The sequence below is a fragment of the Tachysurus fulvidraco genome, chromosome 23, assembly GCF_022655615.1.
Source record: "Tachysurus fulvidraco isolate hzauxx_2018 chromosome 23, HZAU_PFXX_2.0, whole genome shotgun sequence".
NCBI classification, from domain to species: domain Eukaryota; kingdom Metazoa; phylum Chordata; class Actinopteri; order Siluriformes; family Bagridae; genus Tachysurus; species Tachysurus fulvidraco.
In genome coordinates, this window is record NC_062540.1 from 7,005,456 (window position 1) to 7,127,351 (window position 121,896).

Consider the following 121,896-nt stretch of genomic DNA (forward strand, 5'->3'; position numbering starts at 1 on the left):
TAAAAAGCAGGACAAGTCCTATTTTTTAATTACAATTAATGGATTTTTAGCTCTGTAGAGAGAGGTACAACACTGCTATATAAATATAATAGTAGAAGACCTGCCTGTCTTCATTTTCTGTCAGGCAAGAACCTGAGTTTGTCATGGGCACAGGCTCACTGAAATTGGACCGATGAGAATTAGAAAAAAATCTATTCAGTTTTTGTCAGTCTGTGCCCATGTTAGCTGCAAATCCTTGTTCTTGTGGTCTTCAAACAGTCTGGTTATTTATGATCTGATCTCTTTCGTTTTTCAACATTATAGCGTTCATCATCAGAGAAATGGCAAATTTTACCATTTGCCTTGTTTTTGCCTTGTTTTCCTCTCATCCCACCCACACTAACCTCCCTTAGGTATACAGTGATGTCAGGTACACCAGAGAAGATTCTTGAACATGTCCTGGAGACAATTAAATTGGATTCCAATGGCTGTGATCCCATAGGTGTGACCCCTTCTTGTGTTCAAATAACTTTTATATTATAGAAAATAATAAACTACTTTGATCATTTTAATATAATACATCCCATCCCATAATATCTTATTTCTTAGATATAAAACTTTTCAACATCAAGGATTTACTCTGGAACCTTTTGAATTATATATTAATTTTTAAAGCGAAAAGAAGTATAAATACAGAACATTATATGTCAGTGTGTATGTATGTGTTTTCATATTATCTTGTTCTCTAATTATGCAGATCCATGCATTCATGACTTTCTTCTCACACACCAAGTATTCATGCCCTCTTCACAGATCTGCCATGTCCTTCAGCATCAATATCCTCTGACTGGTACCATATCAGGAACAAAATCTAATGCTTTTATTTGTGTGCTATATATGCCTACTTATTCTCTAGTTTTGGGAATAGGTAGTAGGCTGCCTTTTTTATATCTAGCTATTCTTGCATTGACCTTCAGACTGTTATACAACTTTTGTGTAAATGAATAAGATTTATTTTCTTTAACCTTAAATGTACCTACCACACTGAGCCATCTGAAGGTTCTGAGCTGGAAAAGGCGGCTTATGCTCTCAACACCAAGCAAAAAATTGTAAAACTAGTTAGCCAGTGGGTGGCAATCTACGGCTCACTGCTGAAGGAAGACCTTTTTGCCTTCCACTTCCTGGAGGTTTGTTTAGTCTATTACTGTATTTCAGTTTAAATACCTTAAGGACAGAGAGATATTATTAGTTTTAAATAGTGTTCCATCTGAATAAATCTTAGACTTTGCTATCTCGGTTGCAATCATCTGTTTTAATGATTTAGTTTTAGATTTTTAGTTTTTCTTTCAAAAATGTATTTTTAAATCCTGCTACCAGTATATTCCCAATCATCCACATTATAAACAAAGAGGATGATCAAATAGTGTGTGTGTTTATCAAGATAATATTGATTTATTTATTTGTTTGTTTATTTGTTTGTTTATTTATTTATGGGGGGGGGGGGGGTAGAAACTCAAAGAAGCTGTGATGGATGACACAAGACTCTCAAGTATGCTCAGTGACCAGCTGAGAGATAGGAGAACAACCCGAGTGTAAGTAAGGAAGGCACACACACTAACATGGGGCCTTTGTTTATGTATTTAGTGCTGGCATGACTTTATGAAACAGTCTTTTTTTGCCTTTCATTAGTAAAAACTACCTGGGAGTACAAAATTTTACATTGCATTTTAGTTTACAGCAGGAGCATTAAAACATTTTTCCCCCTTTTTTTTTTTTTTTTACCAAAATCGTATTTCACCCAAATCACCCATATAGTTATGCATCCACTGTATTATGGGTTAGCTACTAATAGTACAACAAATACAATAACTTTGTTCATTTGCAGTTTTACAGTCATGTCCATTCTCCTTTCAGGCCAGAAAATGGATGCCAAACACTTTTGAAGGTGAGTTCCATTACATCTCTTACAAAACAAAACAGAGATAAGAATCCAGTCATATCGTATTAAGAACTTAAGTATTAAGTAGCAGGATAAACACATTAACTAATGGAAATATCAACAGCATAACATAAATATAGATATGGTGTACATTTATATAGATAAGGCCTGGAGCAAATCCTGTTGAATATTTTGCACATGCATCTTGTGAGTGGCATGACAAGCTAGAGAAAACATTATTCACTTATTCTGAACCTTTTGCGATCTATCCTACTTAAGGTTATACAGCAATCACTTTCAAATATCTAGGAATAAAACTCTAAATATGCTCATTAGAGAATTAAATTGTTACGAGTGGTTCATTCTTTTTTGTTGTTTGATTTTCTTTTTTCAGTTTAAATTTGATTGGTTTGCCATGTATGAGGATCATTTTGGGAAATTCCAGTCAATCAGAGCCCATGACAAAGGTCAAACATCTATGCATTATTTCTAATGATTTTCAGGATTTGTCATCCCTTGTTTAATCATCTCTGTAGTATATTTTTAATAATTGAGACATCTCTCTAATTGATCTGTTAACAAATTTTGCAGTTTTGTATGAGATTTTCAAACCCAACCACAGTTGTCTGGCAATGATGTTGCCTGTGAACTGCTCAGTGCAAGACATTATGGATGTTTTGGTGGACCCTTGTGAAGACCATGTGCTGGTCAAAATGAACTCTTCAGGAGGTATGATATGGGATTCTGGAATGCAAGATTTCTGGACCAATTTTTGATGTACAGTCTGACATTGTACAGGATAGATCTGTGAATCTAGAATGATGTTATATCGGATTACACAAATATTTAATTAACATTTAAAACTTGTTCTACACCATGCTACACAACTCACCCAACGACAGAAAAATTGTTAGTAAGTGTAATATAAGATGCAATTTTGTGCTGAAAGGGTTTTTCCTATTATGTGTATAAACTTGCTTGTCTGTTTGTTTCTTAGAGCGGGTTCTGTTCAAGCTGGATGCTACAGCCGTTTTCACATCTATGGGGCTTAACGAGAGGCTCTTCTTGTGCACTGCATCTCAGGTGGAGCAGCTGGTGAGTGTCTGTCATTTAATCCTGATATTTTCCCGGGGTCAATCTGACCCCTGCTGGAAGGTTTAGAAAAGTTTAATGTGTCATAACTTGTATTTTCTTCCACATATTTGCCTGCAATTTACAAGGATTGTTCCAAATTATGAACTTTGCAAGTAAAATTAATTTTGTATATTTTCGTTGAACTATGTGTTTAGACCAGTATATATTATGCATTTTGGATCCTCCCGGGTCATTTTGACACATTTAGTGGGGCAGTAGGTCACACTTTTTTCCCTTTTCAGCGCAATGAACATACATACAGACACAAAAATGCACACATAAAATGTCCACTAACACACGCACCCAAAACACACATTCAAACACCACACATGCACACACGCACACACACACACACACACACACACACACACACACACACACACACACACACAGTCAAACACTGTTCAAAGCCTTGGGCATTGCATTTCAGTTGGCCTCTAGACAAAACAAAGGCTACACATTTGTAAACGTTTCACACACACACACACACACACACGTTCATATTTCTATAAAGTTCAAAAATAAAATACGTGTTTTGCAAATCATATTTGTTTCCTCTCTTATTTATGAATTTAGTTGCATCAGTCAGCTTTGGCCTGGAGATATGCTGAGTAATGTTTGACATTTATCAGTCAGTGGTTATCCAAAATAATATTTAATAATTTCTGCTTATTTTACTCAAAAACATGGCATACAGTACAGACCAAAAGTTTGGACACACCTTCTCATTCAAAGAGTTTTCTTTATTTTCATGACTATGAAAATTTTAGATTCACACTGAAGGCATCAAAACTATGAATTAACACGTGGAATTATATACGTACATAATAAAAAAGTGTGAAACAACTGAAAATATGTCATATTCTAGGTTCTTCAAAGTAGCCACCTTTTGCTTTGATTACTGCTTTGCACACTCTTGGCATTCTCTTGATGAGCTTCAAGAGGTAGTCACCTGAAATGGTCTTCCAACAGTCTTGAAGGAGTTCCCAGAGATGCTTAGCACTTGTTGGCACTTTTGCCTTCACTCTGCGGTCCAGCTCACCCCAAACCATCTCTTTTGGGTTCAGGTCCGGTGACTGTGGAGGCCAGGTCATCTGGCGCAGCACCCCATCACTCTCCTTCATGGTCAAATAGCCCTTACACAGCCTGGAGGTGTGTTTGGGGTCATTGTCCTGTTGAAAAGGTGGTGTGTCCAAACTTTTGGAAGGTGTGTCCAAACTTTTGGTCTGTACTGTATATATTTGCAAAATATATGTTAATATGTTGGAAACAAGTTAGACTAGACTAAAAAGGTGAAAAAAATGGCAATCACTTTTGAAAATTCACTTAAATTACATAATGCATTAGTTAACATGAACAGAACATGCAATTCAGTATTAAAGCAGCTTCGGTAATAGTTTATTACTATTATTATTTTTAAAACCATCATAAACACCCAAATTAACCAAATAGCAAATTTAACAAAAAATCAAATGTCTAATTAAGCCCAGAATGGTCTATATGAATCAACATGTTAATTATGAATCAACATTGATTAGTTTGTCTATTAGTGGTGCTAGATACATCTACTGTAATTGGGAAATAATCTTTTAATAGGTCTTGTAAAAAAATTAAACAATGAGGCCAAAGATGAAGAAGAATACATATATACCAATGTAGAAGTGACAAAATACATGAAGTACTTCGGGTTCATCAGAGTCAAGAAGTAAGCAGGACAAATCCTGCTCAAACATTTTATACTGTTTTTCCTTTTTGTAGATTTAATGGGGTTAATAAATGTAAGAACTGGTTGTCTCCCATGGCTGGTTCATACATTGTCCTCTAGCCGAATGTCTTTAAATGTTAATCATGGTTATGTACACCTTGGCTTGATACAGTTACACTTATCACCCAAATGGCTTTAAATTGTAATCACAGTTATGTATACCCATTGTTTAATGACAGTCCTAGATGCCCTGCTGCCACTCCCATATTAACAATTGTCAAGGTTATTTATTTAAACGTATTCTAAACGTATTACCTTATGATATTTAAGCCTTTTTGTAAATGTGTTCTTTCTGACGTGTATCTTTGGGTGGAATCTGGGTGCAAACATTCTTTAATTTATTACACTCTTGTACTGAAGTGACATGGTAAGAAATGTCATATTTCCATTTGACAGACCCCTCTAAAAGAGCAGCTTGGTCTAGAGCAGAGCACTGTTGACTACCTGGAGCAGATGTGCTCTAAGGACATTGCCAACCACCTCAGCAACCACAACTGGGAACTGTTCATGGCCATGCATGAGGTAAATTCTTCTCAGCGTTTACTGTGTGTTGCCATGTTACGTGAATCATTAGCACACATAAACACTTTTGTATCAAAGCTTGATTTTAATAAATTGAAGAAAGAAGAAGTCCTAGCAAATACGGAGGATATTGTATCTGTCTAAAGACAGAAGGTTTTTGAATCAGACTGAACAATACTATTTCTGTCTGGCTGTCTAACTTATTCATGTTGTTTACATGCTGTTACTGCAGTATGATTTAGGCAATGACAATGCAAACGAAGACTGTTCAATAAAAGCTGCCGCTTTTCAGCACCGTGCACGACTATGACAGTTGTTGATTACCCAGCAATGTAACAATGTTGAAAAAATTTCATTAAATATTGAGCAACAGATACTGTAGTGCAAAAAAAGATGGGAAAAAATTCTAATGGTTTGCAACTGGCGAAAACAGAAAATGTAAAATTTGTAACAAATAGAAAATATAATAATGGACAGGAAGTAGTGCCATAGCAGTACTGTGACCCTGGGAGTATAGTGGCATAAAAAGCTTCCTCAAACTTTTTTATGGAAGCAAAAGCCACCAGTGGCATCTTGGCTGACAGGCATGGGTCTTAGTACAGTAAGCTAATTTATTTTCATCATCTGTACTCTACATTCAGCGTTATTTTTGTTACAGTGTTTTATTTATTTTGGGCTAAAATACAGCAGATGCCCAGGTAACAAAAACACCCATGCCATTATATTTCTATTTGTGGATACTGTACCAGCATATACAATATTTATATTTATGATACATACTGTATTTGATTTAATTATTTATTGATTATACCAAATAATACCTTTCAAAATGTTAGTATTTAGTACTTAGATTTGATAGATAAAAATCTAATCTATAACTTTACCATCTGCAGCCGTTCTTTTTTATCAGTGTGCTAATTTTGAACTTATGTGTCATGGATGGCTTTGACAATTTCCTGTCAGAATTCCAGGGGGCGTTCCAGCGGGGTTTGATTATATCTTGTGCCATGTGATTTTGTTTTTGTGTTCTCACGTATGTTTTAGCTACTCAGTTTTGCTATGTCTGGTTTTTTTTTTATGTGTGTGTGTGTGTGTGTGTGTGTGTGTGTGTGTGTGTGTGTGTGTGTGTGTGTGTGTGTGTGTGTGTGTGTGTGTGTGTGTGTGTGTGTGATTTTATTGTCTTCTATCCATGCATTCGGGTCTGGGTTCTGTTTTCTCTACACCTGACACTGAGATACTTTTTTGGTATTATTGTGTCATGTTGTTATGTTCAATATTGAGTTCTGCCATACTTGCCATGCTGCCTGCAAGTCTGAATTGTTTGCTGGATACAGACAGTAGGCCACTTATACTGTTGCCACAGAAAGATGGCCACAACAGCAAAGAGCACACAATGCTTATTCTTAACTATGTATTCAATGCATATACATTGGTAAATTTTATATACAAATGCTCTCCCAGTTGAATTTTATAAAGCATACTGTATTCTGACTTACTAGTTCCTGATTATGACATCCATGTCTCTGCTTTTGTAGAGGGACAGAGACCCCATATCCTGTTGTAACTATTGACCATTCTCTCTGTTAAATATATTTTGTAAGATTCTAACCAAAGTCCTCTCTCTCTTCGACTCCAAAATATAATGCCATCCATAATTACTCTTTCTTTAACACTAGATTACTCAAAATTATTTTCTCACCTCACTTACTACCCTTGAAGTTGTAGTTTGTAGATGTTGAGAGCATTTGATAGAATGGGGTGGAAACACCTTTTATTAGTTTTAAGTAAATTCAGGTTCGATCCCAAATTAATTTCTTAGATTCGACTCTGCATATGCTTCCTCACATGCTCTTCCTTCAGAATGTTTAATAGGGGCAATAAAACTGACTTGTAGTCAGATGAGGAATGCTACAGTAGTTGCACCACATACTGTTAAATGTTACTGTGCTGTAGTAGCACCAGTAGTAGAAATGGCTACTGATGGCTTTATAGTACAACGACCGGCAAATTGTGTGTAAAAGTACAGTTATGTATGAAATTTCATACCTATTCTTTTTAAGTGTCATTCATTCATAAGAAATATAAATTTTCTGGCAGATCATTTATGTCTGTATCAATTATAATTATATAACCTACTTTCTTGTCACTATTGCACTACAGGTAGAGGTTCTCTACTACGTTTTTGGGCGACACAAATTCCCAGGAGCCACCACAGCTAATCTGGAGCGATTTGTGCGACATTTCAATGAAGTACAATACTGGGTGGTGACTGAACTCTGCTTGTGTGAGGACCTAATGAAAAGATCCATGCTCCTCAAAAAGTTTATAAAAATAGCAATTGTGTGAGTGTTACTGAACTTTTGAAAGAGCCACTTTTTGGTGATAAAGGTTATAATACAAATCACATTAAGTATTGGTGGAATCATTACATTGTTTTTTTCCTATAACAACATACTTCAATATAGTTTTCTTCTCACTATTAAATTAATTACATTAATCTATGTTATACTTGTTGTATTTTGCCTATAGAGCTAATAATTTTCTAAGAGATTTGATGTTTGACATCAATGGAAATACAATGGAAGCACTTGAGGGCAAAAAAAAAACCGAGAGCAGTGAAGTTAAAACTGCCTCTGAATATGGTCATTCACACTTAAGAACATTTCACAACAAATACTTAAGTCCCAGGACCCATGATGTTGATCCAGGCTTGCATTCTCACTCTATTATTTAAGATAATTATGTTGGCTTTGTAGAAGCCAACAATCTGATTTCCGTTATAAGATTATTATTATTATTATTATTATTATTATTATTATTATTATTATTATTATTATTATTATTATTATTATGTTGGCTTTGTGACACCACGTGACATCATGTGATTTCCGTTATAAGCTTATTATGTTGGCTTTGTAGAAGCCAACATTCTGATTTCCATTATAAGCTTATTATTATTATTATTATTATTATTATTATTATTATTATTATTATTATTATTATTATTATACAAACATTTATTAAAAAAATTCGGCCTAGGGCGTTCGAGCCACATGCACCAAATTAGGATATGTCGTAGACCCGGGTCTGAAGTTTTTGCTTCTATTTTTCTAAGCGATCGGAATTCCGGCATTCCCAGTACGGAAGCTCAAAGTGGCCTTTTTTCCCATAGACTTCCATTATAAATTTTTGAGGTTTGTAAATCGGCAAGTTTTCGAGCGATTTACACCGAACTCGGACAGGTTCTTTAAGATCTTAGTCCGGACAAAGTTTTAATTCCGGAGTTCCGACGGAATTTTTCGGTTTTCCCGTAGTCGACGGTCGAACATCCCATAGACTTGAATAGGGAATTCCGAAAAGTCCTCTAAGCTCTCACACACAATACATCCAACATTAAGAATTGCATGTACTGTTCTATGCAGTATAATAAGTAGAATCCCATAATGACTGCAGTATTGACATGAAATGTCCAAACCCTCAGTAGCCACATTTTGCCAAAAGTATTGGCACCATGAGTATTCTGGTGACGTCACATGACGTCACGTGACGTCACGTGAGGTCAGGTGAAAATTAAAAATTTGCACAACAGGGACATGTGACATATCAAAACACTCAGCACAATGAGGGGAACTACCCCACGTGTATTATGGTCACGTCACGTGACGTCACGTGTAGCCCCGCCCCCAGAATAAGCGAAATTAAAAATTTGCGCAACCTGGACATGTGACATATCAAAACACTCAGCACAATGAGGGGAACTGCCCCACGGGTATTATGGTCACGTCAAGTGACGTCACGTGTAGCCCCGCCCCCAAAACAAGCAAAATCAAAAATGTGCATAACATGGACATGTGACATATCAAAACAGTCAGCACAATGAGGGAAATTGCCCCACAGGTATTATGGTCACATCATGTGACGTCACGTGAGATCACGTCGCGTGAAAATTAAAAATTTGCACAACATGGACATGTGACGTATCAAAACACTCAGCACAATGAGGGGAACTTGCCACGTGCAAGCACCATTCACATTTTCTTCAGGAAATGTACCGTTCTAGTTATTATTTTTATTCTTAGCCAAAAATTAATCAAGACTACCCCCTCCTAGGGCTTTCGAATGTACCAAATTCAGATATGTTGTAGACCCTGATCTGATGTTTGTTGCTCCTATTTTTCTAAGCGATCAGAATTCTGACATTCCCGGTACAGAAGTTCAAAGTGGCCTTTTTCCCCCTAGACTTCCATTATAAACTTTGGAGGTTTATAACTCGGCAAGTTTTTGATCGATTTAGTATTTTAATAGTATATAAATAGTATATTTTAAATATAAAGAAAAGACATTAATGACTTAATAGCCATTAGTGCCAAATCTGGAGGCATGTTATTTGTGCATGTGAAAAGCTATGTGACTTTTTCTCTAGGTTGAAGGAACAGAAAAACCTGAACTTATTCTTTGCAGTGATGTTTGGCCTGAGTAACAGTGCAGTGCAGAGGCTCTATAAGACATGGGAAGTGAGTGTGTATAACTCATTTATTCCTCCTGGAATCCACCTTACAAATCTTACCTTGATCGGCAAAAAAGAGCTTTAGACAAAATATGTAATTATATTTGCTTTTACAAAAACTTGTATTGTTTCTATTATACCACAGCAATGTTGATTTTTTTTTATCTTATTGTCAGTAGGTGTTTAAGTAATTTTTAACAACAGCAGCTTCGACAGAAGTGCAGACTATATTTCAAATCGCATGTTCCAATTAGTTAATTCTATTAATTCTTTCACTGAGACTTTCCTCAATAATATAAGGCTAATAATAAATGGATGTTAAATATGGCTTATTATTTAACAAATCATTAAATAGCTTACTAATATCAGTATTTAACATTAACATTACAGAAACATTAGAAACAGCTTTGGTATGGGTTTATACTGTTGTCTTTTGGATATTTCCACAACGATAAATATCACTACAAAAGGTTTAAATTGTAATAAATAAATAATTCTCATTGTTGCTGTGGTATAAGTGGGACATTCTGGGCTATGCAATTAATATCTTGGTATAGTATTTTAACAGTAACTTTGCTTGGCATCATCCCATCATCATATTGACTATTTTACAATAATAGCATACAAAATTATGTTCCTATGTCCATAAAATTGTACTGCAATCATTAAAAGGTTTATGTTGAATTCTGATAAACCAAGTACTGTATAATTCTTGATTTAGAGATTGGCAGGCAAAACCAAAAGGATCTACTATGCTTATGAGAGATTACTGGTAAGTGTAGCACTGGAATGATATATAAAGAAATCATACTTAGATGAAAGTTGCCTGGTTGTTTCTGACTCTTACTGTGCTTTTGTGCAGGATCCATCACACAATCACCGAGCATACAGATTAGCTGTGGCCAAACTCAACCCACCATACATTCCCTTCATGCCTCTGCTACTCAAAGGTACTGGCCACCTGTAGCAGAAAATAATTTCATAATTACTAATGAAAGAGTAATTGCACAGACAAGGAAAAAAACAGTCAAAGATTCTACTCTTGCTCACTAAGTGATTTAGAATCCATGTTCTACTCTGTGCTTTAGCGAGCCTGGCCTCACTAAAGCTGTTGGGAACAAATCCCCAAAGCCATGCTTCAAAATCTAGTGGAAGTGTGTGCAAATAATTTAAGGGCAAATGGGGATTAAATCTGGAATGGGATGTTCAAAAAGCACATAAGGGTGTCATGGTCAGTATCTCACAGAAGTGAGTACATCCCTCACATTTTTGTAAATATTTTATTATATCTTTTCATGTGACAACATTGAAGAAATGACACTTTGGTACAATGTAAAGTAGTGAATGTACAGCTTGTATAACAGTGTAAATTTGCTGTCCCCTCAAAATAACAACACTCAGCCATTAATGTCTAAACCACTGGCCACAATAGTGAGTATACCCCTTAGTGAATCCCCGGTGTCATGTGATTCATTAGTGTTACAAGGTCTCAGGTGTGAATGATGCAGATGTGTTAAATTTGATTATGATAAATTTGTTAGCACTCTCACTCTCTCATACTGGTCACTGGAAGTTCAACATGGCACCTCATGGCAAAGAACTCTCTGAGGATCTGAAAAAAGAAGTGTTGCTCTACATAAAGATGCCATAGGTTATAAGAAGATTGCCAAGACCCTGAAACTGAGCTGCAGCATGGTGTTGAAGACCATACTGCAACTTCTTTGGTCGACAGGACAGGTTCCACTCAGAACAGGCCTCGCCATGGTCGACCAAAGAAGTTGAATGCACGTGGTCAGCCTCATATCCAGAGGTTGTGTTTGGGAAATAGACATATGACTGCTGCCTACACACATGATAATGACTTTAAACACACCTCCACGAAGACCACTGCCTTGCTAAAGAAGCTGAGGGTTAAGGTGATGGACTGGCCAAGCATGTTTCCAGACCTAAGCCTTATTGAGCATCTGTGGGGCATCCTGAAACAGAAGGTGCTCTCTAACCTCCACCAGCTCTGTGATGTCATAATGCAGGAGTGGAAGAGGACCCCAGTGGCAGCCTGTGACACTCTTGTGAACTCCATGCCCAAGAGGGTTAAGGCAGTGCTGGAAAATAATGGTGGCCACACAAAATATTGACACTTTTGGCCCAATTTGGACATTTTCCCTTAGGTGTGTACTCACTTTTGTGGTCAGTGGTTTAGATATTAATGGCTGAGTGTTGAGTTATTTTGAGGGCACAGAAAATTTACACTGTTATACAAGCTGTACACTCAATACTTTACATTGTAGGAGAGTGTAATTTCTTCAGTGTTGTCACATGAAAAGAAATAAAAGAAAATAATAAAATATTTACAAATATTTACAAAAATATGAGGGGTGTACTCACTTCTCTGAGATACTGTAAGTATTATTGTGATGTGGTCCATTAGCTAAAATAAATTTGACAATTACAAAATTGATCTGAATTAAATGCATTGTTCTCTATCCAGATATGACATTTATCCATGAGGGCAACAAGAATTACACTGATAACCTGGTTAACTTTGAGAAAATGGTAAGACCCCAGACCTTGTTGGGGATTTTTAGGATTTTCAAGTAATTTATACAGTAATTGTATTTATTATTTTTAAAGAAGTTATTCTTTAAACACTCTCTGCCTCAACAATGTCTGCTTCAAATCCACAGCGGATGATTGCCAAGACAATGAAGATAGTTCAGGATTGTAGAAGACAACCTTATGGTAATGTTAATCCTCTGAAGTATATTACAATACACAGTACAAAAATCATGTAGATGCTTACATATATAAAATATTCTTAACATTAAGAATTTTTTTATTTTATTTTTTTACATTTGTGTAGTGCCTTCATCCCCCCAGAAGGGCTTCACAGAAAGAATGTTCTTGGAGTCTCCTGCTATGCGATTATCTACATGTAAGCTAATCTACACTAAGGTCCTGTGGTGAAGTTACAATCAATGCTTAATATTTATTTTAATCTTTTTATCTTTTGTTTGTGTCCTCATTCAGATTCAGAGCAGTCACTGACTTTACCTGGTGTGTCCCGCATAAGTCATTACATCCAGAACCTTAACGTGATTGATAATCAGAAGAAACTGACCAAGCTTTCCAGAGACTTAGAGCATTAAACATTCACACTCATATGAGCTGTTCCTTTCAAGAGTCAAACCACGTATTGGAGGATGAAATTACTTTCAATTGTTGGCATAGAGGAAGTCATGAGTACCTGAATTGGGATTGGAGATTACATTATCATGAAGGCTTTCTCATATCAGTACATGAGTGCAGTATTGTCCTCTAATGCCTTACGAGTAGTAATCTTTTTGGACAACTTCTGTTTGGTTTATATATCTGTACTCAACCATTTGTACCATCTATATGTGAGAAGGATGACATACTATACTGAAACTTCACAAAGGTTAACCTTAGTAACAGGCTTAAATTGTACAGTCATTACTAGTCTATCTCAGGTATACTTAAAGTAAAAAAAAGAGTCACATTTATTTTTGCTAAATAAATTACTGAAATACTGTTTCAAGTGTCATCTGATGTTAATAACACAAATATACACACCAAGTCATAAAAATGGAAAGATTTATTTGGAAATGCAAATTGTACAAGACCATACAAATAATTAATTACTTTAACAGCCCTCCAATTATCCCCAATATGGGGTGATGTAATTTTATGTCAGATAAGAGTTTTAGTTTAAAAAAGTTTCCTTGCCAAATCATATTTACAACTCAAAAAAAAAATTGTGGGTAGGACAAAAAGTTAGGATAGGACAAAATATAATCAGTGCTTCCTGCTGCAGAAATATTTTTTTTAAAAATAATTTAAAAAATTAAAGGAAAAAGAAAAATATCTAAAGTTAGGAGGTAAAAATAAATGTCAAAAACTGAGCAAAACATTAAGAACAAGCAAATTATGTAATGTTTTAATCTCAATTTGTAGCAAGGCTTTATATTCTTAAACAATTTGTAATTAAAACATACAATTTTGCAGTCAAGATATAACACTGGAGTAACAGAAACCACAAAAAAGATCACAGTATTTGAACTCTGAGTTTTTAACTAGCTCTTGGATTTCACTAACTGTTAAAGAATGATTGTGTGGTGTTCATAGTAAATGGCTGATTTTCCTATCAAACTTGGCCTCAAATAAAGCCATTTTGAATTATAAACAAAATTATATGTAATTATAATACATGGGGCATTTTAAAAAAATTTTATTGTTAAAATAATTAGAAATTCTCCAACTCAACAGGTTGTTGTCTGTATGAAAATATTGTTGTACTCCAAAACGAAAAAAGAATGGAATAACAAAACTAAAAAAGAATGGGGAAAAAAACAAACAAACAAAAAAAAAAAAAAACAGTATTGCACTTAACATACAGTTCCTAAAAATCTCCATGCCCATTCTCTTTTCTTCTTGCAGTTAATAAGTGTCTAATGCAGTTGAATGCAGACTCTCTGTCCAAGAGTAGCCATCTCTGGCCACCATTAGCATTAATATGCTTTAAATATCAGGATGGCCAAAAATGAAATACAATGACAAACCCGGCAACTGTGAAAACACCTCGTTCTCTCACATCAGTAAAGCCAGACACACATGCATGCACACCTTCACATAACACCAGACAAACAAACTAAAAAGTTGTCTTACACATTCTGTCCCTGGCTAAAACTGCTGCCTTAGACTGGGATTATCTTTTGCTTTGTCATCATATCTTTTAACATCTGTAGTAAAGTACTCATTTGTCCGTTGACCATTTTGTATTTTGCGACTATCCCACTCTTACCATATACAGTGGGTTATCTGTACTTTGCACAGATAGGAAGGACTGTGGGTACACAGTGAGCCTCCACTGACTGTCTGCTGCATCCGCCACGTGTGCTACAGGGCACAAGTCTGTCCTATATATCGGCAAAGCACAGCTCTGCTTCAAGGCATATCATGAGGTTTCATAGGCTTGCTGTGCATCCAGTCATGTCCCAGATGACTTTAAAAGGCAACACTCTTGTTAATTAGGTCAGTAGGAGGGGACATTTGCACTTGGAATATAATCCTCAATGGATTTCCAAGCCGATTTGAGTGTGGCACACCTGATCTGCTGTTCAACTTTATCACCTGAGACAGACACCAACATGAGTTTGCAGAGTTACAGAGACGAACAAAAGAGAACCAAAAAACCTTGCATCTGAAACCCCTTAGTATTTTCATGCCTACCTTTTAAGATAGCAGAGACAATTATTTTTTAAAGTGAACATTAAAAAGACACAGCAGAAAGTAAAGATTTTAGTGTCAAAGACTGTGCTGGACTGTAATGCTGACATTTGAAAAAGATGTAAGCAAAATGTGAACAAATCATTTCTAGCACCAAAACATTAAAAGTTAAAAAAAAATTAAAATAAATAAAATCAAAACAGTGATCAATGCATATAAGATTTGTAATGCAGAATGAGTGAGATTTTTGGTCCATAGAACCAGGCTCTAAAAATTGCAACTGATTGTGAAGCTAATACTGGTGTATACAATCCAAACCCACAGCAAAATAAGGCAACATAAAGAACATTTATATTAAAAAAAAAAACAAACAAACAAAAAAAACATTCATTTGGCTTTGAGTTCTTGGGGAGTTTCTGTCCAGTGCAGTGCAATGGATATCCAGTGGTCTTTCATCCTTACTGAACAGTCCCAGGCCTGCTTTAAGCTTCAGATGCAGCCTGAGGTTTCAGCTGTGCTTTTTCCATGGCAGTGCCGTAGGGTGTTCTCTTAAAGAAACCCAGCTAAAGGAAAAATACAGTAGAGTTGCATGTTTTAATAATATGTATGAGAACTATGAATGTATGTGAACTACAAGGTAAATTCTTTTGTTAGTGCTACACTGAAAACATTTGGGTTTATGACCTAAAGATGAATATAAATAAAAATTCAGCTTTTACTTTGCTAATATTTACATCCATATGTGTGAAACAACAGAATATGATGCATTTTGTGGCAGATCTCCCATGTTTTGGTGAGCAAAATTATTGGTTATAAAGATTTTTATTTTTTAAAAGAAGAAAAGAAAAAAAAAACTTGGTTGCATATCCCTCGCTTCCAGTAACTGCATCAAGCTGGTGACCCTCAACTTTCTCTCAACATCATCACTATTGCAGAGATTAATCTTGGTTCCAAAACCTTTGCGTCTCATCTCTGCATCTGATCTTCCGATTCTTACTACTGAGGAGTGGATTGCTTCTTGTGATATAGCTTTTCTGTTTCTGTTCTTGAAGTCTTCCTCAAAGAGTGAAAAATGATACCCTTATCCCACCCTATGGAGGGTGCTAATAAGGTCACTCACTGTTGTTTTGGGGTTTTTCCTCACAGCTCTCTCACTAGTTATTTCTGCAGCTAATTTGCTTGGGCCAACCTGGTTTATGTCTGGTTGCCAGTAAACCAGTGGTTTGTTTAACTTCTATGATATTCCAAAAGGTTGTATTTGATAAGTCTGATTGTTGTGTCATGGCTTATATTCTGCCTATTTTCTCACATAGACATCTCTCTGGGTTCCATGTTGTTTTACCCTTTTAACAACAAAAACTGTCTTCACAGGCAAACCCTAGGGCTCAAGCAGCCAGGAAAATTAAATGTACAAAATATTGAACCTTATAGTTTTTTGCATTGTGCTGCTGCTACATGATTAGACAATTGCATGAAATGTGCAGGTGTACAGGTGTTCCGGTGTTCAGTGGACAGTGAATGTATATTTTATCCAACTTTCATCAATAATCAATCAATTATTAAAAAATTCTTTCAACATTAAGGTCATACTCACTTTATACAGAACATAGATGAGCAGAGCCAGCAACAAAAGACCAGCCAATATTGCCAAAATGATGATCCACAAAGGAACATCATAAGGACTGTCAGGTTTATTCCAAACCACAGGTGTTGTCATCTGAAAAAAACATATCTTTATGTAAAAATGAAGTAAAATACTCATAAACCTTAAAATAATTATTTAAATTTATTATTGAAATAAAAAAATATAGCAGATGCATAATGGTATAATAATTACATATAATTACCATTTTAGAACCACTTGGAATCTCTTTGGGCAATATAGCATATGGCATCTTTTCCACCTTGTAACTAGCTACACACTCCAGAATAAAATTCTTATATTTTTTCTGCAAGCAAAGACAAAACCCTATTAGAAATATGCATACATCATTCAGACTTCTTGAAATAAAATGTAATACTACAAAATAAACCTCATTATTTGTTTAATAGACAGCAGGTGGCAGTATTCATTCAATGTAGTTCCCAATGAATCCCTACATTCCAATCAGATGAGAACTTGGGGTTTGCAGATAATGAATTTTCAATGTGTGTGTTAACTTAAGCTATGTAGAGCATGTAAGGACTCTCTGTGTTCCTATTTAGAGGTAACAGCTGACTTCCTCAAGAGAACATCCACACACTAACAAGTTGATTTTACTGTTACTGGTTAGTGATGTGATTTCCCCGCCATATTTGCCAAATAAAAACATTCCAACAATGCAAAACTGCAGATCATGATTAACACCAACATTTAATTTATGGAATGATGAGGCTGATGTTATGAAAATAGTTATAGAAACAATTATAGGAATGATAGATAAATGGATTTAAAACATGTTCATAATGTGAACACACTTTTTTTGCATGTCCTTACTGAAACTTACCGTGTTGAAAGTCTCCCCCCAGATGCGTGAACGCACCTGAAGTATGGCACTGGTGCCTTTCTCCAATACACCCACATTACACTTCAGGGTCCAGCACTCAACATTGGAACATGACTGAAAAACAGTCAAGGCAGACAACACGGGGATAGAAAGTTGACCAAGTTGATCATAAATAAATATTTTCTGGGATAGTCTTTTTTTTTTTTTTACAGATTTATATTAAGAATTTTTTCAGCAAATAATCATGCAATGTGAATAAGAACATAAAATTGGTACGTGTTAAAACCAAGTTTTAATGAGAAGACCCCATAAAATGAATAAAAAAAAATTGGAAGGTTAGACAGACATGACAAATTTACATGCCAAGAGGTTTGACAAAAGCTAATGTTATTGTCACAAGGCAATAGAATGTTGACTTTAATTACAGACTGAAATCAATTTTTCTGGTTTTACAAGAATATTATGGGCATCTAACACAGTTGGCTTGAGAAAAGAAAGATATTAGTACAGTTGTATTTGAAAGAAGAGATTGCATAAGGGCAGGAGGAAATTGCTAGACTTATATTACACTATCTTTCTTTGTGCATCTCTAACTAGGCACAATGTTAAATGTAGCTACAAAAAAAGGAACAGTTTAAATTGCTCCATTGGGTGTTCAACCAGTTAGATAGAAACAGAATAACAAAAGTCAAATGGCAAGTGAGGTATGTAATATGTAAATATTTCCTACCAAATTGGCTACTTTAACCCAAACCGGCATAGAGACAGACACCATTTAAGCTGGCTGGTCAGCCAGAGACAATCTTTAACCACACCTAACATGACTCACTTCATTCTTCTGTGCATGACTTAATGGTCTTGTGGTTATTAGTTCTAAAATAGGCAAGCCCTCAAGAGGATGAAAGTGTATTTGGAAAGTTCACTCATAATTAGTTTTAATACTATCAAGTATCTATTGAAACTGTATTTTCTCCCTCTGCCTCATCTTGTTTAATGGGGAAGATTTCTGTACTCTCACCAGGTTTGTCATATCAGCCAGCTCTCCCTTGTGTGTTTCACGCTTCTCAATGTGGTGGTTCAATAAAGGAGGTTGCACTGTGGACTGCAGAAGCTGGAGAGAGAAAGAAACATTGAGCGGAAACTTGACGCCCATTTGCGTAATCCAGATGCTGAGCTCACTGTTTAATCTAACCCACCCACTGACTCACATGGACACCACTCAGAATTTCACATGTGGCATTACCAACATTATCCAAACCTCGGTCTACTGGGAAACATTATGCATTCCTCACAAATCACACTAGCCTACAAATACACTAGATCAGAAAGACAAATGTAAAGAAACTAATGTTACAGTTTTTAAGAAGGATTGTTTAAAGATTGCTAGGGTATAGATTACAGGTTTGCTGACCTGATGACTGTGGAGTCTACAAGTGCGTCCAATCAAAGAGAACAGAGCCAGAGATAAGCACCAAACTCAAAAAACTTGTGACTGAGACTAATCATCCTGCGGAAGAGGATGGGGTAGTACATGTGTGCCTTGTGGGGCAGTGTATCTGGACAAGAGAGCAGTGGTGTGCTCCTTTGCACCATATGCTGGTGTGTGTCTGTGTACAACAGAACTTTCTTGAACATGACAAGTGGTTTTATATATAATGACTTTCTAAACATGGTGTTTGTGCTTTAGTGGCACAGCATGGAGGTGTTCGCTGTCTGAGAGGGTTGGTTCTGTTGGTATCAAGTTTTAATTTAACTCATTTACTATCAAGCTATACATCTTTACAGAGAGACTGTATATTGTGACACATCTGCTCTCCCTTTCTATGTTTCTTTAATGAACATTTACATCCATGTAAGCAAAAATCTCAAACAGCACATTTAATGAATTTTCTCAAAATTCCTTACCTTTATGCTCATGGGGTTCACAATATTGTATGTTGTGCAGTTTACAGGCCCCTCAGTGATAATGTCCAGAGGGTACATAAATCTCTGGGAATGCAGCTTCATGGGACATTTCAGTTGAAGGAGTGTGTGACTAATACGGCTTGGACCATTATTTACCAACTGGAAAGGGAAGATTAAAGAGAGAAAGTAAAAAAGTGAAATAAAATTTGTTGATATTTTTGGAATATCCATACATATAAAATCAAAATATCAACTAATTTCACAACAGTAAAGCTGTATACATGCATACGGTAGCTAATGTAATTATCAATTTCTATAAATTCTGGCAAGTTAATCATGTGTATTAATATGGACTATGCACATTAATTTAGGAAAATATTCAAATACTTATGAGTGGTGTCTTTTAAGGAAACATAGTGTTTGTCTGTGCCTTTTATAGAGGAAACAATCTAGCCAGAGATTTGTCCACCCCTTACCATTCTTAGTTAATACCGATAAAGTAATACATTTAGTTGGATTTACATGCAACCACATTTTCAAAGTAACTGAGGTTATTGTGCACAAAAAACTTCAGTCGATGTTCAAGGTGACTTAAAAAATACATACAGTTGGGTGTTTATATGTCTGACTCTACATAAAACAAAATAATGATTAAATAACGCATGTAGTTAAGTATAGTCAATTCCTATCATTTTTAAAAAATTTTCTGCAGCTATGCACACAGTAATGTGATTAGTAAGCATAATGACTGGCGTCCAGGGTATTAGACACAGCAAGAGTCCTTACCTCATAGATATGCTCCACAGGAGGACCAATGTCTTGCTCAACTGCAACATTCTTGGTCACCTTCCAGTATGGAGGTGGGAAGAAGATCTTATCTGGTCGGGACACTCTTCATCAGCAAGAGAAAGAGCGAGTGAGCAGGTAAGCACGAAACAGAAACAACTTTACAATGAGAGTACCAGTCAGACCGGTCCACATTGTTCCTGAACTCACCCCTGTAAAATGACATCTGCCTTGACCACCACCTCTAGCTTATATGGGACAACCTCACTCTGAGAGTTATTCTCATTTTTACTATAGAAAGAGAGAGAATAAGCAGGGTTGCAAAAATGGATTTGAATAGCTCCACATAGGTTACTCAGCATAGGTGTACATGCTGTAGTATGAGCATTTAATTGTGTGTGCATTTGCCTGCTACCATACCTGCGAACCTGCAGGTCAAAGTGCACCACCTTCTGTGAATCCTGTACCCGAGGCACTGTGAAACGCAGACCTGCCCACAACTACATGGAAGATATTTAACAGTGACACATTTTCCATTACACTATAGGTATTAAAACATTAATGCAATAGCTCTTAAGTGTGTGTACAAAATATCTCCTTGATATATCCTATAAAATATATACAGTATGAGGAGGATGTGGTGGTTCAGGGATTAAGGCTTTAGACTACAGATCACAAAGTGCAAAACCCAGGTCCACTAAGCTGCCATTGCTGGGCCCCTGTGCATGGCCCTTAACCGCTTAATTGCTCAGTTGTATAAAATAAGATCAAATGTATGTTGCTCTGGATAAGGGTGTCTGTTAAGTGCCATAAATGTCAGTATAATATTATATTCAAATAAAGAATTCAGGGCACAATGATCAACCCAGTATATTATAACATATGAAAACTTACATTGGTGCCAGACTTCATGGGATTTCCTAGGTCACAGATGAGGTAGCGTGTCTGGTTCTCTGTCTCATAACTGCAAGTCAGCTGAGTCAGATTCTAGACAAGAACAAATAACAACTAAAGAGAAATGATGACTTATTATGAAACGCCCCTTCCCTGCAAATGTTAGACTTTTTTTCCAAATACCATGTAAAACCATGATTGCTTCAAACATTGCAGCAAGAGTTTGGGGAAAGTCCACATACTGGTGTGATGGACAGGTGTCCACAAACCTTTGGCTATAAAGTGCTATATACTCTTCTATATCTACAATTACTTCATGTGTCATATTTATTCAAGGTAGAAGCCACACACAGAGACACAGACAAACCGACAAAAAGACACACACGCACACAGGTCTCCATGATTTACCTCATTATTGCGGGCAATTCCACTGTAGTCCGCTTCTGAGGGAAGCACCACGCAGAGCTCAGCTTCATAAGCACCACCTCCCTCATTACGTGCATTAAAAGTCAGGGTTAGTGCATTATCATCCCCTATGTACACTTCTTTCCTGTCACTAAAGAAAAAAACACAAAGAAAATGTGATACACCTACTACAGTAATGACTATGGGGAAATCTAAAACAAAAACAAAGTTGAACTCTTGACTTGATTGGTATTCGGCTTTTAGCAAAAATGTACATTAAAAATTCATATTATCACAAATGTTTGGTTGAGCCAGACAGCATCTAATTATTCCAGAATGCTGAAGTCCTGAATTCTCGAATTCTTCTCAAACACAGCTTCAAGGAAGTCCTTCCACAGAGAAAAAATATGTTTCCTATGTAGCAATACAGCCATACAAGCATCAGAACACATGCTGTGGTTGTAAAACACCGCCTTCTCATCCCCCCCCCCCCCCCAAATACCCTCCTCTATTGTGTCACTGCACCTTCCCCTACTTTTTCTCCACAGCACCAAGCACAACAGCAAAATTCCATACAAAGGCCACACAGATGCTTTCAATTATTACTTGGCCTTGTAAAGCTGTGTTGAAGCAAAATTTGAATACATGTGATGGACTATAAGCTGCAAGAGCCCCAATAGCCTGGTTTAAAATATCACCTATGAGACAATACATTGCACATTTTTAGATTTAACATTCCTATAATATATTTACATACATCATAGCATCCTATTCAGCTAATGTGGCCTTTGTAAGATAATGACAGGAAAAAACTTACGCACATGGAAACAATTTCATATGAAATGAGCAGTTAAACTTGATGAATATCCTAAACCTGGTGCTAAGAGCAGAACTGTGGTAAACTACCACAGTTCTGCTCTTAGCACCAGGTTTAGGATAGGCTTTAGGATAGGGAAAGGGCTTGGTAAAGATTATAGACATGACTAAAAGTTGACTTTGTCTCAAGAGGAAACCCCCTACACCCATTGTCTCCTCCTACAAAAATTAAATAATTAAAAAAAACTTGGAGAATCTCCAGCTCAATTTTCCCTGCTTTAGACAAATCACACTAAACGACATTCATGCTCAAACAATAACCAAGTAAATTAAAGGCCTTGTTTACATAAAAGTAAATATCATTGTTTTTGTAGAATTAAGCCACATATTTACAAAATCAAAACAGAAGTACAGAAGCAGAGGAAGACAAAGCCAGCTGTGAATTTTCCAGGCCCAACCTTCATCTTATTTTCCACAAACCACCGGCAGCCAATACCAGAATGTGAAGCACAGCACTCCTTCCTGTTTTCACAATGAACAGTGTGTGTGTGTGTGTGTGTGTGTGTGTGTGTGTGTGTGTGTGTGTGTACCATTACTAATGTCACATTGGTACAGGAACATTTTTACTTTTAATGATTAATCAATTCTATGCAATTCATCAAACAAATTTACAAAAAAAAATTTTTGATTTTCTCATTTGCATGTTTATTAGGGTATTGTTTTCCATGTGTTTTCCAGGCACTGCAGATTGTTTACCAACTACATAAACACAAGGCCTGAATCACGTTAAGTGGTCAACAGTGCATGTAGAATATGCTTCCTTTGGTAAATGACTTACCCCTTTACAGAAAGTTTCAGGTCAGGGACACAGATGTTGTCCTCTCCACAGTCCAGTAAAATCTGGGCCTGGAAAATCAAGAACATAACAAAAGATTAAATATATATCTGTCCTGAGCTAAATGCTAAAAACAAAGCAAAATGTGTGATTATTCAAATCAAAGTCATACAGATCAGCTAAGATGACATTCATACTGTACCCTTAATACCTAACCAAATCAAATCATGCTGAGAGAGATTAAATAATAATAAGAATAAATATATGCAACAAGTATGTAAGCATCTGGTTTGTGTCCACAAATAATAATAGGAATCTGAAGGGTTGAACTGGAGAGAAGACATGCGTTGGTGCATATAAGGGACAGATGTATGCCTGCTTAGATCATCAAGAGAATCACTATCAGACAAGCATTACAATACATGACAGCCATATGCACCCACAAAATGCACACACCACAGAGGACACAAAAACTAACTTTGCCTTATTTATAGGCAGAAAAGGGGGTGGGGGAGGATAAATAAACTTTTGTATTGACTCTACATGTGTAAAAAGAGAGAATCCTACGGTAGATAATTAGTTCAGCATGATGCTGCAAGTCTTGCGTGTATGGGGTTGATGATATGGATAAGAAATAGAAGTGGGAGATTAGAAGAGTGCAGCACCCTCCCTGTAATCAGACCTCAGTGCACTCTAATTAAAGCCACGGAGAGAGGTTGCCTCCTGCATGGCTCACTAAAGCTGTGTGCTGGCCTGAGCTCAACTGCCCAAGTAAAGGGAAAAACTAAAATGATTTAAATGTTTTGTTCCAGCCACTATAAAGGCTGAAAAGTTATATATTTATAATGTTTAATTTTAGTACATCAACAAGTAGATCAGTTTGGTATATCAACAAGATCATCAAATGGGAACAATTAACCAATTAAGCAAAACAATCAATGTTGGGCTTAAGGAGCATTTTTTACTCCAAACAGCAGTAAATAACAGGAAGAAATATCATGCATAATTTCTATAAAGTAAAAAAAAATAGGAAAAATAACAATTTTGGTTTACAAGTAAGGCGGCGAAAAAAATAGATGTGCCCATTAAGCAGGAGTAAATGCAAAGGTCACATTTTACACTGAGAATGAAAACAACTCTATAATATTTTCAGCATATTCACACAAATGGATAACTAAGAATATGGGATAGATAGGCTTACTAGAAAAAAAAAATTAGATTTTTAAGGTCATCGTGTCTGTAGTACTTTATGGGCTCTGGAGATTGCCTGTGTAAAGAGCAAAGTTTCATGAATTCATTACTCCACTATGGTCCATGTGAAGCAAATTATCAAGAAAAGAAAATTTACTGAGAAACCAGCAACCATCTTATATAGAACCTAGTATATAGAATATATATCAATAAATTTTGCGTGCACACAGATATATGTAAAGTCACTCTTGTCCTATCAACAATGCTTTAATTCTCTTTCAATTTCACTTTGTTTGACTTTACATAGGGAACACAACAACTTGAACAAGAAGATGTATTACTGTTTTTCCTTCTAAATCAATACTTGGCATGAGAACAACTGTAGATAATGCCTTTAAATTAGGTTTATTCCCAAGTATGGATTGAACACAACACTCAAAAGCATGAAGGTAAATTTGCTATTGAAACTTTAGGTATGTATCTTTGACTGTGTCCATGTGGTGTACATGATATATGACAGCTAAGCTTACATTTACAGAGAGTTTTGCCTATATAGGAAAATTGGGACAAATACAGAATCCACCCAGATGTAAAATGGGCTGTAAAAGACACACCCAAAATCCTATGACTAATAGACCAGTCCACATTAGTCCCGCAAACTACTTCTGTTGGAAATCTCTCCCTGGGTGTATATGCATTGCATTTTCTTTCCAGATCTTTTGGAGCACTTCCCAGATTTATGTTTTGAAAATCTGGATGGGAGGAAAACCTGAGTAAAAGAATGGAGGAAGGAGAACTGGGCATACCCAAAAGCCTGATCTGCAGCTCTTTGAATGCAGACCATATATTTAAATGTTTATACCTTCTGCTCAATTAGCTCAGTGGTCTGGTAGTTGAGAATTGGCCAGAGGCCATGTCTGTCTGCAGGAGCCTGTGCATCCAAACTGAAATTGAGGGCAATAAAGATGGAGGAGAGCTTATCCCGAAAATCCTTTTCATCCTAAGCCAGAACAGAGGACAATAATCAGATACGAGAATCTAAAAAATAAGAACCACCTGAAACAAATTGCAGTGCATTTCTAAAAATTAAAATGAAAACAATTTTAATTCAAATTTAAACAAATAAAAAAAAGCCAGGTCATATATGATGATCCAGTAGTTTCACTTAACAATATTTTGTATATAAAGTGAAGTTAATAAAATTGTTAATATATAAAATAATATAAGTTATGGTTATGTTTTAACTCACCCTCAGGTAGATTTTGGTCTCATGGCAGACCTTGGCTTCATTTGGCACTTCAAGCGTCCTCTGCAGGCTGGCCTGCTGAGTGTCCAAAAACAGAGCCCTACGAACAGCTCCCTTCTGCTTCAGCTTATCCAGCTGCACTTCTACATTAAACACTAACACACACACACACACACAGAATAAGTTTGACTAGATCATAGTGCATGCAGGTATGTAGAAATACTAATGAAAGTGGACAAAATAAAGACAAGTACAAAGCAGTCCCCTCACTTCAGTAAAACATAAAAACAAAAGGCTAGACTCAAATAAGCTTTTAATAGCAATGCCAGGATGCAAGAACATCTCACAGACTAGGCTTTTTAATCAGTCTGCAAATATGATTTGATATTATTAGTCTCCCTAATTCTGTATTAATGCAAAGTGCCATGCAATTACCTAGCTAAGTGTTATTATATTACCTTAGATACCACTTTACAGCATCACATAAGTTTTTGGGCAAACCACTAACTTGACTGGGCAGCACACTGGATGTTTCACTTGCCTAGTGGACAGCTAATAAATGCGTTATTAGTCTAGCTCTGAAAAATAATGTATAAGCAAAGATAAAGTCATGGAAATATGGAAAGAATTAGATAACCAATATTAAAAGCTGGTAAGCAGGACATGTCCCCACATGTTAGGTTAGGATGCACATGGCAATTAGTTGAAAGTCAAATCTAATGTAGAACTATAAGGAAAATTCCTTCAAGATTCTAATTATAAATATTTCATATATAGCTACTATTTGAAAGAACTGTTATATATGTATAATAGAAGGCAGTTGAGGTCTGTTGGCTCACCTAGTTTTTCTGGAAGGTGCTTTCCATTGGCTGTAAGGCAAAAGCTCAAGTTGACGCTGCAAGAGGTCAAATAAATTGAGACATGAGAGCTATGTATGTGCATGGCAATACATCCTCACATACACATGCTCGGTCACATTTGTACATATACTTTCTCATTGTACAAAGACTGTTTAAGATTTTGATGTTTCATAATTGGAACAAAAAGAGCACTTCTTCGTTATTATGATTATGACACTATAAAAAAACATATACCTTCACAAAAACTATGAAAATGAAAACTAAATTAAAATAAACAAATCAGATAAAAAAATACAAAAAGGAAATTATAAAATATGTTTCAAGAGCTGAATAAAGTTGGATTTAAACATTAAGAAATGGCCAGCACAGTTAAACAAAAACTGTACACAAAACTGTACCAGCACAGTCCAGACCTCCCATGACCTGAGCTACGATAAATAGGAATGCATTCCCATGTGTATCCCTAAGCATGTGTTTGCTTTGCATCACATGTGTATGCATGCATGCTTTACACGCATGTGCAGCTTGGCATGCCCTGATGTTTTCCAGCTGTGTTCCACTACTAAACAATATCTCATTCAAAGTCACCCTTGGCTCTCCTCACTCTCTCTTCAGTTCCCCACTCCTCCCCCACTACAGCCTCACCATTACCAGGCAACAAACTGTAATCAAGACATGTGTATACACACTTTTTCCTGTATGAATCAAACAAGGGGAAGGTCATATGAGCACAGGCACAACTTTGTAGCCCTGAGCAGTTTCCTCTCCCTCAGTAGATGACGGAAAATCAGGATGCACATTTCTAAATACTGACACCAGAAATGGAAATGGGGGTTTCTTGCATCTCACCACATTCCTATTCATCATCTACACTGAGAGACAGTGCTTCAAGTTAAATTCATGCAGAATGCTAATGGTCTCAGCTTAAAAACCATGACTCTACAACCGGGCTATGCAATTGGTGACCCGTGGGACGAATCTGGAGGTAATGTATTCTGGCCCTTCAAGTACCCTAGTGTGAAAAAGACAACTATAGAATAAATTTAGTTCATTAAAACAACGGCCACTGAGAAACAACCCCACTAAACTCTAAATGAATGCAAAATGGCTCTCCAATTTCCCCATTTGAATGTAGAAAAAAGTGCTTCATTACAATGCACTGATGTCATGCAGTTTCAAAATACAACACAAGCTTGTTTAAATGTGTGTTTGGGCGGGCGGGCAGGCGGGTGTGGGGATGGGAGGTACTGGGGAGGGGGTCGGCAACCCGCGGCTCCGGAGCCGCAAGTGGCTTTTTCATCCCTCTGCTGCGGCTCCCTGTAGATTTGGAAAATAAATATTTAATTTAAATTTATTTTATTTTAGTTAGTTAGTTTTTTTTAAATGTAATTCTAAATTCTAAGATCGTGATGCTCTTGTAACATTAAAATAAACCGTGTTGATTTTTTTTGTCGCTCAAAATATGCGTCATAACTGCCGACTCGCGAAATCCGACACAGAAGCAGACGCAGTTTTGGTTTGCTGCAGCTGGAAAGTTACAATTTTGATGTCATGCAGGCTGTCAAGTGTCACGCATTGAGAGTGACTCACGCATTTGGGACTTTTGTCACGCTCTCCCGCCACACATCGTATTTCTCCCGCAGAAAAACTTTTGGACTATTGATCATATATTTAATAAGCCGCAGAGCCCAAAATGTATCAGTCCGCACCGCTGTCTCTATAGAACAGAGCAGGAATCAAGCGCGTCGAGCCTGACGCTTATCAGCCAATCAGAAAAAGGCTACACAATAGCCAATCAGAAAAAGACAACAACCAATGAAAAAAATTGGGGTTGCGGGGGGGTTGGAGAGGTCACGCTTGCCTGTCTTCCAAACTTGAGATCCCTGGTCATGAATACGAAGAGGACTCAATAAGACATTGAACATTTAAAGTAACCTTCAACCCAGCGTCTTTTTTCTTAAGGTTAGTTCAAACTGTTGAAAATATTTTTGTTTGCTTGCAGAAATAAAGTTGCGTTTACTCGTTAGCAGTTCATTGATTTCATAAATGAACACACTGCAGTTTTTTCTATCCTTTCCATAAAGGTAAAAAAAAACGATATATGCAGCGTTCTCTTCATTTTAGATGTTAAAAGGGTTTTGTGGCTCCTTGTGGTTTTTTTCCTGTGTGAAACGGGTCCGAATGGCTCTGAGTGTTTAAGGTTGTACTGGGGGATGGGTGCTAACTTGTTATGGTGCAAGCCATATCTGTCCAGCCCCTCATTTGTGATGTTTTTCATGAACTGGTCCAAATAAGCTAATTGAATAGCCCTGCTATGTGGCTCTCATGTGTCCAACCACACTTTCAAGGGCAAACTGTTTCTTTAAATGGTGCCTAAATTCACCATTGTCATGGTTCTCTACAGTAACATGAATGCTCTTTAGACTTGTTCAATACTCATGCTAATGTTTCAGGTTTAGTTAGAAGTTCAAATCAGAATATACACTTTTAGAGTTTTTACAGAATGAACCTTACTTCATTATTATAGAATCAATTAATTATTACTCATACTCTATGGTAAATGTTAAAAATGGTAGACCTCTTAAAAATCTCTGTATGCTTGCACAATTAATAACTCTGACTTTGGGAGGTTTCATAGCTATAATAGAGATCAGATTTGTCCTGACCATGAAGCTGTGAGAAGCGATGCTTAAACTTAAACCAAGTAGCACTGTGAATTCCATTACAACTTGTGCAGACCTCAACAATATCATCAGCTCTTCACAGATCATATCCTTTATGGGATAGTAGCCAGATGGAAGTCACTACCGAGAATAATGTTATGCCTAAAGTTTACCAAAAAAAGGGGGGGTGGGGGGAGATCCCAAATCCAGGTTTCTGCCATCCAGGAATAACAGCACAATCAAAAGGTGCATAATAACATAGCTATGAAAGTAAATACTTAGCTGTTACACAGTGTTTAGAATTTCTATTGATATCAAAATATTTACAATTATTTTTTTTCAAGGACCCAAGGAAGTACTAGTACTTCTCTTCAAAAGTACTAGACCACCCAATATTTGATGAACTAAAATACTGAAACAAATATTCCTATGGTAAATTAAATAACAGTAACAACGATTATTTGCATAGCCCTTGCTTACTTAAAACCGTAACTAATATTTGATGTGATGTAACTCATGATTGTAACAGCAGAATGAATTCAGAATTCTACAGAAACCAGCCAATTTACAGAGCAATCCAACCAATCTGACTGAAAGAAACTTCTTTGTGCAGCAAGACAATGACCCAAACACAGTATTCCTTACTGTGAATACTAAAGGAAAATTCCTCCAAAACAAACAACTGAAATGACTGCAGTGCATACCTAGAAATGCAATGAATTGGGTCATTTACTTTACGACTATCTGTTTAATTACATTTGCTCAAATGTCTTCCGCCAAAGACAAAATTCTCTAAGATGATAATACCATCTATATATAAATATCAGAAAATGCATGGTGAAATTCCAGGGTATCATCTCAGTTTACAGCAAAAGTGGATTGCCCTTACCATTCACATACTTGGTAACAAAAAGTTACAACAGAAAAGGAACACATACCAAGAAACATGTGAGGTTTGGTTTCCACTGCTGATGCTGCAGGTCTTCTCCTCAGGATTAATCATTATTGGGTACACAAGTAAGGTGGCACTTGCATTAACAATTGGCCGAGATCTGCAGAATATAATACAACATTCTACTTCTCTATAACATGCACAGATATTAATATGCCTGCAAAAAGAAAACTAACTGGTTCACCTGTAAAGAACTGCCTTGTCAGCTCCAAAAGCTCCAACAATGAGATCTATATTGAAAGTTAGGTGAAAAAGATTCCAGAATGTATGTCATTTTTTGGATTTATTTCATTATAAAACAAAGATGAAACATGGTCATCCCACACTTACCTGGGTAGCCATTGTGGTCCATGTCTTTTCCACCTTTCATGGTATATCCAAAACTTGCAGGAAGAATGGGAGTGGCAGCTGATGACCACTGACCAGCAATTACTTGAGAGGGCTTCTCCCGAAGTCCCTTAGCATAACCATTATAAATAAAGACTAATCCTTGTTCATCTTTCCCACCAAATGGACTACTGATAGCAATGTCTAATGGATCATAGATAGATAACACAAATATAGGAACGGTAAAAATGTCATTCATAAGAAAAACAAGGGAAAGACAGACATACTGTTCAGGATCAAAGAACAATAAGTATCAAAGCTCAGGTACTCACCATTAAAGCCATCTTGGTTGAGATCTCCCAATGGTGTGATTGAGCTGCCAAAACGACTGAAAATTTGCGTGCCAGTGAGGTGAGGTAGATGTGGTACAAGCTCCAGAGGACCCATCTGTAGATATACATAAACCCGCCCTAATTCCTCCAACCTCCCATCTGTGTCACGCACCATGAACATAGGAGCACCAACTAACAAATCTGTAAGTCTGTATGTAAGAGGATAAAGAGCAATCAATATACACAATATACAGTAAAATGCAAATACAAGCATCCACTATAACATGTATAGTGCTAAAATGACTAACCCATCATTGTTGATGTCTGCAGCAGCCACGGCATAACCAAAATAGGAACCCATCTGTAGAAGATTTTAGCACATTACTCATCAACATAAATCATTTATGGAGCACTTCATTCAAATTTAGAATTTAATTTTTTTTAAATGAATTGTTAATTTTGACATTTCCAATTTTCTCAAGATGACAGGAAAAAACATTAAAACTGCTGACGGTTGAAGTGAATAACATTAATGACAATGGCAGCTGTCAAGGAGTGCTACATGTTTGAGAGCTGATTGTTCAGTCGCTCCCTAATGCCCCTTTTCCCCCGTTTGAGTGCTGGTTCGGAGCCGTTAGCGCATTTGATAATGTACCTTAAGTATACTAATGTTTAATACATTTTTACTTTACTGCAATATGATCAGTTATTAGCACACATGATAGTAGGTAGCTACATGCTACGGCTAAATTTTTTCTGTGTTTATGATAAAATAATGTTATGTACTTTCTCCATTACAACCTCAGTTTAAATAAATTACATAGAGCTGCACGTACACGTTGGATTCACCGCATTTGGACGCCAATGTAGGTTCACAAAGCCATAAGCATTAACAGTAAAGCAACGTCCGCCACTGTTGATGTCTTTGTGTATCCCGCTGCTGCGCTAACGTTGCTGTGTAACGTGACGTGTATACAGTGACGTCAGACTCGGCTCTGTGATGGCTCTCTAACCGATGGAAAGGCAAACCGGTTCTTAGAAGGTTCACCAATGAAACCAACTTTGAACCAACACCAGTGCTAGCTCTGAACCAGCACCCGGTTCGTTTTGGTGGAAAAGGGGTATAAGTGCCACCGGTTAACTCAACTGTCCTTCCTTGGAGCACTTTTGGTTAGAACTAGAAACTACATACTAGAAACACCCCATAGGACCTGCCATAATTAACATCAAATCAACATAGTTTTGCACTTTTGTATGTCCAACGTGAAATCAATCAGAGCATTACAATCAAGTAAACTTTAATGTCAAGTAAAGAGTTACATTTAAACTCAACAATAAGCAATGGTTATGGCCAATCACAAAGTGCTATAGCTCAAAAAGCAAACCTTTAAAACAAATCTTTTTTTATTTCATCAAAAGTATGCTGCAGTCTGTCAAACAGAAAGAGCCAGACTACAATTCAAATCTGTCAGTTCTACTGACCAAGTCCTACCTGTTCACCAATAAAGGTTTTCATGGTTTCCAAAGAGCCATTAAGAATCAACACCTGTGGAGAATTTCAAACAACATTTCAAACACTTAATTTTAGCAAGATACAAGCTATTTATATGACTGAAAATAACAATATTTATTTAAACAGTTTTATTTTTAGTACACTTACTTACTCCCAATAAAAACACACATAATGGTAAGAAATTTCATGCAATCTTAAAAAAAGAATTATATGACATGTTACCTGACCATGTAGAAGTATACCTCGGGGAACACCGGTCACAAAGTCTGAGACACAAAGAGTAGAAATAAGAAAACAAGGAGAATGGAATGATAAAGACAAAATGATAAATTGATTTATGTTACAAATAAAATGTATTAGCAAACCTAATCAAACAAATAAGCCAAAAATATTATACTCCATTAAAAGATTGACAAAAAAATTATTACAGCATTACATATCTGTGACTGGCAAAAGTATTTGAACCTTTGCTTTCAGCATCTGTTGTGATTACTTATTTAGTTATTGTTGCAGAAGGAAAGTTGTCAGTAACAGTTGATCAGGCCAGCACAAAGGCTTGGAAGAATTTTATCCCAAACCTCAGTGCAGAACAGCTTCAACACTGCAATTTTGGTGGGTGTCCTCACATGAACTGTACATTCCACAACTTTTTTTTTGGGTAAAGGTCAGAACTTTGACATGGCCATTCTAGACAGACTTGAGTGCTTCTTGTTGTTGTCTTGGTGTATGACCACATTCATGGACTTGCCATTTTCCTTTAGATGTCACTGGTATAATTCTGAATTCATTGTTATGATGCACTTATGATGGAATGTTGTCCTGCCCCAGATGCAGCCATACAGGTCCAAAGCATGATACTACCACCACCATGTTTCACATATGGTATACAGTTATTATACTTAAATGCAGTAATTTACTTTCTCCAAAAACGTGGTGAAATGCTTCTCATTTTAACCAAAATGTTTTATTTTGGGCTTATTCGTCCACAATGTTTTTTTCCAATTGTCCTCTGGCTTGTCCATATGATCTTTATCAAACTTCATGAGCAGCAATGTTCTTTTTGAAGAGTAGTGGCTTTCTCCTTGCAACTCTGCCCTGCACACCAATGATGTTCAGCGTTCACTTGATAGCAGACTTGTGAACATTAAAATTAGCCAAAGTAAGAGAGGCCTTTAAATGCTTAGAAGTCTCACTTAGAAGTGACCCAACAGACTATTACATGTCTTCCTTCTGGAGTGATCTTTGTTGTTTGACCACTTCTGGGGAGGGTAGCAATGGTAAATTTCCTCAATTTGAACAGAATCTCTCTCACTATAGATTTGTGGTGTCCAAAATCTTTAGAGATGGATTTATAACCTTTTATAGCGCAATGAGCAACTTCCACAAACACGTGTCATGAATATCTGACTGATATATCCCTGATCTTTAATTAAAATAGGGCACTCACTGACACCTGATTGTCATCCCAGGTCAACCTAGAGGTTCCCAAGCTTTACCAAGAATTGCCAAGTATAAGAGATTTGATTTGTTTGACTGGATTCACATTGTCTTCTTTTAGGACTTGTGAAAATCTGATGTTTCGGATCATATTTTTATCAGAAATATAGAAACATCAAAAGGGTTCACAAACTTTCAAGAGACATTGTATGTTACTGGTATGTAATGTGTTGGGCATTTATAATACTGCGAGTTTGGGGGGTTTTGTTCAATTTTAGCCTGTGCGGAATATGGCTACTTTTCTTACAGAAAATTCCTTTACTGGGATATACTGTACTTGTGCTAAAATTACACCCAATCATCTTTGTTTATTTTAGTTCACAGCTCTTCATTTCATTTATCTTCATAATGCACTTATAGCACAAGCATGGTGAAAGATTTTAATCTGGCTAAATGCTGAGTTCTCTAAACTCTAAAAGGGTTTTTTTTTTTGTTTGTTTGTTTGTTTTTAAAGAAAAACCCAGATAATTCACTTTTGAATTCAATCCCAAAGATACAAAAAGAAAGCAAGATTTACCATTCCCCCCATATCAATCACAGAGACAGTACCCAAATAACAGGCATCTGTTAGTTCATGTGTTTGGTAAACGACAGGCAGAGCTTTCCTTAAAGTGTGTTATGCTATCTTATGACAGCATGAACAGTATGAAATGATGTTTTTTTTTACTGGCCCTGTTATATGTCATATGAACTGACAGGTGATGAGAAAAAGCTGATTTTTGGGAAGAGAATCTGCAAATAAAACAAATCATTTACACTGCTAAAATGTAAATGTAATAAATACACCACAAAAAATATTCAAACATACTAAACTCATATTCAAATACACGTCACACACTTTACACCTCGCTTGACATGTGACATACAGCCAGAGAAAAGGCCTTTGCCCTATTTTAATATAATTTGATTTAACTTTGGTTTAACTTCAAATCTCTCTGCATTTACAAGTATTGGCTCACTTGACCGTGTTTGTAAGTGAGCAGTGTTGTTAAGTGAAAGTTTGCAAAGTCTATAACTAGTTACAACCTCCAGAGATAACTCCATGATAACTTCCAAAGAGCTGCTTTTACTTTTCTAATTTTCAATACGTTATGAAAAACACGTGCACTTGGCAGTGAAGAGTCACATTAGAAAATTTGCTGGTGGTTAAATTCCTTACCTTCATCATCATCTCCGTTAAATTCTCCTACTGCAACCGAGTATCCTAAAAGTCACATCACATTACAAGAATTATAGATTAAGTAGACCAGGTAGAAGTGGTTCAAGTTGTCTAGTGACCAATCTGTTTTACTACTAGAGATGCTCCGATCAGCATTTTTGGGGCCGATCACCGATCACCAAGATCATGATCTGCCGATTGCCGATCACTGCCGATCACAGAATGGCAGGGGAATGGGAATCTTTTATCTATAATCTAGCAGAGTTTGCACAATTTTTAGAAATGAAATTAACTCTAAATGAACTGTATTGAGAAAAAAACTGTAGAAATAGGCTACAGTCAAGATCTTGAAGAACCACCAAGTGTTTATTTTAGAAAATATGAACTTAAGGCTACTGTAGGCCATCTTTCCCAAATAAGGCAGAGTAAATTAAAATTATTCCAAACAAAGAGGGGTCAGGCAGACTAACACACATCAGATCAGCTTAATGGGATGTAGCCTCTTAATACACCGATTACATTTTATAATTGGCAGCAAAAAATGTAAAACTTGATACACCAAAATTGGCTACTGCCACAAAGGACAAAACTATGGCAAGTGTTTTTTTTTTTCTGTTATTATCATGAACGTCTGATGTAGTTGAGGAACCAACTACATCAGATCCAAAAAATAAAATAATGAAAGCTACTGTAAGCCAATGCCATCCTTTCTAAATAACAAGGCAGAGAAACAAGGAGGCCAAGCAGATAGTTACCAACCAGGCTACTTGTAAAATGTAAATAAAAATTTTTATATATTTACTAAATTTATACATTTTTATAAATATAAAATATATTTATATTAAATTTATTTTAATATATTTTTTGTGAAGCTAATATACACTATCCTTCAGAAGCCTGTCAATGTTTGTGTTCACTGTTTGGTACAGCGTGGGGTGACACACATCAGTTCGGTATTTCCTGCCTGGGGGGGTCGTATCGTGGATCAAGGCAGCTTAGCAGGCGACACAGTCGGCTGGTTGAAGGATGGGGATGTTGTTGGCTTCGGCTGGTTTAGTTTCTTATACTCGGCATATTCAGTTGCATGGCGTGTTCTAAGATGCCTAATCATGTTAGTGGTATTAAAATGCCGTTTCCACCTTGAGGGATTTCATCACGACATACATTGCAAACGGCTAACTTTACGTCTTTATCGGACACTTTGAAAAACTTCCAGACAGGAGAACTCATCTCATCTCATCTCATCTCTCAGAGCTCCGCTCTGCTGTTGTTTACCTGTGCGCCATGCTTGCACGCGTGAAAAAGTCGTGCGAGTAATTTACATCACGTGATCGCCTTTTTTGATCGGCGCTTTTGGGGTTCACCGATCAAGCTATTTTTAACCAATATCGGCCGATCATGATCGGTGGCCGATCAATCGGAGCATCACTATTGACTACAGTAACAAACATGCATGACATATTTTGTGAATTATACATTTAAAGAAAAGTATAAAAACTACCCATGTAGCTGTCATCAAAGTTGATCTCTTTTTTCTGCATGGTCTGAATTTGGCCTGCCACTGATGTTAGAAAATAGCCTGGGTAATAGGCCTTGATTATTTCCTCCTTCACAGCAGAGATAAGTTGTCCTGACAAAAAACAGATATTCACATTAATTCTGTTGCTGATTACAGAAACCCAGAGGTTTGGTGACACTATCACAATGTATCTCTATATCTGATAGTTTTACCTTGCCAAAAATAGCTGCCAGGTCCTCCAAGCACTACTTTCCCATTCTGTATTTCAACATAAAGTTAGAAATAATTAAACAAAGATATTTTGAATGCATAAACAGTTAAAACGATTCAAACAACTGACCTTCGTGAAATCAGCACTAAATCCACCTTGACAATAGCCTTGGCCCTTCATTCCATGGAATTCTGAAAAACATGAATTACTTGAGGTTTAAACTAAGATTAAACTAAAGAGTTGTTTAATTTTCAAATCTGAACAGTCAAAAATTGGATTAATTTTATATCAGCAAAGCGCACACGGCAGTTCTGGCTATAGGATGAACAGCAGATATAATACTACAACGGTACATTTCCTGAAGAAAATGTGAAAGGTGCTTGCACATGGCAAGTTCACCTCATCGTGCTGAGTGTTTTGATACATGACATGTCCATGTTGTGCTAACTTTTTGATTTTGCTAATTTTGGGGGCGGGGCTACACGTGACGTCACGTGACGTGACCAAAACACGTGTGAGGCAGTTCTCCTCATCGGGCTGAGTTTTGTATATGACACGTCCATGTTGTGCTACATTTTTGATTTCACTTACTTTGGGGGCGGGGCTACACGTGACGTCAGTTCCACTCATCGTGCTGAGTGTTTTATGTTGTGTAACTGAGATATGGCTTCTTTATATTGCAATATGGTTCGTAAGGTGCACTACATGGTTGCTAGGCTGCACAGTTACTATGGTTATATTTGCAGACTAGTTTCTCACCTGCAACAAAAGAGCACACCTGAAAATCCATTTATCTTTTCCTGAAACAAGCACCATGAAGATCTTGAACTAAAGCATCAAATCAGTGATTTTACCAGGAAAAAATATAATCACGTTACAATAAGGATCATTAGTTCAAATGTAATGTATTAACTAACATTTACTAACCATGAGCAATAAATTATTGTATTTAGTAATCTTTGTTAAAATAAAGTTTATTCTTTGTTCATGTTAGTTCACAGTATATTAAGTAATGTTAACACGGTGTTAATAATGTATTAGTAAATGTTGAAATTAACATGAACAAAATGAATAAATGCTGTAGAAGTGCAGTTCATTATTAGTTCATGTTAAGTAATGTGGTAACTAATGTAAACTAATGAACTATTATAAAGTTTTAGAAAAAAAAAACTGTCCAAGGGTGGATTCGAACCCCGAATCTCTGCATGCTAAACTGATTCGCTATCCACTACGCCATCCAGGAACACAGGAAAGCCTTTGCGGTTTTATGTATTAATTCACTAATGTGAAGAATGGCGCGTCTAACAATACCCAAGCTTTATTATATTACAGTCATTCTTATCATTCTTTGTGATATACGTGTCATATCATGTCAAAAAATAATTATGTAATGTGAGAAGACAGAAAATGCACTTAATTTTAATTAATGGGTGGCTCCCATTAAGAGCCGTTGCTGTTCTTAAAAGGACATTAGTTTAAAGTGAAATAAAAAATTATAAAAACTACACTGATAGTTGAAAACAACAAAACGTTATACAAATGGCAGAAACAACAACATGTGTGACCGCTGTGCTGTCCAAGGCACGCAACAATAGTTTTAAGCATTAAATACACGGTTAAATGTTATATTGTTTTGAAAGCTTAGACTCTCAGGATTTTATTAAGCCCACACACAAAGCATAATATGATTTATAGCCATCATACTAATTTAATCCAAGTTGATAGTCACCGGAAATAGGCGGCGCTTACCTTTCATCACTGGGGTAATATTTTCCAAAACAAATGCTTGTAAAAAAATCCCCAAGAGTCTAAGGAACTGGAATATGTAAGCCTTTTAATCCAAAACGCTTTAATCCAAAACGCTTTAATCCAAAACGCGTTTCTGACCGAAATGTGTAAACAACAATCCACTTTCGTCCTTTGTTTTCGGCTCTCACTTTATTTTCCAAAACAAATGCTTGTAAAAAAATACCCAAGAGTCTAAGGAACTGGAATATGTAAGCCTTTTAATCCAAAACGCTTTAATCCAAAACGCGTTTCTGACCGAAACACACAGCACTTCCGTCCTTTGTTTTCGGCTCTCACTTGTCCTAGGAGGCTTAAAAAAAATACACTGAGCCGTCAGATTTGTAGTCCAGGGCCTAATGAATCAAACGAAAATCATGAAAATAGGGGGCGATCCCACAATATATATATATGAAATGAAACTGAAGCTCACTGTGAAATATAGCAACAAGCTTTAATTAAAGACCTTTACACAGATTCACTGGTGTGTGCTGCCCTCTTTTGGATGTTAGCACATCTACAGAGAGATTCCCCATTCAAGTCTATGGGAAAAAACACCACTTTGAGCTTCCATACTGGGAATTCTAGAATTCTGATCGCTTATAAAATCCATAGCACACCTCTCCTCAATGAGCCGGTCGATTTGACACCTCATTTATGGGTTTAGGACAAAAGCTGCGGGACAAGTTACGCGCCGAAAAAGTGTCCCGAAGAAGAAGAATTATAATTATCAGAATAATAATAAGTATGCAAGAGAATAAGAATGTGCTTTGCAAGCACATTAATAAGTATGCAAGAGAATAAGAATGTGCTTTAGCAAGCACATTACTACTACTACTACTAATAATAATAATAATAATAATAATAATAATAATAATAATAAGTATGCAAGAGAATAAGAATGTGCTTTGCAAGCACATTAATAAGTATGCAGAATAACAATAATGATGCTTTGCCAGCACCATTAATGAATGCACTCTTTCTAATATGTTATTGTTTCCATTGTATCAGCTCATACGCAGGGACTTGTATGGTGAATGTGCCACATAATTCAAGATGATTAACAAATATATGTTATTCTTTTTTAAAAGCAAAACATTTCTTTATTATTAAAGTGGTGACTTTTTTAGTAGTTTATGTATTACAATAGAAGTCTTAAATGTCTGTTTTGTAACATTTCTTTAACTTTTTAAGCAAGAAGAAAATCTTTGGAACATAGGCGTCTATGCTTTCTGCACTCTTAGTGCAAAGACTATTTTAATGACTAAAAAGCTGTATTCATTTGGCATATTAACTTAAAAAAAATAATAACCTGTCTTATAGACACTCTACAACACAAAAAAAGAAAAAACCTCATACTATAAACGCAGTTCTATTTAGATGTAGTGAGTGATATACCTGTGCGGCAGGGAGCATATTCCACAAATTTGGTGAAGTTTTTAATGGACAGGTAGCAGGAGCCAGTGACATCTGCCTCAGGTGTGTCCTGTTGAGTTTTCCAGGAGTAGAGAGGGGCACAAGCCTAAGGAGTGAGTTACAAGAATGTACAGTAGTATGGAGGTTAGTTGCATAAACAAATACACAGTTGAGCAAAAAAGATCTGCAAAATGTCAGTGCTACATATGGTGTAAAATAAGTGAATCTTTCAAAGACAAACAAACTCAAACATTATTCACAACACTCCAAACCACAAGATGTATTGTATATGAACAAACAACTTGCTCTGTTCTAACACTATTCTTAAATAAGAGCATATCTTAAAATATATGATAGAAGAACAGATGAGGGAAAAAGTCTGAAAGTTACAACACACTATGTTCCAGCAATGAAAATTACCTGCTGTACACACCAGAGCACACTAAGCAGCATCATTTTATGATTTTATAATTATTAGGTGAACTGTTTTATTAAAACTATGGAATGGAAAAGAAACATACCAAGACAGAGTCTTCATGTGTACGAACAGTTGCTCCAAACCATTGGTGGGACTTGAATTCAGCTTGGGTTTCACCATTGTCTACAAAGGTTGTGAGGGAGAAAAGAGTTCCTTGTAAAGTTGCTGTGAGTTGCTGTGAGGATTTTTTTTTCCCACTGACCACTGTCACATAATTTTGTTTTCAACAAATTATGCAATTCTGAGCAATTTATATGCTCAGCTGATTTGATCTGGATAGTCTGGTAATTAATTTGGCCAGTCTGACATGACAGTTTGATTTTTTTTCTCAGATGAGCTCTGTTATGTTGCCAGTGTGTTTTGGGTCATTGTCTTGCACATGATGATCCTACCAATTAAGTGGAATTCTCTCTATGCTAACTAATAGACAGAATGTTTCTGAAGACCCATTCTTCTGCTAGTATCATGTATTGCATCATTAATAAAGATTAGTGAGCACATTCCAGAAGCAGTCATGCAAACCCAAGCCATGCCCTCCACACTATGCTTGTCCAGAACTTCTGTAACTTATCTCTGTATTTCTTTAAGAAGGCCTTCAAATTTGTACTGCTGATGAGTGGTTTGCATCTTGTGGCATGGCCTCTATATTTGTTCTTTAAAACTCTTCTTCAAACAGTAGATTATGATATCTTGTTTTTTTTTTTTTGTCATCAAATGGGCCTGTTTTCCTTGGCAAACCTGTTGTTTTCCTTCTTTTACAGGAAATTCCAAATTGGTTGTGAAATGACCCTAATCAAGTTTCCCTCCTTTCTCAGACTCACGTCACTTTAAAAAATGTTGGACTCAAACAAAAGCTGGATGTTCTAAGCTATTCAGCACTTGGAGAGGTAACATTATAACAGCCATTAAAACATTGTTTAGGTCCCTCTTATGCCACCAAAAAAGCTTTGACCTTTTAAGGCATGGACACAAGAGCTCTGAAGGTGTCCTTTATCTTTTTTCTGTGTTAATGATAAAATAACATTATGTACTTTCTCGATTACAACCTCTGTTTATACAAATTACATGGAGCTGCGTTTGGATGCTAATGTAGGTTCACAAAGCCATGAGCATTAACAGTAAAGCAAAATCCGCCACTGTTGTTCTGTTTGCGTTTGCCGCTGCTGCACTAACGTTGCTGCGCTGGGAAACGCGAGACGTATACAGTGACTTCAGACTCGGCTCTGTGACGGCTCTCTAGCCAGTGGAAAGGCAAACTGGTTCTTAGAAGGTTCGCCAGTGGAACCAACTTTGAACCAGCACCAGCTCTGAACGGTTCTTTTTGGTGGAAAAGAGGCAAAAGTCATGCAAGTTGCAAGTCGGGGACCCCATGAATCATACTTGTTTGTCCAGCAGATTCCACAAATTCTCTACCAGATCATTTGGAGGATACATATCCATTATGACCTCATTGTCATATTCCTTAATCCATTCCTGAACAAATTTTTGCAGTGTACCAGTGTACAGTATCCAGCTGAAACTGGCTACTGCCATTAAGATAAATTGTTGCCATGAGGATATGTATTTTTTCTACAACAGTGTTTACATTGGAGGTCTATGTAAAGTAGCTTCCACATGAAAGCCAGGACCCAAGGACCCATTTTAATGCATTTTTAAATAATGCACCGTATTCAAGGACTACTTTGTAATATGACGCTTGAAAATTAAGCCCTTTTAGTAATATTTATATTTTATGATCACACTGCTGGCTAATACAAAAATGTCACATGAATAGCTTTCCTTATACAAAAATAAGTCCATCCTTAAAAATATTTCGGTTTGCAGTAACAGTAAAAAAAAAAGGGTACAAATGATGTTTGATGTTCAGGTGTTATATTACTGGAAATTTTCCTTGAAGCCGCAGTCTGACTATTGCAGGAAATAATTAATAAACTCTTATTTGTTTCTATGTTGTTATAACTGGGTGTAGTGGCAACTCATTCACATGCGCACACGCGCACATACACACACACCTCAAGTTTAGGACATTGTACGGTTACTGTATTTTCATGTTCTGTTGATATACATTACGCACTGCTCACTACCAGTAAGTGTAGTAATCACCAGTGGAGGCACTGCGCAAGTGGAAATTAATGGAGTTTCTTGTTTAGCCACCTTAAATACTATTTCCGGGCTGTATTGTAATTCTACTTAAGTACAGGGAGATCAGCCAGTTCACCATTCCACCGCTGAGAATCCAGGATCCTGCTGCGCCATTGCTATACCTATTGTAGTTTAACCCTAAATAACTAGCTAGTCAAGTGGTATTGACAACGGCTACGGGCCGTTGTTGTGTACGTTTCAGGTGACGATCACGGGTGAAAAAGGGGTTACATTTACAATACTTACTAAAATGATTTATTTGCCACAGATTTGAGAATCAGAATCAGAATCAGCTTTATTGCAGGCATGTTTACAGATGCGAGGAATTTGTTTTAGTGACAATCTCCACAGTGTAACAGGATGTCATATGCAGTATGGAAGAGATTGTATGTACACATTTACTGGTGTGAAATGTGCAGTTTAAATAAACATATGAAATATACATATGCAAATAAGTATACAATTTGTATGTACACATGTGCAATTGTGAAATGTGCAGTTGAAGTAAGACAGTGCAGTACAGACAATATGTATGTACAGAGTGCAAGTATGAAATGTGCAATTGAGGTATACATAGTGCAAATATTGTGTTGTGTGTTAATTGTTCATCAGGTGGATTGCTTGAGGGAAGAAACTGTTCCTATGTCTGGTCGTTCTGGAGGTCAGGGCTCTGTAGCGCCGACCAGATGGCAACAGTTCAAAGAGGGAGTGTGCTGGATGTGAGGGGTCCAGAGTGATTTTCTCTTTTGCTCACTCTGGAGGAGTACAGGTCTTGGAGAGTGGGGAGAGTTGTGCCAAAGATTCACTCAGCAGTCCAGACTACCCTCTGTAGTCTTCTGAGATTGAATTTGGTGGCTGAGCTGAACCAAACAGTTACTGAGGTGCAGAGGATGGATTCGATCATGGCAGTGTAAAACTGTTTCAGCAAATCCTGTGGCAGGTTGAACTTCTTCAGCTGACGAAGGAAGTACAACCTCTGCTGAGCCTTTTTCACAATGGAGTCAATGTGAATGTCCCACTTCAGGTCCTGGGAGATTGTGGTTCCCAGGAATCTGAATGACTCCACTGCTGTGACAATGCTGTCCATGATGGTTAGTGGGGGAAGAGCAGGGGGGTTTCTCCTGAAGTCCACTATCAACTCCACTGTCTTGAGCGTGTTCAGCTCCAGGTTGTTAAGGCTGCCCCAGACAGCCAGCCGCTCAACCTCCAGTCTGTAAGCAGACTCGTCACCGTCCCGGATGAGGCCGATCAGTGTGGTGTCGTCTGCAAACTTCAGGAGCTTGACAGATGGGTCATTAGAAGTGCAGTCATTCGTGTACAGGGAGAAGAGTATTGGGGAGAGAACACAGCCCTGGGGGGCGCCAGTGCTGACGGTGCGGGTGCTAGATTTGAGTTTACCCAGTCGCACTAGCTGCTGCCTGTCTGTCAGAAAGCTGGTGATCCACTGACAGACAGAGGAGGGCACGGAGAGCTGGGTTAATTTGGGCTGTAGGAGTGATGGGATGGTGGTGTTAAAGGCAGAGCTGAAGTCCACAAACAGGATCCTCACGCAAGTCTCTGGTCTGTCTAGATGCTGCAGAACATAATGCAGTCCCATATTGACTGCATCATTCACAGACCTGTTTGCTCTGTAGGCAAACTGCAGGGGTCCAGTAAGGGTCCTGTGATGTCCTTCAGATAAGCCAGAACCAGTCTTTCAAATGATTTCATGACCACAGATGTTAGAGCCACAGGTCTGTAGTCATTAAGTCCGGTGATTTTGGGTTTCTTTGGGACGGGGATGATGGTGGAGCTTTTGAAGCATGAGGGTACTTCACACAGCTCCAGTGACGTGTTGAATATCCGTGTGAAAATGGGTGCCAGCTGATCAGCACAGGCTTTCAGACAGGCTGGTGAAACACTGTCTGGGCCTGGAGCCTTTCTTCTCTTGGTCTTCCTGAAGACCTGACACACATCATCTTCACTGAACTGGATTGAAGGTGTGACTGATTCGGGGGTTACGGAAGGTGAGAATTGGGCTTTTTCAAACCTACAGTAGAACTCATTCAGGTCGTCTGCCAGTTGTTGATTCACCACAGTGCTGGGGGATGTTGTCGTGTAGTTGGTGATGGCTTTCAGACCTTTCCACACTGAAGCTGAGTCATTGGAGGAAAATTGAATCCATATTTTTTCGGAATAATTCCTCTTTGCCACTCTGATCTCCTTTTCCAGTGTGTATTTGGCCTGTTTGTACAAGACTCTATCCCCAGTTCTGTGAGCATCCACTTTGGCCTGACGGAGCTGGCTGAGTTTCGCAGTGAACTATGGCTTGTTATTGTTGTAGGTTAAGTGAGTTCTGGTAGGAATACACAAATCCTCACAAAAACTGATGTATGATGTTACAGTTTCTGTGAGCTCGTCCAGGTCAGCTTCAAAAACAGTCCAATCCGTGAGATCGAAACAGGCTTGTAGATCCTGCTCTGCTTCCTTAGTCCATCTTCTTACAGTCCTTAATACAGGTTTAGCTGTTTTTAGTTTCTGCCTGTAGTTCGGTATCAGATGAACTAAGCAGTGATCAGAAAGTCCTAGAGCTGCCCGTGGGACAGAGTGATATGCATCCTTTATTCCAGTGTAACAGTGATCCAGTGTGTTACTGTCTCTGGTGGGACATGTAACATGCTGTCTGTATTTAGGCAATTCACGTGAGAGAATCGCTTTATTGAAGTCCCCAAGTATTATTACTACAGAGTCCGGGTGTTGTTGCTCACTCTCTGTGATCAGATCAGCAAGTGTCTGTAAGGCCGAACTCACGTGCGCTTGCGGTGGGATGTAAACACTCACCAGAATGAACGAGCAAAACTCCAGCGGCGAATAGAACGGTTTGCAGTTAATGAAGAGTGTTTCAAGATCTGGACAGCACATCTTCTTTAACACAGTTACATCAGAACACCACCTTTCATTGATGTAAAAACACGTCCCGCCGCCGCGCGATTTCCCCGTTGATTCCGCGTCGCGGTCCGCTCTGAAGAGCTGAAAGCCCGGCAGACTTAACGCGCTGTTCGGAACAGAGTCGTTCAGCCAGGTTTCCGTGAAACAGAGAGCAGCAGAGTTCGAAAAATCCTTATTTTTCCGGGTGAGCAGAAGGAGTTTGTCTGCTTTGTTGGATAGAGAGCGGAGATTCGCCAGATGAATGCTAGGCAGCGGTGTTTTTAAACCGCGCTGTCTGAGTTTCACGAGCCGCCGGCGCGCTTTCCCCGTCTGTGCGTCCTGAAACGCTTAAACAGCGCAGCCGCTCCTCCAACTACGATATTCAGCAAAACGTCTGAATACTCAAAAACTGGAAAAATATCTTGGTGTGTGCTGCCGAATGTTCAACAATTCATCTCTGGTGAAACTTTTTTTCTGGGTTTTCTTTACATCGAACATGACAAACTAACAAAAATAGAACAAACACTGCGGAGCTAAGCACTGAGGCTGCCATTCGCGGCGCCATCTTTCTTAACGCAAATTTACAACTGGCAAGTCAGTCGGACTTAAAGCAAAAAAAAAATAAAAAATTTGAGTTGGTCCTAAATTAACATGGGCAAACATAATACGGTAAACAAGAATATTTTTAAGGATGTGTGCAAGTTTGTGTAACAGCCATTTTGAAAGGCAGTTTACATGATTTGCTGTTGTACAGTCTCTTGTGCCCAAGTTACAGACAATAAGTCTAAATCCCAAGGAAACAAGTCAGAAGGCCTTACTTGACACAGCACACATTTTACTGTTGTCTCACATGTTAGAATGGCACTATACAACCCTTGGGCCCCTGTCTACACTGATACACTCCATGAAGCACAGGTTCATTGTAATGTCTATGATTCTCATGTTTTAATCCATTTGAATGAAATTTCATTCATGAGAATAATAGAGTGATATACTTGATATCAGCACCTATAAATACATTGCAAACATGTCCACAACAGTGCTTCTTTGATAAATGACCTCATATGTGGAAATGAGTTCATTTTCTTCAGTTCTTTATGTTTGCATCATTATCTGCTACAAGTAAACAAGACGACAATCACAATGTAGGCCAGGTTCAAACTGTCCACAGATTACTGAATTTCTGTATGTGCATTTCCAGGGACTCGGTTTAAACACTCTTTCTCCACTTTAAAACATTTTCTCTTAAACCAAATGCTTCCAGTAGAGAGATGCAAGGGGACATGGCAATGATATGCACTAGTTTTAGAAGAAGCACAATGTTAGACCATTTTAAGTAAAAAGAGTGCGTATCCGTCAATGCAGGAATTTTAAGGAGAGAATGTGGAACCTGACGCCTTAATACTGAATTCAATCAGTAACTAGGGTGAAGGCAGTGAGCTTCCTGGTGACTCTAGGGCTGTAGCATTTATGATTAGCATATATTGAGAAATTATAGGATACACTTCCTTTTGGAAATTTGAAAAAAAAAAACAAGTTATATGAACCAGTTGAGCCTTACCTTGCCGATCAAACTCTATGCTACTGCAGTCAGACAGGTTACGGCCCCATGGGCAGTAGAACACAGATCCTCCCTCTGTGATGTTCGGCTGGCTGGTATTAGCTTTTGGTGCTCCAACTATGATACTTGCATCTCTGAAAAATATTTAAGAAAGCTAAATGATGTGGTAATAAATAAAACAAAAGACAAAAAAAAACAACAAAATTATCTAACTTTTACAATCAAAATTAGAACATGCAAAACAATATTAATAGAAAATTAATATTCTGGAAGAAAAGGTAGTACTGTACTTTATATACTGCAAAACAACATAGGACTTATATACAAATGCTGTTAGATTTGCTGGCACAATAGCCTACAAAATGTACAAATCAGTAATAAATGTATACACATGCACCTTTGTGTAACATGGAATTTTTATCTATCACATAACTGATGTGTGTAATTAACAGGGACAAGACATTTAACACACTTTCCTGTTTAAAGGAAAACCTAAAAAAAAAAAATCCTATTCCTGAGTTACATATGATCAAATGGACTACATGTAGTTAATCGAGCTTAAGATTTATTCCACCAACAAATTCATGTATGTATGCTCAAGGTCATATCTGGACGGAATGAATGTTAATTGAATTGTAACTTAAACAGCCTGAAACATCCATGCCGGTTCAACAATGTAGCAATAAAATATAAATGATTACAATAAAAACAACATCATTGATAATCATAACTTTGTATAGAGAAATAAGTAATACAACTAAAGGTCAATATGCCCTGATTTAAAAAAAAATCAAAATAAGGAAGTTATAAATAAAATACTTTTAATAGAAAAAAGCTACAAAATGAGAGAAGCAGCAAATCACAAGGATAGGTGAAACACTAAAATTGCACTGAAATAGTCCACTTTCGTGAAAAGAACAAGGGAAGGTAGAGCAAAGACAATTCCTCACAGTCTGTAAGCGTTCTCTTGTTTTTCAACACCATTAAATTCAGACCATTTTGGCATGTTAAAGGGGTCAGGAGCACTACAGGCTTTGGGGGGTGGGGGAGGAATCTACAGGAAGAGCCCACCCTTTCCTGCCCCCTTGGCTGGTCTCAGTGTTGCGTGACTGGGGTGAAATCTCACAAAGCTGATACTGACCAAATAATCCAGTAAAGAGATCTCAAAGGAGGTTTTATCAAGGACAGAAAGACAGACTGACAGAAAAAATAAATTAAGAAAAGAAAGAAAGTTTACATAAGAAAAAAAGCTTTGGGAAAAGACAAAAGCAGTTGTTCTATTTGTTTTCCAGTTATGCTGATATCCCTTTATACGTTGAAGGCATAATTAATTATATGCAAAATTGTAAAAACAGAAGTCACTTTTGAATTAAATCAGGAAATAGAACAATGTAACTGTTTGCAGAGTCACACAGAGACAGACAGAGACACAACAGTTGATGGTAATCTCAAAGAATTGCAAATAAGCACCCATTAGCATGTAATGTCTTTATCAGCAAGCCCCAAATTGTATTCTCCCTCTTTTAATTTCTTAAACATTGTACTAATCTTAGCATAGTAATAACAGCTTGATTGCCTTGGGTCAAAGAATGCCAGTTTTGGAGAAAAGGTAGTGAGCCAATGTCCAATGAAGTATCAACTTGCTTCAGTATTTAACCTGATTCCTAAAGATGGGGAAGAAAACACAGCACCAAATGGTCCTTACCCCCCAAATTCAACAGCCAGAAACACTCCCCAACCCATAACCAATCACCATCTGCCCAGGTGTGAACCTTATGTCTCTTGACAATTGTTTCTATTACATACAATCCGTTGACAAACAGTATTCACTAGAAGGTATTTAGAATGGTTTACCAGCCTCCAAATACACCATAAGCCAGAAGTGTACATCATATAAGTATACCAAACTGCTTAAGAGTTATAATCATGGGAATAAAGCAGCAAGTTAAAGTCAAGTCAAGCCAGAAGCTTTTATAGAAGTGAATGATTGAACTATCCACAAAATACAATATACTATGGGTTATTTCTAGGAATTTGCATGAAAAACCTAGTATTTGTATGAAATATGCGCTTTTTTAAAAGTTTTAAACGAACAAGCTCATCTGTCTTTTGGTCATATGCTTTAATAAATCACAATAGTGATGAAATCTACATATATGATACAAGCCTGTCAAAGGTAGGGGGAAAAAAAGACATCAAATTCTGATTTTCTATATATTATCGATTACCAGCAGATATTATGGAGGTCATGGCTGCCAAAGAAACCAGCAAAACTCTTTATGGGCAATTAAAGATTTAGTCTCTGGTGCATAATAGTTGCATCCATACAAAATTAAATTCTGTCACTACTTAGTGTTGCAGCAGATAGCACAGCAGTCCACAATCCCCAGTTGGAGACTGATATTTATCCACTATAGGTGAAAATCTGTTAATTCAATAACCTTTTTAGACAGACAACAGAGCACATTCTGCTTGGCTCAGCAAGCCATACTCAGCATGAATACAGGCCTAAACAGTGAACTGACATTCTTATGCCCAATAAAGCTTTTCTATTTAGTGTTTCTTATCCGCACTTCTCGGGTCACAGGTGTTTCTCTTCATTATTTTTACATTATTATGTGTGTCATGCACATATAGGAGTGCTGCCACAGACGTTTGATTTTAGTGTAAAATTATATTTAACAACGCCACAATTAATCTTAATTTTCATCCTGCCATGAATAAATATCCTTTTGCTAACTATTATGGATATTAAAATAAGGCAGACAATGCATCCTGTAAGTACACTCAGATAGCAGTGCATCTTAAGATTACCTAATGCTTTATTGAGACTCCAGCCAGGCAATTTCAATAGATTCAGCGAAAAATCAAATGCTGCTCTTTTTAAGTCATGTCTAAAATGTCCTGTCTGCACAGTGGACCTGAACCTTATTTTCTCTAAGCTGCTGTCCAGAAATCACTGACCAAAAATAATGATGAAAGCACTTACTACTGGAAAATCTGGTAAAGGAGAACTTCAAAACTCACTTACACAGCTGGCTTTGTTTCCACCATGACAAAAAAAAAAAGTACGGTCAAGGCTTATTGAAGAACAGAAGAAAATGACATGACATTATAGCTAAAGGGATACTTGAACACAGACATCTTAAGTATATTTTGGTTTCATCACACGGTATGAGAAAATGCTTTTAAATTAAGTGAAACCATATCAGTCCACTTTAACCTAAAAACAAAATACATATTACCACATGGATAAGTTTCTGTTGATCTGACCATAACTTTACACATCCAAAATCTAACATAACCACAAATGCATAAGTATAAATCTATCACAACTAGACACCTCCAAATAAAGCTTTCAGTGGAATTCTTAAGCTTAATTTGATTTTTTTAATTAATTAATTTTGTTTTTTTAATTAGTGAAAATTAGATTACCTATTAATCATCAGAACAAAGAAATGACTAGATGGCTAATGGAACATGAATTTACAAATCCCTGGCATATATAGAAAATTTCTGTAACATTGCTTACATGTACTTTATTCAGCAAACACTTTAAATTTAAAATCAAATAACTGCATATTTTGCTGCAAGCTGTATTTTCAAAATTGTTGGAAGGTAACAATTTAAAGTGCCTATTGCATATACTATGTATAATTGTGTGGATTCTTCTTAATTGATCTTCAAAGTCTAGCCCATGAAATTAACATAAATACCCTGAAATAAAAACAAAAAATATTTTGTCGAAAATAAATACACCTAGAGGAGTTCCAGCTCAATTTATGTTTAGTTCTTTCACCTGCAAACCATTAGCATCTAGTATATTCCAAACTGCTTTTCAACCCGTTTATGTCCATACGTAAACTATTTGCCTAAAAACTGATATTTAGAGCAAAATTCTTTGTAATAATTGGCCAAGAAGTTTTGTTTTACTCCAAATAGGTAAAACAAAACATTTCAAATATAAAGATGCACTTAAGTGTGCTTCAGAACATCTGAGCAACAATCTGAGCTTTTGTGCTTAAGGGTACGTCAGTAAAGTAAAAAAACAATTTGGCCTGCTGAGACTCAGCACACGTGTCTTTTGCCACAGGAGAATGTACACTCAAGGACAGGGGCCCATTATTCAAACCAGACAAGCAGTAAGTTTCTCAATAGTATGGGGGACCCTACTCTCTATTGCTCCAGCCATTGACCAAGCGTTTTTCCATTAACCCTCAAAACAACATACTCTTGTGTTTTCACAGACCTTCCCCTCAGAGCATCATCACCCAACTGGACAAAGGATGCTAATGGTGAATCCTGAACTCGCACAAAAAGAAATGCACAAAATAAAAGGAAAATGGAAAGTTTTTGCTTCCTAAAACAGGGAACACCTTTTAGCCTCTGCACAAAAAGTCTATTGTCCAACATAATATCTGATTAAATACAATGCACACTTTGTAAGTGACTCCAAATAGCTTCTTCTAAAATAATTATTGTAAATTAAAAAAATTATTTACATTTAAAAATATTCTTTAGCCACCCTAATGTAAATTTAATCCAATGTTTAGAGCCTGATCTCTGACCTACTGCTTCTAAAGTGCTCTCCTTCCTTATCTACATGCTATGTAGCCAGAGTGGAATGTGCTACTCCTACACATAATGAATGACTAAGTTGGCAGTATTTTCCCATTTTTTCTTGCAAAAACATTCTATAACCATCAAATTGTAAGGACATCTCCTGGTATTAGTAGCTATTAATGATTCTCTCCACCTTGATAAAACCCCCAAATTCTACTAAACTTCTGCTATAAAAGAAACCCCAAATCATTATGCTGCACCAATATAATAGTGTAATACGTAACATGTGTGTCAACAACTTTTGGTATTAGTAACACATTCAGCCACATGGTTAGGGGTGATTTAGCTGAGCTTGGATGATTTTTGTGGCTTCCAACAGAGCTTCCATTTAGCCACCCTACCACATATCCCATACATGTGAAGAATGAGAGATTGTTGTCACATGCAGAGAGTAATCAGGACTTGTCAGATATTCTAGTCAGACTTTTGATATACAATTTTTTACAAGTTTTATTTCTGTCTAAAATCTAGGCTTCAAACATATGTACAAAAAATTGTTCCACTGAATACTTGTAAATCCCTTGTAAAACCCCTTGCCCACAATGCCCTGTAAATAAATTTAAGTTTAGATGGAGTGATGGTAGTGAGAGCAGCTGCTGTTTCCGCTGTGACTTCATAGCTCATGAGACTTGGTGTGGGTGGGGGTTCGCATGGCCTGAAATATGGGAGCTGGGTGAGGGGTTTGAAAACCATGTAAAATTACATGGAGCAAAAGAGTTTTACCTAATACTCTCTGACCTCCATGCACCAAACACACACAGTTCATTGTTAACAAACTAAACATTGAATTGAAATGCACTCACAAGTCACTCAAAGTCCTGTACATATCAGGACTATCATAAGCCGAAGGACATGTTTGAGATCAGTTCATTTTAGAGAACCAAAGTAGCATTTTATATATATATAAGAGGAGAAGATATATATATATATATCTTCTTAACACTTCTATCACTACTTTAAACAGATTGCTTGCACGCTACAATATTCTAAATGGCTAGCCAATGTATCACCGAGTCTCATTAGAAACAGAAAAGAAGGCATAACGTATTTAAGTAGCTAAAATATGATCTGTGCTTAGGGTCTTGCTCATTATTATGAGTCACACTGGCGCCAAGGCGTCACAGTCTGTCTTGCAAAGGAAAACAGTGACGGAGCTGTGAATTAGAATACAGAAAACTTCTAAAATCAGATTACACATAAATAAGACATATGTGATTAACTTTTAATTCTTGTCAATAACCTGGGAAACTTATATCTCCATTGTCTCCAGTATCCTTTTTGTGGAAATGTAGACTGCCTCCTTCTCATCCAGTCATGGGCAATTACAGAAGCACCCCGAATTCCCTTCTCACTTTTTCCCTACCGTTGACGTCAAACCTTTCCCTTGTTCATATACTAAATATGGCTTGAAACCTGTACTAAATATGTCTTGACATATCATGCGGTTATTAGACAAACAGAATTTTATTACGAAGGTTTTAAATGCAGCCAAGAGTCCTTATGACGTTATATGCACAAGTCAGCATTTAGTATCACCCTGAACAAACAGTGAAACTTCTCAGTCTTCAGCGATAAAGACTTTATATGGATTTTCACATATTGAGCTTGGGTTCAAAACCACAATTGGAGACACTTTCTATGCGCTACTGAGGTGCGATTACTGAGACACCGCCGTTAAGTTCTAAACATTCGCAAACTATTTTATTGTTTAAACGTTTCCAGAAATACGACTATGAGAACGTATTCTATGAATCTACATATTTAGATTTACATTTTCCTCTTTGATCTAAACTTTATCAATACGCAGTCTGCCGATTCTTCGCGGCCTAATTAAAAAAACAGAATCAAACTAAAAATTGTACCCGAAGATTTTGAACTTACCGTGCCGACTGTGCCATATAAAAGTCCACAGAATAACCAAAATAGCTGCCTGCAGGTCCGGAATATATTAACGGGGTTTCTACATCCAAGTTGAACGCGACGGTCCAAGAAAAAATGCATGTGAATAAAAGAGAGCAGTCCATGTGAAATAAAGTTGCCACCGTGGTTGAGCGGTGCCTTTTAGAACCCATGATACTCGAGGTGTCAGTCCACCTAAAGAAATAAACTGGCCGTTTCTTCTCAACAAAGGTGACGAGTCAAATGGCGTCCTCCTCGGCTGGTAAATCTGCCAGAATCTAAGCAAATCTCATGGATTTTCGCACGTTCTTGAAAGCGCCCCTTGATGTTGAAACTCACTTTCTCGTTCTTTCTCTATTTCAGCTGTAGCTCGCTCCAGTTTTATCGTCTTGTATCTGTTCTGTTTCTCTCTTAATTGTTCAAATATTGGGGGAGTCGCGTTAAGATGCGTGTGGGCGGAGCTATAAGAGCGCCTCTGTAACGCACGGTAAAGGCTGAAGATGTCTGTAATGAGTGGAAAATCACATATTAAAGAATAAGTATATTTCAATTGTACAAAAGTGTTGTCAATAAATGTACTTGTTTTGATTTTGAAAGTTTAACCCAAATTAAAATAAAAAAAATAATAACTAGATTTGTAAAGTTCGTCGCGACAAACTTTGATGTTGGCTTTGACGGTGCAAGTATTCGCAAAGGCCGGTGCTTTTTGGAGGCGAGTGGACAGAAAGATTGTGAAAGCTACTGGACCACTAGGGTGCCAATACTTTTGGAGGCGAGCGAACATGAGCCGAATACCAGTTCACCTCATTGTGCTGAGTGTTTTGATATGTCACATGTCCATGTTGTGCAAATTTTAGATCTTCACGTGACATCACGTGACGTCACGTTACGGGACCAGAATACACGTGAGGCACTTCCCCTCATTGGGCTGAGTGTTTTGATATATCAAGAAGAGGCCATCAACAAATTGTTCCCACAATGTTGGGAGCATAAAATTCTCTAAAATGTCTTGATATGCTGAAGCATTAAGAGTTTCTTTTAAATAAGGGGCCAAGCCCAACCCCTGAAATACAACTCCACACCATAATTATCCCCTCCACCACACTTTACGCTTGGCACAATGCAGTCAGGCAAGTATCGTTCTCCCGACAAGTGTCAAACACAGACTTATCCATCGGATTGTTAGACAAAGCAGCGTGATTCCTCACTCTGGAGAACATATTTCCACACCAATAGAGTCCAGTGGTGGTGTACTCTTATACCACTGCATATGACGCTTTGTACTGCACTTGGTGATGTAAGGCTTGGATGCAGCTGCTCGGCCATGGAATCCCATTCCATGAAGCTCTCTATGCACTGATCTTGAGCTAATCTGAAGGCATCACAAAGTTTGGAGGTCTGTAGCTATTGACCCTGCAGAAACTGTGGCCAGGGAAGTGACTGGAACACCTGAATTCAATGACTTGAGGGGTGTCCCAAAACCTTTGGCAATATAGTATATCAGTTCCCATGGTTCAATAGTCTCAACAGCCTGGAGAGGCTTGGGTAGAACATGGGAATAACTCATTACTTGTCTTGAACTGTGACATACTCTCTCCTTGTAAACACACTATGATCTACTGTATGTTCACAAATCAGCAGCCTATAACAAGACAATGTACACTGACACTAGACCATGTACTAACTATTGACACATGAATGCTCACTCTGCAAAATGAACATCTTGTGACTATGGATGTGTCTTTGTTTGAGAGGTGTCATCCTTTGATAAATGGAACACCAGTCTTACAGGAAATGGTCATTCTAAGCAAAGAAACTAAGGTATTTACACACTACTGTCTATACATTTACAATTGTAAAGAATTTCTACATATATATTTTTAAAATTCCTTTTTAAGGACCACAAAAGACTGACAAATAGGCTTTGCACTTTATTAGTAGCATTATGGGGCTTTCTTAGGGAAGACTATTCATGTTTCCGGTGTGTCATCACTCACTCACTCACACATACACACACACACAGACAAACACACTCACCCATAGCAACCAACCACAGGCTCAACATAACAAGCAAATGGCTCACAGTGTTCTTTAAAAATGTATTAAATATAGACTTGTGTCTCATACAATCAGTGCTCATGCTTATGCTCAGTCTTTTGCATATGCACATGCTACATTCTGGTCATTCTTTTTGGCTTTAACAAAATAAAGCATTAAAAGTCAGGTATTTTAATGAAGATACTAACATGCCAATCATGATCTTAAATTATAGTTTGCAATGAACCTTAATTCTAATAATAATAACAACACCACCACCACCAATAATAATAATAATAATAATAATAATAATAATAATAATAATAATAATAATAATAATAATAATAATACACATTAATGAATGCAGGAATATGTCATGAATGCAAGGCTTAATGATTATATTTTCAGGGTCAAAGTATTTTGTAAGTAATAGTACAAAAGAACAGTCTGATTTTAAAGTCCAGGTGTCCTAACTTGTTTTAATGTTTGATAAAGCTTACTGTTTTTCATCAGCAAAGCAGGGCCATCTATAAATTTATGATGGATATGTGCCTTAAATCATAAGAGACAGGTACATAAAAAACATAAAATGCATTACTGATACAAAATTAAACAAGTATATGAGAACTTAATACTGATGGATACATGCATTTTGCAATTGATTATTTAGTCTATGACTGCTCAATATCTAATTATTGTTCCTTGTATCCCTTGTAGATTTTGTTTAGTCATAGCTAAAGTTATGTTTGGAGAGGGCAGCCTTCTCACTCACAGCAAAAGGTCAAGATCAACTTATACAACACTGCACTTCCATCAGTGGCTATAGCACTTCTACTTAGGTGACTCACTCTTTTCTTAATAAAACATGGAGTTCCCCAGAGTGTTTTGCGCCTTCCTTATAAGTCAATGTTAACTTTAAAGTTGTGTGGTCGCTTAGAGTAGAGTGCCTTATATAGATCATACTAGCCATGAGCAAAAATTATTATAGTATTGACACCATTGTTTCTGATTTACTGTATACAACAACAAGAGTGACTCAGGGGTCAAGCCAACATTCATCTTCCTCTTGATAGGTTAAATGTAGCTTTTTGGGAAATGACACTATGGAGTGAACATCCTTTGTCAAAAAGAATCCCTATATATTTTATGCACACAGTTGGTTGTTAGGTACAGCTACTTTCTATCTACATTATTTAGGGTTTCTTTTTGTTTGTTTTTTCATGTAAACCTACAATTCAGGTTAATTGTAAGTATACAATTACTGATTGAAACACAACATTTCATATTTACAATTTGAAATCCTATTATACATCAGTGTACACCATTTTCTAGTGCTATTAATGAGAGACATTGTTCAATATTTATGTTGGATCACCATTGGATCATTAGGGATGTGTTAGATCAGTGGTAACGATGTTGGACTACTGATCGGAAGGTCATCCCAGGTTCACCATGCTGCCACTGGGCAAGGCACTTAATCCTCAGTTGTATAAATTGAAATAAAATTTAAGCCAGAAATGGATCAGCAGAGATGAAATGCAATCTACTGCATTTCATAGGCAGCAGAGGGTTTCCCAAACCCAGTACTTTCATTAGAACATTTCTAAAAAAAAAAATAAAAAAAAATTGTGCATTTACAGAACATCAGACTAGAGGCTTTATTAAGGATTCATAAATACAACTAAATTTTACTTTAAAAAATGTAAATACATTTCCAAGACATAGGTAGCTGTTTTATCCAAATTAGGAATTTCTATGTCTGGGTAAATCAGGTCTTCATCAAAGCAGCATGCGAATATCACAATGTTTATACCATACACCAAGTCAGCACCTTTTATAGCCATTTGTGCTCTACCAAGGGAGCTGGGCTGAATATGACTCAAGATGTTTGTAGATGACATTCTTAATTGATACTCACAATGGAATAGTATGTCCTCACCAAAGACAGGTTATACAGTATAAGGTTACAGCATTCAGCAGTCCGGCATCACTCTTCATTTTGGTTTTACATTCATGCTTTCATTAACTAAGGTTAGAAACCTATATATATATAATGCATTTTTTGTGAGGGACAGAAACCTCTGTGCTTCAGAAAAATTGTAGTAAAGGAAAACAAAACATTGTCATAATTTGTTTTATGTCAAAGCTTAATTGTGCAAGTACACTATTCTCAATACATATTAAGAATAGGCTCACCAGCTGTATGAAACACTTCTTTCAGTAATTTATTTGGAATGGGATCTAACATCATTTTGTTGATTTAGCTGTAGTAATAAGTTTATCTGGCTTTTTTTTTAAAGCACTGTAGAGCTTTAGGTGAAACTGGATCATGAGATGCTGTCAGGGGTTGAACTTCAACTCTTTTGTTCCTGATGCTTTAAATTTTGTCAATGAAGAATCTCATACAGTAGTCCTCACTACTGAACTGTGAAGGAATAGTGTTTTCAGATATGTGTTTTTTTGTTAACCAAGCCACTGGTTAAATAAGAACCTGGGATGGTTTTGGTTCTCAGGTGCTCAGCCCTAGCAGCTTTTAAGAGCCTGTCTATAGCTGGTCCTTGTACGCAATTCTAAAAAACTCTAATTTATTTTTTCTCCACTTTCGCATGATGTTATGGGTTGCTCTCACGAGGGCCTGAAAATGACTATTATACCTTGGTGCAGGTGTTTTTTCTCTAACCTTCTTTAATCGGGTCGGGGCAACAGTGTCTAGTGTGCTAATGAAGATAGTGCCTATGCTGTTAGTCATTTTATCTAGTTTGTTTGTGTTTAAGGGTATAGAAAGAAGTTGAGACAGATCAGGCAGGTTATTTGTGAAACTACCTTTATTGGTTATAGTTATTATAATAATAGTTCTACCAAGTTGATAACGTGTAACTTGATTTAAGGCAAGTTTTATTAAGGCAGAGTGCAGATAAGGCTATTTTCGGAGATAATTTCATTTTCAAGTTCTTTGGGTGCAAGGATCTAATGTTCAGAAGCCCAAACTTTAGGAACTGTTTTTGCTTGTTTATTTGGAATTTTTCTGGTTTAATTATGGTAAGATTATTTTGAGAACTTTTCATGAATTTACTCTAAGATCTCACTATTCAGGGAACAGTTTCTATAGGATGAGCTATGTGTGTATTTGTATCAATCTGATGATGAGGTGAAGGATAGCATTGCATTCTGTCTTGTGAAGGGGAGGCGGTTCCATTTGAAAATCTCTAATACCGGTGGAGGTGGAGGGTGAGAGGTCCTTGGCCAAGGACAGGCTCACATCTTCCGCTGCTTCGGCACCCAAGGTCATTTTTGTGCAAAGTGCAGCTATGCCAGAATAACTAAGGGGACCATTTCATACCACTTCATAAGTAAAAAACATTTTAGTGAATTGTTGGTCTTCTGGAAAGTAACGTGACGTGACTTGACATATGGCTAAGTATGGTGATACTCAGAATTCGTTCTCTGTATTTAACCCATCCAAAGTGCACACACACACCGTGAACACACACCCGGAGCAGTGGGGAGCCATTTATGCTGCAGCGCCCAGGGAGCAGTTGGGGGGTTTGGTGCCTTGCTCAAGGGCACCTAAGTCGTGGCCGGCCTGAGACTCGAAACCACAACCTTAGGGTTAGGAGTCAGACTCTCTAACCATTAGGCCACGACTATGTACTCAATACTTGGTAGGGGCTCCTTTTGCATTAATTACTACCTCAATTCGGTGTGGCATGGAGGTGATCAGTCTGTGGCACTGCTGAGGTGGTATGGAAGCCCAGATTTCATTGACAGTGACCTTCAGCTCATCTGCATTTTTTGGGCTCTTGTTTCTCATTTTCCTCTTGACAATAACCAACTATTGGTGGGCACCTGCCAAATCCTGCTGGAGAATGAAATCAGCATCTTTAAAAAGCTGGTCAGCAGAAGCATGAAGTGCTCTAGAATTTCTTGGTAAACAGGTGCAGTGACTTTGGTTTTCAAAAACACAGTGGACCAACACCAGCAGAGGACATTGCACACCAAATCATCACAGACTGTGGAAACTTAACACTGGACTTCAAGCAAATTGGGCTATGAGCTCCTGCAGCCTTCCTCCAGACTCTAGGACCTTGGTTTCCAAATGAAATTGCTAAACAAGACTTGCTCTCATCTGAAAAGAGGCCACTGGGCAACAGTCCAGTTCTTCTTCTCCTTAGCCCAGCTAAGATGCCTCTGTCGTTGTCTGTGGTTCAGGAGTGGCTTAACAAGAATAATACAACAATTGTAGCCAAATTCCTTGACACATCTGTGTGTGGTGGTTCTTGATGCCTTGACCCCAGCCTCAGTCCATTCCTTGTGAAATTCACCCAAATTCTTGAATCGATTTTGCTTGACAAGCCTCTCAAGGCTGTGGTTCTCTCAGTTGGTTGTGCATCTTTTTCTTCCACACTTTTCCCTTTTACTCAACTGTTAACATGCTTAGATACAGCACTCTGTGAACAGCCAGCTTTTTTGGCAATGAATGTTTGAGGCTTACCCCCTTGTGAAGGGAGTCAATGATTGTTTTCAAGTCACATCAGCAGTTTTCCCCATGATTGTGTAGCCTAGTGAACCAAACTGAAAGACCATTTTGATAGCTCAGGGTCTGACAATTTTACAGAGAGGCACTCGTGCCCACTAGAAATCAATATCCCTAGCGTGCACATCAACTCCCTCCCCAAAAGCTTTATCAGGGCGCAGTTAAAAATTACAAATGAGAATTTAGAGTATATCGAGTTTGCATTTCAGTGTCATGGAGAATTGCTCCGTCACTGAGACACCAGACGCTCCTATTGAATGGGATCTTCCACTCATTTTAGGTATTGTATGAAAGACATCTGCTTTGATAACTGATCTCCCTGCTCCTGACTACAAAGGATTTAATGTAAGTACCATTTACACATATAGACAGGGTAGACAAATTTGTAAAACTTCATTAGAATACATAGCATATGTACCTTCAGGAAAGTATTTTCATTGCAGAAAATCAATAGCAAAATTAATTGTATCTATATCAGTTTCAGAGACAGGAGCTTAAACATTTCTTCTTCTAAGCACAGGAAACTTTGACTCACCTAAACTTTCTGGGACGCTTTCCTCACTCTCTACATTTAGGTTCAGTTTACCAGTTTCCCAGGTTTGCTTCATATGTGGTGACTCGTTCACCCTCCAGGTTATCTGTTTTAAGGAGCCCATTGCGCACATCATGGACCTCAGAGAGTCATGTCATGTCCTGGGTGACAGATTCTGAGTCTTGTTGTTTGCACATAGAAATGTGTGTCATGTCCATGCAACCAAGTCACCGTATTGGGCATTATCAGCATGAGTCCAGTCTGGAACATTTATCATCACAGGCTTGTGACAAACACGTAGCTTACGACCCAGGAGGTGTCTCAGTTCACTGGAAGTGGGTCGCAACTCTTGGCAGAGCTATTCTATTTCAAATCCCTGTCTACCCTCATCCTCTCAATTGAGGAGTTGTTTGTCTACCTCCTCTATGTCTGCAATAGTCCATGGGCTGTGGACAAGAGCTGGGTTGCCATTTGGTCTTGCCACTTCGTCCATGCGAAGCTGCATGACTCGATGCAGTCTCCCTGTGGAGTCTATACACTATGGTAAACCATTACATCATGGTCTTTGAGCGTAGAGGAAAAGGGGTTGTCTGGTGTGTACCCCAGGGACATCTCAGCATGCTTTGAACGTGCATGACTGGACACTGTATGGACACTGCAATGTGGACAATGCAGGAGATGATTCAGTGTGTTGGAGAAGTAGTGCAAGCGTGGGCAATCTGGTGGAGGTGTCATGGTTCTCTCTAATCTCGTTGAGCTGATGCTTGTTGTTCCATCAGAGTGCACTGGGAACTGTCATGGCAGGCGAAGGCGGGGAGCGTCCATCCAGGTCGGCATCTAAGACAGACTTAAGACGCTGCAGATCATGGTTATGTTAAAGTTGATCATTAGACTTAGGTGGGGAATGTTTGTTTCTAACTTGTGTTTCTGTTTTCCATTTCTTAAAAGCCAACCAATCTACAAACTGTCCTTTACTCTCCTTATCTAATAACTTTCCCTGTAATACCTCCATTTGTCTCTCACTAAAATTTACCTTTTCAGGAAAAACTACACTCTTCCACCCACATTACAAATTGACACAAGGAATCATGACAATAGTTTACTTGTATGAATTTAACATTTGGTTGTGTTAACCATTTCTTGATTGTGGTCCTTCCACAATTTTACTTTGGATTAAGTTCAGGACTTTGACTTGGCTATTCCAAAACACTATCTTTGCTACTCTTAAATCATTCTTTAGGAGACAGACTTGACTGCTTGTGATCGTTGTCTTGGTGTATGACCCATTTTCAATCGAGATTCAGTTCATGGACAGCTGTCTTGCCATTTTTTTTTTTTTTTTTTTACAATTCACTGGTATAATTCTGTATTCATTGTTCTATCAATGATGGCAAGTTGTCCTGGCACAGATGCAGCAATGCAGGCCCAAAGCATGATACTACCACCAACACGTTTCACAGAAGGCATAAGGTTCTTATGCTGGAATTCAGCATTTTCCTTTCTCCAAAAACAACGCTTCTCATTTTAAACCAAAAAGTTCACTTTGGTCTCATGCATCCACAAAACATCATCCGCCCTGTTTTTGAACAGTAAATTATTCCCATGCCTGTTTTTTTCTGTAATTGCTTCCATTTCTCATTTGTTGCACAGACTATGTTAAAATGAACCCTGGGAAAAGTTTTTAAAAAAACTGGTGAGGTTTAGGTCATATCTTACTCGTGGCTACTAGTCCCCTTATCATGCATGTTGTGAATTCATATGAAAAATTACAGTATCTGTATTTTTCCAAGCTTTAAGAGCTATTTTTTTTTATTATTCTTTTGCTTATGTGACTACAGAACAAAAGGTGGGTTGCTATCTGGTTGCTTATTAGTTGGATTAGGTTCTGGTGATTTGTTTGACAATCTAAAACTTCTCACCTTTTGTCCTGATGAAGTCCTTTTTTGTATTGGAAATGTGTTTTGTGTCATTATCTTGCTGTAGGAGGAAGTTACTTTCAATTAGATTGGATGCATTTCTCTGTAATTTAGCAGACAGAATGCTTATGTAGACTTCTGAATTATTTCTGCTACTACCATGAGATACCTTATTAATAAAGATTGGTGAGCCAGGACCAGAAGCAGCTTTGCAAGCTCAAGCCTTGACACCACCTCCGTGCTTGACTAATGAACTTGTATGTTTTGGATCTGATCTGATTCTCATATTATATCATTCTTTTGTTGACTGTTGTTCTGGGTTTGTCTTTACAGTACTGTATGTTCAATGTTTCAGACATGAGCTGTTGTGGTCTCCGTTGCTGACCTGTTTGATGTCTTACTGTTAGTGTACCAGTGTTTTCTTTCTTCTATACATCATGCTCTCAGTTACAGCTGATTTAGAAAATCACGTACCACATTACTTTGTTTGCAAATCTCAAGATTTTTGATCATGCTTGAATATTAGACTCAGAGTAATTTGACCATAAGTTTGGAACATAAGTTAAAAAACAATTGAACTGGTTTACAAAAATCTATTAGCCTAATTTGAGTGTGCATAGCTAAATAGTCCAAAAGGCAGTTTTTTGTGTGTTCAGCCAAAGGATTATAAGGAAAAATGAATTTCATTGTGTAGAATTCCTTTTGTATGTCTGTATGGATTGCATATCTGGCTGATATGCAATCAATCATTCACAGCTGACAAGACATGATGTTTTACCTGCCAGTCTAGTGTCTCACAGAGAAGTCCACTGTGAAAAACTTTTTTGTGTGAAAAACTATGAACAGTGCCACCCAGTGGCAGTGAGTTGCTTGGCTAACTACTGTATTTCTTTATACAACTTCAGTTTTGTGTGGACTGATACAAGCAATTACGAGTTACAGCTGTATAAGTAAATGCGTGTAGAAACATTAGAGCAGGTTACCAAAAGTGAGAATGTAGTTTCTGTAGGGGATGGTCTGGAATTATACCAGTTCAATTCAATATTACATGTATAAAGTTTTTAAAAATGGACATAGTTGCAAAGCAGCTTTACTTCTCTGTCTTTATAATGCCATGCCACTTCTCGAGTTTGCTGGTAAAGCTAAACTTGTGGATTCTAATGCTATCCGTGTAAATAAAAATTCTGACAAAAATTACAACATTTAAAATTCAAACTAGTCACTGTGTTTTCGATGGGTGCACAGTGAAATAAGAAACAGCTATGTGCTAAAGATCAGACTTAAAACAAGGCCTGTAAGTGTAATGTCAACATGTAGCATACATAAATTCTTAGATTCCTGGACATATCTATTTGGCATATCGGAGAATGTTTTCTCTACCTATCACTTAAACATTAGGAACTATAATTTACATAAACATTGAGAAAACAGACAAAAAATATTTTGAAATAAACAGAATATGATGGAACATCTGTTGGATTGTTTAGTCTATTATTTTCTTTTTAACAAAATTAAAACTACACTGAGTCTGAATGTCTAGTAATGCGAGAGGACAGGAAGTGAGGCAGGAGAAGCAATACTACCATCCGTCGGCATATCGGATGCGGTGTAGTCGCACAAGTTTAAATTTTTTAACAGATCCAACGCTCAAAACGGATCCAAAAATTACGGATCCGCAGATGGTCGGCACCTCACGCAGCGACCTTGCGACTCTCCATAGGAAATGAATGACTTCCGGTTTATCGGCGGTCGTTTGTCGTGTGCAGTGTGAAGGCGGCTTGAGAACTGCTTGTTTCGGACGCGTCCGAGAACCGATGAACTGGTACAGAGAATCATCAGTACACTGAACTGAGAACTGTTTCTTTCGGACACGTCCGAGAACCAATGAGCTGTTGATACTGCGCATGCTTGAATAACTGAACTGTTACAGCGAATCACCAGTACACTGAACTGAGAACTGTTTCTTTCGGACGCGTCCGAGAACCGATGAACTGGTACAGCGAATCATCAGTACACTGGACTGAGAACTGTAACCTAAAATGCCTAGCAAAGCACGGCCTAACGTATCACAACAGCCTAGCGAGGCATAGCACAACGTAAATGCCTAGCAGGCATGGCCTAACCCATCACAACAGCCTAGCGAGGTAAACACAGTGCAATGTAACCTAACATGGCCTAGCCAGGCACAGTACAACATACCATAACACAGCCTATCGAGGCACAGCATAACGCATCACAACAGTCTAGCAAGCCACAACATATGGTAACGTTACCCAACATGGGATAGCAAGGCACAGCCAACTGCAACGCAACACAACATAGCCCAGCAAGGCACAGCACAACACACCATAACATAGCCTAGCGAGGCATAGCATAACGCATCATAACAGCCTAGCGAGGCATAACATAGCGCAACGTAACCTAACATAGCATAACGCAACACAACATCGCCTAGCAAGGCACAGCACAATGTATCGCAACAGCCTAGCGAGGCACAACATAGCGTAACGTGACCTAACACGGCCTAGCAAGACGCAGCACAACGCAACAAAACAAGCCCAGCAAGGCACAGCACCAAGCACCATAACACAGCCTAGCGAGGCATAACATAATGTATCATAACAGCCGAGGCCTAACATGATGTAACATAGCCTAACAAGGCATAGCATAACATAACATAGCTTAGCAGGGCAAAGCATAACGTAACCTATCGTATCTTAGCAGGGCATAGCATAACGTAACCTAACAGCTTGGCAGGGCATAGCATAACCTAACGTAGCTTAGCAGGGCATAGCATAGCATAACCTAACCTAGCTTGGCAGGGCATTGCATAGCATAACCTAACCTAGCTTAGCAGGGCATAGCATAACCTAACCTAACATAGCCTAGCAGGGCATGGCATAACGTAACCTAACTTATCCGAGCGAGGCATAGCATAACATAACCTAACATAGTTTAACAGGGCATAGCATAATGTAACCTAACATAGCCTAGTGAGGCATATCGTAACGTATCATAACAGCCTAGCGAGGCATAATATAGCGCCATGTAACCTAACCTGGCCTAGCAAGGCATAGCATAATGTAACATAGCCTAGCAAGGCGTAGCCTACCTAGCATAACATAACCTAGCATACCATAACAAGCTGGCATAGCAAGGCATATCGAGGCATAGCATTACCTAGCATTATCTACCCTAGTATAGCAAGCATGGCATGACCCATTGTGACGAGCAATGCAAAAGCATAGCCTTATCTTATAACATAGCGTAACATACAATAATGTAAACTCACATAGCATAACCTGCATAGCATAGCGAAGCATAGCCTAACGTAGCGTAGCATAAGAGACTTGTCGCTAATCGATCCGTACAGCAAAACGATCGGTTCTGCGCATGTGTGAAATTACGTCACTTTGTCATCGCCGACCCGCAGTTTCGGAAATTAATTTTATTAATTAAATTTACTTTATTTGTATTGCTCGTTTAATGTCTGTTATGTGTGCAACTTTGCTTACTCTAACTTGTTTTTATGGTATTGTTGTCCTAAGCTATCACTAAAATAATATATACAATTTTTAAGGTTATATGTGACAATAAAACGTATGAGAAAATGTAGTAAAATTAAACTATAGTTTACATGTTTCACATAATTTGGGAAATACAGATGTGCGTGTTTACAAAACTGATTTATTCATAAATGAATTTGTTCACTCACTCACGGAACATGGCATTGACCTTTAAGCATTTTTTATCAATGCAGTAGGACAAAAATGTTTCCATGTCCTCTTGACATTGGAAAATAAACATAAACCCCTCCTTTGCCTCAGAGAATTCATCACACATGACCCTGTTGAGGGCAGTTTTTTTTTTTTTTTTCCGGGAGGGAGGGAACAAATTAATTTATGAATAAATCAGTTTAGTCCTGTGTTTTTGTAAATGTAAGCATCTGTATTTCCCAAACTATGTGTAACATATGTAAACTATAGTTTAATTTTGTGTCACATATTAACCTTAAAAATTTTATATATTAGTTTAGTGATTGCTTAGGACAACAATACCATAAAAACAAGTTAGAGTAAACAAACTTGCACACAAAACAGACATTAAACGAGCGATATTATTAAATTGTCGAAAGGCAGACAAAGAAGAGCTGCAAATAAGACTTGCAAATAAAGTGCTATGACAACGGTAAGGATAGCTTTAATATCCGAAACTGCCGTCGGCGATGACTGGAAGTGACGCCATTTCGCACATGCGCGGAACCGATCGTGTTGCTGGTACAGATCGAGTAGCGACAAGACTGTACAACATGCCAGCCTTAAGCTTCCGGCTCAACAAACGCACCATTATACACGAACATGCGCGCCGTATCTATTTACCGTAAGTTCAAAGCTTCCCTTTCGGCTCGAGTATACTAATAGTAATCACGACCTCTTCTAGGTCCATATCGCAAACACAAAAGGAGATAGCTTGCGGTTTAAACTCTAATTAGCCGCCAAGTTTAAATCGCAGAGGAAGCAGCCCCCACAAAAGAAGATAGCTTACGGTTTAAACTCCAAATAGCCACCGAGTTTAAATCGCAGTTGCAGCAATGCAGAGGAAACAGCCAAGCAGACAGACTGAAAAAAGCATTTAAATAGGGCGCCCTGTTTGAAAGGGACCGATAGCGCGCTTAGGAATCAGATCAGCTGATGGGCGGGGTTAGAAAATTGACATGAGCTGATAGCCGAGCTTGACTATGTGGCTTGCCTGAACTGACGCTGAACGCAATATTTAAAGTAGCAATTTGCATACAATCATCTTAGATGTTACTGAGATTTAATGGAAATTGATTTGTTTATTTAAACCAACTTGTGGTGATTCACAGAATGAATCAAACTCGATTAATATGAGGTGGCTGAGTGTGTGAACCAAAAAAAACAAACAAACTGAAAGAATAGATGGTGAAAGTTGGTGAAAACAAGCATAATAATGTGTCCAACAAAATGCATGAAAGGGACTGTATTAACTAAATTATATATTCAATGAAGAACAAATGTTATATTAATTTGTACTTTATTATGTCACATTTTCATATAAAATGTTTTCCCCTGCTCCTTAGGCAACAGTTAGCATTAGAGTACATTAACTCCAACATTCAATTTTATTTATCAAACACTCTCTTGATCTCTCACACATACATACAGGTTGGATTACATTTAGTGCTGTTGTCCCAGAACAGAGCAAGCAAAAAAGAGACAAACTAGTAATAACACGAACATAAACAAACAAAAAAAATTCATATCGAAGCCTGGTTTAATACCACTTTACATCAAGACAAAAAAGAGTTTGTAGATAAAAAAAACACATACACAAAACAAATAGAAATAAACGAAATAGACTGGATACTCTTTAAGCACTTTCCTCATATTCCCTCAGTGTGCTGTGGTTTGGTCTGTAGCAGTTCACCACTTCACATCTTCAGTTCAATGTATCACTTTCAGGCATATACTGTGTGACACTTCAACATGATAAAGACAGAACACAGAAAGAGACTGAACATTGAATAAGTAACATATACAAAGACGGGATACACAGTAAAGGACAAAACAAAAATACAGTTACAGATTCAGTTTAATTTTCAGTCACACCATGACAGTACAAATCAAATATATTTACTCTTATGATTAGTCATTTGCAAAATGTTTATTATTGCAGGTTTTGCCTTAAATGTAACGACTGGCTCAAAATAGTGTCGTGAAGCTGCTGTGAGATGAAGAAGCAGCTCTATGTGCTCACAAAGGTCATGATCTTCAACCAAGTTATTCAATACTGAGTGGTAAATTAAAATAAAGACCCACTATTATCAGTGCCTAGCTATATGTATAACTAAAGCTGAATACATACACTGAGAAATCTGACAATTCTCCTGTGGACAAAAGGTTTGTAGTGCTACCTAAAATGTATTGTAGCTTTACCAGCAAATATGATTATCTCTGTGACCAAGGGATTATTATTATTATTATTATTATTATTATTATTATTATTGTTATGTTATTCTTTACAGAGCATTTGTACTAATATGTAAACCTACCACAAAGAGCACCTTTTTGAACAGGACACCCCATCATTCAAACCTAACTTTCAATACACATATGAATATATGCTAAAACATTCAAATACACACCCATTCTTCCTCTACATATAGTATTTACAGACACATATTTTTACTTCTTATATTACCAGCTAAACTATGTTTAATGGGTGCTAAAAAAAACAGGATACTGTATAAAAATCTTCTTTACACATCAATTTTTAAAAGCACAATACAAATAAAATTTTACAGATTTTTTTTTCGCTGACATTGTCAATAAATTCCTACAACATTGGAAGGGGTAAGGAAAAGGAATTAATATATGTGATAAAAGAAAATAATTTTTTTCCCAGGTGTAAAATCCTCTGTTTAAAGCACTAAAAAGGGCTGCAGATTTATGGTATATTATTGGCACAGTCAGAAATAGTGCTATAGTGCTACACCACATTTGCCCATCTAATGGCGTCCAAACTATTATGACTAGTCGCAGCATTTCCAAGTTTCCATATTAACTGCTGGTCATCCTAGATTTCTGGGTTTTTACCAGAGGAGTGAACACACAATTAGCATATACAAAGAAGAAAAACTTCATTATCCACATACCTTTGCAGACCATAAGTGCAAATAAATTAATGAAATTTCGTTAACGAAAAATATTATATGATAATGATTGACTGAAATTATAGTCATCATGACTTTGTAAAAACATTGTGGGCTATTCTATACTAAATCATTATGTTTGACACTATAAATGTACACACACCTCATCATAACTGGCAATCCATCCACAGCCTGTAGCTATGATTATTTACTTTAGAGTGTCAAAAGTCACTCTCCTGAACCACTGTAACCATATTCAGGATAAAGAAATTACTTAACAGGAGAGTTTTCACCAAGAAGGAGGCAGTGCCCTGGAAGTATCACAGCTGAAAGTCAAATGAAGTCTGTATTTTAGCAATGATATTAACAATATAAATTAATTACATGTAATTTACATATATGAAATAACAGTGCTATTTTTGCTATTTCTTACTTCATTTATTTTCCATACACATATTTTTAACAGTGGTAAAATGTAATCTGTTTCACCAAAAAGAAGTTTCTTAAACAGGTGGTGCTCATCTGACACCAGTTCATACCTTTGCTACTATATGTTCATATGCACAAAGTTTGTGGGTGCCTGACCATCGCATCCATATGTGCTTTTTGAATGTCCCATTTCATAATCACTCTTCCCTTAAAAAACTGGTATTTGTCTAATAAGCCAAAAGAGGACAAGTTCTGATGTCAGGCAGGAAAGCCTGGGTGCAACTGGCATTTCAATTTCATCCCAAATGTGTTCTGTGGGGTTGACTTTAGGGATCTGTGTAAGCCTCTTGAGGTCTTCCACTTCAACCTCGGCAAACCATGTCTTAATGGACCTGGCACTCTCATAGGGAATGATCATGCTGGAAACTTGTTGGGCTAGGCTCATTATATAGTCAAATGTTTCTGTATATCATCTGTTGCAACAGGTGTCCAACAACATTTGACTATATAATGTAATACATGTGCAAAATAATTGCACAATCATTTACCATGCCGATTAACTCTAATGTGGTTAATGTACACAAGACTTTATTTGCATATAGCAAACTGTAAAAATAAAAAACAAGAATTTATGTAATGTGGAGATCGCATCCATCAGGGGCCCTTGTTCAGCTTTATTACCGACATCCCAAAAACACCCATGGAGCATTTTCAAGCTACTGTTTTATGGTTAATAGTCTGAATGGATCATTGGTTAAATTCACTGGAAAAAATCAAGGCATCAGCAAAGACCTACCTGGGTCATCCTGTTTGCTCTTAGGCATAAAGGCCACAGTTTCCACCAGTACCACACATACTAAATTGATACTGCAGCAGAAGAAATATACAATCCCTCCAGTTCCACCAAGTCTTCCCTCTTTGCTTCATATATTATATAATAATAATTTATTATTCTATTTTTTTTTCAATAAAATTTAAATTACCTCAAAAAGAGTGCATGCTTATTTCTAAAAACAAACCAATGTCAGTAAGTGTTAATCTCTCTCAATCTAAGAATTGGCTGTCTTGATCTTCACTACACAAGTCTTAGTGCAAAATATCTGCAGTGTTGCCAGGCTCTAAACCTCTGAAGGAAGTTTTATTTCCTCATCTTCTATCAGTGGGTAAGTCTCTTGAAAATCTGTGCTACTGTGGCCATGTTCAGAGATAGAGTGGCCTTCTTCAGCCCCTTTAATACTTTCTGGACATGAAGGAGAAGGTTGCTCAAACGTGGAGCTCTCAGCATGATCCTGCATGCAGGTTTGGGTATTGTGGCATTTGCCCCTGGCCTCTCCTTCTTCTTGTCCACCTTGTGGCTCTTTACCTTTTCTGGACTCCTCCTCTTGCTTGTGATGAATCTTAAATGCTGCATTCTCCACATGGTCTATCTGATAATAGAAGACAGAAGATGGCTCATTCAGACTAAGAGCATCCTCCTGGTTTTTTTTTATGCATAGCAGTGTTGCTCCTCCTTGAAAAGTGTCCTGAAAGAACATTTGGTCTACTGCAACCATACTCCCAGCTTCCTCCTGGCTGCTCAACTCCTCATGCAAAAGGCACAATTTTGGACTCTGCACCTCCTCTCTGTGTGCCTCCTCCTCTTCCCGCTCCCTTCTCCTTTCCTGCTCCTCAGCACTCTGCAGGTGGAGCACAGCAGTTTCATTCTCATGCTCCAGGCTATGGCATTGTTCTTCTAGTATCTCCTGCTCATTCAAGGCCTCTGATTTCACCTCTACTCCCAAGTCCATGGAAGAGCGACCACATGAAGGAAGAGTGGTCAGCTCAGTTTCTTTCTTAAAGTCTTCTCCAAATCTAGAGCCTAGCAGATGTCTTTTCTCCCTGTCTAGCTTCATAATTGTGTGTAAGAAGTGAGTGCGAACACGGACGGGGTTGAACTCAATTCGCCCTGCTGCATTATGGCAGCCATCTCTAGAACAGCCACATGGGAATGACATGCGATCCACCTGGGATAGAGAGATGGAAAAGTATAATAACTGCTACAATTTATACAAGAAATAATAAGGATTGATTTAGGAAGATCAGTGAATGCTCTGTGTCGGTCTTTTGTAATATGAATGTAAAATTATTGCATGACAAGCATCCATTTCACTTGGCCCAGAGACATGGTGAAGAGAAAAATGGAGAAGCAATAGACAGACTTGCCAACCCAAGTAAACTGTTAAAAAAAACAGTACATTTATAAACACTCCTTTTTTTCAGTATTCCAGTGAACTATTCAGCTGACAGGACTGTATTTATTAGATCTATTGACATACCCATTTAATCTTAATAATTATGAATTCACAGAAAACTGACATTGATTTATTATGGTTTGCCATAAATGAAGAATTTTCTTAGAACAGGTGATAAACTATGCACCAGAGCTGAATGTGGAGGTTAGATACCATATTATCTCTATCTCTCCTCCTATAAATAAAGACACTTTCAGTTTTAAATAAAATAAGAAAAAGAAAAACCCACAAATGACCATACATTTGCTTTTTTGCTTTGTGAAGTGAATCCCTGTGGATTAGTAATATATACACCGAAGTTTTTTTTCCCTTGGAGACGGCATCTTGTCAAGAAGATATCAGCCTATTAAGTTATAGTGCATGTGAACAAACATATGAGATTAGCTAATCGTTTGATAACCCAGTGATGTCCAATATTCCTAAAGTAAACATTTTTTATAACAGTAGTATGCACAGTCAAATAGCTATGCACATAGTTCAGAATTAGTGGTGTAACATAACACAGGTATTGACCAATTGTCTGTACTGTACAATTGTACAAGATTCATATGTTAATCAGATCATCTGCAGAAAACAGAATGTGTTGAGGCACATGTTAAAATGTAGAGCACCTATACAAAATATATCAAATTTGGAAGATTTGCTCAGAATATTAACCATGCATTCTATTTTAATTGACTTGTAAATGTTAAATTGTAATGCTAATACTTGGTTTCTTGGTAATGTTGCCATATCAAGACTCAAACACAATGTATCTAGAAACCTAGATGCTCCTGTTTTCTTTTTAAGTTCTCTGTGGCACACAAATACTAGATCAATCAACAGAAATGTTCTTTAGAAAATCAAAAATATTGCACAAAAACTTCTTTTATGCCACCTATTATTTTTATGAAGGATGTAGGAATAACCTTCAAGAAGCATTTCATGACAGGAATATTATGAAATATTGTTATAAAATTATTTGACTAATTTATAAGCTACATGCCTTGCTTATTCATTAATGCAAAGCTAGTAGCTCACATATTGTTCTTGGGCAAAGAACATTAATTTTTTACACACACAAACAGAGAGCAAAACTCTGACCTGGCATTTGATGCCTGCTCTGCTGCAGCCACACTGGTGTGGGTCACAGTAGAAGCGGCAGTCACAGCCACATTCCTCACGTGACAGCCGGATGGCACGGAGCTCCATTTTCTCTCTGGCATCAATGCGAGCAATACCGGATGCACGCAATAGTGCCCGTCGCCTCTTGGTAGGCAGTGGCTGTAGGAAGAAACAATCATCCACCTCGACACCCTCCACATTCAGATCCTCATCAGACACGTCATCCAGTGTCAGAAGGTCTGCTTGGGCACAATGCACTGTGCCATTCCGTGTTAACTGGGAATTGATGTTAAACTCAGTCATAACACAGATCTATTTTATCTATTTTAACAAAAATCTACTTTTTTTAATCACTTTAGTCTTCGAAAAATCTCTTTCATGTTCACTTTTTAGCCCCTTCTTCTTCCAAATGTGACTTTTACTGATTCAACTGTCTTGGGGTGGCTACATGGCACAGCAGAAATAGTCAGGCAGAGTGATCTAATGTATTACAACAATATCGCTTACTGCCTAATTCACATTAGAATCAACAGGTGGCAGAAAGCTTCTAAACAATACACACATTTGATTAAATTGTGAAACACTGCAAAACACTTTTTTTGTTGTTTAAAAATAACTAAATTAACAACCTTTTGTAAAATTATGTTTGTTTTTTTTTAACTTTCCTGAAATATAATGCGGCATATATAAAACATAAAATCACCACAAATTTGTGTTAAGAGTAAGAAGTCTGAACCTTCATCTTGCGAGCATTCAGCTTCTCTTGGCGCAGGTGCTGGCGTAGGATGTTGCGGTGGCTGCTTTCCTGTTCTCGGGCGAACTCCCCCAGTGTGTACTGACGTATGGCACAGTGATGCCGTGCCATACCCAATGAGCTTCCACCTTGGCTAGGGACACTAGTGAAGCCTTGCCTTCTGGAGAAATAGTAAACTGTCACAGCATCAAAACGTACCCGTTTATGGCCCAGAGAGGTTTTCTGTCGTCTAAGAATGGAAGTGGCTAAGAGGAGAAATTGAAGAAAAGTGATTATAAAGAGTGGCATGAGAACACTATTTGCTATTTGTTTATATTATATTATAAGTATAAAACCACTAAAACACATAAAGAACTGTGTAATAGCTTTAGGCAGGTGTAAAAAAAAATGCTGAAAAATATGAATGCTTTCAAAAATAGAAGTATTAATAGTTTACCAAGAAACAAAATGAAATGCAAATAAACAGAAAAGAAATCCAAATAATAAAAAAAAATTTGGTGAGACCACCCTTAGACTGCAAAACAGCATCAATTCTTCTAGGTACTCTTGCACACAGGTTTTGAAGGAACTTACATTTACAGGATTTGGCAGATGACGTTTTCCAGAGCAGCTTACAACAGTGCTTTTAAGTCTCTATCAACAAATATATATCACTGGTTCACTAGGTTACAGACTTAGGATACCATGAACCTAAATCTCTGTTCTGGGTTTTTTATATACACATACAACAAACAGGGAAAGGTGCTAGTTCAAGTATTTCATTAAGAGGCAGGTTTTTCACCCGTCATTTGAAGATGACTCAGCTGTTCGGACATCTCGCGGAAGTTCACTCCACCACCTGTGCCATAACAGAAAAGACTCTTGCTGTATACCTACCTCTTACCCTGAGAGATGGTGGGACCAGTCAAGCAATGACAGTAGATCTGAAAGAGTGAGGTGCAGTGTGTGAAGTGATAAAAGCTTTGAGGTAAGAGGGAGCTGGTCCATTTTTGGCTTTGTAGGCAAGCATGTGTTATGAATGTGATGCGTGCAGCTACCAGCCACTGGAGGGAGCGCAGCAGTGGAGTGGTAGGTATGAACTTAGGCAGCTTGAAAGTATGTATGCACCGATCCGATATTTTGGATCGGTATTGATGCCGATCCAAGCATTTTGAGTGGATCGGGTATCAGTGGTGCGTGACCTATCCAAATCCAATACCCATGGTCATAGGCGTTGGAACCATTATATGTGGGTGGGACAGGACCCACCCACTTTTACAGTCTCTATTCAGCGCATATGTTTTTTTTTTTACTTTTCAGAGCATCGCCAGTCGAATCCATTCTGCTTGAGGAATGCCCTAATAAATGAAACTCTATTCCATGTTTTACCTACAGCACTGACCACTCTTCTGCTTCCTGAAATTTATGGGCTTCGGAACCATTATATGTGGGTGGGACAGGACACACACACTTTTTATTTACTTCCGAGGCCCATGCCTGTGGTGTTTGATTAATGAACAGCAAACATCATAGACTATTGCTTGAACTAATAAGAAAAATACACTTAAATATTAAATTACATTAATGAAAATAAATATAATAAATTTTATCGGAAATATGTTGCACAACCACCTGCGACAGACAGGCAAGTTTAGCAGGCACCCTTTCCATTTACCTCAGCGCGTTAAACATGTCGCTCATTTGGGTGCAAGGTTTATTGTTTAATACATTTTGCATTGTGTTTCAAGAGTTCTAATTTAAGATTCACTTTAAAATAATGCCTTTTCTTGAGAAAATAATTTAATTTAATAATTGCAGTATATATGATTTAGATTGTTATACCCCTAACTGTTAAAAGTACTGTTTGCTACGGCATTGATACTTTTTTAAGGTTTCTTGTGTTTTTATTTTTCATCCAGTAATGGACATTTTTGTATTTCTTTGCCAGAAACAAATAAATCTTAATAACTAAGCGAGTTGTATACATTCTTTAGTTTTAAAGGTAGAAAAGAACACAGATTTTCGGATCGGTATCGGCCAATACCGGCAAACGCTGGTATCGGAATCGGATCGGAAGAGAAAAAGTGGTATCGGAGCATCAATAGTTGAAAGCAAGTCGTGCAGCTGCATTTTGGATCATTTGCAGAGGACGAATTGTGTTCATAGGTTCTGTAGATCTGCCAGCAGTAAGATGCAGTAGTCCAGTCTTGAAATAACAAGAGACTGAACAAGTACCTGGGCAGCATGTGTGAACAAAAACAGCCAAATGCTTCTAATGCTGTAGAAACAAAACTGGGCATGTCACATTGGCAACATGCGAGGAAAAGGACAGTTGATTGTCCATGGTTACCCCAAGGTTGCGAGTTGTGACCAAAGGGGAGATCAGATCATTGTACAGAGAATTTGTTTTGCTGGGATTGAGTTTCAAATGATGAGCTGTCATCCATGATGATATGTCCGACAGATCCGAGCATAAGTTGTTGTATCTGAGGGAGGGAAGAAGAATATATGTTTAGTGTCATCACCTTAGCAGTGGTAAAGGAACCCATGTGAGGAAATAACTTCACCAAGGGAGTGAGTATACAGTGCAAAGAAGAGAGGAAAAAGTACAAAACCCTGTGGGACACCAGTGGAGAGAATGCCGCCAAAAGGTCGAGGAGGATGAGGACAGATAACAGCTTGGCTGATCTAGCAAGTCAAAGCATCCTTCTCTATGGAATGCACTGCTTTAAAGCCAGACTGGTTGGAATCTTGGAGGTTGATCTTCAAGAGACAGACAGACATTTGATTATACACAATGCATTCAAAAAAATTTGAAAGGAAAGAGCGGAGTGATACTTTCTGTAGTTTTTGATGTCTGATGGATCCAGATCAAGTTTCTTCAGGATAGGAATAACCCTTGCTTTCTTGAAGGTAGTTGATATATGACCAAATGTTAGGATCCACTGATGATCGTGGTGATAAAGGGCAGAAGATCATGTGAGATGGTCTGGAGCATAGTGGAAGGGAGAAGATCCAGTGAGCAGCTTGTAGAATTAAAAAAAAACTGGATGAGTTGTAGATTCTCTTCTGCTGCAACGGTTAAGAAATGTGACAACAGAGGAATATGGAAATCCCGGCTGTGAAATGTAGGTACAGTCGGGTCAGAAAGGAAGGTCTGGCATATTTTCACAATCTTCTCATTGTGACTTCAGCAGTCAGGGTGGATGAGTAGAGACCAGATAATGTTGTGGAGCTTACAGGGTCTTGTGTAGAAGCTTTAAGCTTTTCCTTGTAGAAGGACGCCTTGGCAGAAGTCAGGTCTAAAGAGAACTTGGCCAGGAGCACATGGTAAGAGGCAAGATCTGCATCAAGTTGTAATTTCTTCCACTTTCTCACTGCTGATCTTAGTTATCTTTGATTGCTATACAACACATCAGATAGCCAAGGAGCAGAAAAAGAAGTCTTCTTGGGTTTAGCAGATGAGAGATAAAAGAGTGCCAGAAGCTACAGTAGAAGGGGAGATAGAGTGGAGGTTAGGACAGGTAAAAGATAGATGCTGAAAGTGAAGACAAGTGAAGTGGGGTAGCAGTCATGTCTGTAGTTTCAAAAGGACGGATGAATACCAGGTACCTCCCTTGACATGGCTGAAAGAGGAAAATTGGTGACAAATAGAAGCGACAGATAATATGAATGATACCTAAAGAGCCTAGAACAACTTCCAAAGAGATTAGATGTGAACTTCAAAGTCAAGATACATCAGTCAAACCATCTGTCACTGTTTGAGACAAAGTGGACTTAATTAAGGATGACAGGACTCCTTCAATATTGTGCAACAATATGGACCTCCGCCTATATGCATTGCCCAACAAAAAGTGGTACAGCTCCCACATACTTTGACACACAGGGGTGAGCCTCTCATTTGAAAGAAGAGATTCTCTAGTTTCAGAAACTAGTTTCAGATTGATTCTAGGCCTTACTGGCACAAAGTTACAGGGGTTTGAATGCAGATTTTCCTGTCCGCCTGGGTTGTTTTTCTGATAAACTGATTAATCTTATTTTTCTGGAACATGTTAGGGACAAACCAACAACTGAGTGTCATAGCCACATGTCTTGGCTTTCACAAAAAAAAAATTTCAAGACAAAAGACCCAAAAATGGATTTTATATGAATATTTTTCTACGGCCCTGGTCGTCGGGTGCAGCGTTTTTGTGTACTTGTTTACTATATAACTTTGAAATAAAAGGCTGCAGGCTCAGTCTGAAAAGCCATAAACAAGCCTAGACTATTTCTCTATCACTCTGGTGTGAAAACAGGCCTGTAACTTGACACCCTGAGCTGTGAGAGGGACAAAAGGTCAGGGATTACGCAAGAATTCTTCTGCGCATCCAGTTCACGCAGACACAGTCAAAGAACATACGGCATGTTGCATACCGTTGGAATCGTCTGCTTATTGGCTAAACAGCTGTATAGGTCCCAGCCCATTTCATTGCTATTGGAAGGAGTAATTGTCAGTCAAAGGCGGGTTCCCAAAAATGAGGTCATGCCACCATTGGCTTCCCAGCCGTCTATCTCTGCCGTACAAGCACCGATTGGCTCAAATGAGGGCTTATTTGATTCGTTAGGACCTGGGCTATAAATATCACGTAGACTTTGAATTTTTGAATATCCCAATTAGGAGTTAGAGTGGCAAAACGAGATGATGGCGCACTACTGTTTCCAGTTTTCAGAACACTAACGGAATATTTGCGGCGCGACCAGAGCGTTTTGGATTAAAAGGCTTACAGATTTCAATTCCTTGGACCTGTGTGGATTTTTGTGGATTATTTGTGTTGGAATATATTACCCCAGTGAAGAAAGAGACGCGTCTAAAGGTAAGGGAAAAACCGGTCTAGCACCACCTAGGTCAGTTTTGTCCAAAAATTTTTTCTAATTGTATGAAGGCTGTGAATCATATTGTGCTTTGTGTGTGGGCTTAAAAAATTATTGAGAGTATAAACTTTACTAGGTAAATAGGTTTTTTCGTGTTTTTGGAGGGGGGGGGCACGGTGGCTTAGTGGGTAGCACGTTCGCCTCACACCTCCAGGGTCGGGGTTCGATTCCCGCCTCCGCCTTGTGTGTGTGGAGTTTGCATGTTCTCCCCGTGCCTCGGGGTTTCCTCCGGGTACTCCGGTTTCCTCCCCCGGTCCAAAGACATGCATGGTAGGTTGATTGGCATCTCTGGAAAATTGTCCGTAGTGTGTGAATGTGTGTGTGAATGAGAGTGTGTGTGTGCCCTGCGATGGGTTGGCACTCCGTCCAGGGTGTATCCTGCCTTGATGCCCGATGACGCCTGGGATAGGCACAGGCTCCCCGTGACCCGAGTAGTTCGGATAAAGCGGTAGTGAGTGAGTGAGTGAGTGAGTGAGTGAGTGAGTGAGTGAGTGAGTGAGTGAGTGTTTTTGGAGGATTTGATGCTTTAAAGTTGAATTGTAGCTTGTTTCTGGGTCATCCCCCTGGCCACTTTGACTTCCGGGCCGTGCATGGCACGGCGACCCGTAAGAGTTTAAAAGTTAAGGGTAACAATTTTTGTCCAGGCCAGTTTCATTAGTTTGTTTTTTTATGCTTCTGTGAACCACAATTCAAAAGCAATGTTTGATTGGTCAATAAATAATTTCAGTAAATATTTATTTATTATTACTTTTGTCAGATTCAAGTTATTTCAATGACCATTGTGGGTTTTTATTTCTTTAATGGAAGTGTACCAACAATTTTGTCAAAATGATAAATTTTTTAATGCCATTGGCTGTAAGTTTTATATGACTACCACTGGACTACTGGACATTGGACTCTACTGGTTGAGAGGAAACATCTTACAGAATGGACATAGCACGTATGATTAGCCTGGCCTCAGGATAAGACCAAGGAGATGATCATATTATAAGGAGGAAGGAGCAGCACACCCCAATCTACATCGGTGAGACAGAGGAAGAGAGTGTGAAAACCTTCAAATTTCTCCAAACCTACATCAGTGAGGAAATTCACTTGGTCTCACAGCAGCTCCCAAGGAGATCCCAGCAGCGAGTGTACTTCCTATGATGACTAAGGAAATTTGCCATGTCAACCGAGATCCTCAGCACAGATGTACAATTGAATGTGTGATCACCAGCTTAGTCACAGTGTGGAACAGAAGCTGAACTGTTCAGGAAAGGAAAGCTCTCCAGAATGTCATAAAAACTGCACAGTTCATCTGTGGATTGGGCTTCCCATCACTCCAGGCCATTTATAACATTAGGATCATAAGGAGGGCCCATAAAATCATCGGGGACAATACACAACCACAACACAACCTCTTAACTCTTCTGCCATCTGGGAGACGCTACAGGCGTGTGAGATCAAGGACAAAAAGTCTCACAAACAGCTTCTATTCACAAGCCGTTAGACTCCTGAACAACACTTAACACCACCACACACCCCAAAACCCCCTACTGACTGCTGCCACACAACACACTGAGCACCTTACTTAAGTCTGAACATATATATACTGTTTTTTTTTTTGTTTTGTTTTTTGTAAGGGAGACGTGCAAAGTAAGGATTTCATTGTATGGTCTAAACGGGGGTGTCAAACTCTGGCCCGCGAGATCATATCAAATGTGCATTACAGCTGGCTAGTCGCATGCTCTGCTATACTACAAATCCCAGAATGCCTTGCCACTGTATTGATGCATTTTTGGCCATTTTTGTGGCCAAACGAAAGATAGAAAATAGAATCCTGCAAGACAGGTGGGGGCAGATTATCTGTTCACGAATATAAAGGACAGACCTGTTTTGTGTGTGGCACTAACGTGTCTGTAATGAATGAATATAACATAAGAAGACACTATGAAACGAAACATTATGAGACGTATAAGGACCTGGACGTAAAGCAGAAGCTCCAGAAGGTGGAGGAGATGAAAAAAAGTCTTGTTTCCCGGCAGACTATGTTCATGAAAGCAAAATCAAAAAGTGAAGCTGCTGTAAAGGCGAGCGTTATGAGACAGCAAAATCTGTCCAGCCCTTTAATGAGGGAGAGTTTGTCAAAAAGTGTATGGTCAAAGTTTGCGAAATGAACAACACTGAGGTGTCTTTTATTTCAAACTTAAATTTAATTTCTTATGTGTTTGTAATATCAAGATCTGGTTGTTCCAAATCCTGTATTTAAGCAAAACTAAAGTTTGTTTCCATATGAAAAAGGTTAAACATTACATATCAGTTGCAGTTAATTTTTCAATAAATATTCAGTTTGGCCCGTGACTTTATCTCAGTTTTATATTTTGGCCCACTGTGAATTTGAGTTTGACACCCCTGGTCTAAACCAGTGTTTTCCCTGTGCAGATAACAATAAAACTCTTGAACTGTCCTGCTGCAGAATAAACAGAGGGCCAATCTGACCCTTTTGATATTACATGATGGAAAAGTATCTTCATGTATTTCTCAACATTGAGGAAACCATTAATTAAAAAGTACCCAACTACATTTGTAGAAATACAGCCCCAAACTTGCAAGCAACCTCCACCATGCTTCATACTGTTGTCTGCAGACACTGATTATTGTACCACACTCCAGCCCTTCAGCAAACAGCCTGCTTCCTGCTACTTCCAAATATTTTACGTTTTGACTCATCAGTCCAAAGCTGTAATTTTTCTGCACCTTGGTTAGAATTTCATGCATATTTGAGTTGCATAACAGAGAAGTATGTGTACCTGGCTCCCACTGGTTTCCACCAGTTCTTTGCTGATGGCACTGTAGCTTGAACAGCACAACTTGAAACCACAGTCTGCTTTAAAATCTTTACCTGGGAGAGACCTTGCTGATGCAGTATAAACTAACTTGTGTCTTGTTGCTATGCTCAGTCTTGCCATGGTGCAAAAACCTGTGACATGAAACAGTCTTCCACAACCTCACAGTAGAGGCAGAGTTTTGCTGCTCCTCACCCAGTTTTAAGCCTTCTACACTGGTGTTTGTTTTATTCTGTTCTCTCACTTTGTACTTTGTAAATTGATAAAAATAAACAATTAAAATATGCTTTAAAGTAAGAATGTTTTCAGAAATATTTCTTCACATCTGCCTAAAACTTTTGTACATTACTGTACATACATATATTATGGCATGCCGTTTAGGAAATTATTCATGAGAGAATTGAATGAAAAGTCTGAATATATTGAATGAAAAGTCTGAATATATTGAATGGATTCTGACGTCATCAAGTCTGGTACTTGAGAAAAGTTGGCCGCATATTCACAGATTTGAGTTTCCCGAGTCAATAACTCCTGAGCTAAATGCTCTAATTACACAAATAACACCTCCTTTTTATTGTTCTAATGTAGAGAGGCAGCTACAACACAGCTACAACCCAATTTTTCTCAAAATCAGATTTCCTCCGTGTTGGACAAAATACAAACTGTAAGTCTCCATGTGTGAACAGAGACAGATTTCAAGGGACCGTCTACAAAATAAAGTGCAAAACCCGAAAAGCAAATACTAAAAAACAGTCAATAACTTCACTGTAATACTGTACTGTCACTAAACTCAGATCACACATCACTAATGTCCTGATAGTTATACTACAACACTTATTTGGGGGAAATGTCTTTTTGTATAATTTTTGTGATTTTAATCATTAAAATTAAATGTGCTTAGATGTGTGAGCTGAATTTGGTGACAGTACAGTATTACAGTGAAGTTATTAACTGTTTTTTAGTATTTTCGGGTTTTGCACTTTGCAGACGGTCCCTTGGAATCTGTCTCAGGTGTTCGCACATAGAGACTTATGTATACATTATGTTACAGTATTTTTCCAACGCGGAGGAAATCCGATTTTGAGGAAAATTGGGTTGTACCTGTAGCTGTGTTGTCTCTGCTTCTCTACATTACTATGATAAAAAGAGGTGTTATTTGTGTAATTAGAGCATTTAGCTCAGGTGTTATTTACTCGGGAAACTCAAATCTGTGAATATGCAGCCAACTTTACTTAAGTGATATCAGGTGCGTCTTGATGATGTCAGAATCCATTCAATATATTCAGACTTTCCATTCAATATATTCAGAATCCATACAATATATTCAGGATTCATTCAATATATTCAGACTTTTCATTCAATTCTCTCATGAATAATTTCCTAAACGGCATGCCATAATATATATATATATATATATATATATATATATATATATATATATATATATATATATATATATATATATATATATATATAAAATATCCATTTGTACTTTTAATTAATTTTCCATATTTTACATTTAATTCAGATGACGACCAATAATCTCATTCTACTGAGCAGATATCAAGGTCTGTGTGCATTAATGTTGCAATGAGACTATAACCCTTTGTGGCTCTTACGTGTGAGGGAGCTGGAGGGGGCATTGAGACTATCACAGCTATCCACACTGTCACTGCTTGAGACATCATCATCTGATACTTTGAGCATCGAGCATGGTGAGCCGCTGTCCACCTCCTCAAATCTGCGCTTTAGGCCAAGACCTGATACCGTCTCCATGGAAACTTGATGTTCTGAGGACATGACATACATACTTAACCCATAAATTTACAGCAGATAAATAAAAGCAGCAGAAGTCCATTTATCTCTGAATCATAGTAACAACAATAACATAAGTACTCCAACTAAATGTTAGATAACAGTACTTCATCAAATCTGTAACATGAAAATAAGATTAATAATCATCTCATGGAAGATTATTTTAATACATTGCCCTCAAATAGTTGCAGTGCATGTTTCTTAAAGTTTATTTATTTGCTTACTTGTTTAACTTGTTCTGAGGTTTAAGTAAAGCATGTCATCAAAAGTCAAAAGTTGCCATGAAAGTAAATATAATTATTAGGGATCCAACGAAAAAGATTTATGTTTTACTTTTAAGCTCATGAATTGATACTTAGATTTTGAGTTAAGCTGATTAAAAAGACTAAACCTAGTTTTTCAATCTAGCCCAACAATTTTATGTATATATTTTTACAAAAACAATGTAATCAACACCCACCAATCAATCTTAGTAGGGTGGAGCTTGGTTTACTCAGACAGCTGTAACATAGGAATGGTTGAATGAGTTTGCACAAAACCTGAAAGGCAGGTCCAGGACAAGGTTCTGAGAAGTCTGAAGTGGTTGGCGCATGGTCATCAATTGGAGGTGGAGATAAGGCCAGACCACCGAGTCTTATAGGATGAAATTTGGTGTGGCATCAGTGTGCACATCTGTAACTTATTTAATAACAGAATGATAATTCATTGAATTACTTCAAAAACATGGCTGCCTTTAGATAATCAGATTTTATCAGGCATTTTACAGAGTTAACATTGTGCCATCATCACAAAACTTGATAAGCATGTTCATATTTATGGTTTATACTGTAGTTCTGTAACCTGGCAAGTACTAACCACAGGAGGTGATATTTGTTAAGACTATTGAGGCCTGCAGATTGCTGCTTGCTATGTTTATGGACCAAGCAACAAAGGTGTGAAAGGGCCTATTGTTTCTGTTAGTTACAAATATAAGTATTCATTTAATATTTTTTCTCAACAATCAGGCAGCTCTTTCTTGCCAAAGGCATGTGAGGCTAGCCAAATGAAAGTGCTAGGCACCTAGTGTAATTGTTATAATTTTTACTATTATTATTATTACTATACTTTCTCCTTTGGTAGTCTATGGCATCCCAGTGATTTTTTTTTTCCAGCAGAATCCATGGGTCAGGCAAACTCAATGCACCTATTTCGGTTAAAATCTTCCATATTGGATTTTCTGTCATTTTGAAAAAGAAAAACAAAGAATAAAAAAATTAAAAACCTATTAACACCAATGTTAGTCTGTATCAGCTTCAGAGGGTTCCTACTAAAGTTATTCAAATAAATTTATTGGGTCGAACTATTTGGCCACTGTCATCCAATGAAACTCGACAGTTAAGTGAGAAAGTGAGAAAGTGAGCCACATGTCAGCAATGCTTCATTTGAGTCATGCCCAATTTGTTGTATTTTATTACTAGTGGGAATATTGGGTACCCACCAAGTTTCATGCAATTTGGCTACATGGGTGTACTGTACCAGAAAAATAAATGCCTATAACTTTGGAACCAAAGCAGGTGTTTCAACCAAACATATTGTGTATATTGACAGTAAAGAATCACAGCTAGAAAAAGTACAAAAACCTGTGTTTTTCAGCCATTTTGGTATCATTGTCTATTCAATAATTCATAGAAGCCCTAGATGGGTGTTGGTGGAATCTGGTATCCACTGTAGTCAATCCAGCAACATCTGTATCACCACCAACATACCAAATTTCAGAGTACATTTCTCATTATAACTTTTAAAATGTATGTCCTAGAGTTTTCTGCTGAATCAATGGGTCATGATGCACTGAATAAACACATACATTGTACTGGATTCTTGGAAATGTTTGTTTAACCCTCTTATTGTCCTCCTATACAAATTAGGAGCGCTGAGTCAACTTGACCTTGTCTGTTTTGACTGCTTATAAAAAAAATTATATATGATAGCCATTTTTTTAACCTGTTTAGTCTAACTAGTTTCCAACATATTAATATATATTTTGCAAAAAAAAAATTTTTGAATTATTTTCACTATAGAGGCACAAAAGTTGATGCACAATTACAGGCTGGTATATTTCAAGGGCAGGAGATTGTTTTGAAACCATTTTGACCATTTTTAATGTCAGCAAATAATAAAACCTGTTTTTTTCCAGGCCAAATTGACTTGTATGCTTATAAATTATAAAAAATATAAAAATATATACAATAATCACCATTCTGTGTGTAATATCTATTTTGCACTTGTAATATCTATTTTGCCCACCTGATGTCATCTGATCAACCAACAACAGGCTACACACACACACACACACACACTCAACAACGCCATAATTTCATGTGAATAAAACTTTGTTTACCTCCTTATGTTTTTTTATTATACTTAATTTATGAACAATAAACATTATGAAATTTTGCCATGTTTTGAGTAAAATAAGCAATTATTAAATATTATTTTGGATAACCACTGACTGATAAATGTCAAACATTACTCAGCATATCTCCAGGCCAAAGCTGACTGATGCAACTAAATTCATAAATAAGAGAAAGGAAACAAATATGATTTGAATATGAAAACACAACCTGTGTGTGTGTGTGTGTGTGTAAGATTGTTGGTAGAAGAGGAATAGAAGATATTGTCCCCAGCCAGACAAATGCATCTAACAAGTGTGAAATATTTACAAATGAGTAGCTTTTGTTTTTTTCTGGAGGCCTAATGAATTGCTATGCCCAGTGCTTGTGTGTGTGTGTGTGTGTGTGTGTGTAGCATAATTTCGGTATATCATATTTTGCCCTCTGATAGGCAAAGGTATATCAAAAGTGAGAAATATTTACAAATGTGTAGCTTTTTCTTTCTGGAGGCCTAATGAAATGCAATGCCCAATATGTGTGTGTGTTTGTGTGTGCAAGTGTGTGTGTGTGTGTGTGTGTGTGTGTGTGTGTGTGTGTGTGCGTGCGTGTGTGTGTGTGTGGGGGGCATCATTTCGGTAGATCATATTTTGCCCTCTGCTAGGCAAAGGTATATCAAAAGTGAGAAATATTTACAAATGTGTAGCTTTTTTTTTCTGGAGGCCTAATGAGATGCAATGCCCAATATGTGTGTGTGTGTATGTGTGTGCGTGTCTGCTAAAAGCCGTAAATGTAAATGTGTGTGTGAAATGTTTACAAATGTGTAGCTTTTGTTTTATCTGGAGGACAACTGAATTACAATGCCCAATGCTTTGAACAGTGTTTGACTGTGTGTAGCATCATTTCGGTAGATCATATTTTGCCCTCTGCAAGGCGAAGGCATATCAAAAGTGCAAAATATTTACAAATGTTTGGCTTTTTTTTTTTCTGGAGGCCTAATGAAATGCAATGCCCAATTTGTGTGTGTGTTTGTGCATGTGTGTGGGGTGTGTGTGTTTTGGGTGCGTGTGTTAGTGGACATTTTGTGTGTGCATTTTTGTGTCTGTATGCATGTTCATTGCGCTGAAAAGGGCAAAAGTGTGACCTATTGCCCCACTAAATGTGGCCGGGTCAAAATGACCCAAGTGGATCCAAAACGCAAAGTATATATTGGTCTGAACACATAGTACATCGAAAATAGACTAAATTAATTTTACTTGCAAAGTTGATAATTTAGAAAATCCTGGTAAATTTCAGGCAAATATGTGGAAGAAAACCCAAGTTATGACACATTAAAACTTTCCATCCGGGTCAAAAAGACACAGGGAAAATAGGAAGGTTAATTTTTCAAAATGTAACTTTTGTGAACTAGTCCTACCCTACAGTTCATCCTGTTAACACCAATTTTTTTACATATCAAAAGATGGCTCTGATCACAATTTAAGTAAAAAAGTTTTTAGGGCAAATGATATTGCTACAGACCTACCTCAAGAGCGCTTTTTTGGACTGATGCCAAACACTTTGTTGGTATTAGCAAGTGTGGGTATGCACCAAGTTTCACAAAAGTTGGCCACTTGGAGGCACTAAACCATTTAAAAATTGTCACTTCTCCATTACTCTGGCACCAAAGCAGATATTTCAACTAAATTTCTTATTCAACATTAAGGACATCTGTAAGCCATTTTGTGTTTCATTCATCTTTGATTTTGTCAAAATCATATATTTACAATATTCTAGAGTTATATTCACTCTCTTTGCCACTTTCAGGTGCTAAACAGGTTTAAACATCCATGTCTGCATGATTGAGGTTCCTGACTCTGTTATTGCTGCTTGCACCTGTTTTAAATTCTTTCTATGATTATTATTATTGCAGGTTTGAGGTGGCATGAAGCTGATAACTCACTCATACATTAAAGGGCCTGTGCATAGCAGAGGTGATTTGCATTTAGCGATGACCTAAAAAACTCTATTAAAGGCATAGCTAAAAAAAAAATAGACTCTCCAATGTACTAAAGCACATACAGCTGCCCAAAGTAAAGAATAATTTCTTCAGTGTAAGGAACTGGTAATTTTATGAAATAAGCCCAGCTACACTCTCAGATAATTTTGCCATAGTTATGTACTAAATTCTAGAAGGAAAACAATAATTTAATTCTTGGAAACATTGAAAGACTTCTGTACAAAGAACAGGAAAGAAACTAGGAGTGGATTTCAAGCTATTAAAACCTATACAGCAAAGCACCATCCCGATGATCCAACAATAATGGAACTGCTTTACACACTCAAAAATATATTGTCTTATCAAAGACCATATATTCAGCAAATAAGTTGAATTCACATCCCTGGCATCAGCAAGGGGTTTAGTATGCACTAGATAAATGTTGTCCAACAGCAAATAGGTCCACTGGGAAAGTACACAATAGTGACTGTAATTGTGTTCTATACATCATTCAGAGAGCTCTTTTCCCTGCTTGAAGTGCCCTCATTTGAATCACTTCCACTTATAAGCAAACCCAGATTCACTTTGTCTGCAACAATGTTAATATAGGTGGTATGCAACAACGGTACATCCACATGAATGCCAAAACCCAAGGTTCCCTAGGTTCAGTGCTCAGAAAAATTATTTGCCCTCTTCCGAGATTCTTTTTTTTTTTTTTTACATAATTGACACTTGAATGCTTTAGATCAAGCAAATTTTAATATTATTCAAAGATAACCCAAGTTAATACATAATGCTGTTTTGAAATTATGATTTCATTTATTAATTAAAAAAGTAATTTCCCCTAAACCTAATGACTGCAATCAAACATATGTGATAACTGGCAATGAGACTTTCATTTCACTGAATGAATTTTGGCCCACTCTTCTTTGGAGAATTGTTTTAATTCAGCCACACTGGAGGGTTACTAGCATGAACAGCCTATTTAAGGTCATGCCACATCATCTCAATTGAATTTAATTCAGGGGATTGACTTGACCACTTCAAAACTTCAATTATTTTGTTTGCCATTCAGAGGTGGACTTGATTGTGTGTTTAAGATCGTTGCTCTGCTGTATAACACAAGCGTGCTTGAGCTTGAAATCATGATCTGATGGTCAGACATTCTCCTTCAGGAATTTCTGGTAAGACGCAGAATTCGTGATTTAATCAATTATGTCTATATAGCAAGCTATAGCAGGCCGGTCTGGACAGCTTTTTTCCCTTAAGAAATGAAATAATCATTTAAAAACTACATTTTGTATTTACTCTATTTATCTCAAGTATCTGTATAAAATTAAAATTTATTTCATGATCTCAATCATTTAAGTGTGACGTATTAAAAAAACAACATTTTCACAGCCCTGTAAGAAACACATATGCATCTGCCATCTAGCTATCACAATTTGGCACAGATGCTTTTATTTTCCCGTTTTTAACACATTAACTGTGAACTGACCATTTCCTTGCCGTCTAATTTTCCTATTCTTTGACAGGTGCCATTTTAACATGATAATCAATATTATTCACCATCTCTGAGATATTGTTATGTAAGCAAAGACGATGAAGCCCCCAGTAGCCAGTCTGATTTTGTATCAGATAGAAACGTGTCCCTAATGCATAGGTTTTCAGCTTCCAAATACTGAAACTTTTTAAAAACAGATTCATGAGTAAGGCACATGTTTGTAAGCTGCTGATTCAGGCTAGATCAAATCACTGCAGGGAGTCTGTTCCAAACTCTGTCAATAATGGGATAGGGTTTGAGAAAGAACCAGCAGGATCGCCAGTCAAGCTTCTTTAATTAGATGAACCTTGGTTCTCTAAACAAATAACATAGACATTGATTAATTTAACATTACAAAAAATGTCAAAAGTATATATGAATGTATCGTAATTTGCAACTTGTACGTAATGCTGCAGATTTCCTCTTTTGTGCATGATTTCTGGTACAAGTCTGTGGGAAGACATGAACTCCTGTCTGCTGACAGTCAGACTTCTTTAATTGAAATGATCTGCAATAACTAAGTGTTTTCATTTTCAAGCACTTCTACACTTTAAATCAAGCAGAAATGTTTATAGAAAACATTAAATTCAGCTAAATTCAGTTTTATGAACTATATCAACTATATGTGAACCATGAGCACAGCTATTTGAATCAGCTACTAGTTTGAACAGACATAGATAGTATCGGCAACATTTAACTTTGTTCTTGTCAACAAAATGAAAGAAAATGCACGACCACTTTAGTGGTTTCTTTAGAATCAAAAATTTTACCCAAAGCTCAGGAGCATTTTCATGTTTAGGAGACAGATGGTGATCCTACAGCATCTACTGTCCACTTACAACTCTTTCTCTTAAAACATTTTTAGTTGTAGTCCCTAATGTCTACATTTTATGCACTCAGTGGTTGCAGCTTCGCTTATGTAGTGAAAAGAGATGAGGGGGATATTAGGCACAGACACTAGATGAGAAAAACCTTTCCAGACTGACCAACAACACACATGTTTTCGTGCAATTTAATTTTTCAACATTTTAAATAAAAATTTCAACATATTTTGCTAATGATACAAAAGCCTTCCCAGATGCATGGAGGTGATCAAAATGGCAAGGCATGGGCCAACTCAGTGGCTCAAGCGGTTAAGTCTCTGGGTTGTTGTTCTGAAGGTTGTTGGTCAAGCCCCAGCACCACCAAACTGCCGCTGTTGGTCCCCTGAGCAAGGCGCTTAAACCTCTCTGCTCCAGGTGCACTGTATCATGTCTAACTCCAACTTCTTAAGCTGGCATAGGCTGGCTACACACAATTCTGGGTACAATATGCGCCCTCCTGTGATCATCGGATGCTCCACCTTAGGAGCAGTAAAATAACCATATTGACACCACACACTTGAGGATTATTTAATCAAATAATCAGTTGCAACAAGCCTGGTTTCTAGTTGGAGCCTCCCCTTTCAGAAATCTTAAATAACAATCGTGTTTGGCTCCAACAGAATAAACATAATAGCCAATTAGAATGAGCAGCATGGGAAGTCTCACCAATCGTATGTTGTAAACATTTACAGCTCACAAAATATAGCTGTGCATCACTACACTAAAGTGTATAAATTCCCATAAAAGAAACTGTCGTAACCAAAAATCTTTCTTTTGAAAAGCTCAGTGGGAATTATGGTTTATTTTATTTTTCTGGTTCTTTAACCTTTTTGTCTGTTGGGCAATTCGGTCCTTTGTGATAGGTTCTGCACATGCTGAAATGGACATTATTATTATTATTATTATTATTATTATTATTATTATTAATAAACTATATTAGATGTAGTGTTAGATGTAACCTAAATTCAATAAACCGACGTCAAGAAATTAGAGTAATTGTGAACAAAGTATTTTCATGAAATCTGTTAAAAGCTTTCATCAGGTCCAGGGCATCATACTTATTATACTACACTTCCACAGCGGGAAGCTGCAAGATGTTCATATTCTTGGAGCACATCGCAAACCGTGCGGAGTAACAAGAAGTAATAAGACCGATAATTATGCCATTAGGTTATATGTCCTGTGCATGAACACGTCACGCTTTCTCCCAGCCAACCGGCCGCGATGTGGTGACATGACGTCGAATAACTTCGCAAAATTCATCCACGTTTCTCAAATCGTACGCATTTGTTGGAACTGTGTTTAAAAAAAAAAAAAAAAAACTACAGGTGAGAACTGAACAGGGATCAACATGGTGGCAAGCAGCAATGGCTTCACAATAGCTGAAAATGTCAGCATGCCTTGCCATCTAGGAGTCAGCTGCATTTTGCTTTAACCCATATTACAGCGGTCTGAAAGACATGAGCGCAGCAGGCTATGACAAGGCAAATATTTATTCGCGAGCAGAACGGTCAGGCTGATGGCCATCGTTTAGGCGATTTTTCCCCCTAGGCTATAGGAAGCCATGCCAGGGTGAGTCCTTACCTTGAATTACAAACAGAAAGCCTTCCAGATAGTCAAATTGTTGTCCGGGCCGTCGGTATTAGCAAAATTCACCGGTGGTCCACAGGGTTAGCAGATGAGAGACAAAGGCGACTTATAACCAGAGAAAGTGGTCTTGTCAGAAGAGAAAGACCGGTTTGCTGAGCCACGGTTCTCTATGCAGCAACATGTAGGCATATTAGTCTATGAACAAAGCGAACATAATGCAGCACTTGGTTTTGTTTAGTTTGTATTTTACTTAGTTTGTGATACAGGAATGGAAAGCTATGACTTAAATGGTGAGGAGCTTTTTAACATGGAAAAGAACGTCAGACAATAATCTCGGTCAGCTCAAATAAAAAGGTAATACTTTACGAGAACATGCAGTAAACAACCGACGAAGAAGATGTCTTTAGCAAACAGCTAGCTGTGTTAAAATAGATCAAACCGAGAACAGGCCGGTTCGAGTCCATTTTCTTTTTTAAATGGGCGTTTTAACAACCGGTGTAATTAAAATAAAAGCAAACATTAAAATCTTTAGCCAGCACGAAAGGTGTAGTTTTAAAACAATAAGTCGTTCCTTTTTTTGCCAGAGGACCAGCACTGCTGCGCATTACTCCAGTTCGTTATAACGTAACAATAGAGAATGAAACGCTACTCGATAGCGTTTTATACCTTCTGTGACGTCACGGGTACGCTGCCTTGGAGACTGCTGGGAACTGAAGTCCTTTTGCAGTAGAGACGATTCTAAAATCAATTCTGGGATTGTCTTTTTACACTGCATATCCTTTACCCGGGGTTTGCAGTTAATCCTTTAAAAGTGTTTATTATCTAACGTTCACACTGTACATTCTGTTATATTTTAGGGTTTATATAACACAATGATACACAGAGACAATTGACATGCTAACTCATTTTAGCCTATAGCCTTTTACTGGGAACTCTGTCTCCTCATGTACAACAAATCCAAATAATGGAAATAAGCTATAGAACACTGAAAACATTGTGTGCATACACCACATATTCCTCTCCACATTGTGTTGTTTTGCTCACTTCACTAACAAAGGTACCTTCACTGAACATAAACAAGCATTTACATTTATACATACAGCATGACACAAACACCTGCTAAAATATTCCTAAAAATACAAATTTATAGAACAATTATGTGGTGCTAATTCATTTAAAACATAAACAGTATACAAAATATATACAACAGAATATAACACGGGTGACTTTTACCACCTAAGTGAACCAGAGGCTTAGTGTTAGCTCAGTGGTGATCTCAGAGTTGTGCAGACCCATTAGTTTGTCAGCAGGTCTCTAGGTTGCATTATTATAAACTGTTGTAGAAAGGACATTATATACATTTACAATATTTGCTGTCCATTGTCACCCAAATGAGGATGGGTTCCCGTCTGAGCCTGGTTTCTCTCAAGGTTTCTTCCTCATATCATCTCAGGGAGCATTCTATCACTCCTTGCGATACTACGACAGAAGTGCAGAAAGGACAGCGTCAGTTCTGCACCATGATTGATATTGATAGCCAGAGAGCATGCGGTAGCAGAGCATGGTGACAAAAAGCCTGCCAAGAATTCTGAGACCAATCAGAGTGGCATTCCACACTCATCACCCTCAAGGAGAAAGAGTCTGTCTGGTCTGTCTGTTTAGTTTTTGGATTATTGTGCCTGTGCTACCTTTCACGATTTTGGATTACATTTTGGACTTTTCTTCATTAAATCTATATACTTGCTATCTCAAATTAAGTCATTTTACTATTCAATTTATATTCAGTTTTTTTATAATGCATTTATCAATGGACATTGTTGCAAAGCAATGTTATAGGAATATATAAATTCAGGATATGAGGTGTTGGTATCAAGGAAAAAAGTCCATGATATGATTAGAATAGACCTTGAGAAAAAACAAAGAACCCGTTAAAAGGGAAGCCATTCTCAGTTGGGTGACACCGGATATTGCGATTATTTATAAAAAAAAAAAAAAAAGAAAAAGAAAAAAAAAAGAAAAAAAAAAACCTTTTTGCTTCTTGAATTTATTACTTTTGCAATTCATATACATCCATTCAGCTTAACTTCTACCTTGAGATTCCGCTATCTGGTTTATTTGGTCCACCTTCCATAAAGGTCCATTACATAGGTGTACAGACTGTGACCCATCATTTACTGCATAAATTAACCGCCATCCACCCTCACACCATTCACAGGACTGATGTTGTACAGATATGATTTGGGTGGGTGACCATTCATAGCGGAGCAATGTTACTGACATGGATGTAGCATGTCACAGCACAATTTCAGCACATTACACACACGCTAAAATAGTCATGTAATCAGAAACTTACCAATGATGAAGCTGTAAAAGGTGCTGAGAAAAAAATTGCATTTGATATACATAGGGTACAGTCTTTTACTGTATAACAATATGGCATTTCATATTTTTCAAGTGAGAAGTGAATGTTTGTAGCCCTACTGTTCAAGAGAAGGCAGCTGCACATGCAACAATAACATTAATTTCTCATCATAGCACTTTACCTTTATGACAGTCCCTACATTTTGGGTGCATATATTTAATATTATTTGATGGTTTTATGGATAATTGATCTCATGCATTCAGAAATTCAGTGGCAGCTACTGTAACACCAAGCTTTGTCATTTTAGTAGTATGTCAGGCAATATTTAAAAATATGTCATTTTAAAGAAAGTCAATATTGAACTTTTTGTAGGGTTGTAGTATGAGGGTGATTTGTATACAATGTGCCATATTAAACAATCCAAAACATTATCATAGGGCTTTGGATTAATGTTGGATGTCTACTAAGTCAACTGTAGCTTATTGACTATATGACTTCCTTATCCCAAAGTTAGGGATCTGACTTGCCGACTTCCCTTACCTACATTGTTCCAACATGCCAGAGGCTGTTCACCTTGGAGACGTGCTGCGGATATGGGTACGGCCCGGCGCGAGCTCACCGGACGCTGCCAGAATCGCGGTGCTTTCCAGGGCGCGGGCCCCTATCTCGGGGTGAACCCATTCCAGGGTGCCCTGCCCTTCACAAAGGAAAGAGAACTCTTCCTGGGGCCCCCGCCGGGCGTCTCCGGGTTTGTTTGCGTCACTGCACTGTATCAACCAACACCTTTTATGGGGTCTGATCAGCGTCGGCATCGGGCGCCTTAACCCGGCGTTCGGTTCATCCCGCAACGGCAGTTCTGCTTACCAAAAGTGGCCCACTGGGCGTTCGCATTCCATGGGCTTCTTACCCATTTAAAGTTTGAGAATAGGTTGAGATTGTTTCGGCCCCAATGCCTCTAATCATTAGCTTTACCAGATAAAACTGCAAATTTTCTCGAGCGCCAGCTATCCTGAGGGAAACTTCGGAGGGAACCAGCTACTAGATGGTTCGCCCCTATACCCAGGTCGGACTACCGATTTGCACATCAGGACCGCTGCGGGCCTCCACCAGAGTTTCCTCTTGCTTCGCCCTGCCCGGGCATAGTTCACCATCTTTCGGGTACCATCACGCACGCTCAAGCTCCACCTCGCCGGCAGTGCGGCGGAGGTCGGTTGGTGGTGCGCCGCGGGGGTTTCGTGTGTTCCCGGGTTTGGGCAGGGATGGGGTTTCCCTCGCCTCGCCACCCGCCACCCGGGACCCAGCCCCTTCGGATCCCACGAGGGAGACGGGACTCGGGGCGGGTGAAGTGAGGCAGGCGCGCACCGGCAGGGACAACCGTTTTCCGTCAGGTTGAGTCCCCCGGGTGGACCCCAACCGTTTACCTCCAACCGTTTACCTCTTAACGGTTACCTCTTTACCTCTTAACGGTACCTCTTAACGGTCTTAACGGTTGAGCCTCCATCAAAAGGACACAGGCCTCCGGACCGCGCCGGGCGATGCAGACTTCCGTACGCCACATTTCCTTGTGCCCACAGAAGGGGACGGGGGATTCAACGCTGGGCTCTTCCCTCTTCGCTCGCCGCTACTGAGGGAATCCTGGTAAGTTTCTTTTCCTCCGCTTAGTAATATGCTTAAATTCAGCGGGTCATCTTGTCTGATCTGAGGTCGCGTGAGAAAGAGGGTGGAAAAAAGGAATGAACCGGCTTTAAAAAAAAAAAAAATAAAAAAAAGGCAGAGCGCTCTCTCTCACTGTCCCACCTTACGACACGGCCTAAGCAGTGATGCTAGCAATGATGACTACACAGTCATAATTTTTACATCAGTATGAACAGTATGAAGAAGCGGTCATATTCATTATGGGACAAGCACAAGAAGGGAAGCCACCCTCCTCTGGACTATTCGTGTGAAAAAATGAGGAGCGCCTTCAACACTATCCAGCCACTACTCCTCAGAGATAAACAGATATGACAGAGATGGGAGTGGGCTCACATCTGGAGGCAGAGCTCAGTATGTGTGACTGGGAGAGTGCAGGTCTGCTAGTCAGCAGTACAGAAGCACTACAAGAGACTGTGCTCTCCCCGGGCCTCAGACTTTCAATATAACTCCTGCAAAAATGCAAATGTTTGCAGACAGCACTGTCATGGGCTGTATCAGGAGTGAACAGGAGGAATACAGGAAACTGATCCAGGACTTCGTTGCATGGTGCGACCTCATTTGCCTGCACCTCAACACTTCCAAGACCAGGGAGAAGGTGGTGGACTTTAGGAGGCCCCGGCCTCAACCAGAGCCTGTGACTATCGTTGGGGACTCTTTAGAGTTTGTAAAGCCATACAAATACCTAGGAGTGCATTTGAATAAGAAATTGTACTGCCGAGTACAGAGGCACTTGTCAGAAGGCTGGCATCCTTCAACATCTGCAAAAGGCTGCTGTGGATCAGACTGTTGTGGCAAGTGCCCTCAATGCAGCAGTGTGGAGGCAGCATCAAGAAGGACACTTATCATCTGGAGGAGTTTAAATTTAAATGTATTACTTTTTAATCAAATCTGATTAAAATATCTTTTAATATAATATATTTTTAATCAATATATTCATATAAGATATTTTTAGAATTTATTTTATGCCTTATCTCCCAGGTTTGTGGATACTGCTGGAATTAATTTCCCAAAGGGATGATTAAGGTTTGTATGTATGTATGTACTCCTCCTATTGCACTTGCACATGAATGTCATTGAAAAAATATGAATGTAGATATAATCTTAAACATTTTCTTTCATGAATGTAGGCTTTAAATTCCCATACAATGTCTATTATATGAGGTTGCAGCATTACAAAGACCTGTATATGGCATTCTCCCAGAAAAAAAGGCAAAACTGAATTATTAGTCACATCAGTGTGGATTAACCCTTAAATGGCCAAAATAAACCTCAGTTTTTTGTACTACAAAAAAAAAAAATTATGCTCACCCCTGGTGTTTCCTATTGTAGCTGCAGTCCAATGCTTTTCCTGCATAACAATATGGCAGCAGCATAAATGTGGAGTGTCTTTCAAAAAATTTGTATTACACCATGGCATGGATTCATAAATCTTTATCGCTTCCTGTACCATGGCAACAATTTTTTTTCTGTTCTGTCCCCAGAGAACTAATGTTTCCATTAGTTCAATTGTAGGCTCATTTAATATAAAAGAAAAACATTAAAAATTAAAGGGGAAAAAAACTGATTAAAAACATGACAAAGCTTTTTGGGCCCTAATGTGTTGCAAAATAATAATGAGTTCAGAAAAAGAATCTGAGGTTTCTGTAGATCATAGTAGTATGTCATCTGCAGTCCTGCTGTAACACTGCAAACATTTAATTGCCTTGCATTTTAATATATGGTATGTGTGTACAATCTTATCCAGAAATTGCTGGTGTGGATGCAAGTTTTCATTCCAACCATGCAAAAGCCACACCACCTAAAGCAACTCACAGTATTTTTAAAGCTAAGGTCAACTGAATAAACCTGTGAAATCAGGTTGCTTGATTTGAAGGAAAACCTGCACCCACACAAGGCCGTTCTGGTTAAGATTGGACACCCATAATGTATGGGAATATACTGTATTGTATATGAGAATGCTATATAAAGCATGTACTTTCATGAAAAAATTAAGAAAGAAAATTAGAAAGATAGAAATTAAGATTATGTATTATAATTATTATATTAAGATTATGATTAAATATTAATTTTGATAAAATACTTGTGTATCTGCAATGGAAACTATAACAGTACTTTTCAACAAAACACCATGAGCCACCAAGTCATGTTTTACTCTAAACTTTAACAGCTATTAAGTAGCTTCCACTTAAGACATTTAGTATGGCTTGAGCGCATAGTACTCTTGTGAATCCCTTTGCCTTGTGTAAGCCCTGAATGTCATAAATTAGATATTATTCATGCATCTTTGTAATACTTAATTTCATGGTTGGTATACCGTCACCCTAGACATGCTTTCCATTAAAAGTATTTAAATTCAAAGTGGAAGGGTGGGGAGTGTGTTTAAAAGCATTTAATTTAGAAAATGTTCCAGAAATGGAATGGAAAATGGAAAGAATTTTGCCCAAACATTTGAACACATCATGTGATTTGATAATAGTAATCTTCCTTTTTATGTGAATATTGTTTTATGTGAATATACTCTCATCTGGATAAAATTTAAATGGTCATTTACTCAGTGTAAAATATTAGCATTAAATTAGATATTGCAAACTGTTTGAGCACGGCCGACACACCAAACAATGTTTTTATGGGAAAATTATTTTAATTGTTGCACTGACTTAAGAAAATGGGGACTTTGCTTTCTTGTATACATCCAACACGGCTAACCTGCTTGATCTTCACGAGATCCTAAAACATGCTGCTTTTCACACCAAATGGATTTGCATGACAATGATCACAAGAAGAAGAAGAAAAAAACAGATTAACATTGATCATAACCAACACAAAGCGTTCGGTTTTCTTATATAAATGAATGATCCTAAGAAGAAAAATTACATTAAGCACAAATAATCTGGAGGAGGTAATTGACTGGTGTTGCCATGTAATAACACAGTCTGAAAAATGTAATGGAACATCATACAACAAAATGTAGTGTGAACGTACTGTTGTGAATCTGAAACTGATTCAGGTTTCTCAGACTTAGATTTTATGCCAATTTAGAAGTAAAACTACACTTACAAAGAAAGGATTTGTTACTCTGCAGAAAATATTTGTTAATGGATGAGCTACAGAATAATAAACCAAGTTCATGCAGCACTTCCACTTTCCTTAAGCAAGCCCGGGGTAAGTTAGTGAATTTTTTTTTTTGATAAACTTAACACTCATTATAAATTAGTTTACATACTGATTATGGTGAAGCTATTTTTCAGTGTGGCATCGATTCTGGGGTTTCTCAGGTGGAATTACTGATTACAATTTTTTACACTTTTGCCTCTCATGGTGGAAAATAACTTGAAATGCTGATAAAATGTGGGATATAGGCACATGATGCAGAAAGATTTTATGCTAATTCTACAACAGCGCATTCAGTCATTCTCAGGTAGCAGACTCTGGCACACCAGTGCTTACAGCTTTATACTTTGATGCATAGACATCAAAGAAAATATTTTAAGTCTAAGTAAAGCATTAAAATGCAACATAAAATCACCTGTCTGACGGTACTGGCAGTACAGACACTCTGTGGAGAGTAAGATAGTAAAGTATCAGAAGAGGCCATATGCATTTACACATAACCACAGTGGCCTCTATTGCCTGAGCAATACAATTGTAAAAAAAAAACAATTGTAATCATAACATCCAGAAAGAGTAAAGGCAGGGTCTGTTGGAAAGCATATTGAGCAAGATTAATCTGCTGGAAAATGGGTGTAAACTCTCTTCAGCCGATTTGCATTCTCACTTCAAGATGATGTGATAGCCATCATTAGTCTCAGCTGTGAAATCAGGAAAAAAAAAAAAAAAAAAAAAAGATATAATAGATGTTATGAAATCTGGAACAATTACCTTTACATATGTGATTAATTACAAGTTTGCAGTACCTTTCATTGTGTCCAACACAAAACACATTTCGTCCTGAAAGTTTTGAATCATCTGCATGGGAGAAAATGAAAGTGAGGTCATACTACAGAGAAATCAGAACACATTTCTTAGTGCTTAGAAGGCACAAAGGATCTCTTTCTCTAATATATTTATGATATACATCTAGTATTAGTAAGGAATGCAATGGATTCAAAGACCTCCAAAAAATGTAAAACCTCTACTCTCATATCAGTAACTCTGCAACATCAGATTTGGATGTACAGTCTCATCCAATCTAATTCACACATATATAAATATATTATATTCAAGTATATTGTACACTTGAAAATACTTGTATTTCTAGTACATTATATGTAAATACACACAAACACACACACAAGAAATGCAAGTATTTACTATGCATATACATACACTCCTGAACAAATTCTGAACAAAAAGACAAAGGAAATATTACAAGTATTTGCATTTCATGCAGGAGAAAGAGACAAATAGAGAGTAGGCAATTTATTGAAAGCTATATTTAAACTCAAACAGGCTGTTCATCAGCTGGACCATAGTCTTAAAGTTTAAATTTGCACAAAAATAGGACTTGCATGTCACTATGTTTCAGGCAGTCACACTTTCATGATCTCCTGATGGTAAAGGCAAAAAGGTTTTCGGTCTTTTAATGTGACATATTATTATATATGTCATGACATATATTGAATGTGACAAGACATATTAATAATTACAATATTTGCACTATATATATATATATATATATATATATATATATATATATATATATATATATATATACATACATACATACATACATACATACATACATACACACACACACACACACACACACACACACACACACACACACACACACACACATATATATACATACACACACACACATACACACACAGTCATATGCAAAAGTTTAGGAATCCCTGACAAATATTTGGGTGTTTGGATCAGAAAACTGAAGGGGACAGTAATATTTCAGTAGTGAAATGAGGTTTATTGGATTAAATGTGCAATGTGCATCAAAACAAAATTAGACAGGTGCATAAATTTGGCACCCTTTGAATACCTGTACCTACTTAGCACTGATTAATTGGAACACACAATTGGTTTGGTGAGCTCATTAAGCCTTGAACTTCATAGACACGTGCATCCAATTATGAGAAAAGGTATTTCAGTATCAGAATCAGATTTATTGGCCAAATGCGTTGACACACACGGAATTTGGTTCCAGCAGTTTGTGACTATCAAAGGTACCTAGACATAAATAACACTATTCTATACAAGAAAACAAGGCAGAGGATGAGACACAATATAGACAGAATGAGTATAAAATATGAATATAGAATGAATAAAATATAAAATACGAATATAGAATATGAACCATCAGTTATGTACATAAAGTGTGGGAGTGCAAATAACATTATTGTGCAATATTATGCTTTTTGTGCAATATACAGCAACAGTAGTGTGTATAACAGACCATTACCTTATAATGTACACACTACCTATAGAACAGACTAACTATGTCTCACCACGTTATCGACTCGGTAGAACCATTATTCCGACCACCAAAGACAGATTCACAAATAACCTGCCTGATCTGTCTGGACTTCTTATTGTACCCTTAAACTCAAATGACCTAGATGCAAACAGCAAACTAACAGCATAGACGCTATATTCACTAGCACATTAGACACTGTTGTCCCAGTCAGATTACAGAAGGTTAGAGATAAGAACCGTAACCTCGAACGGAAATGGAGAAAAACTAAATTAGAGGTTTTTAGAATTGCGTATAAGGATAGTATGTCCAGCTATAGACAGGCTCTAAAAGCTGCTAGGGCTGACCACCTGAGCAAACTCATAGTTTGAGCAAACTCACCAGAACAATCCCAGGTTTTTATTTAGCACAGTGGCTAGTTTAACAAAAAAACAGAAATCTGAACACACTATTCCATCACAGTTCAGTAGTGAGGACTTTGAGATTCTTCACTGATAAAATCGAAAGTATCAGAAATAAAATAGGTGACGCGCAACATATGAGAGCAACCAGTGACAAAATCTCACCTAAGGCTTTACACAGCTTTACAAGTACAGGACAGGAAGAGTTAAACTTATTACTACAGCTCAACAACATGTTCACTAGACCCCATCCCAACTAAACTACTGAAAGAAGTGTTACATAAAGCTGGTGAGCCTCTTCTTAATATCATTAACTCCTCGTTATCTTTAGGTTACGTCCCAAAGTCTTTTAAGTTGGCAGTTATTAGGCCACTCATCAAAAAACATAACTTAGATCCTAATGAACTATCAAATTACAGACCTCTCTCACACCTTCCTTTTATGTCTAAAATACTTGAAAAGGTTGTGTCTGTTCAACTGAGCTCCTTCTTACAGGAGAGCAACATTCTTGAAGAGTTTCAGTCAGGTTTCAGGCCCCATCATAGCACAGAAACTGCACTTGTTAAAGTTACAAACGACTTGTTCTTAGCTTCGGACCAAGACTGTATGTCACTATTAGTTCTACTTGACCTTAGTGCTGCATTCGACACTATAGACCACAACATTCTTCTAGCTCGCTTACAAAATTACACAGGTATTCATGGACAGGCTTTAAACTGGTTTAGATCCTACCTGTCTGATCGATACCATTTTGTAGAATTAAATGGTGAATCCTCCAGTTTATTACCAGTTAATTATGGGGTCCCTCAAGGATCAGTTCTCGGACCTCTGCTTTTCTCTATATACATGCTTCCATTAGGGAACATTATTAGAAGACATGGGATTAGTTTCCATTGTTATGATGACACACAGTTATATATCTCATCAAAACCAGATGAAATAGCCACAGTGTCAAAATTAACTCAATGCCTTAGAGAGATAAAAGACTGGATGAGCTGCAACTTTCTATTGTTAAACTCCGATAAGACAGACATACTACTCATAGGTCCAAAAACCAGTGCAGAGAAACTCTCACAACTTAACTCCCATTTAGAGGGATGTACTGTTACTAGTAGCTCGACAGTGAAAGACCTCGGTGTTATATTAGACAGCAACTTGTCTTTTGAAAATCATATCGCTCATACTACCAAAACAGCCTTCTTCCACCTTAGAAATATTGCTAAGCTGAGAAACATCCTGTCTGTCTCTGATGCTGAGAAGCTAGTTCATGCGTTCATGACCTCTAGACTGGACTATTGTAATGCATTACTAGGTGGTTGTCCTGCATCTTTAATAAATAGGCTACAGTTAGTCCAAAATGCAGCTGCCAGAGTTCTCACTAGGACAAGAAAGTATGACCATATGACCCCAATTTTATCATCTCTACATTGGCTACCAGTTAAGTTTAGAATTGACTACAAACTGCTGCTACTTACGTACAAGGCTCTTAATGGTTTAGCTCCCATGTATCTAACTAGTCTTCTAACACGTTACAATCCTTCACTTCCTTTACCAATTTAAGGGAGTTTTTCCTTGCCACTGCTGCCCGAGTCACCTATTTTTTTCTGCTGTTCTAACCGTGCGTTGCAGTCTGTTTCTGTCCTGTTTTGTTGCTACACCAAATCAGATGGTGATGGATGTGCACAGGACAGATTCAATGACTGCAGGGTAGAACAGCATCAACAGCTCCTGTGGCAGACCATACTTCCTTAATTTACGTAGAAAGTACATCCTCTGCTGGGCCTTTTTGATGATGGCATTTATGTTGCACTCCCATTTCAGGAAATGGTAGTGCCCAGAAACTTGAAGGCCTCCACAGATGACACCGGGCTGTTAGATATTGTGAGGGGGAGTAGTGTTGAGGGGTCTTTCCTGAAGTCCACTATAATCTCCACAGTTTTGAGGGTGTTTATCTTCAGACTGCTCTGACTGCACCATAGCACCAGCCGCTTCACCTCCTGTCGGTATGCAGATTCAACGCCATCTTGGATGAGACCAATGAGTGTAGTATTATCTGCAAATTTCAGGAGTTTAACAGTTTGGTCACTTGAAGTGCAGTCATTAGTGTAGAGGGAGAATAGCAGTGGGGAGAGGACACATCCCTGTGGAGCGCCAGTGCCGATTGTCCAAATGCTGGAGGTGACACCTCCCAGTCTTACCTGTTGTTTCCGGTCTGTCAGGAAGCTGGTGATTCCCTGACAGATGGAAGGGGGTATAGTGAGCCTTAGGAGTTTGGAGTGGAGAATTTCCGTATTAAAAGCTGAACTAAATTCAACAAACAGAATCCGGGCGCATGTCCCTGGGCAGTCCAGGTGTTGCAGAATGTAGTGCAGTCCAATGTTGACTGCATTGTCCACTGATCTGTTTGCACGGTAGGCAAACTGTGGGGGATCCAGCATTTGTTCTGTGACAGTCTTTAGGTGGGCCAATACCAGCTGTTCAAAGGTCTTCATATCAACAGATGTCAGAGTGACAGGCTTGTAGTCATTCAGTCCAGTGATGGAGGGTTTCTTGGGGACCGGGACGATAGTGGAGAGTTTAAGGTGGCCAATTGCAAGTTGTTGTTCATTTTGACTCTCCTCTGAAGAGTGGCAACATGGAGGCCTCAAAACAACTCTCAAATGACCTGAAAACAAAGATTGTTCAACATTATGGTTTAGGGGAAGGCTACAAAAAGTTATCGCAGAGATATAAGCTGTCAGTGTCCACTGTGAGGAACATAGTGAGGAAATACTGGGAATCTGGTTAAAGTTGAGGGTCGCATGGATTCCATGCAATATCAGCAGATTCTTGAGAATAATGGTGAGGAATCAGTCACAAAGTTGAAGTTATGCCGGGGCTGGATATTTCAACAAGACAGCGACCCAAAACACTGCTCAAAATCTACTCAGGCATTTATGCAGAGATACAAGTACAATGTTCTGGAATGGCCATCCCAGTCCCCAGACCTGAATATCATTGAACATCTGTGGGGTGATTTGAAACGGGCTGTCCATGCTCGGCAGCCATCAAACCTAACTGAACTGGAGATGTTTTGTAAGGAGGAGTGGTCCAAAATGCATTCATCCAGACACTCATTACAGGCTATAGGAAGCATCTAGAGGCTGTTATTTCTGATAAAGTAGGCTCTACTAAATATTGATGTGATTTTTCTGTTGGGGTGATCAAATTTATGCACCTGTCTAATTTCGTTTTGATGCATATTACAGATTTTCTGTTAATCCAACAAACCTCATTTCACTACTGAAATATTGCTGTGTCCTTCCAGTTATTTGATAGATCAAAAAGAAATTGCTGATCCAAACACCCAAATATTTATAAATTAAAATCATGGAACTTGTCAGGGGTTCCTAAACTTTTGCATACGACTGTATATATATATATATATATATATATATATATATATATATATATATATATATATATATATATATCACATATATACACATGCCAAATTTGTGAACTTATATAATCCATACTCATTTTTTTAACTGCTGAGACCTCACAATAGATGCTGCAATTTTTCCACTTAACATCTTGGAAAACTTCTTTAATTAGGGCAATTGCACCGCTGTGCTGACCAGTCATTGCCTGTACAATCTCCACAGCATTTCTTCCAGTCAACTGATTTTCTTTCTTAAAACTATTCAGAAGCTAACTTGTGTTCCCTTGCTGTTCTTGAAGACAGGCTTAAAGATTAAAAAAATCCTCATGTAATACTTTATATTATGGCTTTGCTTTGATTGCTAGCACTCTTTAATTAATTAAAAATATAATTTCTTTTCCAAATACCTCCATCAGTAGGTGAGTGTACCACAGTTTGATAACTACTGATTTAAACAATCGTTCTAACAGGGTACAACTGGGCAACAAGGAACACCTGTCATGTTCAAATATTTGAAAAAAGAAAAAAAAAAAAAAAAAAAAACAGAAATTCTGATCCATTATCATTTATCTTTTGATCTCAAATCCAAAAGATTCGGTGTGTAGTAAAAAATGATTAAAATAAAATAATAGCCTTGCCTTTCTAATACTTTTACAGGGACTGTATAACAACATGAGAAACCTTTACCTCATCGCTGACAAGCACATGAATGCCTGTGGGTCCCTGTTTGAAGATCTGACTGATCTGGCGTGGAGAGATGTTGAAAAGCTGAGCTAATTTCTCAGTCAGCTCAATGGCTGTTAAGTCCTCCAGGTAAATAGCATGGTACACTATAGAGATTAAACACAGAAAAAAATTAATTTGAGTTTGGTTTGATGAAGTTGTACAGCCACCCACAAGATTTCCCCATAATCAAAGACACACCAAAAAATGTATTGCTAGCACCATCTCCATTCTCATGTTTTTGTTGTTGGTCTCGAACCTGCTGAGACTCCTGACACACATAGATAGTGAGTCTTGGGCGAACCACCCTTTAACATGCAGAAACAAAAAAGAGACAATCAGCCAGGCATACACAAATTTTAACACACACACGAATGTCACTACACTGCTACAAAAAAATCACCATGAAAAATTTTGCCTGTGTAGTGAAAGCACCTTCCTTTAGCACCCTGTATAACTAGAGCATAATTATACATGAATATAATACACATATTCTCACAAAAATATTGTGGCAATGTTTCTATAAAGAAAAGATGTCCACCTTCCTTTTAGTGAGTTGAACAGTCGTATGCCATCAGCTGGGCCACAGATCTGAATGACATCCTCTCTAGTTAGTTTCAGCAGATCTGCCCCTGACAACATCCCAACAAGAGAATGCATACATTTTAGCAATATACCTCAATAAATGGCTTAAGATAAATACATTATTTTGTTCTAAAAATAATAATTAGCTAAGTGGTAATAAGATTCAGGTCAATGTTAAGTATGTAACATTTCTGTAAACAAAGGATAAGCCCGATTTAACAGTGTTGATGTACAATACCTTAAGGTTACTGAGTGAAAATAGCAAAGATACAAGAGCCATGTAGTGAGTTATGAAGCCAGTATTTAGAGTTACCTGAGAAGTTTGTGAAGAGACGACTGAACGGTGAAAAGCGGTTTCTATGGAGCCATTGCTGTGCTTCTTGCGGAGTTGCAGTGGGCACCAGATTCTGTTTATGTAGGACAGACAGAAAGAAAATAGGAACATCTTTGGGTTACAACATCATTTATTTCACACAACAATAGATCTAAGAGCCAATCTCACAAAGCTAATTAAAGTGAATGTTTCTGTTCCTGTTAACAGTCAATTAAATCTTGTTCTCCCTTTATTAAGCAAACACTTAAACTTCCAAAACAAGCAAGCCCATTAAAAAATAGATTTTAAAACTAGTTTAATTTAAATGTTAAATTCATTCACCTTATACAACATTCATCCAGCATAAAATGTTATAGATGTTTATGATTTTTACATAAACAAGTAAGTACAAATACATTTTAGATTTCTCAATGCTACTTGTCCTTCCAAAAATTTTAATGCCACAGATATGTTAAATCTTTGTATGCCAGTAATGAATTTAAAATACAAAACACACCACTTTTATAACCAAAATCATAATTGAGAGAGACTCCAGAAATCTCTTTATAAATGTGTACCAGAGACTATAAAATGTACACTAAAGAAAGTCAAAAGTAATAGATTATTTTATGTATAAATGTTTTTGTAAGTACAAATATGAAATGAATTTGTATAGATTAATTATAGAAGACTATATTTGTATAGAACAAATACAGGAAAAACATTGTACTGTTGAACATTTAAACCAGACACTGCCTCACAAAAGCATGCTAGACATGATTAAGGACTCCAGTCACCACCCACATACATTTCTCCGTCTTCTCTTCTGGACAGCAGTTTAAGTTCAACCACTTGTCTTGCCTCATTCACTTTAAATGCCACTTCACTCTAATACTGCAGACATCGTCACTGACCGTAGTTTGGGGGTTTTCTTCACAGACCTCCCAATATTTTAAATCACCTGCTCTTGCTTTTGATGACAACTTGTTTGATGCCTGGATGTACATCACTGGTTTATTTCTTTTACAGTATGTTCCAAATGGTTGTACTGGCTATGCCCAAAACCTGCTTTTCTTTCATACATAGCACTCTGGTCTTCATGACAACAGGGGGATTGTTTACCATGCACTCTGGTTTATCTATCTACCACACAGGCCATCAGTGAGAGTGACTTTGGTATCCATTACCTTTCACAAAGCAAAATAAACTAATTATTTGGCTATACTTTGTCCAAAATTGTCAGCTACTTAAAATTAAGTAATTATATATAAAAATATTTATCAAATCAGCACAGAGGATTGCGACTTAATACTCCTACATGCTTTGTTTGTTTTATGCTCTTTTGTATTATATGTGGACCCTCTCAAATACATGCAGCCACATCAAATCAGAAACTTCTGTATCAATAGGGAGCAGGAGGAGAAGTTCACATTCAGCTGTCACAGACTCAACCTCAGTGCGCCTCAGGGACCTGTGCTATCCCCTCTGGTCTTGTCAGTATACAAATTAAAGTGCATTTAGTCACACTGTCCCCACTTTGATCTGCCCCCTAGCAAGCATCATACCTGTCCCCTTCTCTGGACCTTTCAGGTATATGAACACATGGCCCAGCCGCATTGGCTTTTTTGGCTGAGCCCCGAAAGACTATATTAATGATATTTCTTTGCAAGGTGACTAGATTTAAAGTAGAGCCAATGATCCTCCACACTGAGAGGATGAAGTTACATGATAATGAGGAATTTGCTTTCACTCCATTTTACAATCAGATTTGTCCATATGCAACTCTGATAAGCAAGTGCCATTGCGATTACAGATTCATTTATTTGTGCTTCTTCAAATCTCTTTTTACTTACAAAAATATTTTCATGGTAATATTAAGATCAAAGAATATGTTTTCAGATTAGATATTACTAAAATTAATCCATCACACATAGTTGGACAATATAATACATATCTATACAGTCTTCTGATAGACAAATTGTAGGGCAAAAATAGACCATTCTTTAAAATCTAGCAACAAACTACCCGACCCAAAGAAAAAGCTGCTTGGGAAACAGGCCGGAGTCAAGAACAGATTGAGGGCACTTGCACACTGTGCACCCCTGCTTAGCATCTTGTTAGCCAATGTCCATTCACTGGAGAACAAGACAACCTCAGGGCCAGGGTAACTGCAACGTCCTCTGTTTCACAGAGACATGGCTGAACCCAGCAGTACCTAATCACACCATCCAACTAGCCTTTTATCAGAGTTCTTCTCAGTTTACCCCATTGACATTACAATTGAGTCAGGGGGTGGTCAAGGGGTGGTGGAGTGTGTCTGATGGTAAACAAAATTGTACCTCTTTCACGTTCCTGCTCACCCAACCGTGAGCTCTTGACTATCAAATGTCACACTTTCTAGCTTCCTCTGGAATTTATCAGGGGCTAAGAACTATAAGGGACCACAAAACACTATCCTCCAGTTTTTTGAATGCGGACTCTTCTCTGGCAGATAAACAATTTCTATGCTTATTCTAAGCTGCAGCTAACAGCACTAACATTAGAAATTGGTACACATTTGCACTACAGACTTGCACATTGCACACTACAGGCACTTTAACATATATGTCCATATACTTTTTCCTTTTATGTCCGTACTCATGCAAATCACTGCGTCACACTACCTCTTTTCTGAGCCGTGCTAGGGATGAGAAATTGGGGCGCTAGCACTGGGTCTACATGCTTAATTACATTAAATTTTTTCTGATTATATTTTTTCTTTGATTATATTTTATATGTTTTAATTAGGGCTGGGCTTTGTTATTGTGTTAACAAATTAATTAATCCTGACAATTATTTTCATGCAGTCACAGTTTTTTATTAATATTATTATTATTTTTAAAGTCCATTGCTCACTGGCTCTGAATATACATATAGACAAACTGTGGGTCACAGGAGGGGTGGGATGTTGATCAGTGCTGGCTAGGGACAGGCGTCATCATGCACCTCAATCAATAAGAGCATTTGGGTGGGCACGAAACGGAACAGAAAAAAACTAATGGGGACAGAAAAATAGAGAAAGCTACCAAACTCTTAAATGTACATTTTTATTTTAAATCTCTTCCAAAATGTTTCTGCTGGCACCTCTTCAAAAAAGAGAGAACAAAAAAAAAGATTTATAAATATTAACTTGCTGTTGCTCAGAAGGTGCCTGTTACAATGTTATGGATCGAGACTCTGGACTCTGAACATAACTTGTTTTCTATAACAAACTAGACAGTGGCAAATAGCTTTGGCTTTATATGGAATTTTATTACATTATTGTTTAAGTTGAGATTTACAAGAAATATTTTAACTGTCACTATGTAAAAGGGAATACTGCTATAAAAAGCAGTACACATACATATATAGAGATAAAAAAAGTTGATATAAAAATAAATACATATATTTAAGTATGTATTATAGTCACGTGTCTTATCTTTATTCCTTGATTTTGTTCTTTTCTCTACTTTTTCTTTTTAGGACGACTGTACAATGTACTACACTGCACATCGTAATGTGCATCATTCTGCATGTGACAAATACAATTTAAAAATCTGCAATTGTACAGAATTGTACACCCATTTTTCGTACTTTATGAAACTGCCCACGTGTCTCGGTTAGTGTAAGATATACAAATAAATTGGTTGCTGTTTTTGAGCATGTGGTGTACATTGTGTCCAAAAAGTCTCCATACATAAGAGAAATGAAATTCTTAGCAAAATGTCTTACAAAAGTTGTTATCCATTGTGTGTTTCACCAAGAATGCCTTACTAAAACAAAAGAACATATTAAAATCATTCTCATAGCTCGACTAGGATGCTGTTGCAATGGGCATGCAATTACATGCAAGCACCAGGTCTGTGAACACAAGGTCATCATGAGTGTGGTTATTTACAATAAAGCTTTTTAATGATTGCTGTTTTTATTTGTAAAGTTACATTTCGCAAAGTGTTAATATTCTATATTCTATGTATGAAGACTTTTTGGACACCCTGTAGAGCAAACCATATCAATTTACGGCCCCCAGGCAGCATCTGGCCCTTTGGCTGTTTCTGCCTGGCCTGTGTTAAGTCAATCAGTAATTTTACATTCCCATATCCATGTAATTCAACCAGACTTCCAGTGCACTTGTTCAAGCCCAAGACAAATTGGATTTGTCAGATTGAACAAGAAAGACTTCAAAAACACTTTTATCCTATAAATGAATTGCTGGTCTTTTACATACTTCTTTTCAGATATGTTTTTGTGAAGTTTAAATGTATGTTGTTATAATAAAAATAAAATGAAAGTGATAATTATTGGCATTTCTACTATTTTTTATCGCTATATTTGACTCTACATTTTCATAACCTTATTGTAACGCCATCTAACCAGTAGCAGTTAATCAAAAGCATATAATTTGATGCTTAACATAAAAAAAAATTATATTTTATAATTAACAAAAATTATATTGAGTAAATTAAGTCCAGCCCTCAAAACAGTCACAGTTTCTCATGTGGCCCCCTGAAAAAATTAATTGCCCACCCTTGCTGTAGAGTGTAGTCATAAACCATATACACCTATGTGATATAGTACTTAATTACTAAATTACAATAAATGTTTAAGAAAAGTATAGCAAAGCAAAGAACTAAAATAGACCCCAAAAACAGTAAGAATAGAGAAACAGAAAGGCACTCACATCTGCTACCTGTGCCACTGGCTCTGGCTGGTGATTCGGCGAGCCATTCCTAGACACAAATGAAACCCATTTTTATGAAAGAAAAAAGAGAGACAGGAGAGACAAACTGTCAGATGACAAGTTTTCAATTACATAAAGGCCTTATTTTTCATACAACAAAGCTATAGCACAAATTCAACACAATTTCCCATTTATTTAGAAATTTGCCAATCATGCATATAAATATGAATAAAAGTGGAAAGGGTCTTCTTATGTCAAGCTTATTTTCAAAATGTGTCAGGCTAACAGAAAAGCGAAATTTCAATTTTAAAATCCTTAATAGTTTTTCATGTATTGGGTGAAACTTTCTAGGAAAATTAGATAGCCTAACTACTGGTAAATCCTCTTAGAGCAAGGTAAAACTTTCTACATGTGAAATGTTGTCAAAAATACCTCCATTAAACTACATATAAAAACCTGATGTTAAAGGGGGGAGGAAAATAAAAACAAACGAACAAACAGACACTGATCATAGTCCAGCACTATAAATGTCAACACTGTCAGTAATTATGGAAAGTATACTATAGTATTAATATCCTAATTGCAAGAAGCTTATGATAATATGTTGATAATGCAGTTTAATATGCTAATTTGCAAATGTAAATCAGAGGTGCAGTATTGAATCTTTATCAGTTTATGAATAGCCACATGTGCCCAATAACCACTTTGAAGAAGGGCATAAAGGCTGCTGAAGGGCAGATGGCTTTGCAAGGAAGTGGCAGGTGGCATCTCTATATGGCCAGAGGTTTCTCCCATGCACAAAAGATTTTTTTTTTAAAAGCTATTGACAATTTCTAAAAACTAAAATATCATGAAGCATCCATACCTCTGCTAAAACAGTGTTGAGAAGATTTTAGACATGTTAAGATGTTAACAATTAGTTGCATCTTTGAGGCTATAAAAAAGACATTTGATGTCATGTGACAGTAATGTCAGAGGTAGAGTCGTTTATACAACATTCAACTTCAGTTCTTAAAAGCCACGGGTGCTTAAATAATAACAAATTCACTGTCTTATGTACATAAAATCTATCATGTAATAGCATAACCATAGAAACCACAGGAACACATGAGCTTACCCTTCAGTAGAGAAGCTGTTGTGGGTGCTGCTGAAGCCTGGTGATGGAGAGTTGTTGACATATGTAGCCTCAGGCCATGGTGAGCACTAGAGAAGAAACCCATTTCAGTAATTCATATTTAGTTTAATATAAGCTTTACTATCCTTACATTTCACCCTGCTGAATAGAGGTTGGAGAAAAATGGCCAGATAGGTTTGAGGATAGAACAACTCAGAAAATCATTCTTTACAACCTTGGTGAGCAGAAAAGCATCTCATCATGCACAAAACATTGAACATAAAGGTGGATGGGTTACAAGAGCAGATCACATTTGGCTCCACTGCAGCATTGCAAAGGAAAAAACATGTAGATTAAGTTCAAGAGTTTCAGTTAACCGTCTCAAATTAAAAATGGGGAAAATATAATTGCAAGGACATTAATTTGTTTTTATAACGATTCAGCAAACGTTTACCTGATTGTTGTCCACAAAGTGTAGTTTGTTAGGATATGTAGAGGTCTAATTCTACGAAAATCACTATTCATGGGTTTTCAAACAAACAAATGTTATTAATTAAATTGTCTCAAAAGGGGTCATGCCCGTGTGCCCCCTTAGATTGTTCAGCATATTGGATTTTATATGACAGATTTTAACATTTCAATGTTCAGTTTTCGCTGAACACGCATAAGCCTAAAATACTTATAGGTGCCACTCGCTCAACCACAACTACTGTGAAAGGGTACAGCTTCATTTACTAAAATATAGCTCATCCTGAAACTCATTAATTTACCTCAATTTAATGCCTGGAAGAACCTTATTTACACTTTGAATTTAACTGTGTTCATTTTTAATTTTTGTGAATGACTGCTGTAGCTGAGTTTTTGCTATTGATATCACCAGTAACTGCAGCCCTAGAATAACAAAAGTACAAAAAATTTTCTTGCGCAAACTCAATAAAATATTCTTCAAAATACTACTTAATTCCAAAGCACAAACCTCAGTAAGGATGGTGGTTTCATATGATGGCTGGTATTTCTCCTTTTCTTGTGGTGCCCTCTTCTCCATCTTTTCTCTGTCAGTCTTCTGCTTTCTATCAGCACCTTTGGGCTACAAACAAAACAATCTATATTTAACCAGCTTTGGTACATAAACGTTTTATCTAGGGCTGCACAATTTAGGGAAAATGTCATATTGCTATTACTGAGGTCAATATTGCGATTGCGATATAATAAACAAATGGTATCACGAGTAAACTTGCTTGGATCCCAAGGAAAATGCACACACATTACTGATAATGCTGAAATTTGTATTTCTAAACTCAAACTAGCAACAACAACAAACAAATGCAAAACGTTTTCAAATTTATATTATATATATATTTTTAATATATATATTTATATATATATATTTTTTATAAAGTAAATTACCAACTTAAATGCAAGTTATACATGGTATTGCACACACCGTTATTGATGATATTTGGATCAATATTACAAGTAATTATTAAACTTGCTTTTAAGCCTAATTATTCATTTTGATTATGATGTGATTGTGACAGGAGAAGAGGTTTCAGGTTTGGGGTAAAGAGTTTTTTCTGTCATCACTTTTGAATAAGAAACAATATCAAGGCTATAAAACTTGTTAAAACTCCACGAATCACAAAAGTATCAGTGAGAAGTTGAGAACACTCGTTTAAACAGTGCATACACTGGAACTTGACAGCACATCACATTTGTTACTTATTGATACTGCTTTTAATCATAATGCAAAGACCGTCATCGAGACATAAGCTGTCATGTACAATAAAAGCGCCTGCGCAGCGACATACAATTAAATAATTTAATAATTAAATAAATAAACAAATAAATAAATAAAAAGCGCCTGCGCAGAAAATATCATTTAACACAAAAAGCCGCCTAGACGGTGGACTTAGGATCTCAGGATTTTTTTTTGTTTGTTTTTTTTGAGCGGCGTGTGGACGAATTCTTTCTACGCACACACTATTTTATTTCTTGATAACAGACCGCTGCTAACTATAACACACCGTTGCCGTAGAGCGTTGCCATGTATGCACAGGATTCTAACCGTAGAGACGGAGCGCACTATTTTCTTTAGCAGAAGTAATACAATTGTTCAGCAGTTTCGTGTTGCAGCCACAGGCGTATGAGACCTGTAACTTGATCAACATCGCAAAGCCGCGAACTCGTTCTGAATATTTTAAAGGCGTAACAGCTGATGAAAAAGCAGAGACAATTATGGACGGAAATGAAGAGAGATTTTCTTTTATTTTATACAAAACATTTTCGTCTCGTCTTTTTTCGTCAACAATAATGCACGTTAATTTAGTCTTAGTCAGCGTTTTTGGACAGTGATGAAGTCTTGTCCTCGTCTCGTCTTAGTCATGAAAAAAAGGTTGTTGTTGTTGAACATATTTCGTCTCGTCTGACGAAATTAACACTACATATAATAGAGGTAGCATTTTTTCTGGCCACCAGTTCAGTGTCTGTCTGCTCGGCATCCATCTCCACCCGTTCCGCACTGCACACCGGAAAAAGTCACGACATGACCATACGCGCCACTGCCTATAATGAAACTCACTGGTCTTTTTTGTTTTTTATTAGCGGATAGCGGTGTAGTGTATGAAATAGGCAAACAGCTTTCAGAGAGAATGGGTCATGTCCACACATGCATTTATTTATTTCATAAAATCGCAGCATTTTGCGTCATATAATCGCACAGGCTTGATATCGCAACTGCGATTGCGATACGAATAATCGTGCAGCACAAGTTTTAGCCAGTTAAAAGTTAGTGTTGAATTAATTAGACTTCAGTCAGGACCACTTCGTAAATGAAGGTTAGCAAGCATACAGTTAGTGTTGGTGGAATGGTTCTGTTCTGGGAGAATTTTCCCACGCGCCTGTCCGTGAGCATGCATGGAAGGGGCGGGGAGGCAGCGCATGGGAATGAATAGAAACCCCCACACCCACACCCCATTCAGCTCAGAATCAGAACCGAAATTGTGCAAGGTGCGAATTTTTTACATGAAGAATTTAATCGGCGCTGGCGGCAGGTTCTGGCTGGAGGAGTCGGGGACGGAGGAGGGTGTTGGAGCAGCAAAGGTGGATGGATTGGTGCGCCTTGTGGACAGCTGATTAGCAGCTGATGCTGCTTACTGCGTGGCCTGCCTGAACTAACGCGATGCTTGATTTGCACAAGTACCAAGGGTACACAAGTGCAAATTTTGTTCCTACCTTGAAGACTTTGATTTGGCAGCTTGCCGAGTGCAGATGTTCTGTGTAGTCTCCTGCTTCATTCTCTTTAAATGTATCAATTTGGACACGAAAAGGCACTCCCTTCTCACCACCATGCTTGCGCATTGTAAACTCAGTGCTGATGCAATGAACCTAAAAATAAGCAAACAGCATTTTTACACTACTGTACATGCTGATTTAATTTGTTATAGAATCATTTGTACAACGTTGTTTAATAAAAACTGTAAGGAAATAAGAAACCTGGATGAACACTGAAGTCCGCTTTGATGGATCCCATAAAAACTCAACTGTGTTAAGCTGTGTGGGGTTTGCTCTAGGATCCACGATGCCAACAGACACAGGAATATCTTTTAAGAATGTCAATAAAAACATGTAATTAATGCCAATATGTGTGTAACAAATCGCATGTAAACAGAGGATAAACAGTACGATATTAAATTGATATACAAAAGCCGAAAATGCCCGCATTTTTGACTCAGCACCAAAAACCCTTATTGTCGAAGGTGCCACCAATACACCATTGATGTTTATTGTCATGTGCAAAATGAATCTATACATCACAAATTTATGATCATAGTACTCACCTAGGTCAAGGATCCGGTCACCTGGTCTGTTCCAGCGCCAGCCCTCCAACTGCTGGTGCTCAGTGTACTGCAGTCGCCGATCATGAAAAACCACACGAATGATGCTCTGCATTGAGCAAAATCAAGACAACAGGAAGTAAGCCATCACCACAATGACACCTTCCTAGGTCACAAAAATCAAAGTAAATTCGTACCTTCACCATTTTGCCTGTGATCTCTGGAAGCTCACCCATTTTCCGATTGTCCAGCATTCGAATTTCATAAGACTGCCCTGCAAATACAACTTATACAACTTAAGACATCTTATTTCAAAGACATATCATTAATGGGGAATCTAATATTATGGAAACTGTTGAGGAAAATGTTAACATACACATCCACTGTGTAGACAGCAGAGATAAGAATCTAAGACCACCAATATATATATATATATATATATATATATATATATATATATATATATATATATATATATAAAATGTAATGTAATGTAATGTGTATATATATGTAATATAATGTAATATATGATTGTATAGTAGTAACTGTTCAGTATATTTAAATATAAAGCTTTCAAATACTTTTAAATGCTTATACATAAGCAAGGTGCTGTACCATGCTTTTATATTTCAGCAAAACAATCAGTGACAAAAACCAGTAAAAGTAGTTTATTTTAACATTAACAGTTATGTTAACTAATCGTTGCAGTCCTAAACCAAGCCATGTCGTCATGTTACAAAAAACATGCTCTTATGTGGTATTTCAGAAGAAACAGACCTTGGTTGAGATAAGTGAGTGTCTCATCGTGTAGTTTGACAGCTGGTGATGTGGCAGCACAAAGAACATATTGAAAAGGAAGTATCTTGTTGTCATTATCAGGTGGCAGATTGGACTCTTCCTGCTTAAAGATGGGCAGTGCCAGCACATCACTGGAGAATGGCAGAGAGAGAGAGATTAAAATAAAAGAAAGAGAGGGAAAAAAAATAAATATTGAAGGTGGTCTTGCATGACTTGAGTCTATGGGTAATGGATCTAGTGCTTTATTTATGATGATGCTGATTTCGCTTTTCTTTCACCATCAATGGAATTAGCAATTCAATTAAGCATTTATTGTTAAACTATACCTCATACTATAGGCTCCAGCTCCAAGCTCCTGCCCAATTCCAGACAGACTGGCGTCGAAATCCTGCACCAAGCCGGACTCGATCACCTCGTCGGCGAGCGGCAGTTTAAGAGCCCAGGCCATCACGACAAGGAGCTTCTTCAGCTCGTATTGATCACGATGAACACAAGTGGCCTAGAATTGTTTCCAGTTGTGTGCAGAATCACACGCACCTGTCACAGAGGATTAACCTGCTTTATGATATTCGAGAGAGCACTTGCGGTGTCAAACATGATAAAGGTACTGGTTAACATCCGTGGTTCCGTTCAAACGCTAGACAACAGTTATAAAGTTAAAGAAGTTCAAACTCTTTCGGATGTAATTACACGTGCGAGGCTAAAGAAACAACCGGGTGGTGGTAGCAGTTACCTTCCTAAACACAAATCAGTTTGGTTCCCAACTTCACTACGTGGTCACGACAAACAGGGGTGCAAGGTCATTACACTTTAATTACTTACTTGCGTGACGCGCATGTCATTTGGCTCAATAAAAAATAAGTTAATTGCGATCCTTCGGGACGCCTTTTACGGTATATTTAAATATGTTCTCTTCGCAATCAAACAACCAGCTGCGGTCTAGAGAGAAAACTGTTACCGTAAGTTATATCAAAGAGGTCCTGGTGGCCAGTAAATGTAACGAAGAGTGATTTATCAGAACAAAAAATTACGAAATCTTGACATGACCAAAAGAAAACTACAAGAGAGCCATGTTTGTTTATTCCTTCAGTTAACTAAAGCAAGAGCCGTAATAACCGTAATCGTTTTCTTCGTCGACTGTATAAGGCTTATTAGGCTGTAGGATATTACTGCCCCCTATTGGTTAGGTTCCTACATTTTTCTTTTTTATTAATTTTTTATTAATTTATTTTCATGTTATGTTTATTGTCCACAGTGTAATTTGACCTCTATGAAAACAGGAAAATTAAACAATGCCACTGTTTACATGTAAAGATTTTCTCAAATTCAAATTATTGTGTATTTGCATGAAACTTATCAAAGACCAGATACTGAGATCATGTACAAATTTTGGTTTGTGATGATGCATGAGGGATAAGGTCTAGGAATAATAAGTATAGGAATAGTAAGTCGCATTTCTGCAAGCTTTTAACGATATTAACACCAACCTTCTCTGATGAAACTCAAGCCATGCAGCTTATTCAACTTGGACACTGATGGCTCATGGTTTTTCAAACAAAAGAAAACCTTTCGAAAATCAAGTTTATTAGTGAAATAACCTTAAATGTCTCCTCATAATTCTTATGATCCATAATCATAAAATATGTATTTTATTTATCTGTCATTTAAGGTATATCCTTTATTCGTCCCACAATGGGGAAATTTCTCAACACCCCCATTCAAATTTATGAAAATCCTTTTTAAAAAAAACATCACCCCACATGACAATCAATCCTACCCTTTTGGGGCACAGATTTATTTACAAAAATTGCTGCAATATAATACCGATTGTTTAATTCTAAACATTATTTACATTATTTACATTATTTAGCAGACACCCTTATCCAGTGTGACTTACATTTTATCTCATTTTTATACAACTGAGCGTTAAGGGCCTTGCTGAGGGGCCCAGCAGTGGGAACCTGTTGGATGTAGGAATCAATCTCAGAACCTTTCGATTGATAGCCCAACACCTTAACTACTAGGCTAGCATCTAGGTGTGTTTAAACAATATAAAACAACATCTTCTATCATCCCACCCGATGTTTAGGCCAGCATATGTATAGGAATAAATTAATATCCATTGCTGCATTAAGCCTGTGACTCACTGGCATCACCAAATTGTTATTTTCTTCTTGTGTTCATCTCTGTTGTTGTTTGTTTGTTGTTGAGTTTTCACTCTGCAGTTCCCACTTCAGCAGGTAAAATGCATGTTAAGTTGGGTTACAGTCAGGTGATTTACTTGGCTAGTCTAAAACCTTTTTTTTGAGTTTGTAGTGTGTTTTGAATCATTGCCTTGCTGTATGTATGATACATTTTTCTCCATTTCTCTATAAATTGTCACACAAAATGTCAACATTTATGTTAGAAATCTAAAAAAAAATAATTATTTAATTATTTCAGAATTTTACGCAAATAATATAAAATATAATAGTTCTTATTAAAGGCCAATATGTTGATAAAAATATGATTTAAACTCGAAAATGATTTGTGTGTGGTACGATCATTTTCATGCAATCTTAGGTAGTGATGGCGAAGTGAGGCTTTCTTGTATCGGAAAAAGGTTCATTTCTCGAAGCTTTAAAAATCAGAGCTCGATGAGGACCTCAGCTGGTGAAAGCTCTATCACAGAATGTTCCACAACCAAACAACGTATTAATTTTAGAATAAAAAATTAATGAATTGACAAATTAAGGATAGATTAATAAATAAATGAATCAATATATTAAATACATGACCAAAGCATGTTCCATTGCATACGCATGGTAACTCTACACAAAAATGTAATAAATATACCTTTTTGTATGTGGACATTTTGACTTTAGAAAAAAAATCAAACTTATGAATGTTGAAGGTACATAAGTGCAGGCACACTTTTTAATTATTATAAATCTGCCTTACAAACTACTGTACTGTAGGCTAGATAGATGCTTTGTGATTAATTATGTTTTATTAACAATCAGCAGTCAGCAGTCAGGTGTCCACCTCTTCAGCATGACTATATAGACACACAGTCTTATTTGTAATTGTGAACTCGTGAAATGGACACTGTAAGTGTTCTTGAATGAGTGACATGGATGATGTATTATTATTAATGGTGATTGCAAAGCATCATTATTGTTATTCTGCATACTTATTATTATTATTGTTGTTATCATTATTATTATTATTATTATTATTATTATTATTATTATTATTATTATTATTATTATTAATGGTGCTTGCAAAGCATCATTATTGTTATTCTGCATACTTATTATTATTATTATTATTATTATTATTATTATTATTATTATTATTATTATTATTATTATTATTATTATTAATGGTGCTTGCAAAGCATCATTATTGTTATTCTGCATACTTATTATTATTATTATTATTATTATTATTATTATTATTAATGGTGCTTGCAAAGAATCATTATTGTTATTCTGCATACTTATTATTATTATTATTATTATTATTATTATTATTATTAAATTAATAATGGTGATTGCAAAGCATCATTATTGTTATTCTGCATACTTATTATGAATGGTGCTTGCAAAGCATCATTACTGTTATTCTGCATACTTATAATAATAATAATAATAATAATAATAATAATAATAATAATAATAATAATAATAATAACAATAATAATTGTTATTATTATTATTATTATTATTAATGGTGCTTGCAAAGCATCATTATTGTTATTCTGCATACTTATTATTATTATTATTATTATTATTATTATTATTAATGGTGCTTGCAAAGAATCATTATTGTTATTCTGCATACTTATTATTATTATTATTATTATTATTATTATTATTATTATTAAATTAATAATGGTGATTGCAAAGCATCATTATTGTTATTCTGCATACTTATTATGAATGGTGCTTGCAAAGCATCATTACTGTTATTCTGCATACTTATAATAATAATAATAATAATAATAATAATAATAATAATAATAATAATAATAATAATAATAATAATAATAATAATAATAATTGTATTATTATTATTATTATTATTATTATTATTATTATTATTATTATTATTATTATTATTATTATTATTATTAATGGTGCTTGCAAAGCATCATTATTGTTATGTGCTTCTCAGGAGCTGAAATCGAGATTCCGAGAGTCTCATCGCTCTAGCTCCTTCCTATAGTGTTTTTTTCTGCCTTATATAGGCACACATCTGACAAGCTTGAAAAGGCCTGTTTCGATGAAACGTGATAGGACACAGTGTGTTCATGCTAGAAATCTCGGGAAAAAAAGCTCTTTTACATTATTTTATGGCAGATAATATAAAATATAATAGTTCCTATTAAAGGCCAATATGTTGATAAAAATATGATTTAAACTCAAAAATCTGATGATTTGTGTGTGGTATGATAATTTTCATGCAATCAGCATGTATTTTAAGTGAATGCTTGCATGCATGTACAAAATTGCTTCTCGGGAGCTGAGAACGCGATTCTGGCTGTCTCTGCGCTCTAGCTCCTTCCTGTAGTGATTTTTCCTGCAACCTTATATAAGCCCACAACTGACAAGCTTGAAATGGCTTTTTCACCTTGTTTCGATGAAACATGATAGTGTATTTAAGTCAGAAATCTCGGAAAAAAGCTTTTTTACATTATTTTGTGGCTGAGATGCACTTTTGTACATGTTTATCTCAGGCTTCCCAGATAGCAATCACGTTTGGGCGGGCATGTATGGCCTAGATGTGGTGTGGCTGTACAGATATGGGCCAAATTGTGGCCGTATTTGTTTTGCCATAACTTTAAAATCTGCGGGAAATGCTCTCTTGGTTCACAATTCATTTTGAGGTATATGGCC

General features: G+C 37.3%; 4 protein-coding genes across 21 annotated transcripts in view; 1 reads left to right on the forward strand and 3 right to left on the reverse strand.

The window, feature by feature from the left end:
* rapgef3 (Rap guanine nucleotide exchange factor (GEF) 3) overlaps window positions 1–13,396 on the forward strand; it is a 44,119-nt gene extending 30,723 nt beyond the window's left edge. For 6 of the 9 annotated variants that reach the window (XM_047806871.1, XM_047806873.1, XM_047806870.1 and 3 more), the window contains 17 exons: window positions 393–481; window positions 737–816; window positions 1,017–1,166; window positions 1,489–1,571; window positions 1,894–1,924; window positions 2,313–2,385; window positions 2,510–2,647; window positions 2,916–3,013; window positions 5,214–5,339; window positions 7,500–7,681; window positions 9,763–9,853; window positions 10,568–10,618; window positions 10,709–10,796; window positions 12,335–12,399; window positions 12,531–12,585; window positions 12,707–12,778; window positions 12,874–13,396. In XM_047806871.1, coding sequence (XP_047662827.1) covers window positions 393–481; window positions 737–816; window positions 1,017–1,166; window positions 1,489–1,571; window positions 1,894–1,924; window positions 2,313–2,385; window positions 2,510–2,647; window positions 2,916–3,013; window positions 5,214–5,339; window positions 7,500–7,681; window positions 9,763–9,853; window positions 10,568–10,618; window positions 10,709–10,796; window positions 12,335–12,399; window positions 12,531–12,585; window positions 12,707–12,778; window positions 12,874–12,992 — 1,591 coding nt within the window. In that variant the 3' untranslated portion in view covers window positions 12,993–13,396. Of the gene's footprint in view, window positions 1–392; window positions 482–736; window positions 817–1,015; window positions 1,167–1,488; window positions 1,572–1,893; window positions 1,925–2,312; window positions 2,386–2,509; window positions 2,648–2,915; window positions 3,014–5,213; window positions 5,340–7,499; window positions 7,682–9,762; window positions 9,854–10,567; window positions 10,619–10,708; window positions 10,797–12,334; window positions 12,400–12,530; window positions 12,586–12,706; window positions 12,779–12,873 lie in introns of those variants that run through there. The other 3 variants (XM_047806875.1, XM_027144690.2, XR_007139230.1) reach the window with 3 other exon arrangements.
* Window positions 13,397–13,441: 45 nt separating this feature from the next.
* itga5 (integrin, alpha 5 (fibronectin receptor, alpha polypeptide)) lies at window positions 13,442–53,954 on the reverse strand. Its single transcript, XM_027144689.2, has 30 exons — window positions 53,481–53,954; window positions 46,977–47,110; window positions 40,410–40,489; window positions 39,871–39,994; window positions 36,817–36,878; window positions 36,689–36,734; window positions 36,459–36,587; window positions 34,958–35,002; window positions 32,524–32,567; window positions 32,281–32,334; window positions 31,097–31,149; window positions 30,789–30,997; window positions 30,460–30,660; window positions 30,314–30,359; window positions 30,116–30,229; window positions 26,494–26,549; window positions 25,658–25,809; window positions 25,271–25,408; window positions 23,221–23,288; window positions 21,570–21,717; window positions 21,162–21,254; window positions 20,688–20,767; window positions 20,478–20,558; window positions 20,268–20,373; window positions 19,482–19,640; window positions 18,595–18,687; window positions 17,577–17,690; window positions 16,938–17,039; window positions 16,685–16,807; window positions 13,442–15,653 (listed from the first exon to the last, which is right to left on the reverse strand). Exons 1-30 carry the CDS (start codon window positions 53,669–53,671, stop codon window positions 15,573–15,575), a joined length of 3,126 nt encoding a protein of 1,041 aa, XP_027000490.2. The 5' UTR covers window positions 53,672–53,954; the 3' UTR covers window positions 13,442–15,572.
* Window positions 53,955–68,112: 14,158 nt separating this feature from the next.
* csrnp2 (cysteine-serine-rich nuclear protein 2) lies at window positions 68,113–92,382 on the reverse strand. 7 transcript variants are annotated; one of them, XM_027144744.2, is made up of 7 exons: window positions 92,005–92,373; window positions 91,633–91,805; window positions 83,838–83,976; window positions 83,103–83,273; window positions 73,751–74,013; window positions 72,994–73,290; window positions 68,113–71,622 (listed from the first exon to the last, which is right to left on the reverse strand). In XM_027144744.2, exons 4-7 carry the CDS (start codon window positions 83,257–83,259, stop codon window positions 70,738–70,740), a joined length of 1,602 nt encoding a protein of 533 aa, XP_027000545.1. In that variant the 5' UTR covers window positions 83,260–83,273; window positions 83,838–83,976; window positions 91,633–91,805; window positions 92,005–92,373; the 3' UTR covers window positions 68,113–70,737. The 7 variants fall into 7 exon arrangements, with proteins under 7 accessions (XP_027000545.1, XP_027000544.1, XP_027000546.1 ...); XM_027144743.2 differs by having other exon boundaries at window positions 91,633–91,833; XM_027144745.2 differs by having other exon boundaries at window positions 72,994–73,173; window positions 91,633–92,382.
* A 5,934-nt stretch (window positions 92,383–98,316) lies between these two features.
* Window positions 98,317–118,163, reverse strand: tfcp2 (transcription factor CP2). 4 transcript variants are annotated; one of them, XM_027144748.2, is made up of 16 exons: window positions 117,975–118,162; window positions 117,343–117,553; window positions 116,996–117,147; window positions 116,416–116,492; window positions 116,222–116,327; window positions 115,878–115,984; window positions 115,617–115,769; window positions 113,362–113,472; window positions 112,389–112,474; window positions 111,272–111,320; window positions 106,573–106,666; window positions 106,216–106,306; window positions 105,876–105,982; window positions 105,639–105,781; window positions 99,610–99,661; window positions 98,317–99,504 (listed from the first exon to the last, which is right to left on the reverse strand). In XM_027144748.2, exons 2-16 carry the CDS (start codon window positions 117,462–117,464, stop codon window positions 99,467–99,469), a joined length of 1,488 nt encoding a protein of 495 aa, XP_027000549.1. In that variant the 5' UTR covers window positions 117,465–117,553; window positions 117,975–118,162; the 3' UTR covers window positions 98,317–99,466. The 4 variants fall into 4 exon arrangements, with proteins under 4 accessions (XP_027000549.1, XP_027000550.1, XP_027000551.1 ...); XM_027144749.2 differs by having other exon boundaries at window positions 117,839–118,162; XM_027144750.2 differs by having other exon boundaries at window positions 117,750–118,162.
* Between the last annotated feature and the right edge of the window lie 3,733 nt (window positions 118,164–121,896).

Bases quoted from the DNA above. Each gene is read 5' to 3' on its own strand.
- itga5 (XM_027144689.2), bottom strand. From the start codon at position 53,671: ATGGGTTCTAAAAGGCACCGCTCAACCACGGTGGCAACTTTATTTCAC. The intron at 47,111-53,480 runs GTAAGTTCAAAA...AATATTTTTCAG, and splicing joins TATATGGCACAGTCGGCACG to AGATGCAAGTATCATAGTTG. The intron at 20,768-21,161 runs GTAAGTTTTCAT...TCTTCCATGTAG, and splicing joins CCATGAAGTCTGGCACCAAT to TTGTGGGCAGGTCTGCGTTT.
- csrnp2 (XM_027144739.2), bottom strand. From the start codon at position 83,292: ATGTATGTCATGTCCTCAGAACATCAAGTTTCCATGGAGACGGTATCA. The intron at 74,014-83,102 runs GTAAGAGCCACA...TTCTCCTCTTAG, and splicing joins CCCCTCCAGCTCCCTCACAC to CCACTTCCATTCTTAGACGA. The intron at 73,291-73,750 runs GTTCAGACTTCT...ATCAATTCCCAG, and splicing joins TGAATGCTCGCAAGATGAAG to TTAACACGGAATGGCACAGT.
- tfcp2 (XM_027144748.2), bottom strand. From the start codon at position 117,464: ATGGCCTGGGCTCTTAAACTGCCGCTCGCCGACGAGGTGATCGAGTCC. The intron at 111,321-112,388 runs GTAAGCTCATGT...ATTTGTGTCTAG, and splicing joins AACAGCTTCTCTACTGAAGG to GAATGGCTCGCCGAATCACC. The intron at 106,667-111,271 runs GTGAGTGCCTTT...CTACATAAACAG, and splicing joins CAGTGGCACAGGTAGCAGAT to AATCTGGTGCCCACTGCAAC.